Source organism: Rhamphochromis longiceps, linkage group LG4 (genome assembly GCF_057381845.1).
Source record: "Rhamphochromis longiceps isolate RC_006_pf linkage group LG4, R_longiceps_female_GT1.1, whole genome shotgun sequence".
Taxonomy (NCBI): Eukaryota; Metazoa; Chordata; class Actinopteri; order Cichliformes; family Cichlidae; genus Rhamphochromis; species Rhamphochromis longiceps.
The window spans coordinates 35,192,932-35,316,984 of record NC_140560.1 but is presented as its reverse complement, the minus strand read 5'-3'; the positions used below and the strand labels follow the sequence as shown (position 1 = coordinate 35,316,984).

General features: G+C 41.5%; 5 protein-coding genes and 1 pseudogene across 7 annotated transcripts; 3 read left to right on the top strand and 3 right to left on the bottom strand.

Moving 5' to 3' along the window:
* Positions 1 to 5,835: 5,835 nt before the first annotated feature.
* nog1 (noggin 1) lies at positions 5,836 to 7,252 on the bottom strand. The gene has a single exon (XM_085405306.1). It carries the CDS (start codon positions 6,895 to 6,897, stop codon positions 6,223 to 6,225), a length of 675 nt encoding a protein of 224 aa, XP_085261432.1. The 5' UTR covers positions 6,898 to 7,252; the 3' UTR covers positions 5,836 to 6,222.
* Positions 7,253 to 49,395: 42,143 nt separating this feature from the next.
* On the top strand, positions 49,396 to 62,950 carry tmem100a (transmembrane protein 100a). Of its 3 annotated transcripts, none has more exons than XM_085404740.1 (2): positions 49,396 to 49,752; positions 61,713 to 62,950. In XM_085404740.1, the coding sequence occupies exon 2, from the start codon at positions 61,796 to 61,798 to the stop codon at positions 62,198 to 62,200; it is 405 nt and encodes a 134-aa protein (XP_085260866.1). In that variant the 5' UTR covers positions 49,396 to 49,752; positions 61,713 to 61,795; the 3' UTR covers positions 62,201 to 62,950. The 3 variants fall into 3 exon arrangements, with proteins under 3 accessions (XP_085260866.1, XP_085260867.1, XP_085260865.1); XM_085404741.1 differs by lacking the exon at positions 49,396 to 49,752 and adding an exon at positions 59,190 to 60,060 and having other exon boundaries at positions 61,777 to 62,950; XM_085404739.1 differs by lacking the exon at positions 49,396 to 49,752 and adding an exon at positions 59,190 to 60,060.
* Positions 54,122 to 58,758, bottom strand: pctp (phosphatidylcholine transfer protein). The gene is made up of 6 exons (XM_085404737.1): positions 58,426 to 58,758; positions 57,348 to 57,465; positions 56,368 to 56,447; positions 56,093 to 56,264; positions 55,508 to 55,575; positions 54,122 to 54,937 (listed from the first exon to the last, which is right to left on the bottom strand). Exons 1-6 carry the CDS (start codon positions 58,552 to 58,554, stop codon positions 54,863 to 54,865), a joined length of 642 nt encoding a protein of 213 aa, XP_085260863.1. The 5' UTR covers positions 58,555 to 58,758; the 3' UTR covers positions 54,122 to 54,862.
* Positions 62,951 to 83,551: 20,601 nt separating the features above from the next.
* Positions 83,552 to 84,097, top strand: LOC146672209 (small integral membrane protein 36 pseudogene; annotated as a pseudogene).
* An 8,957-nt stretch (positions 84,098 to 93,054) lies between these two features.
* Positions 93,055 to 98,338, top strand: mmd (monocyte to macrophage differentiation-associated). The gene is made up of 7 exons (XM_085404736.1): positions 93,055 to 93,499; positions 94,506 to 94,587; positions 94,690 to 94,850; positions 95,926 to 96,000; positions 96,096 to 96,197; positions 96,531 to 96,600; positions 97,340 to 98,338. Exons 1-7 carry the CDS (start codon positions 93,333 to 93,335, stop codon positions 97,541 to 97,543), a joined length of 861 nt encoding a protein of 286 aa, XP_085260862.1. The 5' UTR covers positions 93,055 to 93,332; the 3' UTR covers positions 97,544 to 98,338.
* Positions 98,339 to 100,444: 2,106 nt separating this feature from the next.
* Positions 100,445 to 112,915, bottom strand: hlfa (HLF transcription factor, PAR bZIP family member a). The gene is made up of 4 exons (XM_085404735.1): positions 112,548 to 112,915; positions 111,236 to 111,595; positions 104,795 to 104,997; positions 100,445 to 103,965 (listed from the first exon to the last, which is right to left on the bottom strand). The coding sequence occupies exons 1-4, from the start codon at positions 112,660 to 112,662 to the stop codon at positions 103,750 to 103,752; spliced, it is 894 nt and encodes a 297-aa protein (XP_085260861.1). The 5' UTR covers positions 112,663 to 112,915; the 3' UTR covers positions 100,445 to 103,749.
* Positions 112,916 to 124,053: the final 11,138 nt, after the last annotated feature.

Sequence of the window (124,053 nt, the reverse complement as noted above, 5' to 3'; positions counted from 1 at the left end):
CCCCCGTGTACATCAAAGTACGGCCTGACCTTGCATACCAGATGAGGTTTGGATTAACGAGCTCTGGACATCAAACAGCGGGATCGCCCCCTCCTCGCCCCCACAAATCATCAACCTGGTGAAATTTACAGCAGACAAAAATGCCGGAAAAATTAACATTGGCCATGGTACGCATCTCAGCTTGAACATCGTGACCAGGACGAGGACCAGCAGCAGCAGCAGCGAGGAGATTTCAAAGGCTTCCAATTATGCGATGTGTGGGAGAGCGCAGCGAACCAGGCAGAGCGCCAAACAGCATCTTTTACCAGACAAATCAAACCTTTGACAGGCCGTGTCTGCCCAGAGCACACCAGTTTCTCATATACTCTGTACACTGATTTATGCCATTTCATCTCAGAAGTAACATTTAGCAAAAGATAAAAGACAAAAGTAGCCTGGTTGAAATAATTTTCTCAATCACTGACATTTAGTTTATTCCAGAAACCAACAAAAATCCATAAGACCTGGCTCATCGTCAGGCCACGAAGGAACATTTCTGGATTTTTGTGATCAGTCTTTATTGCAGAGCATGAAATTACAAGAAGTTAAAGCTTGAGTGATAAAAACTGCCAAATGCCAAACCTCAAATTTTGACACTGAACAGTTGTAGGTGAAAGACGTTCAAAGGAGTACACTCGGGCTCATTTGCTAATGATTTGCGCTCTGCAGGCTCAGCGAAAGTGCGCCCGCTCCTAATGTTTGCTCATGAAACTGATGTTTTGAGTGATCTAATTGGAAGTGGATGGTATCTATGAGGCAAAAAAAAAACCATTAGTTAACCATCTGTTGAGTACAATTTTCCATTAATTGTATCAATGTTCAACCAACAACATAATTCCATAAACGTCAGTGCCAAAACAATGATATAATTGAGAAAAATTCTTAGTAAATAGCTTTGACAGTTTCATGCTGATAAGCTAATGAGTTAAACAACAAACCATCTCCATAAATAAAAACTCCAAACAAAGCCCAATGGCTGACTCAGCTTGGTGTTTACGGGTGTTTCAGAACCCTTAAACCGCTTTTTCCACCCAAATCCCAGATAAGTTGGAACTGAAACAATTCCAATAACAGGAGCTGGCGCTAGGAATTATGAAAGTATTAATGCAGTACTGGTAAAATTTACAGACTGTGTTTATGAGTCAGGAGAAGATGGAATTACCATTTTAAAAATACTCAAACTGTCCATACAGCTTGATTATCAGTTAGGACGAGAAGTATCATCACTGTGAGCACAGCACAGAAACACACAGACACACTGTAGTCTACACAAGTGTGCACATTGTTAATGGGTTAAGCGTTATGCGCATCGGCGTAACTCTGTGCTGAACATTGGGGGGGGGTCAAGATCTCTGTCTAAATAAATAAATCTGGGTAAATTCCCAGATGATTAAACATGAAACTACTTTGCTGGTAATAACTGAAATGAGTAAAGAAAATCAACAGCCTATTTATGCAAGATAATTCATGATTTTATTGGGGGGGGTCATAACCCCCCTAACCCCCTGGAAATTACACCCTTGGTTACGCGTGTTCCTATTCAGACTAAGAGCGCTGGTTTTGCAGCCGATATTCAACAGGAGGGAAAAGCTTTCTAACAAAATAATGCAGGAACAAAATGAGGCTTTAACTGAGCAACATGTGTGTGAACAACACAAACAGATGTTCCCTGTTCCACTGGGAGCGAACACCTGCCTTCATTCGGCGACGTTTCCCAGAGGGCTCTGCTGCAGCCATGGCTGGACATCTGGACAGCGAGTCAGTGAAACCCATTTACATGTCTTTAGATTTGCCCACAGTGACAGACGCACGCGGACAAATCCCTACAGTCACTAAAGATAGAGAATTATGAATGAACTCCAAATGAAAGCATGTCAGATAAATTTGACACATTTTAAACCATCCATTAAAAAAATTTAAGCAAACCTTTTACATTTTGAAACTTTTAGACATTCAACTCAAGACCCACTTAGTAGCTTTATACAGAGATTTAAACTGCTGTTCATCAACAGATGGACTCATTTCACCCTTGAATCAGGTGCTTGCTCAACTTAGCACCTGAGCAAGCACCTTATACTCAAGAAAATAAGATCTGTGAGAAAACTAAAGTGCTTTTAAAGGAGTTACATTTATATATCTAACTTATTTTTAAGGCACTAAAGCAATCACAGCGTGCTTTACAGAGGCATCTAGCATTGGTGTGATGCACCAGTACAGTTTGTGGGTGTAGCTTGCTAACCAAGTTAGCTAACATTAGCTGACATTTTAGCACGCTGCCCTCTTGATAGAATATGCTTACTTTGGGCTTCAAAAACCCCACATGGGGTTGTCCAAATTGCCAATTCTGAATCTTCAACATATGCAGTCCAAATCAATGAGTGATATCTGACTAGGCGTCTAGCTGCGGATCTCTTAAACATGCTAACTTTAACTATATTAGCTCGCCCTGTTTTTCCTACAGGCTCCAGTCTGTTCCACAAACCGGTGGCTGACATCATGTCGGCTATCTTCATCTTTGACAAGTACTAAAGCGTCACTTGTCAATTCTCCAGGTGTTTTAATTGTTAACGTCTTTTAATTTGTGTTAGGCACCGTTAAGGGTTACTCTGTTATCTATAAGTTGATCTACTATAGCATGCAGTGCAAAATAAGAGTGTCATGGCTTCAGATCAAAACTAAAAAGTATGCACACACTGAAACGGGTGGATTAACGAGGGCTGCGGTTCATTATGTTTGCCAAATTAAGCTTTTGAAATATAAAACACATCTTAAAGTTTAAAGGCCATATCTTATGTCAAATGTGCCTTTTAACAGAGCACTTTCCGTTACCAGTCAAAACTTTCTCTGAGCTACTATCATTAAGAAGATCAAAAGGTATTTTTTGGCTTTCATCAAAGCAGAAAGCTTTGTGTATCATTTTATTATAGAGTTGTGGCCCATGTACAGCAGTAAATGTGTATTTGAAGCTTACAAACCTGATCATTACGGCACATCCTTTCATGTGTTCAACTGTTTAACGGCATTATTTGAAATTTGTCATTCCCACTGAATAAACATTGTAAAAGTCAAGACTGTGGAGCAAACTAAGCTGGCACATTCAGCTTGTTATTGTACTCGTAATGATGGTGCCACAGAGGCTACCTTTGGCCTATTAATGAGCCAGTCAGAGTTATCAAAAGTAATTTTTATCATCTGAAGCCTGTAGGAGAATTTAATCAGCAACAAGGTTTTGGCTTCAGAATATCTGCATAGAAATAAAAAAGGTTGATTAGGTTAAAAGGGGGGAGGAGGGAGTAGAAAAGCAGTAAAGCGAGCCTCTACCCAAAGAGATCATTAACTTAATGGATCGCTGGTGGCTAAAAGCAATGTGTTGCCGGGTATCTCATACATGAGAGATCTGCGAGGCTGAGGAGAGAGACGCAAAGAGCTGGGAACTGGCTCAGAAGTGACGAAGGGCATTAGCAGCCCTGCATCCTCCAGTCTTCAGCTGGTATTTGCAGGCACCGAGCGCTCTGTCAGCACGTATTACTCCACACACAAATCATCTGACCGGCGTCAGCACTTTGCCTGCGCTACGGCAGGAAAAACCCAAGGAAAGAGAGGTTGAAATTGAAGAAGAGGAAAGTACAACTAATAACTTGTGTTTCTCATTTGATAAGAAACATGAGGAAAGGTTCTCTAAGGAGAGGTTTGTAAAAACAATCAGAAAAGAAATGTCGACAGTTTGCTAAAAACACAGAGATACTTGGGCACCTGTTTCAAAAGAGCAAAAATAGAGAAAATGGGTTTGAACATATTAGAAATGATCGGATTTATATTTACTGAGGCAGTCGCATCGAAATCTTCAGACTATGATGCATAAAACCTGAAATAGCTGGGTATGCACAGAGCTTGTCATCTGTGAATCCCGACTATTGCCAACTTTACACAAGAGGACAAACAGTATAGTGGAAATAACAGATCAGCGGCAACCGCCTGAGATCCAGCATACACACACATACATCAAAGGCTACACGACGACTTTATTGAAGATGCGTCGTACAAATTTTTGGCCTTAGGTTACCATCCGGTGACAAGTGCAGGGATTTGTCTGCTGCATGCATATGTGCAGAGCTGGCTCTGAGGCTAAGGAGCATCATTACGGACTAAACACAACTAAAACAAAACACAGGCTTTCTGGTGCCCCACTGTCTACCCGACTGAGGCTCTGGAACAACTGAGGGGTGGGGGGGTTGTCTCAGTCAGTGTGAGACAGAAGCAGCTCCACAAAACGATTAGAAACGCTACATTAAAACTATTCATATTATAAACCCTACAGCTGTGATCAAACACACAGAGCATCCCTTGGATTTTAGCGGCGGTGCCAAAGTTAAAAAAAAAAAAGATATAAAGATGTCAGCTTGAATAACAATGAACAAGACCGCCACAATATTTCTTTTTAATGCAATGCTGTTAAAATCTAACACCGTGTAGCTTTGAAAAGGCCCATTATGTTTTGATAGGCCATTACAGAATATACAGATTATTTAATACAGCTGTAAACTGTATAAGTCTTTTCCCACTAAATTCAAAATAATTCACACAAAGTTCACACACAGATGCCTTTACTGATTCAGAGCGACTGGGATAAAATCACTGTTTGTAAGAAGATGCATTACTGTGTGTTACACAGCAAAGGGAAGAAAACCCAGCTCTGTCATTTACAGTAAAACTGCAGTACCACAATGTCGAGTAAAGCCTTAGATTGAAATTATGTATTGGAAGTGTTATGAAGTAATGACAAGTATATGCAATCTTTGAATTATACCGTGATTCTTCACATCATTCATCTATTGCCTAAAAAGTATTTTCATTTTTGAGTAAAGCACGTAACCTGTCATCACTACTGCCTTATATACCTATGCAATATAAAGCTAATGAACGCAAGACTGTAATGCAATATTTTATGCCACGTTCTTCCCTGATTTAAATAAATTGAGCATGTTTATAATGACTCACGTTGATATTTGCAACTGAATGTGTGCAAGGCTGCAAAATTATGCTCAAATTGAGCGCTTCCCATCATCTACAGGAAAATATTCCCCATCATTGTGTTTAATCTTAATTTTTAATCAGATTGTTTCTGTGCATATTTACTGACTGTAATCTCTTTCCTAACTGTAAAGAAAGTTGAGCTTTTTTGTATGTTTAGCTCTTTTGCACGCTCAGTATTTACCCAGGAGACATCAGACCTTTAATGAACAAACTGCACTATGAAGAAAATACTTTATCCAGATTTTAATGGTGTCAGCTTATTAACAGTCATGTAGTATCAGCCTCTGATTCTCCAGCAAATCTCCTGCTGGGCTGAAAATGAGGAGGAGGGCTTGTGCAGATGAAAGAAAGTGAGACATGTGAGACTTCTTCTATAATCAGCTTGTAAAGGACCCTATGTGTGACTGACAGCCTTAGCACTGATAAGATAGTTCTGGCTAACTGAAGAGAACCAGTGACCTGTTGTATATAAATCAGAAAGTGATAATTGACTACTGATAAGACCAATATGATACCATGAGAAACGTTTCCCCCCAATAATGAGTAGTTTTATAGCCAAATCTCCGTCTGGTTCTATAATTATGTACTGTTATGAAATAAGCTGTAAGACAGGGAAGGCCAGCCACCATAACTGTAATAAGAACACGATGCGTAAAATGGTTTTAGCGTGGGAACTACAGGCTGTGCGTAATGTGGCAGGTGACTTAATGTGTAATCGCTCAGATTGGGTATAAAAGTGATAAGAAGTAAAGGAAAATCATGTTTAAATCATTTCAGTGTCGTTTTATTGTACGAATATAAAGAATAAATAGCACATTTCCTTAAATTTACAGGATAACAACAAGTCACTGACACAAAACTGTATCAATAATCCACGTTTAACTCTGAGGTCGATTCGCTGCGTCCGCGTTTTGAAAACAGCAAGTCCTTACGTGGCTCTATCGCTCCATAAATACAAAATATATAACCAATATTCTCCACAAATAAAGTAGACTCTGGTTACAAATAATACTGATTTTGTACATGGAGTTATATAACTGCGTGGCACCGCATATACAGAAAATACATTCCTACACTCGGTAGTGCACGTGAAAGAGATTTGGAAAAAAAAAATACTGAGCTTATAATTTATCTTCAGAGTCTTGTGTTTTAACTCGAACAGGAGCATTTGCAGTCTGTAATGATCGGGTACTGCACCGGTATCCAGGCGCACTTTAGCCCCCCCTTCCTCTGCACGCATCTCCATCTCAGTATCGTCAGGTGGGTAGAGTTCGCAGGTTTGCACACCATCCCCTCCGGAACAGAACAAGACCGTTTGCTCAGGCAGCTGCCCACTCGCACAAACCGCGGCCAGAATCTGTTCCCCAGGTCGGTCCAGGTGTACACGACCGGGCAGAATGAGTAGGCCCACAGCCACTGCTGCAGGCGCCGCTTCAGTTTCTTGCTGGGCTTGTGCTTCTTGCCGAACTGGATGTCAAAATCCACCGCTCGGATTTCTTTCGGGAGTACTCCCCCCGGCTTTTGGATCTCGAAGTCGTCGAGCTCATCGTTCCCGGTGAATTTGTCCTCCGTGGGCTGTAACACGGACAAAAAACGAGTGTCAAAGTCTCCCAGGATGCTCTTTAATTCAGTCTCGTTAAGATCTCGCTCCTTGGGGTCAAAGACAGGATCCGGGTCCTCTTTTAATTCCACCAGCGGCAGACTGTCACTCGGGATGGGACGGAGAAGGTAGTAGTGCTGACAAATCCCTCTATCCATCACAAGTCCGAGAGACAGCACCAGCAGATACATGGCAATACACTGGTGAGACTGATCCATGTTCATCGATGAGATCCTCACGCACACGGAGCTGCTTATTGTCCACTTGTGCGCAATTACGCGTGAGCCGTATCCAAACGTGGGCCTCTAGAGTCCCTTAATATTCAGATTCCCATGATAAAAATCCGCGATAGAAATAAAAGATTGTTCCACGAAGCATTAGTGGAAACGACTTCTAAAGGCAAAGATCAGATCATGCGTCCTCGAGCTTCGCGCGCCTCTGCTCGGCATGATGCTCCACTTGTGTCCTCTGCAGAAAAGCGCTGAGCGTAACTCGCAACCTCCGTTATATCCTCCGCACGGAGCGTGATGTAATTCGTGTGCCCCTCTTTGAATGTGGGTTTGTTGTCTAGGAGGAGATCCCCAATACCTCCTTCTTCCACCACACTGGAGGAGGGTGCCGGAGGGGGAGGCGGGGGACGGAGGGAGAGGAGACGCCCCCTGTCGGTTTTCCAGACTTTCTTAAACCAGGCTTTCATTCATCAGGGGTGTTGGTCATCTGGTGAATCCTTCTGCTGCGAGCCTCTGCAGCAGGCTCCCAGAACACCTCATGAAAAAATACAAACTAGTAACGACAACTTTACTTAAACACCTCAGAGAAAGTTTTATTACACAAACAGTTTTGTTAATGTTTATTATTTACACCATGAAGTTAAAAGCTATATTTGTATTGCTTATTAACAGCAGTAATACAAAGAAAGAAAAAAATATAATACAAAGCATTTTGACATGTCATTTATTAGATCAACTTTAATTTGTAACAGCAAGTAATACAGACATACATACATGTTAATGCATCAAAAATCAGTCAAATGTAACAAACTACATCAACATTTATTTAGCTGGAGGATGTGAACACTATTTTTTTTACACTGCTGGCTGGATTAGAAATATAAAATATTTCACACTGTAAAGTTTCAGGACACACAAAGAAAATTTAGATTCCACCATTAGAAATGCATATTATAGGATCCCAAAACTCTGATCTGTTTTCACCTAGTGCGAGTTTTAGCCAATCAATATTAATGACAATAACAATTAAAAAAAAGCCGGTTATGTGCCGTCAGAATGATTTGTTTTATTTAGGGCGTGTAATACACTTACTGGCACAGCTTAAATGAACCGAACCTCAAACCAAATGTTAGACTTCTCAGTTCCTAATAAATTTACAATAAGCAACACTGTGGCTATTCATTAAAGACTTATTGCTGTGCAAACATATTGGAACACACAAATTCAACAATAAAATGATGATTTTATGAAAATGTCTTGAATATTTCCATCTGATGGACTCGTGCGAATAAGAAAGACCACCTTAAGTTTAATAGTGATGTGTGCACATATCTGATGAAGGACTGGCAAAATGCTGTCAAGATTATTTTAACAATCTTAAATCGCAGGAAAAAAATATACACACACATTCAGTTGAATGACAGATTGTATGAAACACACTGCACAGGAAACAAACAAAATCACATCAAATCCAGCTCAACCTTTTGCTTGCTTGAAGAAAAGCGTGATTTACAGCCTGAATATCAGATGAAATGGCCTGTTAACTACACTTTTTGCAGTGTATTTACTGCATGTGTCCAGCTCAAGTGGGACAATATTTCTGCCTGTACCAGCGCCACAGCGAGCCTCTCAATAAAGCCAGCCAAATTAGCTCCCAAATAAACAACGCTCGCTAAGCGGCAGCCATGGAAAGTATCACAATTTGTGAACCTGTCTAAACTCATGCTCAGAGAATCATTCTTTGAAAAATAATTTAATGGAAGAACTTAGCCAGCTGCTACATCAGCCATAAACCATCCGCTTAAGATAAATGCATCTCTGTTTCAATTTGAATGAGCTAATTCACACAAGCACTTGAGCACACGACTCATTTAGTTTATGGTCAAATGATGGTGAAAAGTCTGGAAAATGTCACCCCTTATATTTTTCATCTGACCAGCACGTATCATAAACCATCGCTCCTAAACACACTTGACAGATCTGCTCAATCCAGCGCATTCACATGCGGGACAGTGCAGACTAAACTCTGCACGCATGCAAACAGCACCAAGCATCAGATATCAAGAAATCGCAGAATTTAACGTGCAGTCTAATAAAAAATAGAAATGCTCAATTGCACATTTTCTTTTGGAGAATTAAAGCGATGCGTTCAAACTCACTCGCAATACTTTTTTACATACTTAGGGAAATGTTAAATTGGAATTGACACGCTCATTCTTTTAAGGAATAATATTTGACACACACTGGAATATTCTGTTTGTAATGGGGCCGCTCGAGTGAAGTGCAAATATGGTTCTCATTAAGTGTCATGTGGATTGCCAGGCTCATTTAACGCAGAGTTGTTTTGGTTTCTTCTAATCCCTTCCTACTGTTTTACCACAGGGACATTTTGATAGTGAATTATTCCTCCTTATAAAGTCAGCCTACATGAGACAGACGCCTGCTTAACTGACTTTTTTTCTATCTCTAAGTTAACCAAACACTTTTTCCTCCCCGGCTAATAAACTGGCCCATCTAATTACCTGTATTTTTTTTTTTTTTTAAATGCAGGGTCTGGTCCTTGACTTTTAAACCTGCGCTTAAGGATTTACATTAAAAATGAATCTCCACGTTTGAGCTGATCACAGGTCACTGTACCATTCCCTGCTGATTTCTCATTTAGTGAGGAAAAGCAGACTTCTGTGTTCTGGCAGCCACATTCAGCAGTGCTACCAAGAAAAGTCATGCTCGGGTAGAAACACAACAGAAGGGACTTGAAGATTAAGATTCAGCTTTCATCCCTGCAAAAGCAGAGCAGAAAAAAAATCTGACATATTTGGAAAAGTCTACTTTGGAAAAATATCAGCCAGGCAAGCGGGCGTTCGAGGCTCCTCGTCCTGTCTTCAGGTAAAGCTTACAGTGTCACACAGACAACACAAAGCACCTTTCACACACTTTATCTCCCTCAGCACGTTGTTTCACACCTTGTGCTGATTGAGGCTGCATTGCCAAGCTGAATACACACAGACACGGAGTGGGTGCTATTCTGTTTGCTCTGGCACTTGGGAGGTGTGCAAATTGCTTGTTTGTTTAGCACTTTTTCCATTCCTCTGCAATCCAACAGCACCTAGTTGCCATAATCACTCCTGCTGTGAGCTTAATTTAAATTAATTGCTCCTTCAGACCACTGATCATCAGTCTGATGGCACACTGCATTTTTTCATGCCACACTATTAATGTTCCATTAAAGAATTTTACAGCTCGAGTTACCCGGCTATTCACAGCAGTGTTAAAACCCACATTCAGACCAGTTCAGCCCTGTGCCTGATGGAAGAGATAGTGGCTGATAGCTGCCGTTCAGCAGCCTGATAACATTTTTGTCGCGACGTTCAGCTTAACAGAGTGTCTTTAAAAAAAATCCACGGTGAAAATTTCATTTTAGTCTGTTAATAAAATAAGAGGATATTCGTTAACAATCACAGTTTGACACGAGGTGGAATTATTGACTCTACAACCGAGAATATCATTATCCAAATCAAACAACACGTTATTCAAATGAATCATCTTCAGGCTGTGGAGAATGCGCTCACGCTGTGAAACATCTGTGGATTTAAACAAGCGGTATAATTACCCAATTAGCATTTAGCTAATTTTTCCCACAGGTTGAAGGCTGGTGAGAGTGTGTTCACTCCAGTCCTCAATAAAGTTTTCACAGACAGAAAACTCTGCGTGCGAACAAAGTCGTTAAAACAAAACTCTGAACAAAGTGCTGAGTAATTACTCAGACGACTGATTGTGTATTCAGGCGTATGGAGGACCGAGAGTCGAGTTAATCGGTGCCATTAAGATGAAAAACAACATCTCAGCTCAGCAGCAAAGGGACAGCTGACAGGTATTACTCTGACGGGTCGGCCTGTGGCGCTGTAACAAGTATTTTTACGTTTTTGCTCGTAAATCTTGAACTATGGCTTATTTTAACTTTTTTCCCCCAGAATCGTTGGCTTACTTTGCACATCCATTTGTCCTGCAGCTTTTATAATTTTTACAGTATTCTGAATTGTCATTTGGGAAAAGAAACATTTGTCGAGGTCTGAATTTAAATATTAAATATAGTCTTATCATATCAGAAACCTACATTATGACGCATAAGCACGCAGGACAAACAGGAAATGTTTTCTCAGGCCGAGATTAGCTCGGCTTGTGCCATAAAGCAACAAGCTGTCGTCCAGCGTGGTGCCGCAGTGGTCGGTCCCATGTGAGCGAGCACAAATACCTCTCTAGTGTAAATGTGAATGCCGTATTTGTGCAGTTTATCTGGTGCTTGTAGCAACTAGACAGAAAATAATGGCTCTTGTGACAGTTTTCCAGAGCTGAGTGTTATAAACTTTGGTGCAGCCGTCTGATAACGTTCATCCAAACACGTGCATCTGTTCCTCTGGAATCACCACATCTCAGCAGCACTAGGAGGAAAGCATCTGCTCCACTTTATAACTCTGAGAACAATCTTTCTTGCAGTCAAACCATTTTCCTGCAGATGTAGACATAAATAATGGTTCCTGCTCTTACAATAAAAGCCGGATCTCTTCGGTCTTGGACTGGTCAGAAGACGACGGATGACCATAAAATCAAGTTTATTTAATAATGCGAGAAGAACTGCAGCTTTGCCTCATTAAATGATGCTCAAAGCACCCAAACAACAAGTATCTGAAAAACTGAGCAGCGATGTCGTCATTGAGCAGTCATGACCAACAAAAAATATATTATAAAAACAAAACAAAAATACTGTGAACAGCTTCACTGGAACTGTTATTATAACCTTCCACTCAATTACATCTGCCACCCAAAGGAAGCGTGCAGCTAGCTGACTTTAAAGTTGAAGAGGATATCACTGATATGTATGGAAGCCCATTTCCGCCACTAAAAAACAAACAAACAAACAAAAAAATTATCCATAACTCGAAATTTAGAGTTATTTTCTCGAAATTTTGACTTAATTTCTTGAAATTTTGAGTTAGCACTGCCAATCAGTAATCTACGTGAATGATGTCATTTCCTTGTTACCCGGAAGCTGAAGCCCTCAGCTACAAATGCTACAGCTAAACTACAGCTAGCTTCACAAATGATGAAATCCTTGAGCTATTAGCTGAATCACATGGCGTTACTATCAGCAAACGTACTCTCGAAAGCGCCGGTTTGTTGCGATCCGGTTTTGAGTGCGCATTCCTCCGCACTGTATCCTTCCGGGTAACAAGAAAATGACATCAATCACGTAGATTACCGATTGGCAGAGCCAACTCGAAATTTCGAGTTGTTAACTCAAAATTTCAAGAAAATAACTCAAAATTTCAAGTTATGGATACTTTTTGTTTTTAGTGGCGAAATGGGCTTCCATAGATGTGCCGTGAGCATGTAGACTTCCTTCTGCACATACATTTGGCATTTTTGAATGCTTTTTCTTTCAGTCACTTTAAACATCACCAGAAGGGAGACACATTTCCAGCACAGTGTCGCCAAAACTGGGGAAGTCACACCAAAGCGAATCAAGATGGATAAAAAGCATGCAGACCATGCAGATTTTAGAGTGAACTGTCCCTTTAAGGAAGCACCAGTGCCAGCAGTTTTAGATCAGCCTTTATTTTTCTGGAATCAAAGTAAATACTCGCGCTCTTGATGGATGATACAGTACTCCATCAACCTGCCGAGTGATATAAATGAAGCCTGACGACAGGCGCAGAGACACAGCAGGCGTCCTCTGCAGCCAGAAGGACATTTAGTTTATTTCAGCACCCAGGCGGAGTCGGTGCGCCGATCTCCACGTGGCGATCTGGACACATTTCTGCAGATCATTTTAAGCCAAGGCTGAGGCCATTTCTTCTTTGAAAGAGCAAACAGGCCAAGAGTCAGACTGTAGTAGTAGTAGTAGTAGTAATAGTAGTGGTGGTGGGGAGAAGAGGGGTTGTGGTGTCTCCAGCCTCTACAACACAGACGGCTGTTTGTACCATGCAGCCCCCTTGCGCCCCCCAACAACCCCACCTCGGTCTCAAACTCTCAGCTCCTAATTCACACTTCATAAATCAAGATGACCTGTCCTCCAGTGAATTCATCCCTCTCTGTGCTGGATAATAGTGGCGCTATTGTTCCCACCGCAAGGATTCATTTCAGAGACGTAAACTATCCTGGAGGCCGACGCACAGGCCCGATAGCTAAAGCAGCTCCTGGACGTCCGCGTGGAGACGGAGGACGAGCGGCACTGCAGTCGTCCGTGTCAGGCCACGTCTGGTTGGTTATATTTTCAACTCCTCTGGCAGCTAATACAGGTCCAAAAATAAGAACACTAATTGGCCAGTGTTTATTTCTGTATGGGAGAAATAAGTGTTTTTAGCAGGTTGTTTGTGGCACGATGGTTTAACAGTCGGGACTCTCTGGGAGGTACGGCTCAGTCCACTGCATGGAAAAAGAGCCGACTCTCCCCTTTTTTTAATAAATAAGGCCTTTTATACGAAAATTGGTAATACAGTATAGTTGTGTGTGAGACTGGCACGGCAGCGTGTGACATCATGAGTGTTGACTCATGAGCAGATGAGTGATGCACACTGAGCTTTTGCCTCCTCTCAAACTCGTATTTAGTGCCACAGAAACAGCAGTAAAGCCTCACTCTGCCCTCGTCCGTCTCCCAGTCGCGCTCCCTCTACACTTAGGAGAGGGGGGAGGGTCTGGTAATGAAGCAAGTGTTTCTATGCGTTGTGAGGGGGCTGTCAGCTCTACACACAGCAGACCTCTGTCACCTGTTGCCACCAGCAGGAGGCTCAGGCGACGGGCGCGGAGCCAAGCCTGGCGGCCAGTCGCAGGACCCTGGCTCCACCTATAGACAGCTCAGCATGGTGATTTACTCAGCCTCCGTGCAGAGGTGTCTATACACACTTGTGCATACAGAGTTATAGCAGGAGCAGTACTCGGGCAACGGCTAACGGCTCGGGCAACCATTAAATAAATTATCTCATGTGCAAATGAAACAAACTACAGTGCTTTTTTTAATGACTGGACATTGCTACAATCAAACTGATCCTTAACAAAAATCCTATATTGGGGTTTACTGGGGATTCACGCTTCAGTGGGGCATCTATGTCGTGGATTCCCCGGGAAATGTGTTGATACAGCTCGCAACTTTGCTGACCGACCTGGTCAGTACCCATTATCCCTCCTGTGCATTTTTCCACAGCAGTTTTTGGGGATTTATCAGTGAGAAAATATAACAATTGTCCTCTCAACACAGTATCACATACAATCCTCACAAACATCAGCAAATTCCAGGAGGGACATTGCTGAACCGGAATAGATGTGAAGGGAAAAGCTTGTGGGACAAATATGCTCGTCCCTGAAAATGAAACTGATCACAGCAAAAAGCTGTGGAAAAAAAGCCAGGAAAGAAAACACTCCTGGCATTTTTTGTTGCTCCTTTTTGTTGTAATCACATATTTTTAAATGGTTATTAACACATAATCACCAGCACAAGCAAAAATGCCAGCAACGACACGGGCCGCTTATGTAGGCGACATCGTTCACTCTACAAAACTCTAAGTTGGGTCTTAATCTCAGTTCAGTGCATTGAACAAGTAACAATGACTGAAATGTTCGACGGCCATCGCAACCTTTGTTTCTCTTTGGCCAGAAATGAGCAAATTCTGACAAAAGGGCTGGAATACCAAGACATCAGCTACTGTAACATTAGCAAGCGGCATCCAGAGACCGTATAGGTCACAACACAGATGCTTAGTGCTAAGTAACATACAAAACATAAAACTAATCACAATTTAAATTTTCTTCATGGGTAATCGGTTCTAATAATTAACTGTGCAGCAGGATTAAAAATGCTCCAAACACCACAAACATGATCCACAGATCTACACCTGCCAGACAAACCAGCCATGCCACACACCTTAAAATCTTTCAGCCACAGTGCAGTTAAAAATGGTGTGTAACATGAAGCTCTTTACACCCTTGCAGTTTTTATGAAACCATAAATGCTTTTGCACCAGGCCCTAAACATATTTATTTTGGCTCTAGTGTTAGACATTGTAACCAGTGAGGCTGGAATGGAGTCGTTTCTGAAACCAGCCCCTAGAGGCCATCGGAGAAACTGCAGCTATGGGAACTTCAGGTTCCAACCACAGTTGGTCACTTAAGTAACACACGATGCAAAATGGGTAGGATGGTAACTGTGTAAACAAATGCTTTGACTTGTGAGGGTTTCTTTGACAGTAAAGTCTTGCAGAGTCCAGTTTTAATGGAAATAGGCTGCAGCAGAGTTCATTGTTAGTACTGCAGAGCATCATCACAGCTATAGTGGTTTTTTTGTGCAGTATAAAATGCATATCTATACATTTACATCTAAAAGCATGTACCTAAAATTTTGTAAAAATCGAATGCAAATACTTCTGAAAAACTGGAGGGAAAACTGGTGCTAGCACACAGCGTTTCAGGTGAGGGAGACGGCTTTGTGTGAAGCTGAAAAAGGAAACTGCAGCTGTAGATGAGACAGAGAAACGAAGACTGACAGCAAGAGCAATGGGTCTTTAGTTGGAGTGGGGGGTTTGGGGCTGAGCCCAGAAGCAGCGCTGTAGAAAGGGTTAACATGAGACAGTAAAGTGAATCCAGATGTGCTGTTATTATTAATATCTCTGGCTGATGAATGGGAAGGTAAAATTACAGGCGCCAGCCAGGGAGGCCCCGCGCGTTGCCCTGCCACCCAGGAGCTTCCCAACTCACCTCCACAGCTCGCACAGCAGCGGCAGCAGATCCGGGCCAGAGGGTCAGCGTTCCTCCATGTGGCTTCAACGTGTCAAACAACCGAGAGGCAAAGCAGGCGAGTAGACAGGCAGTCACTTTCGCTGGCCGGCGGTCCAGCGCCGCAGAGCGATGGGCGTCAAACACATGACTTCATAGCTCAATTTCATCTCAGTAGCTGCTCTGTGTCACTTTGTGTCAGTCATGAAGGCTGTAATGATTTCATTCTAGCATTAAAAAACTAAACCTAGGCATTAAAATTATTGTTATTAACTGAATTTCAAGAGTTTTCCCAGTACTGTGCAAGGACTACTCTAGGTTTCCTGAAGGTCTTTCAGTTTTCCACGGACATCAGCTGCTTTTTCACTCATTCTCAGTCCGGTCCTTGTACCTGATCATTTTCAGAGGAATTTTTGTCATTTAACACGGAGCTGTAAAAAGCAGCCAACGCAAAGACTGAGCTAGTGTTGTATTCACACATAACAGAAGGCTTGAAGAACATATTTTAAACTGTATTTTTAAGCACGGTGTTAGCAGCCTGTTGCAAAAACACATAATTGAATCCCCTTCATTAGTTAAATATACAAAAACTGCCAAATATATCACAGTTTGACAGCATGAAACACTATTTCTGCACAAACAGCGTGATGCTGAAAGAGCAAAGAAATCTTGTCAACAAACCAAAAAACTCTCAGTTATCTCACATATCTAAAGTATCTCAGAGCCATAGTCCAGCAAAGATCTAATGCAGAACCTGAAAGACGCACTTGGAGCTTCATTTACTCCCATCTGTTCACTGAAGCATCATCAAAACTGGTCTCAGTGGATGGATGGGTGTAAAGAAGCCAAAGTTATGCAAAATTACACAAGAACACGACTGAAAATCAGTGACTGGGTCTGATGCAGTGATGGGTTTGACCTGTAAAACACGGTGGAGGCTCGGTCACGGTTTGGGGCTGGATTTCAGTGTTGGAGATGTTCTCAAAATCGATGAAATATGAACGGACAACATCTTTGTTTTTAACGAAACATTACTCAAAGAAGCTTAGGAGCGTTCAGGCTGTGTTGCAGAATAAAGGCGCTCATTTGAGCTGTGCACATACTGTACATATTGTATACCGTTTTATATACATTTCATTTTTGTTTGCACATTTTAATAAATCGTTGCACCCGTTTTCAAAGTAAAGTCGAATAATAATAACCTAGAAATAGCCCAGGTATGATTTGGGGGCTCAGTTATTTTAGAATCTTTGAATTAGAATATCAAACTAAATAAAGAAACAAGTATTTAATGGAAAGTACTTCATGGTCTGTTTATGCTGCTGCTGAACTGAACCGTCAGGCAGATCTGTGGGCTTTAAAGGAAGAGACCTGTAATCACTTTACTGCCTGCGGCAGCTCCTCACACCACCTCCTATTCACACCCCCAGACGTCCACTCAGTTCCACAAAAGTGACAGTATTGTTGCCTTCATCTGAGACGTGGACATCAAGGAGTGAGAGTCACTTTTTGTCCTCCTTTTCAGGGCTGACTTTCATTATTGAGCAGGGTTGGAATGAGCTTGGTCTTACCCAGAAGGCTATTTTCAGACTAGTTCACGATCCTCTTTCAGGCTTTGTTAACAGTTTAAATCATCCCAAGTAGTCAAACTACACAGAGCAAGGCAAAAAAAGAAAGAAAGATGTTTTACAGCCTGTGCTGAATGTGTTTTATGATGATTGGTTTATGGTTTTACGACAGAGGTTGTTTGCTTTGTCACTTCAGTCGTTCACGACACAAGCAGCTTTCTCCTGCAGGTGAAAGTTTGTATCAAACTCTGGAGTTACAACACCATCGACTTCAAACTGGCCTACCTTGAAAACTTTAATGGAATACATTTAGAGGTGACCTATTCTGACATCAATGAAAGCCAAGAGAAGAAAAAAACCTCTCTGAAACTCAGTGTTTGGCTCAAACACAGTTATAAGTGACAGTTGAATGAAATTTTAGGATACGCTTAATTTCTTTTTATTCGGAGATTACATCCATCTCCCATCCATCCATACATGTATTTATGGGAATCACTGTAGAGGTTCACTGCAGTAGGCGCTTAACATTTTCTGACCCACCAACGATTTAAGACCACTCCTACCAAAAAATGTTGGTGCATCTATGAAAACACTTCCTGCACTCTCTTATCCCGTTCAGGCCCACAGCAGGATGGAGCCCATCTCTGCACGCAGTAGGCGAGAGGCCAGGAAAGCGCCGTCACACGATAGTTACATGTCAACGGAAACGAGGAAGGAGAGAGACGTTTGTGTTAGCCTCACAGCTGTTTCCAAATGCATCTACCTTTTCAGAAATGCAAATTCATTTCAGACCAAACGGTTCTGCTCCAGAAAGTCCAACTGTTGGCATTTGAGCTTTACTTTATGCTGTGGTCTTTTGTCTTTCATCCTGTTTGTGCCTGTGATTTTCTCTCTGCCTTTCTTCTCTGTTTATCGATTTTTATGTTACACTATCACAGGTAAATCCCGAAGCTTACTGCAGTTTAATGTCCTCCATTTTTAGGCCAATTTAAGAGCTGCTGATTACGTGGCTACATGCTGTTATAAGTTTCATTTCACTGGGAGTTACTGGTGCTTCATGCACGTTTGATAAATCCAAAGTAGACTTACATTTAGACCAATCACAGCACACAAAAATGCTTTTGTTAAGAAGCAGTGGGGCTAAAAATGAAGATTGAATAAGTCTTCTCACAACGATTACTGCTATTCAGAAATGGGAAAAAAGGGGTACTAACTCTGAATGTTAGAACTATGAAGCACCTGTAGTTCCTGCAGTGATCTTCAACCATACTGTCCTTTCATGTTGCACAGGAACATTGGAGAATATTTCTGGCATTTCAATTCAAATAGCAAAGAAGTGCTTCTGACAACAGTTTTTCTTGTCAGCAGAAGCCCTTTTTTCTAGAACAGCAGAAGAGCCCTGACTACAGAAGGAAGTGCAGAAGGAATATAATTCCTGGGTACAAGGGGATGGAGCCGAAGCATTAGACGGGTAAGAAAAGGGAGGTGGGAAATATGCGTAAATCCAGTAGGAGATATGGAGCCTGGCTGACCACAGGGGCTGTTGTTTTAACCGTCAGATGCACGGCTGCAGGGAGGGGGTGGTGGTGCAGTGACTGTAGGTGGGATTTGGAGGGAAAGGTGGGGGGCATCCCTCTCGGGTTGCCTCTGTCCCCAAGCGGTCCTGTGGGAGCTCGGCCAGCCTCTCTGTCGCTGTCTGCCCTGCATGGGGCCCTCACCACCTTCCACATGACAGCTCAGAAGACAACCTCATGCTGGCTTTACTCACCCTCTTTTGTGCATTTTGAACACAGGGATACCAGACAAATTATGCTTAATGACCGGCGGAGGTTGCCACAGCAATGGCTGCTTTGTTGCCAAAGCCAAGTGTGTAAATGTTAGGGTGCAACCCTACACAGCTTCCCAGTCGTACTAAGCAGATGCTCTTTCTGTAGCTGGAATAAACAGGCTGGACCGGGCTTGTGTTTGTGGGCTACACACCGAAGCCACTTCGAAAACCTGAAGTCTCTCTCTCAAAACTTTTAATTAAAAGTCAATTAACTGTTTTTTTGAGAAGGATTTTCTAAAGATCAGGTTATGAGATCAGCCTCAATGTTGTTACTTAAGTAAATCTGGTCCACAAATGATGAACTGATGCTGTATCCTATTCCTACATGTCCCAGTCGTCAGTACGGGAGTATAAAAGTGTAAAACACAAATCAATTCCATGGCATAATCACCGCACCAGTGATTCTCCAAGTGGGCTTTAGGTGGGGTTAGGAGAAGCACAGCTAATAGCAAAGTAAATCTCTATAAACAGCAGACCTGTTCTTCATCAATAAAAAGTGGGGGGCTATTTATACCAAGAAATCAAGAAAAGTGGGTCTAGCATTCCCTCCGATGTTATCTTTGGGCCGGTAGAAAATCGGATGCAGACGTGAGCATTAATATCAGGTCTGAGGCTTTAGCAGCACAACAATCCAACTTTCTCCTGATGGAGTTTGGTGTTTTGGCTCTCTGGCAGGCTACCAGGACAGCCTAGCTACTTACTGATACTGCAGAGCCGTGCTTGGTTTCCACGGTTTCCGCTGTAGTGGATGAAGTTCTTACATTATTACATCTTCCAAGAAATAATGGGATTTTGTTACAAACTACCTGGAAAGGTGAGAAAGAAATTAAAAATAGAATCTCAGCAGGCTCGCTGTTTTGCGGATTTTTTTGTGCAATTTTGAGTGCTTTTTTTTTTTTTAATACAGCGCATTTTCTCCTGCGTCCTGATTGGTTGCAGACCATTGTCAAAATCTCGCGCCGTGTCTCCTGTACAGTACAGAATGAGTTCAGCTTATCAAATTTACATAAATCTTCGATCGCTAGCAGCGTGACTCTGAAGTGCTGCACTGTATGTTTGTAAGTTTTCTCCCAAACAAACAACACTGTCGACGAAACGTTTGCACCGTCAAAAGCAGCTGCGGTAGCTCCCAGAAGGCAGAGGAAGATGCTAACCATCGCACAAAAAGTTGGACTTCCTGACATGCTAATGGAAGGTAGAAGTTACCGTGTTTTCCGGATTATAAGGCGCATTAAGTGAAACAAAACAGTCAGATAAGTCAAACTTTACTCAGCTCCTTCTTCTTGCTTCCTCTACTTCCGTACCAGTGATTCATTAATGTTGCATTCTCTGGCAGCTGCTCGGTTCACATGTTCTGGACCTGAAAACAGGGTTTGATCTTTGGTTTCTTTCTATAATACTGGACTTATTTTTCTACCAAGGTTTGAACTTTTTAGAGTGTTTAAACAAGAGAGAAAAGTGTGAAAATGTTCATCAACTGTAACATCTGTACATCTGTAATAACTGTAAAAAATAAACCTGGTTACTTCGCGGATTTCACCTATAGCGGGTTACTTTTAGAACGTAACTCCTGCAGTGAACGAGGGACCGCTGTATATTGCATTTACAGAGTTTACAAACAATTAATTTTTGTTTTGCCGATCAACATATTTCATTCGGCCAGTGGTTTCATTTCTCCATTTACTGTTTTTAACCATTAAAGAAAGCCCGAAAGGCATAGCCGAGCCCGTGTGAGGCGCAAACAGCGGTCCACAGTCTGATTTATCTTCAGTGGAGTCGAATTACAAAGGGACTTACAAACAGGAAAATGTTAATTGATTTCTAATCAATGTAACCGAGCTGTGCGGGTGAGGCAAATACTACTAAAGCTAGAATTTCAACCAATTCCCCGAGTCTGAAAAATGAGGAGTGGCAGAGAGAGAGGAGACTTTTTAAAAAACTGGAGTCAGTCTGATTGCTCCCTTGGGAGACATTTCCACCCCAGTGTCCCACAAATGACATGTTTGTATGTAACACAATATGCTTTCTTTAAGAGGTGACGCTTTAGTGGGAGACACATTCTTCCCAAGGGCCCTGCAGTCAAAGTCTAAGACAAAAAAGAAAGAAGGGTTGGTTATTTTACTTGTGTGAGAGCTCATACCTGCTCAGGTGGTTAAAAAAAAAAAGCTTAATTTGCTGCTATAAAGAGTTGACGAACAGCTTTCGTTAGGTTTGACATGTAACAGCAAACCCACCCCACAAACAAACTTTATTAGGCTTCTTTTCTCTCTGTTTTTTGATGGATTCCTGTGGGCAGATTATAGGACCATGAAATCAAACATCTGTGCTGCACACAAGCAAAATTAACAGGCAATTTGTACCAATGAGTTCTGTTTTAGTTTAAATTAGACCATCATATAAACACAGAAACAAAGACATTTTCCACCGCTGCGGGCTGTGCGCCGTTTGTTTTTCTCAAGCATTTTTCTCACGCATAACGAAACGTGAAGACATCCAACACGGCACCTACGGAGCTCCGCTGCAGACACCGGCTGCGTTCACGTATTCCATAAAGACCTTTCTATGCCGGTCACACCCGCGTACTTTTAATGTGGACTGGGTTTTAATGGAGTGGGCTGTGATGCAGAAGAGAACACAACTCGTTGTTTCTCACAGCCATGTACGAGATGTGAAAAGAAAAAAGAAATACACGGCATACAGCAGAGACGAGCAGCCTTTACGTTGTTTTCTCTGGCCATTCAATTTCATGGATGCCACAAATTTAAGCGAGAATACAGATTTGATAAGATCGAGCTTGTACTGTTTGTTGTTAGTTTAGTCATGAACTGTATAGCTGTCTGCGCGTGTAGACAGGAAGGAACAAATATTTGGAATGGTAAATTAAACTGAACCTCATTTTGAATTCTCCATTAGGAACCAGTACTCCACACAAAGATAAGCCAGTATACTTTGTTATATGAGGTGCTTTGGGACCAAAGGAACACTTTAATGGTTTCTATTATTGTCCATGTGTGTGTTTGTCTCCACACTAAATAACATTATTGGAACCCAACTGTCTTTTTTAGCTCCTGCTCTGCACACAGGAAACCTTTGAGAGATGCACGTGCACAGTGACTGGTCTAGACATGAGTATGCATTGTTACCAAGACTGTTAACAACAGTGAGCAATATTTAGTCATGTGAAAAAGACAACAATCACATGGCTTTATGCAACGCTGTGAAAACTCCTGTTCATCTACACACAAAGAAAAAGAGCTACATCTCAGATCCTACAAGTAGGGCTGTGCGATATGACCAAAATCTCATATCCCGATATAAGACATCTATCGTCCGATAACGATATAAATCACAAAAATGTAACATTTTTCTGTAAATTCTGTGAATCTCGTGCAGCTCGACTTGCGTGAAGTGTTTCCAGCTGCGCGTCATGTACCTGAGTCGAGTGTTTTAACCGATGCATGAAACGATACATTTTTAGACATAAGTTGTAACGGCCGCCGTTTTCTTTGTATTTATTACACGGCGTGCTGCGGGGAAAAGCCTGTTCTAACGTTTGAGTCTAAGGTTTATTTGTTAGCACCTGGCGGCTCTTTTTTCAATTCTCATCTGTAAATGATCTGCTCTTTCACGTGATTCAGTTTATTTTGAAAAGTCTGAACAGGATCTTGAGCTTTATTGTGAAAGGTTTATGTGGAACATAAACAAGCAGACACGCGATGGTGTTACCGTCGTTGTTGCTAACGACAACACATAAAAACAGGCGCTTGTCCGTCTGTAGTGTGGTTATATTAAATATAAGAGAAAGAGAGAACTTTAAGAAATTAATATAGCCACTACAGTGACCATCAGAACGATGAAAATATATTACCGTAAACAGTTTATTTTGCGACACCACGAAACAAAGGATAGCATAAAATGAAACGATAGACGTTTTTATATCGTCATCCGATATATCGTTATATTGAACAGCCCTACCTACAAGCATAAGTTAGCATGCTAAAGGTTAAAGTTCGTGACAGTACAATCCGGTTGTTCAGTGATGACGCGACGAATCCTACTTCCGGGCCTAAAGTAGTCTGCGTTTAATATGGCTTTTGTGTTGTTAACATGTTTAATGTTTTGTATTTTCTTCTATTTGATCTCAAAAAGCTCCTAAAACAGTCAGTGATCACTGTTGACCTCCCTCGGCTTTTATTACCGCTAATCATTTATTTAAGCTCAGTTTTTAAAACCTTAGGATGTAACTACAGCCCAGCCCATGCAGCAGTATATGAATGACTAACCTCGTATTGTGGATGGATTATCTCAGTTGTTCTCCTGGCTGAAGTTTGGTCCTTTTACAGCATCCTGCCATGCGATTACATTTGTTCCTGACCACCGAGAACACTCACGTTAACTTTTATCGAGTGGGAAAAAAGTTAGCTTGTTTATATTATGCTAACATAGCTGTGTCGCTAGCGGTCACGTAGCACATCATTATATACCAGCTAGCCCAACTTCAGTAACCCTACAAACGTCACTGCTGTTTAGCTTTCTGTCTTCATTTATGCTGGAAGTGATAACAGAGCTGTACGTTTTAATTTGTTTCCAAAACCCCGCAGTCAGGACAGGCTATATTGTATTTAGATAGAAGCTAGCGAGCTAACTTCCTGCTAACTTCTAACTCCGTTAAATGTCATAAATTCCGTTTTCATGGATGCCTGGATGTTAAACTCAATTGTTACACCTGGTAGAGCAGAACGCTGATCATTTTATTAAAGATGAAAGACTTTAGACAGTTTTTCAACTCTCAGTAATGCCATAGTGATCGTTTGATATATGGACCTACAGCGGAGTTTAGGCCCAGACACGGCTAGTGACGTCAGACTGAACGACCGGATGAGAAAAAGACGGGACACTTATGGCTTGTTTGCCAGGAGAAGGCCTCTTCTCTGTAAGGCTACGTCTACACTAATCTGGATAAATTAGAAAACAACAAAAGTTGTTTTCATCCACACTGAAAACGCTACGTTCCTGTACTGTGAAACGTAAGATTCGACCTGTGTCATTTCCGTCTGCCGTTTGTTTACTTTCCGGCTCTTTGAAACTTCACGCCAAGTTTTATCTGGAGTATGTACAAACTGACATTAATCTTTAACAGGGCTGCCAAAATTGAGAGCAACAAAACAATTGTTGTACAATGCCGTCCGCCACCTTAGCTGCATCATATGACTAAAATGCATCATTGTTTCCGAAAGCTTAGTTTTCAAATGTATCCACTTTGGAGAGTGTTTTCAAAAAGCTCAGTTTTCCTTGACCAAAAACGCCGTCTCAGTGTGGTCGGAAGGCCAAAACGGAGAGAAAAAGATGCATTTTCTAACAAAAATGTATTAGTGTGGACATGGCCCAAACATGGCATGCACCGCCAAGTTCACGAAGCTTCATCTGAACAAACCACAAGACTTCTAGAACAACGTCCTCTGGATGGACGAGAACAAGTTGGAGGTGTTCACCAAGATGTGAAGAGATGATGATTTGGGCTCTTTTTGTGACAACGGGACCTCGTGATCTCCTCTGTGTTCCGAAGAATTCTCCAGTGAAATGTGAGTCAAATGTCAGACAGATAAAGCTTGACTCAAACTGGGTCACGCAACAGGACAATGACCCCAAGCATTGAAAAAGCCCAGAGACGGAGACGTCAGTCGGATTGTGGCAGAACCTTCAGAGAGCTGTGCCTAAGAAACGCTGTTAAGAAGAGTTGATCAAAATTCCTGCAACACAACACGAGACTGTTCAATCAAATGATCTAGTTGTTCACAGAACTGCACAGAGTCTCTTTCACCACTTATAATGCTACAGAGAGAAGTTCAGCAGTTCCATCTGCCAAAATGTTAATGTCACTGTAAATTAGGGCTGCTCAATTAATCGAATTTTAATCACGATTACGATCTGGGCTTTCAACGATCATTAAAAATGACTGAGCCGATTATTAGCCCCTCCCTCATTTATCCGCGACACCTTAAAGGCCGGTCCGTGAAAATATTGTCGGGCATAAACCGGTCCGTGGCGCAAAAAAGGTTGGAGACCGCTGATTAAGAGGACCCGAGGGAAGCTCGGAAAGCTAAGCAGAAGTTATTTGGAGAGGAGAGTGACTGCCGTTGGTTGAAGAGTTTAAAAAAAAAAAAAAAAACTTCAGTGGTGTTGCACACTATTTTATATTATTTTTCTAAAGTCATTGTTAACCCTTTAAAGCCGGTCAGAGCAGCACGCTCCGTTTTGCGTAACTATTTTTAAATCCCTGTAGAACCTGAACCGTGTAAGCTAGCGCAATAATTTGTTTTGCATATGAAACCGGAGGAGTTGTACTTACATCTTATGCCATCAGCTTGTCCTCGGTCACGGTTTCGTTCCACATATAGCTTTGCAAAAATTGCATAAAAAGCGCTTGCAGGAACAAAAACATAATATTCCAGAAACACGCTTTGCCGTTCCTATCAGCTGTTCGTAACACTTCCCACAGTGAAATGATGCACATGCTGTTTTCTTTGCAAATTTGCATCATAGGATTGTTTTTTGTTTTTCCCGCAGTGTATATAAAAATTGCTGTATCTCCAAAATAAAACTATGAAGACACTCAAAATAAATTTCCTGTTGTTGTAAACTATTTTTTGCAACTTTATTGTATTTAAAGTTTTGAGGGATAAGCCTCTTAAATTTCTCCAAGTAGAAATATATGTAAACAAAACAAAAGCGATTTTCAATTTTTTTGTAGTTTATTGCACTTTTTTGCAATTTATGTAATTACTATGCACTTAATGCATACATATTATTATAATTTAGGCTGTAATGGTTGTATTGATGTATAGCAACTTGGCACTACAGCATGTAAAAATACAATATAAGCTCTGGCGGACTTGGTTATATGGTAGGTCTTAAAGGGTTAAATAAATATCGTCAAATAATCGTGATCTCAATTTCAGTGAAAATAATCGTGATTATCATTTTTGCCATAATCGAGCAGCCCTACTGTAAATCAAATGGACTGTTTTCAAAACTGCTTTGATCAATGATCAACTAATAGTTTCAGTTTGAGATTAAATCACATAAAACGCACTCGCGTGGCTCAGAGTGGTCCCTGGAGCTCGCCTCCCCGCAGCATTTCAAATCAGCTGCTGATAAATGTTGTTTCTTTGAGGGAAATCTAGATTGATAGATGGTCTGCTATGTTGTGACATGGCAATTTGGCATGGAATGGTGCGCCGTCACCAAGGTCCAGTGATCAAAGGAGTCACAGAGGTCAGTAGGACAGTTCACAGTCTTCACGCCCATACCGGCCCTCTTTCTGAACCACTGCATACTTTCCCGTCTTATCCCCGGCCTCGTGAACTGTGGAGGTCTGACAGTTGGCTGCACACAAATTTTGGTTACATTTTGCTTCCGACTTGGCATTAAATGAGCATTTCTGGGGTTTTTTTGATGCCTTTGGATTCAGTGTTGATAAGGTGGTCCCAGGAAAACCCTGCCTGACACCTGGTACTAACAACTACAATAAAAACATTAAGTGGATACTTATCAGATGACCATGTGTGCCACTGTAGAAACGAAACAGGTATTTGCCCATTTTATTATTTGTTTAATTTTAAGTACGTGTAATTAGCCTGGTGACGAGGGGGCTGCCTAGTATTGCTGTCACGTACAGCCTCTTTGGAGATCAAAGAAATTCTCAGCCAGCATGGGTGCCGTTTCACTGTGAAAGCTCAACGTTGTACCCCTGACTAGAAGGGATACACTGAGATAGAGACGGAGAGGGGATCCTCGGCTGGACCTGCTGAGGGAACGGGGAAGGAAGGGGGGGTTAGAAAGCAAACAGCCCGCTGCCAGTGTGATATATGTTTAAGCCCACTGGGTGCACAGCAGAGACACCCAGCTTAAGATCTTCCGCTCGTCTCGGCAACGGGGACGGTAGATCCCGGACAAGCCCGTGACTCAAGCTGGTGTTTTATTAAAGAAAAACAGGAGTGGTGCTTAAATGCCTTTATGAAGACAAAGGCAGCAGCATTGTGTCTGCTTTCAAATCTATCTCCTCCTGTCAGCCCCCTTTCCCAAAAGAATTAAACACAGTGTAAATATAGGCATCCGTGACCTGTAATTGTACCCTTTGCTGTCTAAAAGGATAAAAGAACTTTTACGAGGCAAGTGACAGCACATTCCTCACCGAGTTAGTGATGGTTAAATTATTTAACTCGAGTGTTTTATGACTACAAATCTACGACCACCCCCTCGAAACAAACTATTTTTAGAAGTAGACGAGTAAACTACATTGTTCAAATACCTACGCAGAGCTCGGTGAGCCTACAATTCTTGGACGTGGTACGATGAATCATTTACAACAGAACGTGGGTCATTTTAAAGGAATTAAATCTCTGAAGCATATGGCCATTTTTTTAATAAAGAAAATATCATGTATCCTCTATTATGCCAACACCAGCACATTTACAAATATTTTGTTCAGTTTTAAAATCCATCATTTAAAGACTATACAAGCTGTCAAACATGCAGTTTTACTAATCCTTTTTAAAATGCAGTGGATTAGCTTCATTAGAATAAATAAATGAATGAACGCAAACTTCATGCTGACGTCTCCAGGTGTGGAACTGGGTCTCCAAGTAGTATCAAAGTTACCATTCATAATAAAGAGGTGTTTTTATTAAGTAATGTCACATTTTGTTACACAAATCTGGTCAAATTAAATTTACTTGCTTGGTATTTTAGACCGGTTTACTTACGGATTATTTATGTGACTAACTACACCTTTGTTTTTATTTGTTTTTGTTGCATTTTCTTAAAACTATGACTTCATGTTTATGACGGCCAAGAGTAATTTTTTGAGTGTATATAGGAGAAATTGAACACATGCAGTGAAGGTAATGAGTTGTCTGATTTTAACTGATTAGCAATCAGAAACGCTTAATGATGACTATCGCCTTGGTTTTGCAGATTTTCCGTTAGCGTTGTGAGTGAAGCCAAACTTTTCTCTGTACAGGAAAAATCCTGTATTCGCTTTTCAATCAGTGTCACGAAAACGCTCACACCAGTTTAAAAAGGGCTTATTATTGAAATGCTTGTGGTAAAGTGTGGGTGACTGTGTAATTTGCGGGCTTGAATGACAAATCATTCATGATATTGTGCATAACTTGTGATATTTTATCTGATTACGTGTATTTTTACGGTGTCAGCTAACAAACTGCTCCAAATAGAAAGCGACAGAATAAAGTAAACAGGCTGAATAATGCAATAAATGTCAGGGAAAGTTTGTCAGTTATGGGCTTCCATAAAAAGCTGTTTTGAATGATTTGTTGGCAGTGATATTTAAAACGGCTCTAGAAGTGGTTCTTTTTATGGTGTTATGAGAAATCAAAACGCTATAATGACGAAACAATAAATGACACATTTGCTCTCTAAATTCATCCAGATATTTCACCAAAACGGGTTGATGAAAGTTTAATATCAATAAAAACTGGTGGAGAGACTGTGCCGTTTAAATGACCGATGATGCGCCTTTATGAAGAATATATCATCCCTCCTCCACCATCAGCTCCATCTGTTTTTACCTTTATTCCAACATTGCTCTGCCTGTCCAGCTGCTCTGACCGATTCTTAACTCTGTCATGAAAATCCATCATACAGTCTATGAACATTTATTGCTCCAAATCAGCTTCCCCAGACACTGAAGTATGAAAATAGAGGCTCAGAGACAGAGGCCCAGTATCCGACCCTGAAACCCCCCTCCTTTAAATTTCAGTCTGACGCCAACTGAGGTCTGCAAGTAAAGACGGGTGACTGCTTTTTGCCATGCTGTAACAATTAATTAGGAGACACTCGGATTACCTGAGCAGTCTTGAAAGTCAACCGAGAAGCTCCTACAAAGAAAGATCAACTCGGACCACCCACATCTTCAAAATAGGATTAAAGAAATAAAAATGATACCGTAGACAGAGGCGAAGCACAGCTACCGACCCCTAAGACAGAAAAAGAAGCCAGACGCCGACCAACTGGCGCATCAAATCTAGGGGGGGCTCTTTTAGATTATCTTAGCAATCATATCAGTGTTTTTAGGAGCACGACTGTGGTCTGATGGGACAAAGTGTTGGGAAAGCGTGAAATGCAAAGTCCAAAACCTTTACTGGATTTGTGCAAACTCCCATTATTTCCTCCACTGACTTAAAAGAAGCCCTACAGTACACAGGACTGTGCAACGGCAGAAAAGCAGTAATGCAGACAAAATGTAGACAAAGTTATGACAGTCACAGCTTGATAGACAGCGGATTAACATCCGGTACCCTGACACAGCTGATTTATTCAATATCGTAACCCGTTTCACAGAATCCTCTGCAGCAACAAACAGCCAGGGCCGGGACAGACGGGAGAGGCTGACTGTGAAAGCTGAGAAGTCCGATTGTTTTTATTGTCCTTCCCATTCTGCTTGGCAGCGAGTCTGCTCTGCACTGTAGATACAACTTCCACTGTGCATCCTTTAACACGGCAAATTAATCATGTGTACTACATAATGCACTACTTTAGATTTTTTTAAAAAAAGAAATACTGATTTTTACCCCTTTAATCCCAGTTCACCAGCTTCTTTTTGGTTTCAGCCACCCGTGAGGTTAAGGCATCACAAAGATTGTGGCTCCACAGCATTAACCCTGTATGCTGAAAAACTGCCCATGTTCCCTGCTTTCACAATATTCATTGTTTTTATTCTAACGCTTGTCCCGATTCTCTCAAATCTTCCCTCTGACAAAGCCCTCCATACAATAATAATTAATAAAGATTACAACTGAAACTTAAAACTGTCAAAAAATAAAATACAATGTTCAGTTAAACTCAAAGCAAAGAGTCAAAAACAAAATTAAAATAAAAAAAACAATTATAAACTACAAAGCTATCATAAGTCTTCTGTACGCCGCTTTAAAAAGGCAAAAAACCGTCCACATCAGGTTGGAGGAGTTTGTGTTGGAGCAAATCATTACCTGCTCACGCCGGAGACCCAAGTTTGAGTCAGAGATGTCAGAGATGTTCACACATCATTTGTATCATTTTTTATTTTTCATTAATTACAAACATGTCGCTCATTAATAAAAAAATAAAACTACTGGAATAGGTTTGGAAAAACATGGTTTGGGTTCAAATACAACATCTTTCAATAATTTTGGCTCCTTAGTTGTCGTGGTGACGCCTCCTCACTTCCTCTGGACAAAATAAGAAGCCAAATGGTGAAAAAGTGACAATTTTCGTTCTTTAACATGAACAAGTAGGCTGGGACTGGGCTGCATGTGAACAGCCTGTAAGAGTTAATCAAATTCAAACTTGTCAGTCTTTAGAAAAGGACCCAAAAACTTCTGCACCCTTGAGTTTAACATGCAGGTGCAATGTGGCAGCTGCAAAGGAAACTGGGGAAAGGCCATCTTTCGTCTAGGAATCACACCAGCTCTTATGTAATAACCTGGTAATTACTACAGACGTGCACACTATTCATGGGACAGATGACACCCATCATCAAGCAAAACAAAATAGAAACTATCTAAAGTGCTCAAAAATACTTTTGGAAATTGCTTTTGCTGCTTTTGTCCTCAGAGCTACGTTCCAGCTACTTTTTTTAGCTGATAAAAACGTCTGTCTGCTTAAATCTTAAGACCTGATACTGCAAACGCCCCTGGCCAATGAAAGTCTAAACTCCACTTTACCTAACTTAAAAATAACTCAACAATATAGGATGTCTATCCATGTTGGACAATGACCTGAAGTACAGCTTAACCTCAGGGGAACTGACAGTGACTGATGTGCTGCTGGTCATTCAGACGCTCTGAGATTGGCATCTCTAAAGGCTTTAGGAGCAGAGGATGAAGACGGAGGTCAGACTAAACAAAGACCAGTCCACCCTGGACGCTTTGGGGAGTACAAAGGGCAAACCTGCTCTTCTCAGTCCACTTTGAATGCAGACCAGGGCTCATAGCAGGCAGCAGGTAAACTACTTAAGGAGTTCAAATGATACGCTAACATGTGTAAACAGTGTCATATATTCTTTAGGCAATTATGTCACTTCAAAGATGTACTTATCTGTTAGATCACTTCTCATTTGAAAGAAGATCATCAGCAATTTGGGATTAAAAAAAACAAACAAAAAACAAACAACAAAACGCAGGGAAAAACACTGAATTTGATATTTCACCCCAAAAGATCAGCGCGCGAGATGATTCGCTCTCCGTTTCTGACTGCCTGACTGACACTTTTATACCCGCTTCTTGGAAAACAGACATTACATAATTCATCCAGACGAACGGCAGGTCATTAAGGGATCCTGAGAAGACTCATTTATGTTTTGAATGATTTACTGCCGACGCAATTTGCTGATTAATTTGCCAACTTAAAAGTTGGACCGTTGGTCGGACAAGCAAGCAAGGTGGAAATTCACTGATTAACTGACTTGTCAAGTAAAACAAACAAATGATTTAAAAAAGAAAATAACTATTCGTTTCTAGAAGTTTCATTTCTGGACCTTCATACAACACAATGGCATAAAAATGACAAGCCCAACTCACTTTTACTGTCATTTGAAGTTTACTTGTATTTGACAAGAGTTTTTGCATGAAGGTGCGAACTTGGCAGGAATACTGCAACATTTTTTAAAAATAAATTTACAGTAGTGGCAATCTGTGGACCCAGGGCCTAGCTTGCACAGATATCTGGTTTAAATCTTCTTGTTCCGTGTGCCAGGAGTTGTGCAAGAATGCAGACTTTTATGCAAGAAAGATAAAAAAAAACCAAAAAACTAAATTGTAAGAAAATAGCAGTTTTCTTCAGGATTGTGTTTCAGTAAATCAAATCCATATTGTGCTTACCTGCATGCATCCAGAGTTTGCTCAGAGCTAAAACACTAAAACAGAGACTGGATGCAGAGCAGAAAGTTTCTGGTATGAACAATCGTGTCCCTTGCCAGCAGATTCCATATATATTTCAATGCAGATATCCATGCATTTGAAAAAGAGAGTTTGCATAAGACTCAGAGTCTTGCATGAGAGCTTGTAGAACCAACTTTAGCAGCAGCAACTTGAAGAAACAGTTTTCTGTCTTTTTGTGTGACTTTGTTAGTTCTTTACACCAATGTGGACAAATTCAGGACAGTTTTTCTTTACAACATCACTTCAGTTCCCTGAGGTTTGCAGACATTCATTTATGCACTGCTCGAGTTCCTGCCATTCCACTTAAACTTAGTTGGACTTTGACTGGGCTGTTGCAGAACCTGGATCCTTTTATTTTTGAACCAATCAGTTCTAGATTTGCTGCTGTGTTTGGGATCATTGTCCTGATGCATGCCCTGGTTTGGACCTGGCTTTAGCCTCATATTTGATGTTATGACTCAATGACTGCACGGTGTCAAGGTTCTGTGGCTGCAAACAAGCCAAATCCTCACAGGTCCACCACCGTGCTGACAGTTGCTTTGAGACGCTGCCGTGTTTGGTTTTCTCAAATGAGGCATTGAAACGTCTCCACTTTGGTGTCATTTCTCCAAAGGACATTGTTCCAAAACCTCTGTCGCTTGTTCAGATGCTGCTTTGCAAACCTAAGCTGTGCCATCTTCTCTTTATTTAAAAAAAGAGAAGAGGCTTTTCTCCCTTCCAAACAAGCCATTCTTGATCCGTCTGAAGCCTGCAGAGTCTCAGATGAATCTGCTGGGACGATTGTGGCTGTTAAACCTGTCACAACCTAGCTCATAGGCTGCAATAAAACTGAGGGGCACTACATGAGGTACTAATCATTTATTCTACAGGACATAATTAAAGAGAACGTGTTTGTCAGCGAGTTACTCATGCAAAGTGTTGATGGACATGTGGCAGTGCGTGGAAAGTAAAACTTCAGGAAGCTGTTATCCGAAGCAGGACACTGAGCAACGTGAGGTCAGCTGCAGAAAGGAGGCACCTTTGTGACTGAGCTCACTAGACCCAGGTGTAGCTCACGCTACAGTTACTCCTCCAATCAGCTCCTGCAGAACAAAACACAGAAAGTGCAACACAAGAACCAAAACAGAGACACCTAGTGTGTAGGAGACGCCATAACCCACACCTGAATGTTCCAGACCAGCACACAGCCAAAACACAGCTTTTATAGATGTGGTTTACAGTCTCCATTATCAGTTCACAAATTAGCAGCACCTGGCAGCTACTCACCTTCTTAATCCCTGTGGAAGAAGTAAAATTGTACTTTGTTTTTCACAAGACTGCATAGAGTGCTGTGAAAACTCTTTATCACATGTCTGTGTGTTCTGGAAAATAATGCTGCAGCATGAAGTGAAACAAAGCCGGTCACTTCACCTCGCTCTTTTTAACTCCAATCAGCAAAACTCGGATTTAAATCTAAGTTTTCCTAGAGATTCAACAATTGTTGAAAGACTGTGTAACATTACTTTAACCTTGGGTCAGTGGAAACTCTTATGCAAAAGGGCACTTCTGCATACGAGTCCAGCATAAGAGGGAGAATCTGAGAGCCGGAAAAGTAACACCATCTAAAAATGTTCTCCAGTGTCGAGCATTTTCCTCACAATATTTGCACAGTTCAGCACGACAGTAACCGTGCACACTGCACATCTTTATTTTAACTGCGAGCGCCGCTAACAGTTTGGTGCTGCAGAGCTCAAACAAACGACAACACGTGGAGTCATCCCCACCTAAGAACCCTGGCACCAGACTCATCCAGACAAGGCTGCATGTCGAGCTCTGTGAGAATCAGTCTGCAGCTTGAATTCCTTCCAGTGTTTGTGAGACGGCTTAATAACTGTAGAATTAAACTAATTACAAACACAAAGTTAACGGCGGCAGAACAAATACGTGCCAAGCTCGGGAAACCCTGAGAGTCTGGACCTCTGCCTATCTCTGGATTCCAAAAACACGCTAACAAAATAACCGGATTAAATTGAGGTAGATTGAATAATTTATGTACACAAGCCTCATTTTGTTAACTCTGTTGTGTTTGTGGATGGAGAAGGTTACGGTACATTGCAGAGCCAACATGAAATCTTGTTTTTTTTTTTTTTTTTTAACTGACATGAATACCAAACTCGAGTGTGCAGTTGATTAAGATGCATTTTTCCAGGAAAAGGAGAAAGAAGCAGGATTTCTGTAACCATGGCTGCAGCCGTTAAACACTTTCGAACCATCTCTGTATGTGTGGATTCAAGGGCAGAGTCGTAATGAGCAGTGGCATTAACGATACTGCAAGATGTGCTCCCGCCACGGCCTGCATTACTGCAGTTAACTGGGTTTGTAATGGGGTAGTTTTTCAGGCACGTGTCTGCAAAGAGCAGGCTTCAATCATATCTAAGTGCATTACTGGAATGCAGGGAGGGGATGTGCAGTCGCAATAGCTCATATATATAAGAGATCAGGTCAGGAAAGGTGGAAGGAATTGTAGTCTCATTTTCATGCATTCCAACAGATTTTTCAAAACAAATCTGAAAACCAGCTAAATCTTTTGCCGTTCCTTCTTGGCTTTGTGCATAAAACACGGTTATTTACACACAGAGACAGATTAAAAGGGGGGTTTCAACAACACCCTTGCAGCAGCACATGAATTATATCTATTACCAGCGACTTGATAGCGTGGAGTGAACAACAGCGGAATGATAATAACAGTAATACTGTCGCAGCCATTGTGCGACTCCCACTGAGTTTGTAAAACAGGACCGTACGAGGGTGACTGGCCTTTGATTTTGGAAATGAGTAAATCAGTCTGCAGGCTACAGTGAGCCATCTCATTTGAGGCATTTGTGTATTTTGGATTTATTGGTCCCAGAATGCACCCCCTGCCCCCAAATCTATCTCTGACTAACGCAGCATTTTCTTTACTAGAAAATGCGCTGTCGAGAAGTTTATAGAGGAGCACTTAAGTTCACAGACGGGTTTACTGCTGGCTCCGTGCGCTTGGTGTGAAATAACAAACATTTCTCTTAAACCCGTTTCACTGCTCAAAGGAAAGTGGGGGCTTAGTGAAACCCAAATAGCAATGGAGACAGAAAGATTCATATCATCGGGCTTCTTCTTTGGTGTCTGTACGTACCGAAGCGCGGTGCCATTCTTGGTTAATTTGACAATTACGGCGTAAAATGCAGCAGAAAAAAAACAAACCCCACAGTCAAAGACTGAAGTGACACCTGAGGCTGAAAGAGCGATTTAAAGAAAGGTTACGATGGGTGACGACCAACTAAAAAGCTGTTTGCAGTTTTCCTGCCTCGGTATTTGTAATCATCGAAATCTCTGATTACTAGCTAACATTTCATGCCAAGTCATGGACAAAGTCACACTCGTGTCCCTCTGGAAGGTGTACAATATTTAGTTATTATAGTTATTACAGACAATTGAATTTCTTATTGTGATTTATTAGTTAATTTCCTTTAAATTGCCCATTTCCAGGCATCTGAATAACTTTCCAAATGTTCAAAACAGTTCAAATGATTCTAATGTGATTGCTGATGGCCATTTCCTCAGACGCGAACAAAAGAGCTGAGCCCATCGGTGCTTTCCAGGCGGGATTGAAAAAGAAAACAAAAGGAGAGCCAGAAAAGTTGCTTTTGTGTGCTGGAAACCTGTGAGAGGCTGCACGAGCTGCTCCAAGTCAACTGACTGACTGGGCCATGTATGACAGTATCTTTCTAATATTCACAACTCTGGAGAAAAAGCCTCCAATACTGTGAATACTGACTAACCCTTAACCTCTAAATATTTTATTGAAAGCGATAAAAACTCATCTTGAAAGCCAAAAATACACAAAACGAATGTACCGTATTTTCCGCACTATAAGGCGCAATTAAATCCTTTAATTTTCTCAAAACTCGTCAGTGCGCCTTATGTATGAATTCTGGTTGTGCTTACTGACCTCGAATCGATTTTATGTGTCGATTTTATATATGAGTCTTATAATCCGGTGCGCTTTATGGTCCGAAAAATACAGTAGAGTAAACTTGCAAGCCCTGTGACGGAGCGTGAATGACCTTTCTTGGTGGGAGATGAGAAACATGTAGTATGCAGGTTTTGTTTTTTTAAATAGAAACTGAGAAAGCGAGCAAACATTAAAATACTTGCATAACAATAACATATTGTATCAGCTATTATATCAGCCAAATTAACCAGAATTATATGAAATTATTTAAAATGACGTAATGATCTTTATTAAAGTACATCTAGGGTTCAAACCTGTCACAGCTACTACTTTTTCCACAGGCCTGAACCAAATTAAAGCTTTCATAAACCGATCAGAAGACAAACTGTACTTGTAAACCATCCCATCCTGACTCTTCTGAGCTGAACTGCTCCTCTGTGGAAACTTTGTCTTTAATATAAATGCTTAAGGAATTAAGAGCAACATGATAGCAGCGACTACCGGGCTGGACAGACAAAAGTCAAGTCTGATCCAGGACATATTCTTCCTTTTCGCCCCTGTCACACATGCACGTACTGAATCACGTCCCGTGTAAACACTTGAGCTAAAATCCTCAATCAGGATGATAAAATGTGTGCGCGTAACCGCAGCCACCGTGTTACTGCAGGTCTCCCATTTCTCTGTCGTTTCTGGAGTGGTATTAGTAAGATTTAGTGTAAACCAAATAATCACTGAAGGTGATGCACTATTCCAAGAAAAGCACTTAGATGGTACCAACAGAAATTATCCCATTTATCATTCTGCAGTAAAAGTGTCTCTGCGTTACATGCATTTTTAACCAACACCCTCATTTTCTGGATGCTTTACATCTTCTGCTATTTAAATAACACGCTTAGCATATCGGCGCGTACACAGTTTGGGGTAATGACATAATTTGAGGCGTACGTTTCTGCAAGAATGAGAACGATAAGTCTGTCTGCAGGTCAGGGAGAAGTGGTGTTAAAACACATTTAAGCTCTCTTCTGAGGAGGAAGCGGTGCATGACGCACTATCGCAAAACAGAATAGTCCTCTGATGAAGAGTGGAAAACTGACACAGCTGAGAGAAAACAGATTCTTCCTCGCAGTATCCAGAAAGAAACGCTTCGCCTACTTCATGTTCAGCCGTTCTTGCTGCTTTGTTTCAAGCTGCTTGGCTGACTGCAGGTCTGGCCTGCTGATTGCAGTGATAGACATGAAGGAATCTGGTGTTGGCTGCCAGAAACCACAGAAGAAAAGGGAGAGCACCTCCGTCTACCGTTGGTCTGTGCTGTAAGGAGAGGTAAACACTGGTAGTCTCTCCTTAGTACGCATGGCTTGTGTTGGCTGAGAGAGCAGCTGCAGCTCTGAGGAGGTGCCAGTCTGTGGTCTGCTGAGCAGAAGACAATTATTTTTAATGAATACGCACAAAAAAATGCAGTGCGGCCATTAATGTTACGCAATCAAATCCATACTGGTACAGACAAGTCTCTCAAATTTAGAAATGCATTCACTCCGAGTGTACAGTAAATTTGAATTGGGGGGGTCTGAACCGCAGGGTGTATCTCCCCGTCACTCAAACGCAAACAGTGACTGCTGCTCGGCCTCTTTCGTGACAACAAACAGACTTTTATCAAGAAGCACATGACGTGCAGGTAAACTAAATAGTTAGCACTTGTTACCAACATTTTTAAAAACCTTTATTTAACCAGGAAATTAAACTCTCGCGAGATTGTCCCGGGTTCTCATACGCAGCATTAACATGGGCGACGATGGCAGGAGCTCCCAGAGGAAACCCACACAAGGGCAAACAGAAGCAGCCAGCTCCACACAGAAAGGCCCTGACACCGCCTGAAACCAGCACAGTTTTTCCCCACCGCTCCATTTTTGTGCATCTCAATTTTCCTTTTAAACAACATTTCAAGAGTGAAAAATCACAAATCCGGAGCTACACTCAAACCTCTGCATTCCTGTTGGATTTTGAGCCCAACAGGTCCAACGTATTCATTACTGGCAAATTAAAATCATCACCCTCATCCGGCTGTCTGATAGCACAAGCAGGAAAAAATGACAACAATGCAAATGCAGAAGTGCTTAAAACTGCAGTTCCTCTAACGGCCACTAGAAGCCACAGAAGAGTCGATCCCCATAGACTCCATGTTAACCTTTAAAGCAGAGATAGACATGATCACAGAAAATATCCACAGTCCAGATATACAATCAAACACCCCTAATTTTGTATACTTGTCCATAAAAATTGAGTTTTTACCCACAGTAAGATAAACATTATTAGGGCCGTGGCTGCAGACTTGAGTATTAGCTGTCTGCTAGCCACCCATCTCCGCTAACTGGCCTCAGTGAGTGAGTTAGACCAGCGGTCCCAAACCTTTTTTGCGCCACAGACCGGTTTATGTCTAGATATTTTCACGGACCGGCCTTTAAGGTGTTGTGGATAAATACAACTAAATAAAATGAGTACTGCTACCAAAAAAAAGATTTATTCATAACACACAGGAAAAGACTCAGGGTAACAGAGTTAATGCAAAAAAAAAAAAAAAAAAAAAAAATAACGATAAAAACCCTGAAATCCATCAATTTCACACCCGAGCCTCAACTCTCGCGGCCCGGTACCGGTCCGTGGCCCAGGGGTTCGGGACCGCCGAGTTAGACCATTATACCACCATCTATAACAGCGTCTCTGTGATGCACCTACACAGCCCGTGTATTCCTCAATAGGCTTGGTAACAGTAGCAGTAATGTTACCTACCACGCACTCTGACCTCTCGCTCAAATGTGGATACAAAAACCGTAAAAAACAGAAAATAAGATTCCAACAGATTCTAAAGGCTCAGAGGCTTCAACTGGGATTCAAAAACCAGTGGGTCATGGTGTCACGACCACCTTTCATATACAGTTTGTGATTAAAACAATGAAAGCCTCAGAATAAACCCAAACCCCCTCAAACACACACGACAGAATGAGGTCAAAGAAAGAAAACATTTGTTTTGGAGTTTGTAGTAATGACCCAGAAACTATATGCAGATGAGGACAAACTGTAAACATGTTACATTATATTCATAGCGTACAAATACCCGAGACTTGTATCCAAATGGCCGAAGCTTCGCTGCAGGCATGCGGCTGTTATCTGGTGTTTTTAAAGAGTTAAAATTGTTGAGGCAAATATCAAATCTTTGGGAAAACAAGCTAAGCTTAAAGTGCTTCAATCAACCAAAATTAATTGAAATGTTTCACGAGTGTAAACAGCTGGGTATCGCTACAGTAATGCAGCTCTTTGCTCATTTACTCCGTGACCTTCAAGTGGTTTTCCTAAACGCACACATAGATCATGTCTAAATTACACCCCCTCAGGACAACTCCGTCTTTTATAGCAACGCAGTCATCTGAATATGCACTTAAGCTCAGGACAGTTTGATAAATTATCATTCGCTGAGGTAGAATTACCTCGAAATGCTCAGGGTTTGATTTACTCAACTGAAAAAGTGGCAGGAGAAATACAGCTGTGCTAAAATTACAAATATCCACTGCAGTGGAGCTGTTATGCAAGTTGCGTGGCCTCGGGCACAATGTACGACAAGAGAACCTTATCAACCGATACCCGTCCGAGGTTTTCCTTCTTGTAAAAGCAGCCATTCATTACAGCATGTATCTACACCGTCTCTACAGTTTGTTACTTTTTCTTTGCTTTAGAGGCAGAAATGGTAGACAGGTTTAAATACCTGTAACAATGCAGAACCGGTCTTCAATAAAACCACAAGAACTACGCAGATTTATATTCTCCACGTCTATACAAACACATACCTCCCCAGTATAAGGCCATGTTTGAACGTTTTAATCCCAGTACACAAACATTCTACAGCAAGTGGCCAAACGGGTTAAACTCGGGTTTAGTAAACCTCTTGTAATCCCCGTCCTTATAGGGATTACTTTTGTCTACAAGGAACGGTCGTGAATTTTAGAATTTTCAAAGATTCATAGAGTTACTTTTTTTGCCTTTTCAAGCTCAATTGTATGTAATGCACTCCGACCACCAAAAAGTGGCAGCATGACCTCAACTGTCATTAAAAACCAGAGATAGAAGAACACATGACTCACTACCTTCAGCCAGAATGTAAATGTTGGTACTTTGAGATGTTGCACTACAAAATAGTCAAACTGCACTAGAGCCATCAACAAACAAACAGCTGTCAAACAGGTTTTTGCTTCTAATGGCGTTCCCCGCCTTCTAATAAACTACACCGACTAAGCAAAAGATGCTTACTTGCTTCCTTCTGCCAAGTAAGATAGTTGGCAAACATAGAAATAAAGGAAATAAGGCTTATGAACTCTGAGTAACCAGATCACGATGGATGAGGACATGAAACAAACATCTGAAAAATCTTCTTCGTCTTGCGGCCTTCTGAATCTGCTCTCTGTGATTCTTCGCTTGCTTATTTTTTGTTTTTACTTGCTACGTGTTCACGTTTACTTAACGAAAGACAAAAATTCTTTCACAAAAAAGCGATACATACATACCAGACATTACCAGCCTAAAAACAGGACGTTTTGGGAAATTTAGACACTGAAACTGGTGTAAATGTGCTCAAGCTGTGGTTTCATGAATCTGCACGCATAATAGAGCAGAAAGCCTTCAACACAAATATAGTTGATCTGCACAGGAGAGCATAGAAAAAGAAAAGAAACAACAGCAAAAAGCATCAAGGTATCCCTTGGGTAATATCTCTAATAGTAAGCTATTAAAAATCACTAAGAAAAAAAAAAAAAAAACACATTGAAAAACAGGCTTCCAAGCGCAGCCATTATTTTGTTACCTCTGGCAGACAGCGAGGCACCTGGGAAATCTGAGCCGACGTTAACAGGCAGCAGCAGTCCAGCAGAAAAACTATATCACTTTCTTAAGCTAATTAGCCCTGAATATTACGAATCAAAAGAGCCTCACTCTGAAACACAATGGCCAGCCAAGAAATATATTTGTCTTCCATTTGTGAGAGACTGGCAGTGGAAAGACTCCAGGACCGAATATTATTCAACAAAGACATTCCAGGGGATAAAATGTTGCATTAAGCGTCTGATTTTTGTCACTGCTCCACCGTTTTCCCCAAACGAACGAACGAACGAAGAGATGAAACTGGATCTCACCGTCAACGTGAAAAACTGAAAGGAAGGTCAACGTTCGCCCCGATGATGCTGCTCTGACAGACCTTAGACTGACGGACGCGACAGAATGTACTTCGGAGGCGCTTTAAAGTTACAGTTATGCAACGATAAACTTGTATTAGCTGCATCAGAGATAAACATTTGGATTTGACAAACCTGAGCAATTAAATGTTCTGTGTTTCACCGTTTAGACATTTTCTGAGTGCCAGTTGTGTGGTAGTCATCATCGTGTCATAAAACAGGACTTTATTCTTTTTTTTTTTAAAAGATTGTTTCTAACTGAAGTTACTTGGATATTTAAACATTTTGAAATGTTTCCTTATTTCTATTCCAATATTTAAAAGACAGCATTTACCTTTGTAATAGTAGCTAGTGTATTTAACCTGAATCACACCAGTTAACAGCATGAACATCTACCTTACATTATATATTAGTAGTTATATGTATACTGGAAAGCCCCCAAAACTAGTAGGAAAAAATGACATGCTGGTATTTGCATCTGTGATTCTTGGGCGTAAAACACTGCATTCATTTTGCTAACATTCCCAGATATTCCAGGTAACTCGTGCACAATGAAGCCTGGGTAGTACCTTCAGTTTGCTCCTATGCCTGATAAAAACCAGGAATAACAGCTTGAATCAGGCCACAGAGGCAAGACTTCAGTCAGTGTGTACATTTCACCAGCAGATGGAGGAAAAACATCAAAGATGGCACAGACCTGCACACAGTGACCATTTGATGCAAATCTACTCAGTACTGATAAAAACAAGCAGTTCTCTAAGTGCCAAACCTAAAACCACAATATTCAGGTTTAGTATGTAACGCATACATTTATCAAAATGAACAAATCATTTAAAAACGTGTATGAAACAAACCTGAAATAGACCTTCCTGCACTATACGTGTAGCGACTTCCACAGTCGCTAGAGGCCGGGGATGGAGCCTGCCTCTTTGCCTGACGCGCTGTCAACTTTACGCAATAATGTGAGAGGTGGAATTGTTTGCTTGTTTATTAAAGTGCTTTGAGAGTTTACAGAGGTCAACAAAAACTACGGCTACCACCCCTCCTCTCTGTCAAAATCAAAACCAGTGAATGACAGACTGACAACGCCCTCTTAATGTCACCGCTAGCACCCACGTGACTCCCGTTACACATCACCATAGCAACCAAACAAATGAAAACCCAGTGATCATCAAAATTCAATACATTTAGTTATGGCTCCTGCAATATGGAACAATTTCCAAAGAAGCTACTTTGATGTAAAAACCATATAAAGACTACTTAGTTTTGGTGATGTGTGGATTTCTCGATCTCCTTAATGTTTCCAGTTTCAAACGTCTATTTTCAGGTGACATCTTGACAACTTTTAAACTTTCACGTCACATCAAACGAGATCAGAGCTAGGGGTAACATCACTTTACTGTAACGCCTCTACCTCTGGTAGTAATGTGGAACTGGACTCACCTCTTGTTGCTTTTGATTTGTGTGAAACCACCAGGCAGAGCAGAGAGTGACTCTTGACAGAGACGAGGAAGACGGCAGTTCTTCTCAGCATTTTTCTATTTTCAGAACTTGTAAATCTACACTTCAATAAATCCATCACAAGGATCGTCATCAATCCAGCAACCAGCCTCAATCAGATTTGCTCATCTAACACGAAGGAAAAAGCAATAAGCGCAGAAAATGCATGACATTTATTTAGAAGAAATGCTTCATCAATGTGCTACAAAGTACAACTGCAGGCTATACAAGGCAAAAAAATAAAAATCCAGGAGACCTTCGTAATATAAGATTCCATATTTAGTAAACTAAACAAGGCAGTTTTGTTGTGCACCTGAGATATTTCTAGTGTAAAGTGTTGATTCTTGGCAGAGTCTCTGTTATTTTGATCTTTAATCTTTACTTTGCAACAACTTTTTAAGATTTTGACATTTTTTAAAGAATCAGCTGATCACCTTCATCGACTCACAGTAGCTTTCAGAATTTAATTTAGGCTCTTCAAACCTTTGAGGATCTTCACATAGCACAGTTTTGGTTATCCTGTCGATACAGTCGGACCTTTAAAAATAAATTCCTGGTGGTGTTTGACACTCCCAAGGCTGCCCTTTGCCTCCAGTTATGTTCATCATTTTTAATGGAGAGAATTTCTACTTATAAACCAGCGGCCTTGCCTCTGCTTTTTGTAAATGATTTAGTCCTTTTGGCTTAATCAGGTGGTAACCTCCAGCTCGCACTGGGCCAGTTTGCAGTCAGGTGTGAAGGAGTGGGAATGGAAAGTCCACGTTTCTTAACTGGAACTGCCCCAAGTGGAGGAGCTTAAGTAACTCAGGGTTTTGCTCAGGAGTGAGGGGAGAATGAAGTGGGAGGTTGGTGTCATGTCTGCAGTAATGTGGACACTGTGTCAGTCTATTGTGGAGAAGAAAGCTGAGCTCAAGCTGGCGATCTACCAGGCGATCTAGATTCCTACGCTCACCCTATGGCAACGAGCTCAGAATAGGGACTGAAAGAATGAGATCGCAGGTAGAAGAACTGGCAAGGAGCTTCCTTCGAGAGCTGGGTGGGCTCTTCCTTAGCGATAGGATGAGGAGTTTGATCAATCGGGAGTGACTCAGTAGAGCTGATACTCCTCAGAGAGAAAGAAAAGCTTTCAGAGATATCCGTCAGCTGGCTTGGGCCTTGTGTCTCCCTAGATGAGCTGGAGGAGGTGGCCAGGGACAAGGTGGCCAGGGACAAGGTGTGTCTTATAATAATAATAATAATAATAATAATAATAATAATAATAATAATAATAATAATAATAATAATAGATTGGATTTATATAGCGCTTTTCAAGGCACCCAAAGCACTTTACAATGCCACTATTCATTCACTCTCACATTCATACACTGGTGGAGGCAGCTACAGTTGTAGCCACAGCTGCCCTGGGGCAGACTGACAGAAGCGAGGCTGCCATATCGCGCCATCGGCCCCTCTGGCCAAGACCAGTAGGCAAGTAGGGTAAAGTGTCTTGCCCAACGACCAGGACAGAGAGCCCTGGGATCGAACCGGCGACCTTCCGGTTACAGATGCGATTCCCAACCCCCTGAGCCACGGTCGCCTCTATTATTATTATTATTATTACTGCACCACTGCAGTGGCCAATCAAGCCACTTGACCTGACTAGCATAGAAAGCCGACTGTTAGAGTCAAAGGTTTTTTTTTCTTCTTTTAAACAAATCTGATTGGAGCATCTATCAAAACAAGATCCCAGAAACAGAGTAAAAGAAAACGGGAGACTACAACAGAAAAGTCCATTAAAGCCGTCACTGCACCACCAGCAGCACTGTGACCTCATAGGAAACTACGACCATCTTCTTCCATCAGGAAACATCTGGGCAAACACTTCAGTTTCACGCCACATCAGCAGAGAAATAAAAAAAAAAAAAAGAAAGAAAACAGGACAGGGGTGGGAGGGATACAAAGGTCCCTGGTCTGCTTTCACTTTTAACTCTGTGGTGGAGGGCCAATCAGGTGGATTATAGGGTCAACGAGGAAATGACCTTGTAATACATCGTTTCCACTGAGCAGTCCTCTGAGGCAGCTCAAAGAGGGTTTGCAGTGTATATGGCGGCATACGTCAATGACTGATGCTGGAGATGGAAATAAATTCTGTATTGTTATTTGTCCATGGTGACTATGAATCTTAGATCTGGAACTGGAGATGTCTCATAAAGTCAACACTAGATTCTTATCAGTTTTAGTGCATCATGAAGCAAAAAACACTGAATAATAACTGCTCATATTTGCTGCGTTGTCCATTTGCCATCACTGTTTTGAGCTTTTGGACATGTGTTTAATGCCTAAACCGACCACAGTGTTACATCATTGTCAGATTAAGCACGAATTATAAACTACAATTCAATGTAAGAGATTACTGGGGAGATTATTGGGAAACAAGAGTTAGATAATTCAGTTATAAAAATATCTCTTGTTAACTCTTAATAAGCCTGTTTGTGGAGAATGCAGACCAAACCGCATCACAGTGCTTTGAGAAATATGGGAGAAAATTGTTCCTGCTAATGATAGAAACAAGCCTGTTTCACCACTTTACGCAAAAAACGCACCGTCAAGTACGACCAGGCTGAGAAGACATATTAGTAGATGCTACCAGCTGGTGACGTGCACTCTGGAAATGAACAAATGACTACACCGAGGGTCGAAGCACTCACTGGATCAGGGGTGGGCAACTCCAGGCCTCGAGGGCCGGTGTCCTGCAGGTTTTAGATGTATCCTTGATCCAACGCAGTTGATTTGAATGGCTAAATGACCTCCTCAGCATGTCTTGAAGTTCTCCAGAGGCCTGCTAATGAACTCATCATTTCATTCAGGTGTGTTGACCCAGGGTGAGATCTAAAACCTGTAGGACACCGGACCTCGAGGCCTGGAGTTGCTCACCCCTGGATTAGATGCACGCCATGTGGATGGAAGTGACGGATGAGGTTCCGTGGTGGAAAAAGAGGAATTTAAGCAGCTGGTTAAAAATAACCTCAACCCGAAATTTACAATATTTTGTGCAGTTCCTGAAAAGTTCCAAGGTTAAGCTACTTTAGCAATAGTTATAAAGTTAAAATTAAAGTTAATTAGTTATTTTACACTTAAAACTTCCAGGGAAAACATGACCTAGGTTATGTCTGTGTCACTACTGTTGCACTCCAAAGTGCTGCTGCTTGAAACCTCCAACTACAGATAACATTTTCCTATATCGACATTAAATCCCTGAATCCATCCACTTTCTTTCACTTATCCGGAGCCAGGTTTATGATGCATCAGCCTAAGCAGAGAAGTGTAGACCTCCTTCTTCCCTACCACTTTCCTCAGCTTCTCCGGGGAACGCAGAGGCATTACCCAGACAGCTGAGAGACAATCTCTCCAGTGTGTCGCGAGTCTACCCCAGGGACTACTCCCAGGAAGACATGCCTGAAACACCTCAACCAGGAGCCATCCTAGGTGTGTGTGTGTATTATAAATTTGCAAGTTTCCTTGAAATGGAGATTAATGCTACTCTTTCTAGTTAACAGACGCCCTTCAAACCCTGCTCTGCACTTACTCGAGTGCCCAAAAAACACATCTAAGCAAGACTAAAGCAGATCAGATGAAGGTTTACGAGCCATGTGAAGCACCGACGGTCAAATGTGTAAAACAACGTCTGTAATTATTTGTTAGTCATAGCAACAACAACACAGCTAATAAGAGGAAGGGTTTGATAAATTGTTCTGATGCAGTTCAAACTGTCAGCACTTTTACTACGAGCCTGTTTTTCTGGTTTAGGCACCGTCCCAAAATCCTGCGCTACAGTAAGCCTCTTAAGAAGAGTGGGTGTTGTTACAGCAGCAGATTAATGCTCAGAGTTTTACGATGAGATGTTTAAACACGCACATATGGCTGCGACAGTAAAAACACTAACAGGTGACGTGAATATCATTATCATCTTGTTACAAGCCGTGTTGTGGGAAACTCCAGGTCTTATCCCCCACCTGCAGATAAGCACATTCCTAATGGCAGCAGTGACCCCTCACAGCCTCTTGTAGCAGGTGAGCACACTGACATTCCACAACAACTGCCCAGCATCAGCAGGTGGAGCACGTCAAAGAGCCCAAAAGGCTCTAATGGACTCGGCTGTGGCCCAGTGCACAGCAGAGGGCAAGCCCACATTTTAAAGCACACGTCTACCCCCAAAAATGAGGCATCATGAAGTGTCAGCTTGCCTCCCCCAGCTTATCAGACACAATGTTGCCTTTGGTTATTCATTTAAAGCAGGCCAAGACTTTCTCAGAAGCGATGTTTGGATTCCAAGTGTCTCTTCAGCTTGCTTGGCACCATGCTAGCAATAGCCAACTTAGGATGACAGATGACGCACTAGAGCTTAGAGCTGTTGACATCCCTGGCCCAACTGAAACCTTTCCAGTTCTGTTTGTTTTTTATTTCTCGTCTCAGTTGTCTTTCACTAGTTGTTCAGCAGCACCGGTGCCGACTTCAGTTCATAGCTCGCAAATAATTGTTTTTGATACATTAAATTAAAATGTTGTTATGCAGATAAATAAATAATGAAGCAATAATGCATGGCTGTCATCAAATTAGCACACCTGGACACAGCACATCATTTGAAGTGTATCTGCCAGTTTCTCAGGATCAAGCGATATCGATTGAGGCCACACGTCAACAAAATTAAAATCCACAAACTCCACTGCCACCCTCAAAGGTCCCATGTAAATGACAGACAGCTGACATGTTGTCTCCACAGGCACACATTTCGACTCCACCGCCTTATCACACACACCATCAGACAAACTCTTGCTTCCTCTGGTTTATTCATTTAAAGCAGGCCAAGACTGTCTCACAAAGCACGTTTGGCTTCCAAGGGTCTCTTCGGCTTGCTTGGCACCATGCTACTATTAATCATCTTCAGATGACAGATGACACACTGGAGCTTACAGCTGCTGACATGCCTGTTCCAGCTCAAGACATGAGACAGATACCTTTTGTTTGTTTGTTTTTCATTTCCTGTCACTCCGCACACCACTGTGCCATCTGTGCCAAGCAACATCTAGGGAGGCCCGACCCCAAGATTCACACAACTCCAAGCGTTCCTCAACTAGACAACGCTGGACACCTGCGAAGATCCCAATGGACAGCCTGACAGGTTCAGAGGCTTCTGTGCATGTTTGTAGGACAGTCAGACACAAACCTTCTAAGGACCTGGGCGTCTGCTTCCAGGATCCACTTGTTGTGGAGAAAACTCCGTCACAGGATGAGAAACGAGAAAAGCCATAGCTCTGCTCACATTTCCTATCACAGTACGGTTAGCATAATTCCCAGAACAGAAACAAAATGTTTTGTTAATTTGTTTTTATACGAGAAACATCTGGTTTAAACTTTAAGCACAATCACCAACCTGTTCAGCTCATATCTGCTGTATCTTTACATGCATGTGCATTAGTTTGTAGAAAGGAATAAAACATGTTGCTCTATTTAGATTCGATAGTTGTGTTTATGTAGTGTTGTTGTTATTTTCTTGATTCAAACCAGCGTTAAAGGCTAAATGTTTCCTTTAAACAACATTTGTTTTGTTGTTGTTGTTGTTGAACTTCTGTTTGACACCTACAGTCACATGGCGCTCACTTCAAGCTAAGGCTACATATACACTTTACATATGAAGTCATATTAGAGAGTCAGTCTGTTAGCAGCACGCACCTGTTAGACATCTTCATTTAGAGACAAACTAAAGCTAAAATCCAGCTGTTTTCAACAGCTTTCTGTTAGCTGTATTAGCCGCCCTATTAGGCTTTAACACACAGTGTAGTTTCCTGTTTAAGTTTTACTTCTGTAACTGTTGTTAAATATAGAAAAGGGGGTGAAAAAAACTCACCAGGAGCTGCTGAGATGGCACAATCGGAGGCTTCGCAGTGAAGAGTCGGATCTGCTAACTGGACAATATGTATATATATATATATATATATATATATATATATTTTTTTTTTTTAAGGAACAGCTAGCACGCTTCCAAGACATAAAATAAATTCACATTCAATCCGGTTATGTGGCATTTAATTACTTTACATCATCAATTAATTGATGAAAGTGCCGCTGGTGAACCGGATATAGCCTACTTTTCCTTTTTTAAATTCACAATCAGCAGCAGGGCCTCCATCTGGTCAGGAAACCTGTGCGCATGCGTGTGATTATAACGGTAGCTGTTATTGTGAAGTTCATTTTTCGGGAAAAATGTATGTTGTTTGTTGATATTTTTAGTTTTAAGAACAACTTTGACCTTCCTAATGCATTCAATCCCAACCACACGATTAAAATAAATAAATAATAATTAATCTAGACTTGGATTAAAGCACACAGCCTTATTCTTAGTGAAATAAAGACCAAGTGCGTATTTGCTGGCTGTGTGCTTTGAGCACAACACGGTGAAAGTCTTCAAGCACTCACATTTGACAGAAAAACATCGCAGCTGTAAATCCCACATGCTGCTGTTATACACCACTGCTGTGGTTTAGTCTGCAGACGGTAAACTGTTTTTAAATGCCTCAGGTAAATACTGTGGCACTGTTGATATGAATGATCCGTGAATGCGCCGCCTGTAAAACGTTTAAAGTATCAAGTGCGTCATTAGCTGTGAAGGGTTCTGCGTCCTCACATATTCATGCAGGAACAGACTCTCGCTCTCTCCACGGCAGGGACGTGCAGAGGGGGGGGCTAGAGGGGCTTGAGCACCCGCCCCTTTCCTGATGAGTGCCCAAAGTGCCCTTTTGTTGAGGCAACTTTTAAAAATTTTTTATTTATTTTTTTATGTGTGTGTGCGTGCGGAGTCCTTTCTGTGCCCCTCAACAATAATATTTAACTATTAATCACAGTTTTGCTAAATAAAAGGATCTGGCTTGCATCAGTCACATGATCACTATTAACCAATGATCGCCCTCGACGGCAGAACGCGCTGGTTACGAGCCGGGAACGAGCTCACAAAGAGCACGCGCATTTTTTGCGGTCCGGAGCTGTAGGAGAAACACAAGTTAACTCAGAGACACAGACTGATGCGACAAAACCAGTAAGTAGGTGTACAGCGTACACTGTAGTGTATAGCACCCAGGAGTATTAGCTTATTACGTACACGTTGGTAAGCTGTCTTGTTGCAACTGACGAACTGAAACAAACGAGCGTGCTGTGTGTGCAACAGCGCGACAAACATTACCTGTCCTTTTATTAACTGCACATGTAGTGCTGGTCATAGCTGCTGGCTACCTGTGTAAGGCTGTCATGGGTCTGTATCTCTGTCACCGTTTTAGGGAACATATTTAGTTTTAAAGTATTTAGAACATATTTAGTTTTAAAGTATTTAGAACATATTTAGTTTTAGAGTAAGTTTCTGGGCATTTCCTGCCTTTCTGGAGGGATTATATTTCACTAAAAAACGATCTAATATGCATGTCCACATAATAATTATTATAATTATAATATATTAAAAAACACAAGCTGTATTTTAAAAAACATACATTAAGAAGCAGATTATATTAGATTTATATTGTAAATAAGACAAAAGTTGGATTTTACAGCAGTAAAATGATTGTATCTCTACAGTTTAAACATGTAATAAGCTTTGCCCTGCACAGAGTGGATAGTGAAACAAATGGAATCATCATAAATACATTATTTCATATTTATTACTTCCCCCTCCTCATTGCTTTATTATTGTAGCTCTAGTAATGAATAATAATGTAAGGATTCTGGATCAGCACCATGGATGCCCATAGTATATACAGTATTCTGAAGAAGGTCTAAAATGTCACTGTGTGTGCATGTGTGTGTTTTATTTAGCTGGATTTAAAAAAATATTACTCATGATATAACATTGTGCAGACATGGCTGGTAAGGACATGAGGAGGAAACAGTAGGCGCTGTATGAGGCTACTAAAGGCAGTGCTATAACATTTTTCTGTCATCATTTTATTATAGATTAAGTGCAAGAGTTGTTAGGTGTGGATAATTAGATTATAGTTTATTGCAATAGCAAGTTGTGCCTTGTTCTCAGATAGACAGCAAGTGGAGAGTGATATATGAAATGATGGGAAGGAAGGAAGAAGAGAAGCAAAGAGTGATTCACAGGCAGAGCCGAGTTTATGTCACAGTTTTTTGTTGCCTTATGGTTCCAAGCGCTGTCACCAATCTTTGCATTTTGTTATTATCTCATGACACTTGTTTAATCAGCTACCATCTCTCCTATGGACTTTTTAATGTCTACAGTCTCAGATCAACACAGCCCTGCCCTTCCCATATTAGATTCTTGATGAATGTGTGTTGTTGTTATTCAGCCTGGTTCAATGTGCCCCTTTTTAACTTTGAGCACCCGCCCCTTTAAACCTCTCTGCACGTCCCTGCTCCACGGGGAGGATCACGGCAGATGACCGTCCTTCCTTTGGCCTCCTGTTTCTTCCTGTTAAAAGGGAGTTTTTCCTTTCCACTGTCTGAGCGCTTGTTCATAGGGAATCATCTGATTGTTGGGGTTTCTCGGTATTATTGTAGAGTTTTTATCTTACACAGTTAAATGAGCTGAGGGCCACTGCTAGCACTGTCATCTCATTGGAGGGCCGATTTAGTGTTCAAGTAGTCCAAAAAACTAAAAAAAGAAAACACCCACAAATATTTCTGCAAATGTTGGGTTTTGTTTGGTTTTTTAAATTTCAAATATTTTATAACAACACAAAACTGCAAACGTGAGGGCAATTTTTTTTCCATTGAACTACCAAATAAATAGAATAGAATAGAATAGAATAGAATTCAACTTTATTGTCATTGCACATGCACAGGTACAGGGCAACGAAATGCAGTTTGCATCCATCCAGAAGTGCTTTAGTGATATAGATATATTACAATATATATTAGCAATAATATAGATATGTGAGTATATTACAGAAATGGGTCTATTATGGTATGTTATAATGTACACGGTATGAAGTATGTTGTGAATATTCTATAACTATAAGTATGTACAGGCTGTAGTGAGTACAAGCTATGTACAGGCTATGAACAGGATATAAATATGAAAAACTATACAGAATATGAAATAAATAACTTTACAGAATCTGAGATATACAGCTATACAGAAATGGGAACTATGCAAGTTGTAAACAGTTGTAGGATTAAAAATTATTCAATGTACAGAATGATTATTTACACAGAGCTATACAGTAGTGCAGTTAAGATAAGTGAGGGTGTAGATAGTTTCTACAGAGGCTATATAAAGTGCTAGTGGTTGTGAGTGGTGGTTCAGTCCATGTTATTATTGTGTGTTTGAGGGTACAGTTGTCCATTGTGTGTGTGTGTGTATGTTCAGTCCATGTGTTAACGTGGGTCAGATGTCAGGAGGCAGAGTTCAGGAGTCTGACAGCTGTGGGGAAGAAGCTGTTCCGGTACCTGGTGGTCTTAGTCCGGAGGCTCCTGTGGCGCCTCCCAGAGGGCAGGAGGGTGAAGAGTCCATGTGATGGGTGACTGGGGTCTTTGATGATTTTCCCAGCCCTTTTCAGACACCGCTTCCTGTAGATGTCTTTTATGGCAGGAAGTGGTGCTCCGGCGATACAAACACATTGGTCCTCTCTTTCTGGACAGACACGTGGCAGCACTGCTGCTATTATTTTGTTCATATTTAACTAGGGCTGCTCGATTATGGCAAAAATGATAATCACGATTATTTTCACTGAAATTGAGATCTCGATTATTTGACGATATTTATTTAACCCTTTAAGACCTACTATAGAACCAAGTCCGCCAGAGCTTATATTATTTTTTTACATGTTGTAGTGCCATTTATGGGAGCATTTCAAGTTGCTATACAACTGTTATAGCCCATATTTTAATAATATGTATGAATTAAGTCCATAGTAACTACATTAATTGCAAAAAAGTGCAATAAACTACAAAAAAAAATTGAAAATCGTTTTTGTTTGTTGTTTACATATATTTCTACTTGGAGAAATTTAAGAGGTTTATCCCTCAAAACTTTAAATACAAAAAAGTTGCAAAAAATAGTTTACAACAACAGGAAACTTATTTTGAGTGTGTTCATAGTTTTATTTTGGAGATACACCAATTTTTATATACTGCAGGAAAAACAAAAAAACAATCCTATGATGCAAATTTTCAAAGAAAACAGCATGTGCATCAAAATAAACTATTTCCAGCAGTGCAATTCGAGTTCTAAGCATCCCAGAAACTATTCAGAAAAGTCAAACATGACCAGTATAGGCCTTTAAGGCCTACAAGTTAAAAAAAACTACATTTCCGCGAAAATGACGTCACTTCCGGTTTCGGCCAGGAAATGGCGGATATGTGATAGTTCGCGCTGACGCCTGTTTCACTGTGGGAAGTGTTACGAACAGCTGATCGGATCGGCAAAGCGTGTTTCTGGAATATGTTTTTGTTCCTGCAAGCGCTTTTTATGCAATTTTTGCAAAGCTTTATGTGGAAGGAAACTGTGACCGAGGACAAGCTGATGGTATGAGATGTAAGTACAACTCCTCTGGTTTCATTTGCAAACCAAATTATTGCGCTAGCTTACATGGTCCAGGTTCTACAGGGATTTAAAAATAGTTACACAAAACGGAGCGTGCTGCTCTGACCGGCTTTAAAGGGTTAACAATGACTTTAAAAAATAATATAAAATAGTGTGCAACACCACTGAAGTTTTTTTTTTTTTTTTTTTACCTCTCTTTTCAACCAACGGCAGTCACTCTCCTCTCCAAATAACTTCTGCTTAGCTTTCCGAGCTTCCCTCGGGTCCTCTTAATCAGCGGTCTCCAACCTTTTTTGCACCACGGACCGGTTTATGCCCGACAATATTTTCATGGACCGGCCTTTAAGGTGTCGCGGATAAACGAGGGAGGGGCTAATAATCGGCTCAGTCATTTTTAATGATCGTTGAAAGCCCAGATCGTAATCGTGATTAAAATTCGATTAATTGAGCAGCCCTATATTTAACAAAACAAAAATGCAGTGTACACAGTGTTCGACTCTCTCACTGAGCTAACACAGCCAGTCCCTCAGCACGACTGTACTCTCTGCTCATGTTGCCTTCATATTAAATCATTCTTAGAACTTAACACTGCACTCAACAACAAACAAATCCTCCCTAACAAAACAATAACTTCCAGGTCAAATTACATTATATAGTAACGGTCACGTGAGCCGCAAGTGGCCCCCAGGCCACGAGTTTGAGACGCTGTAGAGGACCTTGAGGTGACTGTTATTGTGCTTTGACACAATATAAATAAAACTGAATTGAAACTGAATTAAAATTATGGTACACTGAATTTTACCTTTTAAGAATTTTGAAACTACCCACCATTTTTAACAAAAGCACAGGATTTTTGTTCTCTTAACAAACACAAGTGTCAGTGTGTGTGGAAAAACTCAACAATTTCAGCTTTAGTTTAAAATAAAAGTTTAATTACATCAATAAAAGCAATATTACACAGTAATAGGCTTTTTATGACCAGATAAAACCACATTCACCTGTATCAACAGGAAATATAGCCTGAATTTACACAATATCTGAGATAATATTGCATCTTTGACTAAAACTCCCGAAACCTTTAGAAGGTACTCTCATTTTCACGTCATCGGAAACAGAAAGAGATTAAATAAACTACATGCAGTGGATTGAAAATGAACAGATTCCAGTGTTTTCAAACCTTCAGTAAATCTAAATACATAATCCATCTGTCACATTTACAGTAAATGACTTTATAGAAACAGACAAAGTCGGAGCATTTTATACAAGATTTCACTACACAGGCCCAAAAGGAATAACCTATAACTTCTGTATAAACATTTAATTTAAAAAATACCCCACGGCATCCCATTAATCCTGATTGGAATTTGCATAGATTGCACAAACAAAACAACACAGTATTAATCAATACAGCACAAAGGACTTGAATTGATTCCCTGCAGCTATTTAATCAGAGTGGCCGGCCATGCACGTCATGCCTGAGTCAACAGCATGCTAGAAAAAACAAGTAGCAGCCCACACAAAGCCACATTCATCCCGTAAACGCAATTTCAGTGTAATTATACAATTTTAAAAATGCTTCCCAGAACTAAAGAGACAGAAAGAAAAATCAACCAAAGCTCTTGACCAGAAGCCGCTTTCCCGTCAGCTGCCCTCATTTCTTCTGGCAGTAGTTTTTGTAGTTACTGCAGGCCTTCTGCATGTCCGTTAAGAACCCTGGAACCCCTTTCTGTTTTGAAAAAACACACGCAAAGAGCATCTCTATCAGCGAGCGTCATTCACACATGTGCCAAGAAGACCCACCTAGGAGTGGCAAGCATTGACGTCAGCCTGCAACACATCTGCGAACCATAACGATGGGAAAGCATGAAGGCAGGCAGAGGGACGGAGCTCTCGCGGGCCTGCGAGTGAACTCTTTAACGCCCTCTTTAAAGCTCTCATCACAGATCAGTTTAAGCAGGTCAACTATGAACACGTGTGCATTTCAGGGGTTGTGAGGCCCTGGTGCAAACTGACGCCTTAAACACTGCAAGACTTTGAACGCCCCTTTAAACAAGAACTAATAAATCAGAACGTGTTTCAAATGATGAAGGAGTGATGCACAGATGTTTTGGTGTATGTTAACCACACAGAGCACAGAAGAGGAAGACGTATCTGTTGAGGATGTAGTCTTACATGCAGTTGTCTTTGCAGTTGACCCATCTGTTTAATGGGCAATCATCTGATTTAGAGTTTTTCATGCAAAGTTCTAAATGTGTTTGTTTCCATGCACTGCAGTAAGCCGGCACAATAGACTCACCTTCGCTGCCCAGTTCACCAGCCAGGTGGGAATATTTCCGCCAGGATTGTCAAAGTAATTCATGAAAACTGAAACACAAGCAGGCGGTTCAATATTTATACAGTTTCTGCAACCAAGCCTTCCATTCTGAAAAGTGAAGCTAATGCAGCACGTTTTCAAACCTGCATTCTTTCTAATGGCCAGCAGGGGGCGACTATCCTTGTTCAAAAGAGGAATAATTACATAGAAGTCTATGAGAAAATGAGTCTACTTCTCACTTGATTTGCAACTTCAGTAGACACTTTTCAGAAGCGTTTATAAATTCAATCACTCATTTAAAGATTTATTTAATAACTTATTATGTTCATCTAGTAAATTATGGTCCCATTTACAGTAAAACAGATGATAAACCAGGGCCACCGACGAATCTACGAGCATATATGTTATTCCGTTTCAGTGAACGGCTCAAATGATGGGCCATTTGTATAATTTAAACTGCAAATGTATTCACATGAACCTGGAATCTTTCTGTTAAAAAAAAACACATTTATTTACATGAACATAATTATATAACTGCAATTGTTTAAAGTGATCTTATTGTGTTACGTTTAGTTCCACCAGCTCCGTCACTCTCCAGGGAAACGCTCTGCTTGTAGTCTTTGACCCGAAGCACGCCGCTCTTTTCTGGACACGGTGTCTCCGGGGAGCTTTTGGCAAGGATCACCCAGATCTTCCTGCCATCCATATCCAGGTCTTTCCGCTCCCTCACATAAACATACTTAGGTTTAAGCTGTTAGGGAACATGACACGCTGAGAAAAGCATTCACAGCCTTTTCCAAATCTATGCGAACTGAACGTATTAGTGCAGATCAGAAGGATACGTCTCTGTTTGACAGCGGGAACGGGTATTTCACTTCCCAGTAGATGGCTGACTGTCCATCAAAGTCCTTCTCATATAGCTCTGAATAAGAAAAATGACACAATCATTCAATGAGCTACAGAAGCACATAAATATCAGCTGAAATACATGATATCAGAATCAGAATACTTTATTAATCCCGAGGGAAATTAGGGAAAAGAGAAGGACAACCACCCCCAACTATACTAACCATTACATTTTAATGTCTTATGAGGAAAAAATGGCCAAGAAAATGAATATTTTCAAGGAATATACTTGAAATACTGCAATAACCACTTCATCTTTACAGAAAACTACTTGCAACACTAGCAGGTTGTATTTGTACAAGTTGTGGTTTGCATACTGCACAAGACAGACTGCATGGAAGAGAAGGCGCGCTTTAGATTCAATGAAAGGATAATAAAGGAAATCTTTGGGTTTTATTCTCTCCTTCACTTTAATATTTTTCACTATACTAGAACAATTTGCATCTGTTTAAGACACTACAGCTAATACACTAGAGATTTACCTTTAAAGTTTTCCTGCTGATTGATCATTATCTTTAGTTTATTCTCCACTTCTTTTGCTCTTATGTAATCTTGCTTTATATTAACACACCCAAAATCAGGAAACTAGTTGCCAGTCGGTTGTAAAGTGGCATTCATGGGTAATGTAGGCCCCTCTGATATCTGGATATTTTTAAGGAGAGACACTGAGAAGCTATCACCACAGATAACACAGAAAATGCTACTGAAATGAGCAGCTTTCAGCTAAAAGACTACAGCTACACCATGTTACCTGCTGGGTACTGTAGATGTGCATGAAAACAGGGATGAAAGAAAAGTGAAACTGTTATTTTAAAGCATTAATGAAGACTAAAAGATCGGAGAAGACACAGAGATAAAAGAAAGACAGTAAATGTGGTGTGAACCCTGCCTTCCTGGGCTGTTTCTGTTTTTTTACCTTTCACATATCCATCCCAATCTTTTCGATACGTCAAGTCCATGTAGACATCTGCACACAGCTCTGGAGTGCAGGTGGTGAGCACACCATAGACTTTGTACTCATAAAGTCCAGTTTCCTGCAAACAGCACATGAAAGTTCTCTCTTCCAACTGCAGGCCATATGATGCCACACCCACACTATGCAACTAAGCCCTGACCACACCACTCTGATTAGTGCCAGTCTACGTTTCTCACGCCCAGTGAGGAACTGTGTTGGCCTAGATTCAAATGTTTGGGTTTTTTTCCTTTTAACATTGATTTTTCAATGTTTTACGCAAGAAAACTAAAGCAATACTTAGAATGAGAAATATATTAGGTACATTTATGTCTTCTAAGAGTAAAAGTCATACCAAATTCCATTATCTATAACGTGTACAAATTGAAGTGATTTATTTTAGATTTAAGATAGTTTTTTTTTCTCCAAAAGTTTGTTTTTAAAGAAAAATGTTCAAAGAATCATTTCACTTATATCACTCAGCATGTTTTGAAGTAAACAGAGGTGACAATTCACACATAACCTTGAAGAAACATTTTTCATAACTGAGATTTTAAACTTTCATTGTTATTTACATTAGGCTTCCACTGACAATCTTGTTTTAAATCAACCAAAAAGCCAACCTAGATGTGTCAGGGATGTGCCGAATTGAAGGGTGGATCATTGCAGATGCAAGAATGTCTTCAACGAGGTTAGTCAGGGTGTCTGTTTACGCCCCAAGGCAAGGCAACTATAAATCGACGTCTATCCGAATGGAGTTTGGTTGGACTGGTGCAGCAAGTTTCTGAGTGGAGAAAAAACATACTCCCGCTCAGCTTCCGGCTTCTTCCCCATGCTAGCCGCTGCTGTTTATCTTTGCTGCTAATAAATTAAACTAAACTTATACTCAGCTTGATAACAGCTCAACGTTTTGACAGAGAAAAGGTGGAAACATAAAACAGCGACAGTTCAGGCTCTGCAGTGCTCACCACATTCATTCAAACTGGCTCGCCGAGTCGCTTTTCCTGCAGCAGAAGCAGCAGTTTGACTGGAGATTTCCTACCTTGTCATAGAGCCGGTAGATTTTCACTCCCATCGTCTCCACGAACAGCTCCCATCCTCCCTCCAGCTGCGGCTCGTCCAGCTCCTTCCACGCATTCTGGAACTCCTCATCCGTAAACCGCAGCGACATGATGGACTCTCACTGTGACACACCGGCCAGCCCGCAGCCAAGCACCATACTTCCGCTCCCGGCCTTCAAAATAAAACACGCAGTGCAAACAGGAGCATTTCTGAGATAGGACGTACAGGATGTTTGGACATCACGCTTCTGTACAGATTTGACCTCTCCACACTTCTATTCAGAATGATATTTAATTAAGCTGCAAAATGAACGTGAATGAGAGCAATTTAAAAAAAATGCTGGTATTATTATGAATTTTCTAGTAATGTTAATAAAGTGCAATTATATAATAAAACTAGCTAATATAGATTTCATATGGATTTTATTTAACTTTTCAGTTTCAGTTTAACTCAAAAAAGTATAGCAACAGTCTCAAGGCGCTTTATGTTCATGCTAGAGACCCTACGATAATACAGAGAACATCTCAAGAATCAAACAATCCCCTATGAATAAGCACTTTGTGACAGTGGGAAGGGAAAACGCCCTTTTAACAGGAAGAAACCTCTGGCAGAACCAGGCTGCCATCTGGGATGGCCAGATTCAGATAGTGGATTCTGATAGTTTGATACTAGTTTCAGGACAAACTCTAATAATTAGCCATAATTATGATTTTTTTTCTTAAATTGGTCAATATATATAAAAACTTGTATGAGTCTGTTTAAGAAAAAAAAGGCTAAAGGGCTAGGTTGGAGAAGAAGAAGAAAGACCTGGACCCAGGTAAGAAGCAGAGAGGTAGAAAATGGATGGATGGATGGAAAAGCTCAGTATATAGGTGACTTATATATATATATGCATGTATATATTGTGTCTATTTCTTACTTAGTGTATTGTCTGTCTTTGTTACTGTTTATATTGCAGCACTGTAACCAAAATAATTTCCCCTAGGGGATCTATAAAGTATTCTGATTTCTGATTCTGATTCTGATATAAATCTAAAGAAGTGAGGCACTGTTTATTGCAGGGTGTTAGAATGTTTACTCAGGCTACATACAGCCCAACCTGATGTTATCAGTGAACAGTCATAATGATAAAAGATTATGGAGTGATATGCCATTATTTTTCTTTCATTCATTTACATCGCTTACACAGTATGCCCTTTATCAGCTGATAAACTCAAGGCGTAACAAAACAAACAAAGCAAACCTTCGGACTTCAAAATAAAGGCAGGCAATCAACGCGTTTTATTTTGAAACGCACCGCCGGATTCACCAGCTTTCCCCGATGGTTTCTATCTTCGCTCTGCAGTCAGAGGCGCATGAAACAGTCCCGCTAGAATGAGGATGGCAGTGCGGCTGGCAGCTCCTAACCTGACGACTCTACGGTGCGGCAGTTCTCATGAATGGGAGTCAGATTCCAGCCCGGAGAGTCCGCTGTGAGCTTCAACACTGAGCGAGAACAAACAACATTCACTTTTAATTAGATTAGTCTGGTTAAATAATTCATCAGCTCATAGACAAGTCTCACTGCAGCAGAGGGACACTTTGCAAACTTTGCCACATGGAAAACGGCTCTGAGGTAACGAAGCTTTCTTCTTTATTTCCCACCTAAAACAGGCTATCTGAACTAAATTTACTACACATTAAAAACATATATCGTTACCAGCTGAAGCCAGGCTGTGTTGCTGCTTGTTGCTATAGCTGAACTGGATTTGGTTATTTGCTAAGATTTTATAGATTTACTTTTAACTTTATAAATCCTCATTTTTTGTTACCCCAATAAACAAACTTTCATGTTTACCACTAAGAAAGCCTGCAAGAGTTAGTTTGGAGAGTTCCCCACTCTTCACATTTTCTTGTTGTTTAAAAGTCCTGTGGCTTCACAGCTTGCAGCTTTCCCCCCTACAGTATCCTCCCTTCTTTAAATGGTCCAGAGCCACAAACTACACTTAATTTCTTCAGTCTGTCCCGATGCTGGTCATTTTCATTGCAGCTGTGTATGAATAATAGATCAGTCACTTTACAGGAACTTTGTGTACTGCTGAACTAAAGGGTTAGGGTTTGACATTTATATGATTTATGTCCTCTATTTTTTTTTTTACTTTTAAGAGAAGACGACTCAAATCAAGAAAATATTTAATCACAAAAATATTAAACAAGATTCATAAATAAGAGTGGGGGGACATACTGGTTACAGTTACACTGCTTCTACCATGAGTAAATCATTTACAGTTATTCAAATTTATTAATTTTTTATATAAAACAAATTTTAAAAGCTTTTGTTTGAGGGAAAAAAAGACATTTCTTGACTTGAAGTAACAGAAATACACAGATCTGTGCTCTCTTTTCTGGTTGTTTTGTTTCATTGTTTGTGGATAGTAAAGATTTTGACATGTGTGCTGATGTACACAGAAGTTTCTTCTTCATTTATGCGGTGACCCCGCTCTAAGGACTTTTAGATACTAAAATCCATACAGTGTGAGACATCAGATACCAGCAGATACCAAACGCAGCGTCTAAATTTAATGCTGGACATTAAATGGCTTTCTTCATCTTGATAAAGTTGTTTTCCTGGAGGAAAACAGGGAAGGTGATGAGATTTTATTATCTTGTGTTTTTCAGTGTCATTACACAGTTAAACCAAACGGGTCTCCACTCTGTTGGGAAGTAGTTTTGGTGGTAAAATGCTGCGGCTTCTGTATTATTTTGAAATAGTGAGCCCCAAAGTATTGGCTGCAGAAGACACAATCCTGTAGGTGTAGCACTGACCATTGGGCGAGGAAATTCTGCTCATGTTTAGAAACTTGATTAAATAATTTCAATTTCAAACATCTGGACTGATAAAGTCCCAGCAAGTCTTTTCTACCCACTTATTGTGACTCAGCTTTCCATGCAGCAGGCGTGTGTGTGGAGGCGGGGTGAGCGCTTGTGATTTCGAAGCTCCTTGCATTTCATGGAGCAGTTTGTAATGTCATATCCTGCGCTCTCCAGGGAATGTCTCAGCTCGTGCTGGGACGAGTGGTCCGGCGTCATTCTCCTCTGACTGGGTCAGAAGGAGGCGGCTGGGATTGTGCAAAGAGGTTACATGGGTTTATTAAAGCAGCATGTGGTCAGTAGGGGGGAGTTGTGAAATGTGTTGAATTATAATAAAAAGCTTCTGCCAGAGTTTCTTTTGCTGTTTACAGTGTTGAGCAACACGTTTGAGCACTTTCACTGCTTCTTTCTCCACAGACTGGGAGATCCTGATCACAGGGAAAAGATCAATAACGAGGAACCATCTGTGGTCTGTTAACAGAAGACTGCTGGATCCTGAAATGCCAGAAGACGCTAGCAAGGAGGCCATGAGAACACCAGCGACACCAGAGAAGGCCAACAACGCCGAGCGCCCTGCTGTCGCCATGACAGCCCTAAACATCCCCCTAGTTAATGAAGTGCAGCTGACCGCAGCCACCGGCGGGGCAGAGCTCTCCTGCTATCGCTGCACGATCCCGTTTGGTGTGGTAGTGCTCATTGCGGGCATCGTGGTCACCGCGGTCGCTTACAGCTTTAATTCGCACGGCTCCACCATCTCCTATTTTGGCCTGGTGCTCCTCTCTGCAGGACTCTTGCTTTTAGCGTCCAGTGCCATCTGTTGGAAGGTGCGGCTGGAGAGGAAGAAGGAGAGGCGGCGGGAGAGCCAAACGGCCTTGGTTGCAAACCAGAGGAGCATTTTCACTTGAAGCGGCAGTTTAAACAACGCAGCTCCAGGTTTTCTGAGTCTGAAAAGGCCTGATCTCGACACGGTTTGATGAAGAACCAGCTGAAGGCAGATGTTGTCCAGAATGTTTCTTCAGTTTCCGACCTGTAAAAGCTCCGACTCTCAAGGCTCAGAATTCAAAGCTTTACAGACATTGTGAGGGATTTATTTGTCAAACAGACGTGGAGCATCTGGTAAGCTGGGAACACAGCCAGAAGGAATGTATCACAATTAAGATGAATTACCACTGTGCGGAGTGGCGTAGAGGAAGTCTCCCATTAATCGGCTGTTGGATGTGCTGCCTTTGATTGCAGCGGGAAGGACTGTGGTTTGAAAAAGTCCAGAACAATGACTCTCGCCTCATTTGCTAGGCTTCAACTTGCAAATATCTGTTTAGAAAGTCTCATCTTGCAGGAAATGGGGAGAAATGACCTGCTTTTGAAGTATGGTACGTTATAATGGCTGAGAAGGACTATTAAATTTTGAATATGCATCCTCTTAAAGCACTTTGATCCTACATATTCATCATATTATGTAATACATTTCTTTAAAAAAAAAATGCAAAGATACATCCACATTTTATGTAGCAATACTTAATGTGGACAACTACATTTTTACTGTCTATAGCTCATATTGTGTAAAATTAAACTAGCAGCTTTGTTTTAGCGTAATCATTTGCATGTATTCATTGTTATCACATGATCATGATGTTTAATAAAATCATTTTATCAAGCATGTTGTTAGTGTCGCAACTGGACAGAATTAATTTAGTTTTGTCTTGTTTTGTTGTACGTCTTGAAAGGAAAGACTGTATATAAAAGATGGGTGTAGCCATGTCACCCATTGGTTTGAAATTTGAAGAGCTAACATAAGTGTTTTAGCTACGATGTTGGGTTTGTGGAGCCACGAGTGACGGTATTTAGACCAAAGGGGGGAGTGTAGCGCTAGCAAGAATGGTTAGCTAGCCGCATCCAAAAATTCTGACTGCATCACACATACAGACACACCTGCTAAATAAAAGATTAATAAAATACTAGCATTTCACCAAGTGAAACTGGACCATAGACTTCTTGTACAGTTCAGTGACTCAAATTAGCAGAGGAAATGCTTAGCAGATAGCTAGGCTATTAGCCACAGCACCTACATTTAAGCAAGTTATTTAAAAAATAAATATACCACCCACCATAAAGTTTTTATAAAGAGAGAAATCATCCATAAAGCCCCCAAAATGTCCCCAAAATGCTGCAGTTTTGTTTTTTAGGGTTTTTATTTCCACTCACTTTGTTTCTTAGCCCCAAACACTGTAGCCACTTTAGCTTAGCAGAAAAATGTGAAACTGCTAGCTTGTGTGTGTCCAGATTATCAGTGTTCTAAAGTGTTCTTTTTTTTTTTTTTTTTTTTTTAATAAATAGGACAGGGGGAATGAATGAGAGAAAGAGGGGGAGAGAAAGAAAGAAAACCAAAGGGGAGAAGAGACGGTGAGAAGGGGGGGGAAGAGAGAGAGAAAAAAAAAGAACTCCTGGGTCACCTGTATGGAGAAAAAAAAAAAAAACAAACAAAAAAAACAAACAGAGGAGACAGCAAACAACAAAGAGCAACATAATAATAGAGAAAACAAAGCACCATCACAATAAACTAGCTAGTCATAGATATCAATATTTACTAAATAATAAACGATATTGTGCAGCACGCAAGATAGACAGCGCACAGTGTGCTTTGAGGCAGCAGCCAAGAAAGCTTTAGTCCGCGTCTGTGAATACCCATGTGTGCATACCTGTGTGGATCAGCATGCTTGCATTCCAAAGGTTTCTCCATGTAATGATCTGCTAGGGAGTGTGGGGGGGCCACAGCCCCGTCCTCCAGGGTGTGAAGCGGGTATGGAGGAGATCAAAACTCCAGACATCCAGAGGCCCCCAGAACACAAGAGACCATGGAAGACCAACAGAGGGGCAGCTGCGCCACTGTTCCAGTAAGAGCTGAGGAGAGTCCCAGATGAGGGCTCGCCCAGCAGCCGCGGAGCAGAAGTCAGGGGGAGTTGCAGTGACGCGCCCGTGAGCTCCGCCGGCCCCCAGCTGTGCCTGAGTGACCGAGCCCCAGGCCGAGAGGCCGGGGGCACCCCACCTCCAAAGGGGCCCGAGCGAGCCCCAGGCCCCAGGCCCCGACAAGCGGCCGCCAAGGAGTGAGCCGGTGTGTACCCGGACGCCCACCCCCAGACACAAAGAACCACCAACACACCGACACCTGAGGGAGTCCGCCACCGGCAGGGGAAGTGGTGGTGGGTGGAGATAGGCCTCCAAACCTTGGAGGGCCTGAGGTGTCCCCAGAGAGGTGGCGTCTGATACCCAACCTGACATATAGACACAGACATACAGGCACACACAGACACAAACATCCATTCCCACCCTCATGCTCTCATATGCACTCACTCCACACTCAACCAACGTGGAGACAGACATAAAGAGACGCTGTACACACGATCACACTCCCCAAGCGTACTCTACAAACCGGGTCTAGGTACCCTTGCCCCTGGAGGGGGGAATTGCACCCAGACCCAGGTGGTGTTACCCTTTTCCCTGCGGTGGGGAGAGGCAGACCACCCCGACTCCGCAGCAGCAGGGAGGCCCCACACCCCAGACCGCAGTCGGACGGCCAACTCCTCCTACTAGCCCTCCCGCTCCAGCAGGCCGCAGAGAATGGGGGTGAGAGAAGACTCCAAACCTCCCTCCACCCGCTCATTGTAGTGTTGATGCATGTGTGTTCTAAGGTGCAATTAAAACCCAGGAGGGCATGGAGCTACCTGCCATGGAGCAGCAGGTAAGCGCATAGTCCCTCCTGCTAGCCCTCAATGACTAAGTGTATTTAAAATTGAGAGGTGGGCAACGACGTCAGGGGTGAGGTATACACCCTGATGGTGATTTGGACTCCGTGATTGTGCCCACCCCCAAGATCCTATATGTATGTGTAATGAGAGTGTGAATAATGTGAATGTCTAAGTTGTGGGATAAAATTGAGGCAGAGGCAGCCAGAAGGGGACGGGGGACGGGGGGGGGGGGGGGGGGGGGTAGCCTCCTCTGCACCCTGGTGACATACCCCCACTCCAAGGCCCTGCATGTGTGGGTGGTTGTGGAGGAGCGGGAAGAGGGAGGCAGCTGGAGATGGGGAGGGAAGGAAGGGAGGGGCAGGTAACCCCTCCCTGGGGCCAGCTCCCCCGCTGACCCCAGTAGGCACTCCCACCCTCCGCGACCCGCCAGGGAAGGGGGGCCCAGGCCCATCAGACCGGGGCCCAGTGCAGTAGCGCCCCCCGGCTCCACAGAGCCCTGGACAGTCCACCCAACCCCACCACAGAGAAAACTGCACCCACCCCACCATCCACACATCTTCCAGACTACATAAGACGGTAAACGCCCAGGCTGAGATCTTCCTCCACCTCTCCTGTATCTCCCCCTCCTGCAGAGAGTTCCTGAAGAGAAGAAAGCTCCTGCAAGATGTGACCATCCCCCCCACCAGTTGAAGAGCCCCCCAGGCGGCTCGACGCACCGGCGGCACCCTGCTCCATGTTCTAAGTGTTCTAAAACCCATTGAGTGACATTTAATTAAATATAATATGTAAAGCTTATTTTTCATTTGCTAAGATCACCAGGTTTTTGGTAACATGTGTATGCATAGATCAAACACTTAGCAAAGTGCTAATACAACATTAGTAATGTTGATTAGGGACACGAGGTTTTGGTCTACCTTTAGACACAGTGAGCTCAGCTTAATCCTCTATTTGCAGTTCTTCTAAAATTTTAACTACACACAAAAGTCACCCACCGTCACCTGGGGCATATTCAGTATACAAACAGTGTGGGTCTTTTTGCTACAGCTTGAATGACGTATATTAAAAATGGAGTAGCAACACTGTCTTATCCATCAAGCCATCGTGTCACCCCTCCACTTAACATTTTAACATCTTTGAACATGACGGACAGAACAGATGTAACTGAATCAGCAGCTAAACAAACTAGGAAACAGGTAAGGTCACAAATAACAGTATGTCAGTTTTCTCAGAGTTCTCTATAATACTACACAAAATATGTTTCCACCACCAAAGGAACTGACCACTGCTGGACAAAAAGATTCATATCACCTCCTAGGTGAATATGTATATCTGTTAGTAGAGGACTATTTTCTTAACCAAAAAGCTGACTACCAAAATGATAACACGCATGATGAGAGTGAAATCAGTAAATTATTAAAAATGCATTAGGACAGAGATAATCGTTGAAGCACATAACATTAATAAATATTCAAATTAAGATTATTTTAATATTGGTATTAAAAATGTGACCAATAGGATAATTTTACTGTCAATATTCCCTGGTCACACAGTTATGCTCCAGTTTGCTGTCGCCTTACACTCATAGAGTGGATTAGTAAGTGTGACTGTTTCTTCAGGCTTGTTACATTCATAGGAAATGTGACTCTCAGAGGTTTGACGTCAGTGTTTGTATTTCTTAGAGACAGTTTATGAGTAGGAGAAGCGATGAGTTATTTTATTAACATTCAGTCATTGGCTTTCACTGCTGAGTTGAGGGAAATGTTTTGCCTCTCATGACGTACTTGGGTGTGCCTTTGAGTCTTCGCACAAATTTACTGCACATGTCTTCTGGTGACAAATCCAAAGCCAATGTATTCACTTGAGAATTTAGATTTCATTCAAAACACAGTCATCACGGCCTGCCCCGTTAAAATATCAACAACAAAGCAGAGGCTACGTTTTGGTTTATGTCAAGGAAGTACTCAGAACCTCTATGTAATTTAAATAAGAGGATGTAACTGCAAACAAGCAAATAAAAGTACTTTATGTAAAAAACAGCCACTGATACTGAATAACTACATTACTTTTACTCACATATTTATAGGATTTTACTGTTGTAGTTCATTAAGGTGGAGTCATTCTTTTCCTATTTCACTCTGGGCTACAGCTAATAATCACTACTTTCATTATGGATGATCCTGATGACTACTGAATGCTCTGTAAACAATTGTAATTTGTAAAGATTTGTGGAAAAAAGAAGCTTGAAGACTAATTTTAAATGGTATAAAGCAAATCTTGTTAAATTCTAGTTCCTGTGTGAACTAAACTCTTGGAGAGATTAATCTATGGCAAAAATTTGGATTTTATAAACTCCAAAAAAATCTTAATTTGTAGGTAAATAAAAGTACAATTTTGTCCAATGGAGAGGAAATGAAACGTAACTCAAAGCATAAAAATACTTGAGTAAAAGCTGCTTTGTTGTACACTGCCACAAATGTCAAAAACATGCAGACCAACCTCAATACTTTGTTCAGATATCGAGAGTTACAGATGCAAATAAAAACTTAACTTGAATATTTTGACATTTCTGTGACATTTCTTCTTTTTTAAATTAAAAAATAATAATTTTTATATTTCTATTCGTTAAGTAAAATAGCTTTTAAGTTAATCAGCTTTGAAAATATGAGGCAATTTAGTTTTAGCTGAGTTACATTTCGGTGGATTTCCAGTTTACAGATTATTTGACATTACAAACTTGCAAATGTAAAAATAACATCAACTGACAAAGGAAGATGATTCTGATGGAAGTTGCAGAAAGTTAATTATTCTGGCAAATTTAAAAATCACAGTCAGCCTTTGCACCTAAACTCAAAGCAGTCGGAATCACTTTAGTAACAATTTAACACATAGCTTCTCTCTATTTGTTACTTTTTTCCCACCACCATCATCACTTTATGTGTCTAAATATTGGCTGTTTTTCTTCTGCTGGACGACTAATTGAATGTTTCAGGACATAAATTCTCTAAAGTAAAAGGAAGTTGAGCGCTGTCGTCCGACCCCGTCAGGTTTAAAATAGCCTGGACATGGAAGTATATTTATAGGCAGCATTTGCGTTTCTATGCGTCCCCGTGACACCAGACACTACAACTAAATGGTTTCCTTGCGTCAGAGGAGAACCTACAACACACTTTGTCACTTTTGGGAGATCACCACCACACATGCAATCGGCTGAAGACGTGCACTTAATAGACTCCGAGATCAGCTCAGTAACACGTTAATGAGACACATGACACGGTGAGGCGTCTCCTCCTGCTTGTCAGGTTAGAGGAAGCCAGACTGAAGCTGGAAAAATGGGTGACTTGAGATGAAGTTTGACAGGTGCTCTCCCCCGGCGTCTTAAGCCTCGTTACACACTGCTGGCACCTCATGTAGGGACTGTGTGCGTCACTTTTTGTGCCTCACATAGTTGTCATTTCAATCAGTGCCACGCTGCTGCTGGGTTACTTTATCAATAAACTGAAAGAAGCCGGGGGCACGTAGTTTAAAAAAACAGGAAAGAATTTCAAGAGTTCCAAAGGAGAATAGAAGCAAGAAAACGAGTGACGTAAAGAATTCAATTGGAAGGAAGGAATGAGTGAAGGAATGAAGGAAAGAAGGAAGGAAGGAAGGAAGGAAGGAAGGAAGGAAGGAAGGAAGGAAAGAAGGTGATCGGAAAAGGAAGAATTAAGAGGTCAATCAAGTATGGAAGTAAAAAATAAAGAAAAGTGACTAGCACGGAAAAAGTAGAAAGTGTTACAAATGAAAAGGAAGACTTGTGGAATGAATGTGTTCTCCTTCAGCCTCTTTCAACAAAGGAGAACAAGCTGCAGTGTTAAATTCCAGACTTCAAAACAACCGACTGCACATTGTTGAAAAAATTAAACATAACGAGCTCAGCATTACAGACATCCTGCTCCTTCCTGCTGCCTCTAATGAAACAGCTGTGCAGCTGGAGCGTGAAGAGGCTCGGACAGACCCGACCTGACAGCTCTCTGACTAGCTGACCGGACTCAAGTGACATTTGCTCATTTTCGATAACAACCTGAAAATTAGAAAAATTTCTTTTGTTTGACTTGGTTCAGGTTGCCTGATGAGGGTGAAACAAGCACAGCACTGTTAATATCCACTCCAAGAAAAGGCCAAAGTCAAGTTCTGTACTTGTCGGAGCAATTTTAACCGGTTTTTCAGGTGTCCGGAGATGGAGATCCACTGGAATCTTTTGTTCTGCATATTTCTTCATCTTCCATCCCTGCAGCTCTCAGAGGTCCTGCACAGTGGTGCTTTGAGAGTAATGCTAACATCAGCATGCTAACACATAATTGCCATCTCAAATTGCATACTCTTCCATACTTACACTAACTATTTTGAGTGTATAAGTGGGTTCACATTGAGTACACAACAAGTGCAGTGATGATGTACCATAGATTATATAAAAGACGGACATAGCTTCCAGGTCGGAAAAAATGAAGCCAATGTGGAAGTGCCTTAAACCGATCCGAAGGCCACCAGAAGGTGATAGCTGTAGTTGCAAAAACACGTCTACGGGAAGGTGGCTGTCTTGCTTGACTCTGTAAACACTTTGCTGTTGAGTTTATGGGCTCAGTCGGTCAACTTCAAGTCTGTTTTGTAAATCTTGGCCATTCTGTGTATCAAATGAAAGATCATGTGTAACATGAAACTGCATGCTCATTGGTCAACCACTCCTCAGCCAATGAGCATGCACTTTCACAGTCAGACCTGCCCCTTCTTCATCACGTCCAAGTTTGTGCAACCAAGATGGAGAACGATGGCGATGCTCATCTCAAAACTTCATACAGGGACTTAAGAAACCAGTGGGTGACATCACAGCAGCTGTGCCCATCTTTAATACTGTTTGACTGTTGTATTCATAACAGTCACAAAGGTGTGCACACTCCTTAAATAGTTGTCATCTTTCCTCTGTGGTGTAAATGTTGGAGTTGCCAAACAACCTGCTTCTTAAAAGCAGTTTCGTGTTTCCAAGTCCGTCCATCTACTTGGTGTTGTGTTAGTTTGAACTGTTTTCTGTCTTCTTCCCGTGTGATCTCCATATGATGGTGATTGAAACCATGCTACATCTTCCCTACAGTAATGTGTTCATGTTAGCCACACCACAGCTCTGTAACAGTAGATCATTTATAGCTATCACACCTTCAATAAATCTCCAAATGTTGCTGTTATCATTTTCTGTTGCTTTTACATCCAAAACTATTGCAACACTAGATATTGTTAAAGAAGTTATTCAGTTAGAACAAGGCACATCGTCTTTATCAACATCAGTTAGCTAGCGAATGCAACCAACTTGCCTGAACCTCATAAATTCTCCTTTTCACGGATGCCTGGATGTTTGAACTTTATTGTTACACCTGGGAGAACAGCCACACTGGTCATTTTATTGGAGCTGAAAGAATTTAGATGGTTTTTACTCTCAGTGGTGCCTCAGTGCGTGTTTGCATTTGGGAGCTGAGGGAACATTTGGACCTGCAAATGGCTAAAGATGCCTTACCGAACATTTCAGCCATTAGTACATGGATGTTGCCAATGACAATTTGTTAGCTAACTTCAGCAGGTCAAAGTACATGTGCTGTGGTAATATTTGGTGTTACGCTAAAATAATAGCATGTGGAGAAAACCACTTGTTGGTGAAGCTGATCTGTGACTTCCCAGCTTCAACGCAAAGTTCACGTTGATCAGATCCAATGTAGTTAAACACACTGAGCTCAGCTTTGTAAAACCACTATGATGGTGCAAAGTTAAATAGCCTGAGCATAACCCGGGGCTAAATCCATCATCTTTTCCCTAATTAAACATTATAGCTTTGAGCTTTTGGGCACTTTTTAACTCTAGTTTAGAGAGCGTGTGTCAGAAACTCTGCACGACATGCTTTTTCTTCAGTCCTTTCATGTGCTGCCAGTGATTCTTGGAGTGTCTGAAGAGTTGGCTGCCCACAGTCCCAAAGGTGCTGCCGGATAGGTTTGCTCTCATTCTACCACATTATGAAGAAAAAGCTTTTCCTGACCATTTCCTCCAATTTTTACATTAAATCCCACTTCACCAGGACTCCTAGTGTCATTTCCAATAAAATCCAACCAAACGCAGCACTTTAACCTGTTTGCAACACCAGCCATCCGGAGACACGCTGTTCTGCGGCTCTGGATCTGTTTACATGGTTTTGGCTGATAGTTTTGGTTCTGTGTTAAAGTCATTGTTTTAGTTCCTGTATTCAGCATCACTAACTCCACGATTTATCCTACAACAACAGAAAAGTTTGCAAGGTGAACATAAAATAACATTTAGCAACTAAAGAGTAACGATTATATGCCAAAACATCGGTAATGAGCGTTACCGCGGAAAAAGGAAATAAAGACATTAAATTGATCTTTATCCGGTGAATAGAAACGCACCTCCAGTTGGTTAGTAATGTTTCCTCTTGTCACCTTTTTAATATATTAATAAAATAACATTTTGAAAAACTGTGTGAACCTTGTGTACTCAAGGTCTAAAAATCCTAGAAACTGCAAGAAAAACTAGATAACACACTTGATGACAATACGCAGCTTTAAATAACCAAATGTAAAGTTTGTTAAGAAGTTCAATGCCCTGTGATGAAATCTTCCTGCTCTGCATCAAGAAAATAACAAAACTGACTCTTCTTTGCTCTGCTGAGCAACAGAAAGTACTGAGATGTACCTTGCAGAGTCCTTACGCATCCGCCTGCTATTAAACTGCTGAGCCAGCAAATCAATTGCCAGAACACTTTCTTTAATGCAGCTGCTTTTGTCCTCTGTTAGATTCTGACGTCCTGCTTCTTTATGCACTTTTTATTTGAACCCACAGTTGAAGGTACTTTTTCCTCGTGGGGAGCAGGGTCGCACAATAGATCTGATTCATATGTGAAAGCGTCTCGTAAAGCATTTGATTTATGACTGCGCAGCATCTGAATCCTCTCTTGTGCAATGTTTGCGGTAAACAGCAGACGAGGACAAAAGTGAATGAACAAAAGGAGAGTCAACACCCTGCTCTCAAGATCATCGTGCACCAAGAGTGATTGCATCCATATGGAAGGAGAAATTGTGACTGTTTGTTTGTCTTGAACTGGGTTAATCTGTTTCTTTTCTTTTCTTTTCTTTTCTACAGGCAGATTTTTGGCATTTCGTTAGGCTGAGCATACATGGCCATTATGTTTGTCTTTATTGTTCCTGATCAGCCCTGTCCACTTAAGGAAGTTTAGAAATTAGAGTTTGTTATTCAAAGATTTCCTCTAACTTAAATCACTTATCAGCCTGTTAGATATATGTCTGATCCGAGGACATTAATCTTATATTAACTGCATGATTGGACACATACTGTATAATGAGATTTAAAGAAAGCGAGAATAAGAACCGGTTAATTGTCAGAAGATAGCTTTTTTGTAATCCTGATGACCATTAAATGACCACAAAAACATGAGACTCCTCATTAAATCTGAAGTTTGCTGCAGCTGTTAACCTCTCGTTTCACAACAAGCCTCTCTAACCTGCGTCCAGCGTCTCATGTCATTTTCACCTGTCGAACTTTGTAAATATTTACTGGCGAGACTGTGGCAGCACTGCAGAGGTGCTACAGTATCTGTTGTCTGCACTGTCTGGAAGTTCTTCACTAAGAAACATATATAACATATATAACATAACAAATTAACAACTTCACTCGTTGTGCAGCTGCTATGAAAAGGGAAATTAGCTCTAGGGAGCAGAGTTTTAGATTTTGCTCGCAAGACATTTTATCACACGCGTGTGAGTGGACTGACTCACTTTTGGACTCAAGTGGCCACTTCAGGAATCACGGTTTTTAGCACTCCTCTCTCTCATTGGCTTGATGCTCCCAGTTTGCTGCTTGGTTGTGTGGAAACAAGATTTTTGATGCTGACTGAACAGTGTCCCCTTTACGTCAGCAGTTTCTATCAGATCTCTACGCCTTTGATTACAATGTAATGCAATGCTGTGCTTTAAAAACGTTTTAAAAAGTTACAATAAAATGATAGATATAATTTCCTAAATCTTTTTTGTTAAAAACCTTTAAATTAGCGTGCCTGCAGATCATTCTTTGATTCAAATCTTTTTATCTTTTAAGTGTTTTGGCAAACGTAAACTGCCATTTCCCTCTTCTGTCAATGAAGTAAATAATTTGAATGGCTCGGGGAGGATATGAGAAGGTGTGTCTGTCGTGCCCGCAGAGGTCATTTAACAAACACGGTGATGTCATGGGAAGTAGCTTCTTCACAGCACTCAGTTTCCTTTTCATGTGAACAGCTGAGCTGCTTTGTGCAGCTGAAACTTTCCTGCCTGGGCCTCATAAAGCTGATATACCCCCCCCCCCTTTCCAGAATCACTTCTACGTCCTCGCCCGCAATCTATGCAACAACATGCAATATGCAACCTACATGTTTTACTTTGACTTTAAGCTTGAAAACATGTTGATTGCAGAGTTCTGTTCATGTTCAGTTTTTTGGATTATATTTACTCTGATGTCTGATAAAAGTATCACACACAGACTCACATCTGTTTCCAGCAAGCCGTAGTTCGAGCATGAAGTTCTATGTGCTTTTCTAACTGAATTTAGACCTCACCCTGCACACTAATCAACTCTGTTACTTTTTAGTTTTGTTAGATTTCACTTTGTGATTTTGAGTTTTGTATGTCAGAGTTTGTATCAAGCTGCCAGCTGGTATCATCATGTGGTTGACAAATGTGTTTCTGTTGTGTTGGTTGGATTAAAATTTGTTGCAGGCCAGGGTAACTCTGATTCGCTGATTTTTTGTTTGACATTGCCATTATAGTAGATGTTTTTATTTTGTTTGTTTTTTTAATGCTGAACCAACCTGTGAAACCATCGAGACATGCATCCCATCAGCCTCAGCTGCAGGGACCAAGCAGTAAGGACACAGGGGTTTAATTCAATTTCATTTATTGACCCCAAAATATGAAAAATAATTAACAAAGCCAAAAACTTAGACAGGCAGAACAATAAAAGAGGTCAACTCAATAAACTAAACTCAAACAAACATAAGGCAAACTAACCTGCTGAGATGACGCATGAGGGAACTTAAATACGGGCTTAGCTAAACCATAAAACACCCCCAGGCAATGAAGCATTTGGTTCAGTTTTTGCCAACCAGGAAGGAGAAGCCAACCCCCCCCCCCCAAACAAAAGTTTGACTTTGCATTGTTGATCTGTGTGCACTCCATATAAACATTTTAAGGTGTGATGGAAAAAACTAATTTAATAAAGAAACTATATACTGGAAAATTAGTAAAATATATTTAAAGTCGGGACTGCAAAGTGAAGTGAAGCAACTAGCGGTGAGGTGCTGATCTTACCATGTTTGGCTCGCCATCACAATAGTATTTTGTGTTAATAACAAATGTCAGGCTAATGCACTGAAGTATTCAAAGAGTCAAAGACCACAAGGCCATTTCAACTTCTATTACAAACTGAATGGAACGGCACAACACAGCGTTACCTTGGAAAATAATTAAAGCACGATCTGGTCCAGTTGTGCAGGAAAAAGCTACCCAATGTCACAGTATTGATACCAAAGGGTGAAATCTGATGCTTAACAATCAACTAAAGTAACACTATAGGTATCGACTCCTAATAATCTCTTATTGTCTCTTAAGTATAAAACCAGTTCAGAAGTGCAGTGTGTGGAATTCCAGGATGCTCTCATTTCCATCATGCCAACTATTGCAGTTTTGGCTCTGCCACTCCCAAGTCCGATCACGTGGATGTTTAAATGTACTTTTTACAACATGCACAATTATTCCACGTTCCTTTTACCTTGTGAAACAGAGGTTGGAGCTAGGAGTGACATCGGACGTGAGTTGACCTCATTCCAGTAACAGTAGAAGTTAAAATGGGCAACGTTTGCTCTCTAGCAGGTACAGCCATTCAGCCATCACTAGTTGCACGACCAAGTGAATAAAATCTGCAGTCAGCAACCATCTGACAGGTCTGTGATGCTCACTGAAAACGTCCTTGCATTTGCTTTGGTCTCTACTAGATCCCCTCAGTTGTCTGTAATTTGCATGGAAGATGCAACTACTCTCCCATCAGAGCGTAGTTGAGTTGTTAGCTACAGCACTGAGGCACAACTTTTATTTTAAATCCTCGCTATTTCTCCACCTGGCTGGTTAGCAAGTGTTTGCAGTCGATCTGCTAGCAACCAAAGCAATCAGAAGGAGAGTTTTTTGGGTTCAGCACACTGTTTGTGACTGATTTCACAGAGCTACTGTCAGAAACCTGCACTGACCAACCAGTCAGGAAATACATGTCTCTATTGCAAATGATGGTTGTATCACATCCAATATGGTAGACAACTTCCACACAATGTGCACACAATGTGTCTGGAGAGCCTGATCAGTGCTGTGTGTGGCTTATTTAGCGAGTGCCAAATACAAAAGGAATGCAGCATTGATTTTAGAAGGAGGTCTGAAAAGGCTCTAATAATATCATGAAAAAGAATTCTGTTCCATTTCTGCCAACAGATCCCTAAATCCTATGCACCGAGCTTTTAATTCATAGCATTTGGGTCTACTATGGCTTTACATCTCTAAACTTCTGGAACATTTTGAACAATGAACTGATGTCCCACTGTTGGGCCACCCTGAATGCCAATCACCAGGCGAGCCAGACTTGACCATAAGCCCCCCTTTCTCCCCCTAACTGAGTGTAAACACTCAAACAATCACTGGGAATGCCGGGAGGTGTGTTTTGATGAGGTCTGGGTGAGCTTTTTTGGGTTTTATCAGCTGTGGACATTCCTCTGAGTTTCCCCACGGGGAGAACACACAAGCTGCTCTGATGACGTACACGAGACAATGGCGAGAAGTCAGTTTTACAGCTTCCAGCTGATTTAAACTCCAGACCACACATTTAGACCGAGACAAAGATTTGACAGAGTCAATTATAGTCTGTTCACTTTGCCCAGGACCCTCTTGGACAGAATAAGCATCTGAAGATTATTAAAATGTAAAGGTATAAATGTTGAGCTTCGTGAGCTTTTGATGCTTTAGGTTTTTGAGGCAGGCACGTGCTTAAACAATATAATCCTCCTCTGAGTTTCTGTGTTATGTCAGTGATGTTTTAGCATGCTAAACATATCTAAGATGAATAAAACTGCTACATTTCATGTAACAAGTTGTCCTGATTACGGTGCCTGACCTGCTAATTTATATCTTCTTTTGTAAAATAATAATTTAAGCTAAATACACAAAGTACTCTGAACTGTCTTTGTGCATCAAGCTGCTGTATGAATACGTTTCGTTAACTCTTAACTTATATGAAGTCAGAAAAGCCAGTTTTAAAGTCTGAAATAATTGTACGTAAAGATTTTTTCTTTCCTTATATCTATTTTCTTTTTTAAAAAGTCAATGTGACTTTTTAAAGGCAAACTTAGGTTTCATATGTATATCAGCAACACCATTATTTTTAAAATTCTTGGCTAATATACCATTGTACATCTGCATTGCAACTGTATGCAGAGGATAAAAAGAAATTAGAGTTGTAGATACATTCTTTATTTTTATATATATATGTGTTGTATACGCTTATATTATTACAAACCCTCTATAACTTTGAGACGGTTTATCGTACATGCAGATAAGCACTTCACTTGAGCAGATTTTTAGCATTTGCAGCTCTCTTCAGTCACATTTAGGGCTGAGTGAAACATAGGATAGCTGGTGGCGGGTCCTTGGTGAGAGGAAACCATGGACTCTGGGAGGGGCAGGTTCCCACACCCAGAAGAAGAGACGCAGAACGTTGTAACACAAACAGTTCTCCACTCAGGAAGGAAAGGGCTCACTTGTTGGGTCTTTATCAGATCTGCGAGATCCTAAGCCAAGCCACGCTTCTCCTGCATGTTTGGGATGAGCGCCTCTCGAGTGTATGTCTCATCAGACTCTGTAATCACGAATAGAAAAGGAAATTGCATTTTATTACAGGGAGAGACTCAGTGCTACCTGCTAAAATGCGACCTGGCATGCTGGATCTTTTGCTCTGTGTATGCCCATCTCCTCAGTTTAATACCTCTGAAACACCTCAACTTAATTTGGAACTTGGAATATGCAGAGAGCAAGAGTACAATGTGTTATTGGACGTGTTTTATTTATAATTATAATCTGCATTATTTATATGTACTCTAACAGGCCAGAGGTGTGGCCCGAGGCTCATCCAGCCAATACTGCATAATGAATAATGCAGACTTGGTCTTTAAAGTGGAGTGTGATCCTGAATGAAAAGGAGAAGCACCTGCTGTTAAACGGCTGAGACTTTGATGGGATGTATCAGGATATAAGCTCATGCCTGTGTCTTTTTTCTGACGTAAATTAGCTTCATGAGATTAGCTTTAGCAGTATTGTCTATAGCAGGTTACAATGTCAAACCAAACAAGTTTTGAACACAGTGTCGCTCTCACCTGGGCTGACTCGAGCTCAAGTTTCCTTCCTGGTTCATTTAAATTTCTGGTTTGACATACAAACAGTCTTTGTATGCAGGCACAAATTTACACATTCAAAGTAACTTAAGACCAGTGAGATTCAGATTTCCAGCTTTAGTTTACAGGATTGGCCAAATCATTCTCATAACAAATTCCAAAGATAATTTTGTAATACTTAAAGGTACAGTGTGCAAAATCTCACCACTGTTGTTCATCTATAGCAGGGGTGGGCAACTCCAGGCCTCGAGGGTCGGTGTCCCTGCAGGTTTTAGATGTGTCCTTGAACCAACACAGCTGATTTAAATGACTAAATTAGCTCCTCAACATGTCCTGCAGTTCTCCAGAGGCCTGGTAACGAACTAATCGTGTGATTCAGGTGCAGTGTTGGTCAAGTTACTTGAAAAAAGTAATCAGTAACTAATTACTGATTACTTCCCCCAAAAAGTAATCCCATTACTTTACTGATTACTTATTTTCAAAAGTAATTAATTACTTAGTTACTTAGTTACTTTTTAAAAACTCGGAAGTTTAGGGTTTTTTTCGCTGTAAAAAGAAGTTTTCTTCCCACGCACGATGGACGCTAATGTTTTTATCACTTTTTATGGAATCAAACTCAAAGTAAGGTCAGTACTTCCACGCTTTAAACGCTGCACGCTCATACTCTCTCCCACAATCGATATGTGATCCATTGTTGATCTGCACACAGCTGTTGCCACGAACGTCGCACTCGCTTACGTCACTGTCGTGAGACATTCTCGCAAAAAATCATGGTTTTAGTAACGCAGTAACGCAGCGTTCCTACGGGAAAGTAACGGTAATCTAATTACCGTTTTTGCAATAGTAATCCCTTACTTTACTCGTTACTTGAAAAAAGTAATCAGATTACAGTAACGCGAACGCGTTACTGCCCATCTCTGTTCAGGTGTGTTGACCCAAGGTGAGATCTAAAACCTGCAGGACACCGGCCCTCGAGGCCTGGAGTTGCCCACCCTGATCTATAGTGAGTGCAGACCGTCTCTCTGCTGTTTACCTCAGCTGTCAATATGCCACGTGGTCACATCTTGTCCGATACGAATCGATGACTCAGTGAGGTTCACTCATGAACGCTATACTGATGTGTATTGTTGAATTTCTGTTGGTAAGCGCTGCTGTTTCTGCAGCTGTGTTAGAGAAACTTTCTTTGAAATGGATCTAACATTGTTGGACTTGGATAAATAAGATGTGAGAATGTAATCAAACTGTTTATCAGAGGGAGAATATGATTTTAGAACACTCGTGCCTAATATTAGCTGGCATAATGTGAGTTTATAACCAGCTGTTGTTGTTGTTTAGCCGCTTGTTGCCAGCTGTCTGTAGATGGGAGGGTCGCATGTCTTATCTGCTGACAGTAAGTAATTCTGTCAATATTAGGAATAGATAAGCATGCTTATGCCTTTGTGACTTAATTCCAGCAGATGGTGACTGAGGTAAGGAGGAAGAGGATGAGTGTGGAAATGAGGGAGGAGAGAGCAGTTGTGGAGGAGGTGTATGAAGAGGAGGAAGATATAATGAGAATGTATAAGTTTGATCTCTTACAAAGAAGAGTTTCTCATTAGTAGTGACCCGTCGTGTGTATGTGTAGATAACAACCATGCTGTAGAATAAACCCCAGATAGACAAATAGTGAGTGAGTGTTTAAATATCAGGTACTTCACCTTTGTTGGGCTTCAAAACAGCTGATTTTTAGTATTATTTTAGTCTTTACATCAGTTGTTTTTATTTAACCTTTTTTTCTCAGTCTTGGCATCACTTAAACTCTTATTTTAAAAAATTACAATGAAGAAAAGATATTTTTAATTTGCATAAATACATAAATGATGAAATGGTCAAAGGAAAGAATTGTTACGTAGCCCCGATCGTTCTCTGAGCAGCATCTCGGTTGTGTAAGACTTCATGGAAAACCCCTGCTGTTACAGGGAGAAGACGAAGGACTCACCATCTTCATCACCTCCTTCCTCTGTGTGTTTTCTGCCCCTGCAGGCCAGTTCAGCCTGAACAAAATATTCCCTCATGGGCCACTAAAGGAAAATGAGCAAATTCTAATTCCAAGGATTGAACGGTGGATTTGAACTGTTGTGTAACTGTAACTGTGTAACCCTTTCTCCACTCAGTTTTATTCTCTTGAGATTTTAACCATTTAAAGCCAAGTGTGTCATGTGTTACGTGACTTTAGTGAGTTTTTGAGACTTCATCAGTGTAACTTAAATAAATCACACAATACATTTTTAAGTTGTACAAAATGATGAGGTTATTTTTTTAATTACAAAAAACTGCCTGATGTGGCGAATATGACACAGATTTAAACTCACATGTAAATATTCATATTTATTTATTTAGAAATTATTATTAGAAGCACCGTTTTTTTCTTCTTTTCATGAATGGAGATCACATTATTTGTATGTTAACATTAACTAGGAGGGATTTACAGCATGCATGCATGTCGCACATAAGCTCAGTGCAATTCAGTTTCAATTCAGTTTTATCTATGTAGCACTAAATTACAACAACAGTTGCCCCTCATCACTGCCTCATGGGCAGTGATGAGGGAGAATGGATGGCCATACCTGTTATGTGTCTGTGAGGGAGAAAAAGGAGAGTTGAAAAGTACGAGTTGTCACTGAGCAGAAACGGGAAGCATGTAAATATAATAATAACAAATATAATTATTTCTACTACGTGAACACTACAGTGGCAGTCCAATGAGATGACGGTGCCAGCAGTGGCCTGTGGCTCATTTGAATTTGAGACCCCTGATCTCAAATTAAAGTGGTGGGTGGGTTCTTTTACATTTAGAGAAGCCAGTTGAGTCTAATAAGAGATTAAATGCTGTGTGGAGGCTGTCATTTTCAGTATGTGCACATATATATTAAGCTAAATAAGTTATCATATAAGTTATTGGTGCACCATCTCCTCTGAACATTATGAGATTGCGGTGTGTTGAGGCTTGAAAAGAGCCTATGTCCATCCTTTATTTACAGTCTATGTTTCTGCTATCAGAACAATATAAAATGATAATAAATGCAATGCGGGATCCTTTGTTAGGTTTTTAAAGGGTGGACAAACAAACTGAGAACAAAATGATGCTCTACAGTTTTATTCTCTATTCTTTTTCCACTGCTCAAACAAAGAAAGGAAGAGTAAAGCAGGAAATAAACACTATCTGCATTTGTCTGTATGAGTAATCTATTGGCCTTTTACTCCACATTTATCAATCTTACGTTGTTATCCACACCCAAGAAAAACGTACAAGCTTTTAGAAAGAAAATACCAGAAGGGTTTTTTTTGTTTTTTGGTAAGGTCATGTCTTAAGGTCACTCATTTGTTTTGGGGGATGGTTGACGCAGGGAGAGCAGAGGTGAGGTCAGGATGTGTGAGATGGAGGGGAGGATCCCCCGCAGGGAGAATCAGAGGCTCGCTGTGAAAAACGAGCAAACAACCTGTCGGTGCTTCGTGCCTGAGAGACACAGGAAGAATATAAAAACTCTTAACATCCTCGGCTCGCAGACGCACACGGCCGAAGTAAAGTGCACAATTTGTCAACACAATCCTTTCCCATGTGTCCCAGCTGTCTGTCTGCCTCCAGGTCCCGCAGACGCTGCCGGACTCCCTGGCACCAGAGTCTGGCGACGCTGGGGGAAGATCTATCCCCAAGATATGAGCAGGAGAAACTCCACCCGAGAGGCTGCTGTACACACAGACAAACCTATTACATCCTCTGAGCTAATCGTTCTCTGAGAGCACGACAACACAAACATCCCCAGGACAGAAACATCACTCTTCCTCTGACTTGCTGCCGTTTTAAGAGTTTCGATTAAACTTTTTTTAGTCTTTAAAAGTGCTCGTGTTTCTAAAAAACAAAAGGAACAGTTTGGAATGATGGTTTTTATTTGTATATAAAATTGCAAACACAAAAAGGTAGTGTAAAGTTTTACAAAGGTTAGAGATTGTTTCTCGGTGGAGTTGCCCCTCCAGCAAGCTTCAAGAGGAGCTGAGTGCTCGGGCAGGTTCAGGGGTTAAGCCTGTTTCCTGGGACATACAGAGGGATTACAGGCCTGAACGTGAAGAGAGCAGTGAGGTCATTTTGTACTCTGCACATTTAATGTGTACAATCTGCTGCTCAAACTCACTTTTAAACCGCGAGGCAGGAAACATCACGACTGATTGTCTGCAGGAGAGCTGGAGCAGATCGGTGCCTGATTTCATCCTGAACTGTTTATGTTATGAAATCTCTTTGTGGGGTGAAAATCCCCCGAGATCCAATGAGACTGTTAAACTTGTAGACGTCAGTAAAAATATATATTGTAGCAGGTCCTGATATAATTTCTCAATTTTCTGAACTGATAAGTTGTTTTTTTCTGAATTCAGGGGAAAAGTTTCAGTCCTTAAAATAACTTTCTAGTAGATACAATAGAAATAGGCGGTAACAGTGGGAGTTTTTAAGGGAAAAAAGACGCATATGTGAGAGTAAGTATTTTCTGATCCCATAAGAGCTGAGAAAACCATCTTCTACAAAGTATATAATCATGCCCAAGGTCCTAAAGTTGGAAAATCTGTAAAATAAATCAGGAAATTAAGAAGACTCCAAAGTTTTAAAACATAGCAAAGACTCGTTTAAGTACAACGTTAAAGGGAAGGAAATAACAGAAATAACAGAAGAAATCGTAGAGCTCTAAGTAAAGGCAGGAAACATTACAATAAAGAAATAAAAGCTCCTTCATCTACTCTTTTCTCTTCCTTCTTGTTTTGTAGCTGGAGTCTCCGGTTTTCTTGCACAATCAGGACTCTGAGGTCCCAGAGTGATCCTCCTGATTGATTATGTTGTCTGAAAACACGCTTGTGGGATCATCTTTTCTGATTTTCTATTAATCAAATGTCATCTGCAGTATTTCTGCTGCAGATAGTATTGTAAAAGGTTTTAAACCAATAATTTCATGACTTTGGTTTTATTTTGCTATGAGTGCTGTGTGTTTAATACTGATACCACTGGGACTACTACTCATGAAGCACACTATGTATCTGTGATGACCTTTAGTGTAGCTTATTCTGTATTAAAACTTGGTTCCCAGCTTGTAATCTCACACCACACAAAGACTGTCTTCAGTGTGGAAAAACCAGAAGGTTTTGCACTAAAAATTGTAGCTTTCTTTATTTTTCATGTCATTATCTCAACACGAGTTGCTGTTTGATTTCTGCTCTCTTTGTAGAAAGGTTGTCTGGGTCAAAGTTGACCTGCAGCTTTACTTCTTCTAATGCTGATAACTGCTGCCCCCTGCTGTCCATCACACTCAAAATTTCCTGCACTGCAGCAACAGGTGCAAACACGACCTGAGACGTTCCACATTATTTATTGCTGTTTTTATTTCCTGTTTTTCCCACCTCCGTGTGCCGTGCACAAGCAGAGATGATTCCCTTCGTGGTAATCTCTGATTCTGTGACACCCGGAGGTCAACGGGTGCCGTAATCCGTCTGGATTTGAATGTTCTGCAAAATCAAAATCATTGAAAAGATATTTTAGGAAGAAAGTGTGTCGCACCCTCTGTGAGACTGAGTCTTCTGCTTGGTGTGTGAGCTCTATCTGAGTGACTTTTTAGTGGCTTCTATTCAGCCAGATGGCTTCCTCCGTCAATCCCCAGTTACAATCAAGATTAAGATTACACCACACACACACGCTAAAATACGTCACACACACAGTAATTAAATATTCCCATGATGATGTAACACAGAATCTGTTGCTGTGTTACAACTGAAGCTATTAAAGAGAGCTAGGGATGGCAGAAATTCCAGGTTGGAGGAGAGATGAGGATTAAAGTATTTTTACCTCAAAGCCACACATCCACAGCGCTTGTCTGACACAGAGAGGAGGAAGAAGACAGGAGCGAGGCAGAGAGGATGGACGGAGGGCAAGGAGGGAGGGCGGATTGAAGAGGATAGAGAGAGAGAGCCCTGCTGTCACCAGGCTTGCTTAGTGTTCTTGGTGTGTAGCGGCTGTTGACGCCTTCTGCCTCTCCGTCCACTGAGGTGCTGGTTTCAGGGCCTTCTGGGCCACCCAGCATGAGGCAGGCATCATGGGCTTTCTGGAAAACTACCAGGAGATTGACCCCGTCACTTTGAACCTTTGCATCCTTATCGCCAGCTACGTTATCTTGCTCCTCGTCTTCCTGATATCCTGTATAATGTATGACTGTCGGGGCAAAGATCCTACCAAGGAGTACGCCCCGGACCCACAACCCACTCAGTCTCCCATCAGACTGGTGGTGATGCAGAGCTCCTCAGCACCTGTGGGACGGTGGGACACAGCCAACATGATCACCACCTACCACGAGCCATCGAACTCAGACTTCAGGGAGAAGAAGAGCACGATGGTCTGAGTGCAACTTACCTCTGTTTATACCCAACTCATTTTTGCACATACACTGCTTTTTGCATTTTTCTGGGGTTATTTTTGTTCTTTTGTTTTGACTTTTTTCCTGGGACAATGCTACGATTTGACCTACATAGGACCAAACTCGGACGGTAAGGGAGAGTGACATGTGTTGATGTATTTAAGTACTGTGTGCATGCACGTGAAATCCCTCTTTATCTCAAGGATCTAAAGGCAAAGCCTGCAGTCACCTCTGGAAAGCAAATGTCACAACCAATAAAAGACGAAGAATAAGAGGGGCATGTCTGTTGCGCTGACTGAGAAGAGTGGGATGAAAGGTTCTGGATTAAGGTTAGAAAAATATAAAACGTGCTGTTATGCAGAATAAATATTCTTCAGTGTCTTTGGACTTTGCACCCCTTTGCCATATAAAACAGTCATCTTGGCTTTATTGAAACCAAGCGCTCAGATCTGGCTGCAGTTCAGGGGTCAGTGCTGAACAATTGTTTAAGGCAGGACTAACTGTCACCTCTTACATAACTCGAGGAAATGTGACGTGCATCGATGTAGTTGTTGAAAGTTTCTTATCAGGTTCCTGAGCGAGCATTATTAGATCCCCACGTTAAAAGTTAATTTTCTTTCTATCTTAAACATTTCGATAAGAATAAGCAGCATAAAGCCGGGGTTAAGCTCGAAGGGTTTCCTTTTGTCTGCCACATCACCGAAGTGCAGATAAAGCATATCAAGGTGTGAGAAACAAGCGAGCACTCACATTAGCTGTGTTTGTCGAGCAAACAGTGCACAGTTAACATAAAGCTGCAGAGTGAGAGTGCACGAGAGGGTGTTATTAACGTTTCCATCTCTAAAGCTTTTCCAGGACTTGGCTATGATCTGCTTTTATGCTCCTTCCGGTTGTGATCAAACTGTTTACATTTTCACTTCAGGTCGTCTGTATTGTTAATCTCGTGTGCCTTTTATTATTCTAACTGCTTGTTGTTGTTTTAATTATAATATAAGTGATAACTGACAGGAATTCAGACCAGGTGTTACAATACAAACACCCACGCACAGTCAGGTCTGCGTTTCAGAAATCAGACCGACTCCTGATGGTTGTGTTGACCAATTTGATCACAGACACTGAGACTAAAACTAAAGATGTTTCCAGTAAATTATGTTTTACTTTAGTTTAATGAGATTCTATTGTATCAGTTGTAGCGTTTCCTAAAAAGAAATCAGCTAACAATAATGACCCCGGTGCTCCTGGCTCTGTAATCTGAGCATCTGAGACACTAGAACCTGTCAACCTGTAATGGTTTCTGTCTCGTACTCAGTGTCACAGGGCGGATATAAGTTTAAAATACCAAATATAATTAAATACCGCAAATGCCAACCCTGAGAGAGAAGGTATTTTAACAGCAGGTCACTGATTTGACCATTTTTAACAGTACAGTAATGTTTTTCCTTCAAAGGGTCAAAAAGGAATGTAAATATTAACATTCAAATGCGTTGCTTTAGTTATGTTGTGTGTGTGTGATGTTGTTTCATCTCTGCCCAGTGCTCCCATGCTGCCTGTTTTCTTTTAGTACTTTTAGTAGGGTTTTTTTCACACATCAGTAAATCAAAAGATATTCACTTTACTTTTATGTCCCTGCAGCTTTCACCTCCTGTTCTTTGTATTTAAAGCTCCGCATGTAAGAACAAAAGATCCAACAAAAAGAAAACAATCAAATTAACAATTGATAATATAATATACATTTAATAGATTTAAAAAGCAGAAAAGTCAGTTTTCAGTTTTATTTGTCATATGCAAGTTAGCACAGGGTCAACATTGCAATGAAATGTGTTTGACGAGCAGCAGTCACTCAGCAGCATGGTACAGTAGAAGAAAATATAATAAAATAATAAAAAAAAAATAGAAAAATAGTAAGGAGCAAAATATTAGAGAGACGTGGTAAAAGAGAAAAGATGACTAAATATATATGTATCTATAAATATAAACATATGTACACTAGTGATTAAATAAGAAAATCTTGAAAAGAAATATGACAGGAGGGCAGATGGGATATTGCACAGGATTACAGTATTACGAACTAATTATCTAAGAATCTCCTAACAGATGTAAAAGAATTGCATTCATTTTTTAAATTAATTTTAAAGACCTATCATCATTCCCTTTATCATTATTTAAATGTGTGGAAATAAATAGTAGCAGTACAAAAAGCTGAATCGTAGCTTTAACTCATCTGCATGTATTCTTTGTGTGATTGTTCGTAACCCCGTCGGTTTATTTCTCCATTTCTAATTTTCCTTCAATGTTTCTTCACATTTCAGAGCAGAAAGATATTTTTTCTGTTTCATGTTTGAGTCCGCTGGTGAATTCCCAGGAACGTCTGTATATTATATTTCTCTTTGTCTTTCTCTTCATTTGGTAAACTATGTTGATTATTTTGTCTTTGTTTCAAACAGATTTTCAGAGACAACAGAAGAATTGTGATTATGTGTCTTTGCTTCGAGCACCCAGAGGCGACTCTTGTTGCTTTACATATAAAAACACATGTTGCTGAACTGAACTCAATTTGCTTCACAACATTTTCTCCAGCAGTTTGCAACTTTCCTGTTGCACATTTGGAGATATAAAATATTTTGTATTTAGTTTACATGATTGTTGTTAACTTTTCAGAAACAGTTTGGAGTATACACAGTAATTGTAGCTATAAAACACTGAAATCATGGTACAGCAATGTGTTTTGCAGTTTATTCATCAATGATAGCTTCAGTTTCATTTTACAGAAACAAATATAAAAAGACATCTGGGATTTAACAAAAAGGAAACAACATTAAACTTGGAAAAAAACGAAGCTAGCCGTCCTGTTTGCTGATTATTCTGGACATTGTGATTACGGCTGTGCTGTGCTGCCAGCCCTCAACAGAAATAGCTGTGTCTGAATCTGGATCTAAAGTCTGGATGGCTCTCAGTGTAATCCTGGATCTTCTAAGAAATGCACCATAAACAGATCACATTCATAAAAGAGGTCAGGATGATTCTTTGTAAAGGGAAAGGCTCGCCAAACAGAAGACAAATATACAACGGCTCCAGAAATAGCCTCAGTTAGATTCTCTCTGGTTTGTGCAAAAATTAAATCAATAAATAATTTTGATTGTGCAAATTAAAATAGTGCAACTAGCATAAAAGATAAGGCACATAAACCTGATATAGCATGATAGAGTAACTGAGTTTTAATTAACACCAATTTAAACACACTAATTTTTTTTTTTACCTAATTAAAAAGGAAACCAATTCATAACCAAAGGTCAAAGGTCAATGGGCAAAAGAGGGCGTTAAGAGATCTTTGCTACTGTTAAAACTGCACTTTTAGTTTATAATTTACAGCCTTTTAATTATTATAAAATTACAACCTTTTAATATTTGTTTCACATAGTACGAATGCGTAGAATAGAATAGAATAGAATAGAATAGAATAGAATAGAATAGACCTTTATTATCCTGCGGATGAGAAAATTATATAAAATATAAAAGGAAGACACAAAGTGGTCCTACATACATGAGCAACTGAAGTTTGTATATACAGGCAACAATGTACTGAAATATGTATAGAAAAATTGTACAGAGATATGTATAACATGTATGAGGATAATCTCATGTACTGTACATGTGCTACAGTACATGAGAGTAAAGGTGTTACTGTGGTCATGGGGTCCATGGATGGCTTAATCTCACAACATCGACAAGTCAAAGCCGAAAAACATCAAAACCGAACACCAATCACAGCACTCCTAAATAAATCTATAACATCTATAATAAACTATCCATCCATCCATCTTCATCCGCTTTGTCCGGGGCCGGGTCGCGGGGGCAGCAGCCTAAGCAAAGAGGCCCAGACCTCCCTCTCCCCAGCCACCTCCTCCAGCTTATCCGGGGGAATACCAAGGCGTTCCCAGGCCAGCCGAGAGATATAATCTCTCCAGCGTCTATAATAAACTACAGATTATTAAATAAAATATGGACAAAATGTGAATATGTGCACTAAGCACTAATTTCATTTAAGATAGGTCACTGCATTTAGTTTGGTGGTTAAATGTACTAACAGCAGACTTTAATTATATCATGCACACATCAAAATCACACTGTAATATTTGAGTTAATGTTTCAATCACTCTAATTCTTGTATTTTTGCAGATTTCAGCTACTCTCACAATAGTTTCTCCTCCAAAATGAAAAATGTGACATCGTGATCAATACTTTCCAGAATCTAATAGACATGAGACTTTAATAAAACTGTACATATAGTATTAAAACTTCTTGTGTATCGATGGAGTTTTTTTTACATTTTTTAAATGAGGCCAAATTATTTCTGTCTAATGAGGATGTGTTTCCCAGCTGACACAGTTAAAGTACAGTCAGTTCTCGTTCTAAGTATTGGTTGTGATATAATAGATGTTGGCCTTTGACACTGAGGTGTGTAAAAAGAGGACAGAACGGCAGCAATAGTAATCCTGCCTTTGTGCTTTCCATTACACAGAGCGGCAGGCTCAGCTCGATAGATGCGAGATTAATTAAGATGGGTACGGAAAACGCTGCAGCGGGAGAGCTCCTGACCTAAATACTCTGTTTAGTTTTGCATTTTCGTGCTGCGGTGACTGTGGCTCTGCCCGTCAGACCAGTTGTCCATCATTAACAGGCTCAGAGGTTCAGGCTGTGCCCTCTCTGCATGGCAATGGCATGCCAGCGTGCAGCGCAGGTGATTGGATGAATGAGAAGCTTTGTAAAATCACTGGGATTTAAAGGTGCTGATCCATTGTACTTTTATATTGTGCATCATGCTAAAGCCAAATTAAACATTTTTAAGTTTAAATAGTTATTTAGACTTAAAAACGTTTCATTCATTTGACATTTTCTTTCTTTCGATGGCAGTTAAACAGATTGTTCATGATTAATTAACACTTATTCATTTTATTATATTCGATTCAGTTTTTTCACTGTGGAAGACGAGAAAAGGAAAATAAGCTGTTCCTGTGTTTGTAGTTAATATTAAATTGCATCTATTAAATAGATGAGGAAAACTGTGACACCATGAGTGGAGTGAGTGAGTGATGACAAACAGGAGAGTGTAAAATAATCCTCTGCTCAATGTCAAAGTAAAGCCCTGTGATGGCAAGCTTTAATGTTTCTATTAAAGGTTTGCAACATAATGAGGCAAAGCAAAAACATACTGTCAGTAGTGCGACACTGATTGTCCTTTTTTTGAGAAAGCAAAAGGAAACAATTTGCAATCAAAAAGTGCATGAAATTTTAAATAAAATAAAGCAACTATTTGCCTTCATTTTTAGTAAAGTTATGTTTGGGGTTTGTGATGACACTTTAAATACATTCAGTACATTTATTTCATTACGGCGACATACGTGTACATGAAAGGGATATTCTAGTCTATTCTATTCTCAAACACAGTCGGTTCATTTAGCTAATATGCAACAACCAAATGATGTCTTAAATACTCATTTTCTTAATACCTCCCCTCCCCCTCATCACCCACTGGATATTACCCATGGACTTTGCATTCTACCCTGAAACAGTAAACCAATTACAAAGCTGTTTAACCCCCTGTCACATGTACACATAAAGCCTCTTTTATTCCAAGGGCACTTGTCTATACGTTTCCCCTACAAGACAAATCTACTAAGAGCCGAGAGCCGTGCTTTCTCTTTGGTTTTCTGCTAATCCTGCATCAGTATTTACATGTGGAGGACTGAGTCGTGTTTTCCACCTTGTGTTGTCTGCAGTAAATGTTTTTAAGGAAACTGAAAGTTCTCCAGGTGCACCATAAGCATACCTGAACCCTGACCCCGGGCTATCAGGAAGATTAGATAGCGTGCATTTCTAACTGTAGCTATTCATACAGTTGCAGAGAGATTACAAAGATTTGATTTGTTTTAGCTGTGGTTACACACAAGCCTGAAGTAAAACAGGAAGCTGGCCTCTGTATCAGATGAAAATACTCAGATTCTAGCATCACAGGGTCGGGATGTGCCGTGGCTTGGTGAGAAAACAAGGAACAGGTGTGTGGGGACTAGAAATGATCGGCAAAGCAGGAAATGCTGAAGACCGCGTCACATTTTACTGTAAAAATCCCCATGTTTACACTTTGGAAGCATTTACGTCATCTGCAAAGACAGGTTGGACTTGTATTTCCAAAACCTAATCAGTGAGAACTTTAACAATGTTCTGTCAGTCTATATACTTATATAGTAGTACTATAAAGTAGTAAACGTTTTAGATACGAAGCCCCCAGTTTGTGGCTATCATAGAGCGTCCTACATTCAATCAGAAATATGGACTGAGATTAAAAAAATGATAAAAACTTTGTGATTTTAAACAATTATTCCAGATTAAAGATGACCAAAGACACTCAAATGTAAGTTAAATAACACAGAATCGGCTCAGCTTACTCTAAATTGCTGTTGCAATTCCTTTTCAAAATAAAGTAGTACATTTAGGAATTTCCATAGTTATATAAACATTTCTCAGTCTCCTTTTGATATTTCTGGATTAACGCAATTAGTTCATAAAATAATCAAACAATAAATGATTGCAGGAATGAAATATTACACTCAGCAGACTGAAACCTTAGATTTCTGACGCGCGTGTGTTTTTGGTTAAATTTTTACTGTAGCAAAATAAAATGCAAAGAGTCTGTTAGAGCAGCACTGCAGCTGTAGTTTGTTAGTGTAATAATGTAATCGCTCTTTATCACAATCATTCTGACGGCTGGGTAAATCCTGCTCTAACAGGTGTGTCAGTGCTAACAGGACAGAAGTAACGCATCACAATCTAATTGCAGGTCCTTTGGAATAATTTCACATATATGGAGAAGTTTGTATAAAGGCTTTTAGGTCTCCAGCGTGAGCTTCATGACTCAGTGAAACATAAGCTACTTCATTCTCTGACTGGGCTGTTGTTGGTCGAGCTGCACCGGAGGCGAAGTATTTCCACGAGACAATAAAATGCAAAGTAAAATGACCATTTGGTTCCTTTGCTTTGATCCCTATAAAACTTTTCATCTTAATTCTGATTAAATCATTGAATAACTCTCAAATTCAGTTTGAGAAGAAGTCGATCAAACCAATTAAAAAAGATACAGTCTGATATATGATAAAAGATAACAAATAACTAGTGCTGGACTCTGCAGTTCTTCTGGGCTTTTGTGAGTGAGTTTCAGGCCATTGTTTAGCTTTCTAGTCCATACTTTTACTCTTCAAGTTAATAGTCTTTTTTTTTTCAAATGCAACAGTCACTTATTTACAGAGCACCTGATGATTGTACTTGATCGTGTAGCAGCTGAGGAAGAATGTGACCAAAACAGAGCTAAAGGAGAGTAAACAGAAGGCTGGAAATGTGACTCAAGAGACTGATAATGATAGTTTCGAACTGTAAATGAACACAACACCTCAAATTAATTCGTTAATTATTGGTTTGTTTTAGTCGAGATAGGAGGAAAATACAAATCTGCTTGATTTTCCTGAACTGTAGGGCTTTGGTGAAGCACTGGGTGTTGTTTTCCGTGACAATAGTATTGGAAGCAGTAAGATGAGGTTGCAGCTTTAAATCCAGTCACTGCCCTCATGGTGACAGGAGTAGGTGCAAATTGATACAGCTGCTCCTGCGATTCAAGAGTGCAGGTTACACAGCAGGGAAACTCCATCCAGCTGAGAAGGTGATCAGTGCAAGTGAGACACAGACAGACCTGGACTGTTTAGGGACAGGAAGCTACTCTAGGCTGCTGTGACAGGCTGCCACCTGCAGCTCTCAGGCCAGTGTCAACTAAGAGAGAAACCGAACAGAAGAAGACATTGTCCTTTGACACATGGCCTCTGGCACTCTCCCATTGTCTGTGCCAACGTCCTTTTTAAAACTCAACCAAGCACAATGAGCCGTTTGTCTTTGTCTGGATCAATCCTATTCTCTGCCCTCGCTGGTGTAGTAACTGCTGTGTGCTGATTTTTATTTACAGTGACAGGCTACACCCAAGAGGGGTGTACAATTTCCAATGTGCAATATAACCAGATTTTTGTGGTGTTTGCTAAAAATATTCAAATTCTTTGAGCTATAAAACATTCGTAGACAGAGAAGATGGTACGAATGCTCTGAGGCTAAAACTGCACGGCGTGAACTTCATTAATCCGAAGGATTTCACTTCAGTCTTACATAAACACTCTCACAGCTCTCTTATAGCTAAGGGGCACTGGTCAAGTTGTGGTGCTATTATGTAACAAGGCTGTCACAGTGTGATACTGTGTGTAGTTCACTCTCTGCTTGTGTGAGTCAGTCTGCTGCTGCATAAACTCGTGCTGCACCATAAGAAACTTTTAAGATAAAGCGGCCCATTTTTCATGTTTTAAGCCTACTGTAAAATCCGTCATATGATTAATATCTGCAAAAAGAAGCTGAAACTGAGTTAAAGCATTACATGCTAAGATTTCATGGTGACTGTATACTGTAGGGACAACAACAGTGATATGTACCACATCCCCATCTTAGAAGATCTTCCCACAGAGCTTGTTTTGCTTACTAGAACAGCAGCAGACTACTGAGTGTGCACAGCCTGGCATATTTTAGGAAACTTAGAAATCACTCTTGTTTTAATTTGCAGGAAGTCAGTTAAAAATTAAACAAATCAAATAATGGTTAGGAAACCATTGTTCCCATATTTACAAAGTTTAACGTCAAAGGTCAAACAGTTCCTAATAAACTGAAGTTTAATGATGATGGACAGCAGCCGGAAATCTTTGCAAACTATTAAAAAACTATTAAAAGTGCTGGTAAATCATTAATTAACTTTCAATTGAGCCTTATGCATCTTAGAAGGTGAAAAGACTAATTGTGTTTTATTACTATCCTTTCAACCGTCATTGCCATAAACTGTGCCATTGTCACTATTTTAACTGTCAACCAAAAATGACACATCCCTCTACAGGATCCCGCCCACCTGAGATCTGATTGGTCGTTTTCCGACGTCGTTGCTCTTCATTGGCTCATGCCGTGCCACTCAGCATCTCACCACTGCTGTGACTCTGTGCAGCTCAAAAAGAAATCATATTTTTTGTAGAGCGGATCAGCGGGTAGCAGCTCGTCTTTGGCCGGCGGGGTTGCTTATTTGCGGGGGTGTTTTTAGTTTGTCTTGGCTGCCACGGGGTGCTTATGGATCTTTATTGCGTAAAGAAGAGGGAGTGAGTCAGTATTTGCTGCAGAATGGTATTACGAAAAAGACTAAAATGGTGCCTTTGCAGCAGGGGTATTAATTTTGCCGGTGCCTTGTAGCCGTAGTGCAAGTTAGCTTATGAACAGCAGAACGTTAGCCGACTAGCTAATGCTAGGCCTTTCGTTTCCTTTGGCTTGTCAGGACAGTTTATTGTTTTATCCCTCCCTCTTTAAAGCTGGGCTTTTGCTCTTTACTTTGCTGGCTGTGGTCCATTTTTCGTTGCTTCCCGCGGTTAAAAAAGACACCGGAATGAAGCGTGTGAACAGCTTTCAGAGGTAAGCGGAAATCTGAAAAACGAGAAATGCTGTTTTGGTTGTGCCTGGATGAGATTGGAGAAAAAACAGGGAGATTTCAACGCTACATACTTTTATAAAGCACTCAGTGTTTAGGTTCCTCTTTCTACTGGCCGTTAGCAAAGCGCTGTTTTAGACAAACGAAAGGAACTTTCACTTTAAATATCGAAACGTTTAAATTTTAACAAACTGGCGCTAAACTGTGATTTAAAATTAATAATTCAGTCTACGAGTGATAATAAATTATTTTTCGAACATTGATTTTAAAAAAGTGCTTCATTTTCTGGCCTCGACTTACATCTTACACTTAATCTTAATTAAATATCTTAATCTTTTGGTTCGGAGACAGTAAAATAAGCTAATGGCAGATGTTGTTGTTAATTCTAGACTATTTAATATGATCACACTGAGCCACTGTTTATAATGATTTGGTTTATTTTTTAAATAAAGTTTAAAACAAAATCATAATTTACTTGAAACTGTGTACAGACTTTTTTCAGTGCAGGAGAGTAAGTGTGATTTGAGCAGTATTTGCATTTTTCAGTGTTCAGAAAAATATATTTCAAAGCATTAAATGTGAGAATATTGTTGTTCATCTGTCTGCTGGTATTTCTTTTTTTGTACTTGGAAGGTAGGATAGCTCTAATGATAAGAATAAAGGCCAGGCACATATATAAGCACATATACAACATGTAACCTATGTTAATTGTTTTGCACGGGTTGTGTAATATGTGATGTTAGAATGAATAAATAAATGTACATAAATATTCAAAAAATCAGTGTACGCATATTGTCTAGATAAAGTTCTTCTTTTGGATGCTTTTGTTTTTAGGGACATCCACAGCTCAAACTTTGTCTCCACCTGAGCTGTCCCTCTGATGTAATTAAATTCCTCTCTTAAAGCGCAGATACTGAAGGGTGGGTTTGTTGGTGAGGTGCCGTGGGGTCTTTTAATGTTTTTTTCTGTTTGTTTTTGTGTGTGTTTCAGGTTCATGAACAGACGGGCCTCTGCAAACTGCCGCTACCAGCCTACCTGCTATGAGCATGCTGCAAACTTTTACACCCATGCAGTGAGTGGCTCCAAACTGTTTAGGCCTCCGTGTAATTTCACAGTTGCTCTTTAACTGTCTTAATAATTTATTTATTCTGTGATTTCTCCCTCATCCTTGCAGCTCCTCATCGTGCCAGCCTTCGTGGGGATGACGCTGCTGCACTGTCTGTCGGACAACCGCTGGGAGAGGATCACGGCCTGGGTGTACGGCATGGGCCTGTGTGCCCTCTTCCTCGTCTCCACCGTGTTTCATATCATCACCTGGAAGAAGAGTCACATGAGGTGAGGACTGAAGCATTAATAAGCACTCAGGCAGAAGATTCATGCCAGAAATACTGGTGGGTGTGTGTGTTTTTGTGTTAGTTTTGTTCCAGTGTTTCCAAAGTGGAGCGTTTAGTCTGCACAGGCTCTTTTCTTTTTGGAAATTGCCCACATTCTCTGTGCCATTTCTCTGACTTCCTGTCCTCATCATCTGCTTCGTGCATCCATTTAAAAAAAAATAAATCTGGTGCTATTTTAAGTGATGCAAAGCAGACGGACCCTTATGGCCCACTTCTAATCTGTGCTTGAGGTCATCTCATGGAATTTCAAGTATTACCTTGAGTGACTGTTCTAATAAAAGCTTTCATACATACGATCAGTCTCCGGATATCGTGAGCTTTTTGGAAAAGACACATTTGGACAGTCCTTTGTTTTCTTGTTATTAAATAATTAAAATATGATGATGATATTTGGTGTGAGCTAAATGAATAAAATCAACATTCTTTGTTGCTTTGCTTTCACAAATACTTTGTTGCTTTTAGGTAGATATACGCTGCCATCTTTCTTCTCATCCATCGGCCATTTTTCTGTCATTCTATCATTTTTGATCACTGCGCAGGACATAATGCTACATATTCAGACGCCGCTGCGAATTACAACATTACTGTGTATCGAGTAATGCTTTCGTTAGCGTGTTCTTTCCATTTCATTATTTCTTTTGCTTTTTTTAAAATCATGTGAGTGGGTGTGGCGCTTCTCATACTTTGATACTGTGAAATGTTGACCTGTTATGGTGACTCGTATGTCCCATCTTCTTTTGTTTACCTTTAGCGTGTTAGCAAATTCACTTTGTTTGCATTTGCGTCACGCTGCAGACAAATGACCTGCGACCTCATTGTTTTTTTTTTTGTTTGTTTTTTTGTGGTTCTTTGTCTGTCCTGCTCAGACAATAATTTCCATACACTTGCAAATTACTCACTGCTGGTATGGAAACACAATCTCACGTCCTGTTAGGCAGAAATGTTTCTGCCTAAGTGGGCATGAAAATGATGGTTGTTGAGGAAAACGGCATAAACCTGAGTGTCGTCTGTTTCAGGTCAGTGGAGCATTGCTTTCACATGTGTGACAGAGTGGTCATCTATTTCTTCATTGCTGCCTCCTACACACCTTGGTGAGTGTCAGACAGACAGCATGATATACTCCCCTGGACCTGAGTCATACACGGAGATCTAACTTGATCTAATTTGGATTTTCATCTTTATTCAGGTTGAACCTGCGTGAACTGGGCCCCCTCGCAGCACACATGCGCTGGTTTGTGTGGCTCATGGCTGCTGCTGGAACCATTTATGTCTTCAACTACCATGAAAAGTGAGCTCGCAAAGTGTTTTTCACTCTTCATTCGTTTTTTTACATTTTATTGAGAAAGCCAGGAAAGAAAAATCACAATAGCTAGAAATGTCTTTCTGTGTTAGTCTGAAGTAACCACAGTGCTTCGAAACTCTTCCCTGGATACAAAACACGTCTCAAAACTCTACACTCATGCCCGAAAATCCGTTTTCCTCATGATTTCACTTTGTCACATCCTCCAAACGCCGCCTGTGTCAGATCTGATCATCTCCCTGCCTTGCTTGTGTTTCACTTTTCCTTTGCATGGCACAGACCTCGTAAACACACACTTTCCCCCCTTTTTTGCCTCCACAGGTATAAACTCGTTGAGCTGGCCTTCTATTTGTCGATGGGATTTTTTCCCGCATCTGTGGTGACATCAATGGTAATATATATTTTTATTAATACAAGCACAATCACATTCAGCTTAATTCTTAAACCCTCACATCACTTCTTCATCTCAGCCGATAAACCGAACATCTGCAGGGTGGAGCTGTTAGCAGTGTGTCTTACTTCCTCTTTAGGGTGTTTGACAAGAGTTCACAGAAAACAAACGATGCATTTAAAGTTTTCTTTGTGATTTAATGATTCATATAAAACGATTCAGAGCTGAAAAATAATTTTTGAATCCTGCTGTGGCGCCTCGTCTTTGTTTTAATCTCTGCTTCTACTGGTCTCAGTGGAAATAGCAGCCACACATCTCAGTAATCCTTTTCTGTGCATGCTGCATGTTTTATTGTTAATATTTTGCAGGATTTTGTGGTGCTTTGGTGGTTTGTGTGCACTTTCTGATATTTCATTATGTCCATTGGCTCCTGTTATGTCCTGCACACTTTACTTGGGTTAGCTGCTCAGGTGTAGCAAATCATTCTTGCAAAGTTATTTTCGACTTTGTCTTCCGTCTGTGAAAACGGCGCCGTCCACGATGCGCTTACAAAAAACGGTTTACTCAATCTCATTTTGAGGGTTCAGCTGCTACAAACCAGCTGCCCGATTCTTCCTACCGACCTGCTCACTGGTCAGGTTGTAACGATTCAACCAATCAGTGCACAGTCAGCAATGTGTTTTAAACAGTAATGTTTAATGAATATGTTACATGTATCCATTTTTGTGTGTTTTTGCAGAGCAACACAGACGGTCTTCAGGAGCTGGCCTGTGGAGGACTCATCTACTGCCTCGGTGTCTTCTTCTTCAAGAGCGATGGCGTCATCCCATTCGCCCACGCCATCTGGCACATGTTCGTGGCGCTGGCGGCGGCAGTGCACTACTACGCCATCTGGAAGTACCTCTACAACGCTCCCAGCTCAGACACCCTCCTCGACTCGTGACCGCGACCCCAGACAGGGCGCTTCCCGTCCCGTCACCCTCGTGCTCTCGCACCGAGCGCGGGGCGACTCCCTCGACTGCCCGCTGAAGCTGCAACGACAGCCGTAAGGTTTACGAAAACAATGACCGTGAATTGTTTACTGTTTTCTAACAAGGAAAACAGATTTTTAAGCCAATGAAGAAAAGCTACTTTATAGCCGTTTTGTAAAAATAAAAACAAATCCTTTGACAGTCAGGAAGGGAATTTTGAACTTTTACACTTGCTGTTGACCTTGGCACATTCATAAATATTTGAAAGAGTATTTGAGAAATTTGATAGCCGTCTTTTGTATCACTTGAAGTCAGTCACATTCCACTTTGGGGGTTATTTGAGTGTCAAAACTCGGAGATTGATCAGTTTCAGTGTTTTGAACATGAGGGAGGATATCGAATGAGGTGCTAAATATCCACTCTGATCAGTAGCTCTTATATGATGTTATATCAGACGTTAGTGTTAATGTAGGAGCTGAATTTAACTTTTATTTAACAGAAGCCAAAGGTCTGTAATGTTGTCTAAACTGAAGCATTCCTTCAAATGGAAAACTGATTTAAACTTGATCAAACAAGAAGCAAAGTAGTGATCTAACCACACGTTCAATGCCAAACAAGCCGACATTGAAAACTCTTCTCAGTAGTTACACATGTACAGTGTGTAGAGCCGCTCAGTGCTTCAGTGTATTCTGCTGGTAACGTTTTGTGAACACATGGAGTTGTTTTTGTTTTTTTGCTTTCTGTAAAGTTACAGTGATGTTTTAAATCCATCTGATTCACATTTGCACTTTTTTGGTCTAATGCACAGCGCTTTGTTTCTGTGACCAGATGCAGTTTTCAGAGAACCACTGTTTCTTTTCTAAGTAGTTGGCGCCCCCTGCTGGTGGGCAGGCGTAATGAAAGCGACTCATGCTATTTCAGTTTGACTCGGGCAAGGTGGGATTTTTGGTAATGAGCCAAACCATGAGAGAGAAATCAGGTGAGGTGGATAAAGGAGACAGAATGATTTTTTTTTTCTCCACTTTTTCTGTAATGTGAACAGTGTTTGTATGCACGACCTTTGTACTGTGGTCCAGTATTACATTTGTTTCCACTGACTGCTCAGGTTTGAGCAGCGTTCCCCGTCTGCAGTCTTTGGAAGGGTCTGATCAGTGGGGAAATCCTCGTGTTCCTGTCTTTGTCTCATGCTGCTGGTTTTGTAAATTAGCTTCACGGCTCCTGATTTGTACAGTTATAATCCTGTTGCTTTCCTCTTAGTGATGTCTGGAGCTGAATGATTTCCTTAACCACTGTTTTGTAATGTTTGTACATTCTCTTCTTTGCTCTGTTAATGACATGCTCCTGGCCTTTGCAGGGGAAACAAAATTCTTCTCATATCTTCTGTTGGCTGTTAACGGTGCTGCATAACCACGAAAGCTTCTCCACCTTTCTGATGTGAGAATAAAAAACCGAGGAAACCCTACGTCTGCATCTCTTTCAGGTTTTCTCCTAAATTCACTTTGCAATGACTGTGTCTGTGTCTAATCCAGCTCTCATTAGACGCTCCATACAAAAGAAACTAGAATCTGCCTTTATTGAGTTTCTAAGAGGATTTAGACGAGCACATCTCAGGCTCTTCATTTAGGCTGCTGCTGGGTTTTTTTAATATCCCTCTACAACAGAGAAATATGTAATTCTGCTTTAACAAGAAAGCCCCAGAGTCTGCTTAATTATTCGTTATATTATATTCAGCGCTAATGTCACAACTTTTACTTCTTTGTGGTACAAATATATTTTTGGTAGTGAGTGTCAAGCCTGATTTATACACTTTTAAACTTATTAATTTAAACTTTTATGATCATAATTTTAAAAAGTGATTCAAGGCCCTGAAGCACGAATCCAAACAGGATTCAGTATTCGGTGTGATATTTACATTACTTTGCGTTTCTTTCAATAACGATAGGATAATTGTGTTTTTTAGACACAAAGCATCATTTCTCTTCACACAAAGCAGGAAATATCTCTGAGGTTACCATCCTGTGATCCCACTGGTCCATCTACTGGGTGATTTACATTCCCACCCTCACCTACAGCCACGAGCTGCAGCTGTTGACCCAAGGAATCAGATCGTGGCTCGAAGAGGATGAGTTGAGCCTCCGCCGACGAGTGTCTGCGATTATGGGAAGTGCTCAGACTGGAGTCTCTTTTTGGCCTTTTTCAGTTTTATTAGATAAGTGAAGAAACGACAGGAAAACGAGGACAGACAGGTAGCAAAGGGCTGCGGGTCGGACTCGGAACGGCCGTTCTCAGCACTATGACATGTGGGCGTCCTCTCAACGCACCCAGTTAAACCGGCACCCCATAGTGGAAACTTCTGAACACATTAAGGAAAAACTGATTCTTCAGATTAAGTAAATGAAGGTTGTATATGCTCACACAGCACGTATTGAGTGCTTTTGAAGAGAAGATTGATGTGCAGTTCAGTTTACTTTAAAAACTACTCATCCATCCTTTTCTAGTTTTATTTTAATAAATATTTAACCGATTGAGTTAATTAGTTTCTCAGTTTTACTGGATTTTCAGGGCAGTTACTGGATCATCATGGCTTCCTGTTTTGTGTGCCAGTTTTTTTTTTTTTTAAAAATAAGGATGCTGACACAAAAAAAAAAGCAAATTGACTGTCACACTGTTCGCAGCCAGCTCAAATGTGATTGGTCAACAATCACGTCCCTGTCTGATGCTTTTCATGTCAGGCACAAAAAAAGATATAAAAGTCACAAATTAACATCAGAAAACACATTTTTAATAACGAGTCTGACCCAGAGTTCAGTGCCACACGGACTCTTACCAAACGTCTGCGATCTTTTGTAATCGGGCAGAAAAATACGACAAAGCAGAAAAGCACTGGGATTTTATTAGACACTACAATGTACAGAGACAGAGGCTGAGGGCTGAACAGCACAAGTAAATGTTATGCATCCATTCCATGACAAGCAAGACCGAGTACTCTAAGCCGCACACTCTGAAACAGTCTTTTGGTGTTGCCATGAATACAATGGTTACAGTTCTGGTGTAATGTCCAAAATAAGACATGAGAGAGTTATTAGTATATATAATGTGTAGATATTTTGATGCACTAAGAAGCCCTTCAGTGCAGATCTGAACTTATCCGAGTGGCGCTGCGATGAAAACTACATTGCTGAGAGACTGGGAAACAGTCGGTGTATTCAAGGCACTGGAATAGACTCAGGATTATGGATAACATTTCCGGGTGAGGTAGTGAAATCACTTGACAGTGAGGTCATTTTGGGATACACGTGGGTTCATTATTGGCTTTCTCCTGTATTTATATATACACGCACGGCATACGATTTCATAGAAAGGTGCTCCGGAGATTCTGGAGGCATCGTTCCAGTCTTTACCGCAAACTCTGTTTACGCTCTCCCGTGTGCCTGTGCAGCTAGGATGGAGAAGGAAACGTCTAAAGCGCTGAAGCACTGAGATGATAGTTTACAGTTACAAAATAATCATTTTACATCGCGCACGCCTTTGGATCAGATAGATTACGTTCAACAGACTCTGGTGCTGAGGCTGGAATGTGTGAGTTTTGTTTTACTGGGCGGATATCAGCCTTTTTTGGGGTCGTTCCTTTTTTCTTCCAACTTCGTAAAGAACAAAATGGAAATTCACGACTAAAATTTCAACACGTCACCACAAACATAACAAGTCCAGGGATGCCAGTAAGAAAATAAAATCATTTACTCAAATCAAAGTTCTGTTTACCAATTATAGAGATTTACTTACTTTCAAAATGCAAATAGATAAATTAGACTTTAACCTACTAAAATGTGAGTTGTGCAGGAATGTAACATTATTCATGTGGAAAATGGCATACGTGCTGGATTACATGAATAATTCCGTATTTGGGAATATCATCTCCAATACTCCAGCACATAAAACCACAAACTGAGTTTATTACGTGTAGAAAAACAAGGATAAGGACCAAAAAAAGTGGTGGGTGGTAATTTTGTTACCAGATGATCCACTGCAGAAAAATTCCATTAATTTCATTTTAATGCTGGCACATCTGAACTTCCATACAATAAGCTGAAGCTTCAGCATTGGACTGAATGCTCGGAAATTTCTACACTACAACAACGTTGTAGATCTTCACTGTCAGCCTTTGTTTAAAGAAGAAGAAGAAAAAAAAAAAGCTTCTCGGTGTCTATCACTCAGGTTCGGGACACGTTACAAGTGCATTGGCCAAAAGGAACCAATCGCACGGAGCAGCAAGAGTAACCAGCGACAGATTTCCCTTCCTTCATAGTAACTTCATCCCATCGAAGAAGAAAACCAACGAGCTGTGTGAAGCGTTTCATTATGTAGCAGGAAATTCAATTAAAAGCTTGCTCACGGGCAGCTTCGGATCCCCGGGGAGGCTGTGACGCTAACCGCGGTGAACGTGCGCGGGCCCAAATCTCTCTTCTGAACCGCATTTGCTTCTTTTGAGTTACATGAGATTTATATGGGAGCCTAAACGTGGCACCTGCACAAACCAGAGTGTCATAATAATAACGATGCCTGGGAGCTTTTTGGGTGCCGCTGGATGTCCACAAATCTCTGTAAATCTACCACATCCTACCTGTTACAGAATATCAAAATACCAGTATATGCATTTGTCTTTGAGTTATACATTTGTATTCTTTAATTATTTTCTGGATCTGTTGTGCCTTTAAAATACACAGTTCAGTAATGTATAGGAAAAATACTGTACAAAAAGAACAACTTATAGAATAGGTCTATATAAACATATCTCTTGTAACCAATATATCATCTCTGTTGTGAATCGTTTGGTCTGCAGTAAACAAATCGATTGAGTTAACCACAGTATTGGACAACACCATCCAACTCTTTTTGTCAACACCTTTTACATTCATACAGCCATCTTTAAAAGAAGGCAAACATAGAGCTATGAGGAGAGACTACAGACATCTGGATTGATTTCTAAAGTAAAAACACTCATATTAATCATGCTAAGTTGAACAGAAGCAAAAAAAATCGACAACTTTCCAAAAACAAAACAAAAAAAAGGAAAAAAAAAGGGAGAAAATAACCGCAAAGAGCTTTTCATTCTGTCAAAGAAATCATGCTTAAATCTGAAAAACAAGGAGGCTAAATAACATCAATGTCAAGAGTAGTATTAATACTAACAATTATATCAACAGAAATATATATGTATATATATATTTTTTTTTCTCAAAACAACAATCTTCCATCTGAGAAATAAAAGGTAGATAAATATGAGTTAGAGGAAATTGAGCGAGTGGAAACATTGCACTGGATCAGATTGTGAGACACGCATTAGTGCAGATGTCAACTAACGTTAGCTTAGTTAACGAGCTAGGATGCAATGTGGAGAGAAGGCGGAGCTAGGAGATGCTTGTGTCGGGTTAGCGGTGGACAGGAATTATTGCTCAGTGTCCGAGAGAGATGAAGGAAAGAAAAATGGGCATGACTGCAGAGGAAGAGACATGTTTTCTTTACGTAGGGGGGGGCGGAGTTACCCAACTAAAATACAACATGAACAAAAAAAAAAGAGATGATGTTGTTAACAGAAGAAGACAACTTTAACAGGGCTTAAAAAACAAAAACAAAACGCAAGTTTGAAGCAGGAAGCGGGCGCTTAAGCTCGTTACGGGGACACGAAGAAGAAAGGAAATGACAGTTTTCAGTCCTGATGTCACGTATAAAATCGGTATGAAAGTGAACAACAAACATGGCATCACTTCTCAAAAGGTGGAAGGTAGCGGGCGGGGGGATTCAGCTGGTGGGTTGGCTCATGACTCCTCACAGTACATTAAAGTGGGAAGTATGCAGGTGTAAATATATATATATCATTATCCATGTATATGTATATATATTTAGTCAAACAATGTGTACAGAAATTAAAAGAAGGTACAGACAAATTGAAGCTTATGATAGAAGTCAAAAATACCAGAATCATACAGGTGTGTGTTGGTGTGGGAGGAGAAGGGGCTCAAGGGCCAGGGGGTACTGGGGGGGGGATTCAGTGCCACCAAAAGAGACACATTGTCCTTCAAATTCGAGGGGAAGGGAGGTCTGGGGAGTAGAGTGGGTGTCAGGTGGAAGGAGGGGGCATGGTGGTGGTGCTGGATGGGCAGGGTGGGGATTTGAGGGCTCACAGGGGCCCGTGCCGGGTCTCGTATTTAGCCAGAACGTTCTTGCAGCGGCCCAGCTCCTTCCTCAAGTCCGCTACCTCCAGGCGGAGAGCGGCGTTCTCCTTCTCCAGGAAGGAGGCGCGGATGGCAATCTGGTTCTCCTTCAGCCGCCGGGCGTCCCTTGACCGCTTGGCTGCCACGTTGTTCTTTCTGCGCCGGGCCCAGTACTTATCATCCTGCGGAGAACAGTGGGGACAGGATGGGGAGGTCAAGAGTCTGAGCTAAAAAAAACAGTAAACACAGCTCTGAATGTGATGCCTGTTCCCGATCCATCCACTAGGGGGAGACAGTGATTTATTCTAACTGCTGAAAGCTTATGCTTTTCCTTATTTTCTGTCATTTGTACACAGTTAAAAGGGTGAATGCTCATATTTAACGTGCTCACAAATAATGATGCTCTAAACACTAAAGTTTTAGTACCTTTTCCTACTTTTGGCTCTGTATGATGTCATAAATAGGGGACATTCCTAATATAGTTGTCTCGAGCATACCTCTCTGTGAGCGAGAACAGAAACACGTTACTGTTCGAATTATAGTTGTTTTGTTTTGCTGCACATGCACGACTCATACATGCATCACTTACACCGTTAGTGCAGACTTACAGATTTCATGTGTATTCCTTTTCAGTGAAATAATTATTCATAAGTATGGTTGGGGAAACAAATGGGGGCTCATCCGGGATTTAGGTGTAAACCCTGCAAAATCGCTACGCTCAATAAATTTTAAATGATCCCCAGTCCCACATTTCAAATGCAAAACCCTTTTTTTAATTGATATATAAATATTATCTCCAACTTGAATGTAGCCATTATCTTTGTTTTTTTTGCATGACTTGAATTTAAGAACACAGATTGTTTTGCTTATAGTTCAAAAGTCTTCCTCCCCCTCATTGTTTAACTTGCTTCAGACTCTCGCATTCTTACATAACGGCATTTCAGCCAGAACATGAAATCTGATCTCACACGGCTATAAACACAAACACAAAGAGACGGAGCAGCGGGTCACCTTCAGGTCCTCGGGGATGAAGACCTTGCGGGCTTTTTTGATCATCGGCTGTGGCTTCAGCTCTTCGGCAGAGAACTTGCGTTTCCTCGGATCAAACATCTCCTGGCCCGGCACGCTGGACAGAGCCAGGTCTGCTGGGTCGGGGTCATAGGTCACGGGCACCTGAATGGACTCTGGGTCGATGGGGCTGGGGGTGTCCCGGGCTGAGGACAAAAGACACATTAGCTGTCAGTAAGTGCACAGAAGCATGCAATTCTCTCAGCAAGAGCTACATGTTGAAAGCCTTTCGTGATTTGAAATCAGCAGGACCTAAACAATAAGCACCTCTAATTTTGGCAGAAGCAGCGCCCTTAAGGTTCTGAGTTGTACTTCTATTTAAAGAAAGCAGCGAGGCAACACGGGTGAGGCCCAATCAGCAGCTCTAAAGCTGGACCAAGGACAAAGGAGGACGCTCTTTCTCTCCTCTGAATGCACACATCTTAGAGCAGCAGGAGGAGACGTCAGGCTTTGACTTGAGGACAGGTGGCTACTTTTATAGAAGACAATCTTTGTGCCTCATTTGCCCAGCAGGTGGTGCAAGCACACAAGCTTTAAAAGGACAAAGAAACACACACACACACACACACACACACACACACACACACACACACACACACACACACACACACACACAGGCCTCACTTCTTACAAGACACGAAGACAAACAAGATCTACACGCTTATTATAATGAACTGTTAATACTGCTGATTTCACTGATTGTCTAGAGATCTCAAGGAAGTCAACTCTCAAACCATCTTGAAAGCTATCAGCAGCCCCCTCCCCCCATCTCTACCTGCCTGTCGTGTGAGACTTCTCCAACCAATCTCAAGCTGAGGGCCAACGAGTCCAGTTCGCTGAACATTTACTGAGTGATTCATCACATTAGCACTAATTAGTTTTGTGATTAAAAACCCCATTTGTATTCCCCACTTAGAAAAAAAAAAAAAAAAAAAACAGCGAATAAAGCGAGTCACAGCGGCCTACATTCCCACGAGCTGCCGATCCACTGGCAGCTCATACATCACGACCCAAATTGTTGGACTTGTGAGCGGCCATGGCCAATGAATGCTGCAGACCTTCATCCAGCGTGCACACAGTCGCACCGCTTTTTGGATGCCGTGGAGGTTTGAGAACACTTGCATTTAAAACAGAAACAGACTGAATCCTTGAGCTCACTCTGCATCTGTCTGCCCCTCAAGAGGCACCGTCCCAACCACAGGAAGTGACGGTTCCTTCATCACATGACAAGAAAACCTCGAGAGAGTGGCCACCCTGCTTCGGATTTCTCATAGAAAGTAAAAGGAAAACAACATTGAAGCAGGTTTGTTCGGAAAAAACGATGCAGGAGTATTAAAATGACCGATTATCAGCTCATAAATCTGAGGAAAAGGGAATTTCCTCTGGCATTTTTTCTGGGAATGGTTACAGTTGGATATCTTCAACCTCTTTATTAACTTTCTTGAAAATTCAGCATTAAACTTATTTGAAAAAACTGGAATTATATAATAAAAAAAGAACAGATTTAATACCAGCTTTTGATATGTCAACATATTTTTTGCTGTGGTCCCAAAATGTGGGCTGTAGCCCCCTGTTGGTCTATCATGGTATTGTGGGCTTTTTTATTTTATTTTTTATTCTCAATGTTATAATTATGAGTATAGATACTTAAAAAAACCCTCAATCTGAGATAAAGGCTGCGGGCTAGACAACGAGCAATACTGATGACCTGTTTGGTGAATAAGGTGTTTTTAATAATATCTTTTAGCAAGTCAACTAAGGTCGGGTCGGTAAGTAGAGTCACCGTTTCCAGAGTAGAGATACATCTGTCTGTAAGCTAAGATACAAATAGCTGAACTCTCTTCCACCACCATTCATAAACCGAGCCCTGCTGGAGAGCAAAGCCTCTTACCAACTAAAACTGGAGTTTGTCTGCCAACCTGCAAATACCCAACCTCACCCTAATCACCTTTACGAGCCACTGGGATCTCCTAATTACCAGAGTTACAACACAAGCCCGTTCATTGACCTGCAGTATCCTAAACTAATGGACCGCACATTCCAGGGGAGAGGAAGTAGTTGAATGTGGATGCACAAAATAGTTCCCTCCCTGACCAGGAAATCTAAAATTAACAAGGCATGAAAGGTAGTCTGTCTTATAAAAAGCTGTGGGAAAGCAGGATTGAGCTGAGAAATACCCGTGGAACTTGTTTTCCTTTGTGGACTTTATCTCTTTCGGTGCGCCGCTGGTTACAGGCTGTTGTCACGCTAAATGATCGTATCGAGCTTACTGTGAGTGTAATCATGTGGCTGCGTGGGTGATAACACGACGGTCGGCGATAAGCGGAGCTGGTGGTCATATCTGTGCGCGGGGATGGAAGTGCAGCAGAACTCTGACCTCGGAGTGACACGAGCCCAACAGCAGTCACTCGATACTGTGCAAAAGCGTTAAAGGCCACAAGTGCTGTTCCTCTATGTTGGCTTTAAATGATGCTTCTTTAAGCTGGCAGTCAAAACGTATTTGCATGACGTAAAAATCCTAGTGGCAAGGTAAAAAGAAATGCACCAACTCAAAACAAATTTGATTAAAGCGTCCTAAATCAGATATTAATTATACCTCTGGGCCATGGGGCTCCATTGGTGTCTAAAACTATTAAAATTACAGTGAAGCACCAAATTCCCTTAAGACCGTGCACCCACCCCACCCCGTTCATTATAATAAGTGCGTAGATTTTGTTTGTCTCCGTGTCTTGTAAGTCAACAGGACTTCATTCCTCGAGGGCACTCATGCAGGACGGGCTGGTCCTGCAGAGGAAAGCTACCATTTCCACAAGACCAGCGGAAACTGGCCACAACAACAAAGCGGAGAGATATTTTTCGCCACGGCTCATTTTCCCCCTCATCAAGCCACCTTTCATAACTTAGTGGAATGCGCCACAACACATCCTTTGACCCCTCCTAGATCTGACTTCCCCTTTGCCTCCTGCCAACGGTGTAGCAGAGTCCATCTTCTGAACCAACCGCTAGTTTGAGGAAAACCATCCCCCTCTCTTTTATTTGTTTGTTGCTTGTGATAACTTATCAGCTGCCTGTATCGCTAGACGACGGTGGCAGTGTGGCTGGTTAGACGAGACTAGACTCGCTGAGCTGGAACAATATTGCGCTCACGTGACCGAAGCACACCCGAGTCCATGTGATCTCTGCAGGGTACAGTCTGTGCCTTGGCTCTGAGTCCGAGGCTGTTTTAGAGCTGAGCCCGGCGAGGGAGGGGGAGGAAGACTGGACAGGAAGTGGACAGCATTGTAGGGAGGGAAGGAGAGGTGGGGAGCGTGAAAGTGAGAGTGAGTGAGAGACGGAGGGAGGAGGAGACAAGAGAAGCGGGCAGGTTTCATGCCGTGACAAGCTCCTGTTTGCAGCTCAGCGCTGCACACGGCGCCTGCATGTGTCCGTCACATGGCCCGGCATGCTGCAGGAAACCCCAGCCGCGTTCACGTGAGAGACAAATGTGAAGAGGCAGACAGAGACAGACCCAAGCAGAACACACACACCTACACACACACACATACGCATGTGTCTTTATGCACATGTGCACCCAGCCTCTAAGAAAAAACCCCATAAGGTACAGATGCACCTCCACTGAGTAAGGTTAGCTCCTCAAACTCTAGTCTGCACAACTTTCTATACAACCTAATGGATGATTTGTTAATTACCAGTTCAACTATAATCAATCAAAAATAAGCATTTAGTGTTTTCTGGTAATCAAATGTCAAAATGTGCTTGCACTGATACGTCACCCAATGTGAACCCTGTGTATGCCAGCATTTCCGCAAATAAAGCCGTCATGTTGCATGAACTTTAAGTTGGCTGACATTCAAAAACGCATTCAACTGCTCAAAGACTGTAAAATGGGTCAGCTATTGGTCACAGCAGAAATATGGACTGGAACCAGCCACTGGTCAAGCTGTTATTGGATAACTTGATATCGGGCCACAATTTCACAGCTGATGCATTCAAAGCGAAAACTTTACATCAAAGCACTCACAGCAACTTGCTTCTTTAAAAGTCATCATTAAACTGCTGCATAAACATTTTTCAAGAGGAAAAAACTTGACCCTCAAAAAAAATTATACAGTATACATACATACATACACACACATATATATACACACACATATATACACACACACACACATATATATATATATATACACATATATGTGTGTGTGTGTGTGTGTGTGTGTGTGTGTGTGTGTGTGTGTGTGTGTATATATATATATATATATATATATATATATATATATAAAATGATGTTATTAAGTCTATTCATTTGATTTTATTATAAATGGGAACAGGAAATGGTCTATATATAAATATAAAAAATAAAAATCACACTTTTCTAAATGTTTGCCTCGCTATTGTTGTCGTGCAAACACTGTGAAACTCACAGCCGACACCACAGAAACTTTGGCCAATTACAGCGTCAGAGAGAGCGCCACTATTAGTCACTTGCATCATGAAGAGATAGCAGTGTAAGCTATGTCAGCGCAAATGCTGAGAGGTGAAGGTCATAATATTTGGTTTTTATTACTGTTTTATGGATAGAAAGGCTTAAAAGGCAACAGGTGTTACAAATGTAACAGCTGGATATTTTATCGGGTTACCCAAAGATGCAGTTTTTTTGTTACTGATTCGACTTTTTGTGCCGCGAATGCGATCAAGTCTTTATTATGTCTTCTAGCTCTTCATCACACCATCTTTGAGCACTTAATCAGCATAAAGAACGACACAGATATCAATCAATGCCGATACTAATCATCGGCTTTCATATACATAACGAGGACGCAGTGGAACGTTTCAGTGTCTTTGTAAAAGCCACTTGGTCAATAAAATGTAGCTAATTAAACTTTCATTTGAACCTTCTTTGCCTGGACTTTCACCCCGATTGTTTCTTATCAACGCCTGGTAATATTTTGGTAGCTTTCCATGACCCAACTTGGTTCAAGAGCTAAGATTTGGTGCTGTGTAATGTATTTAGCATATTAGAGTAAAGCCAACACAATGCTGACAATACCTCATCAAGGTTTGTTCCTTCCTAATCTCCAAACTCAGAGGCACGACGCGCTGAGGGGGAGTTTTCTTTTCAGGTGCCAGTACAACAGCTGCGTAGCATTTATGTCGGGACTCTGTTTGCGGCTTTTAAGAAAAGAGTGATTTTATAGACGAGGAGTCGACCTTGACCCATCTGATGTCAGGCCAAATCACCAGTCATCCTCTATTATCATCCAAAGTCTTTGGTCAGATCAGTCCACGTTCATCCTGATTATCAGTTGTGTCATTGAAATATCACTCAAACTATTAGGCACTCACTTAATCAGGACGCCCCCACTTGAGCATCGAGTAACAAACATAAAGAACTTCTTGCTTCCCTTTAAATGCAGAGACCTCGCTCCGTTTACATTCGTACCGAAGGCCGGTCCTTTAAACTGACTTCAATCCTTCTGGTGTCTGGCGTAAAACCCAAACAGAATCTGGCAGCGCCTTAACAAACTCAGTCACACAGTTTAGCGCCTCCGCCTGAATGCAAACTGCCCACTTAATGTTAGCTCATTACGATAAAAGAAATCTTCCTGGATGAGGAGCTTTAGCTTATCAACACGTCACTGAAACGCTGGAGCTCTGCACCGAAACAAAACATGGTTCTAACACCTAAAATGCTTTGAGGATTTCATGCAACCAATAAAGAAATAATTAGACGGCACCTTAAAATTCATTCAAAAGTCACATCACCGAGCTGAAAAAAAGTATGTGTGCAAACTAAATGAAGCTCAGCAGTATGTAGTAGTCTCTGAGTCACATTTCTGAGTAATGTAAACAGCCGATGTCAGTGTTTGCCAAACCCAGCAGGGATTTATTCTGAATGAAGACGATGGAAACTAACTTTAAAAGGGTGAATCTGAAGGCAACAATACAACTTTAGAAACACAACACAGAAAACAACCATGACTAATGCCTGACACGGTTGGTGCGGGAAGATTTGTTCTGCTAATCGGAGCTTTGTGAATGAGATTGTACACCACCCTTGAACTTGAGCTTGCTTACAGGCGCTCCAAAGTTCAGTGCAGGGCTGTATAACAGGACTAAAGTGTGTCAGGGTGAATTTAAGGTGCGATGCAACGCTCCAATCAGGAGCTAAATGAGAAAACGCACAAGATATTGTTCTGTCTCAGTGTCCTGGCTGATAGTGCGTAAATGTGGCGAGAGTGTGCTTGCACCAGGTGAGCAAACAGGAGGACGGACCTCTCGAGGCCTCCGCCCCCCCACCCCGACACTGAAAGGGTACAACTAACTCACGTGGCCTCGAGTATTTCGAGGTGCATGATAGGCTCCACTGCATAGGCTGCCTACCTGCTGTGCTGGGGCTGTGGAGGCAGGTCTGAGGCGCCATGCCCGTGTGAACTGATGTGGTGGCACGGCTGCTGAGGTCAACCACGGAGGGCGTGGGCGGGGCAGGTGGCGGGGCCTGCTGCAGAGGGGCCTGCGGCGGCTGCGCCGTCTGCGGGGCCTGGTCGCTCTGGGCCGAGTTGGCGGGGATGCCGTTTTCCGACAGGAACTCCTCCAGGTCCATGTACTCCAGCTGAAAGTTGTCCCCATCGTAGGGCAGGGTCTTGTCCCAGAGGGTCGGGCCAAGGAAAGCCGACTGTGGATGGCTGGCTGCGCTGCTCTCATCGTCCAGCTTCTTCTCCTTCTCCTTGTCCTTCCCGAATCCTGCAAATGTTTGCACACAGTCATTTTATTGTCTTGCTTTATTGAGGGAAATCACGGGTCAGATCTTGGTTATAAATAGACAGGGTCTCATGTTAAAAAAAAGGGTCAGTTTAACCAATTTTCCAAAAAGGGACCAAATTAAACGATTAACCGAATTTAAAATACTTTATTTATCTGTGCAAGCACCAGATGTTAAAAATAACAAAAAAAATAATATGTTAACTTATTAAAACACGCCAATAAATTATTTCTGATGGGATTTCAGTGTGTCATCTTCCAATAATGTAAGCAACATTAAAAGTATTGGCTCCAAGTGTGCTGAAGCGGTGACAAAAGTCCAACATTTTACACCACAGACAAATAAAACCATAGAAATGCACATAGAAACCTGTAACTTGGATGGAATCACCTTTTAAAAATTAATAACCTGCTCTCCACTCATATTTAAATACATTTTCACTCAATGCATCCAAGAATCCAAACAGAGCGCAAACAGCAGCAGCTTCATAACGGAAACGACGCCCTCTATCGGCAGCCAGAGGTGGCGCTACTGTAAATCCCACAGAAGACGAGCGGGTTTAAAGGTTGCAGAAGGAGCCCGCAAGCTCAAAACGGCGCAGTCGGGAGCACATAGCGTGCAAATTAACACGCACTGCGCTAATTTACATGACAAGTACATGCTAAACAGCTCGAGCCAAAGTTCACGTCAACCTGTCAGTCAACTCACATTTAACAGATACGGACAGCGATCTGTGATAAATAACGTTACATCGACAAACGTCGTAAAAACGTTAACAGGAAAGTCACAGCTGATGGATTTAGCGAACCAGTGTCCTTCATCGCCTCCGATCTGTCAAATCTACGCACTGAATGACCACAACAGCCCGCACGTAAACACCACGGCCGAGAGTGCGCGCTCGCGGCTTCAAGTTTTGGCCCGGTTTAAACGTACCTTCATCGTGGTGGAAAGGCAGCTTCAGCGGATTCTCCAGCAGGGATTTCAGCACGCCGTGAGTCGGCGGCAGAAAAGTTGGGTTTATAGGAAGAGGTCTGGCCATTTTCTCCATATGTCTTGAAGGGCAATTTGAGAACAAAGCTCACAAAGACTTAAATTCCCCCCCCGAAAACAAAAGAAAAAGAGGCAACCGAACTCGCTGGCCGGTCCGTGAAGGTCCCGCGCAGGTGGAATAAACGACGCCGGTGCTCGGAGGGAGACGATAGGGTTCCGCGCAGCAGCAGGTCGGCGAGCGGCTGGCTGTCTGTCGTCGAGGGCGGCTGGCAAATAGCTGGAGGAGGAGGGCAGAGGGAGGAGTGTCGCTGTCAGAGCTCCTACACTCCTCCATCCATGTGCGGAGACGGATGCCGGTGACGTCAAAGCACCGGGAGGGCGGGGAGCGCGGCGCGTTCGGAAAAAAAAAGAAAAAAGATTTGCTTCAGAGGTGCGTTCAGTGACAGTCGGAAACATTGGCTTTAATCAAAGTACGTGTCTAGCAAGTACACATACATTTAGATTTACTTTTAATTATTTTTCAGTTTTTTAGGGGAAATATTAATATAGAGATTATTATAGTTTAAACTGGCATGTAAAAGTGTTATTTAACACTGCCTTTCAAAATATGATGAAATACATGTATAACGTATAACAGGATAGATCGTGTCCAGAAGAAGTCTGGCCCTGAGAGACCAAATGCACTGCAAAATAAGAAAATATCATAAAAAAATAAAAATGCTGCCAAGGCTCACAAAATACAGCAGAAGTAAAACCCAAAACTAACAGCTGTAGTAGAAAAATGCACCAAAAGCATCTTTTTCTTCCTCACAATCTTTTCAGCGCATTTCACTTCTGTCCATTGGATCTTTTGGTTTCTGTCACTTCCACAGCCGGTTTGTCACTTTATTGTCTCACCTAAATCATTGTGGTTTGTGCGCTTTTGCAGCATTTCTTTATTTGCTGGTGTTTTCTTAGGTTGGAGTCAATTTGAACTCTCAAAGCCACCAGAAGTTTATTACGTACATATTTATTTTACTAGGCCAAGCATCTTTGTCATAAAAGATTTTATGGAGATGAATAAAACCTTTTTATTATCTTATTTCACCCTGCCCTCTCACCGTAGTTGCAAAGAAATATACATACTACACTACAAAACCCCCAGATAGCCAAAGCACTATCCATAAAACTATGTAGAGGTCATTAAATATCTGTCTCCTTTGCCCCCCCCCCTCCCTGCCCCCCCTTAAAAAAAGAGAAGTTATTTCAGCACAACAAGGGCATTTTCCATGAATTGTTCCACAAGCGCTAGATCAGACTATCTGCAAAGCAAACAACTGCTCCAGGACTCCAGATTCTTGGAGATACCAGAAGTCACAATTTTAGCTGCTGGTTTTATTAAATGCCATTTTTGGAATGTGCATCACCAAAGAACAAACAAAATAAAATGAAAAATGCCTTAAAAATTGAGAAAATGTGACATCTCCCAGTATTATCTAACCTCGAGGAGGGTTCAGAGCCAGTTTTAAAGTCAGATCGAGAAATCTAGTCAATTATTAATGATTACATTTTAGAAATTGTTTGGGTTTTATTAGTTTTAATCGATGTTAATTAATTGATACATCTGTAACAGTAACTGTAACAGTTGGGAGAGGAAACGACTGGGAAATCTCTTTAATCCTAAATCAAAATTTAAAAAAAGCTCCTAGTAAAACATCTGAAAACAAGTTTGTAACTTTGTAGGTAAAAACTTCAACAATTTCAAGTTTCTCCCACAAAAAATGCAAAGAATTTGGGACTTTCTTTTATGCACAGTGCATACAATTATTAAAAGATTCAGAGAATATGGAGAGACCTCTTCAAGGAATGAACTAGGCTGTAAGGACCAGGCTGCAGGTCACTGCATAGAAACACAAACTTAGGAACACTTGAAAGTTAAAACTGTACCATGCAGAGAAAAATAGAAATATTAGACAGATTCAGAAAGACTCTACGGACGCTGTGTCCTCTAAAGAGAAGGACAATTGTCTGGCTTGTTATCGGCATGCAGTTCAAAAACGTTCAATGAGGTTTAAGCTAAGGCAGATAGAATAACTGTTCTACATATAAGTGAGGGTCCCATCAATGCTAAACGATCAGTTTCAAAGCAACATCCAGGATGTGCACAGTTAGCACGCTATGAACAACAAGGGTCAATTTTCATTTCTTGTCTTTGAACTTTTAAATGAATGTCACGCGGTTTTGCTAAAAAGTGGGTTGTACAACAGGTTGTGTAATGCTCGCCCACAAATGCCCACCACGAAACTTCAAGCGTATGTCAGTTATAATCTGTAGCCTATTAGTGAAATGTTTAACGGTTCAGATGAAACCATGTAATTTTCCAATATTTGCTACAACCTCAAGGAAATTGGAGGATTTATGCCAAAATGTAAAATCTGTTACATGTTGCAGCCCATCAGTTACGCTGGATTTGTCACGGCTGCCGAGGCGAGCCGTGTGGATATAGAAGGAGGACCCAAGATGCAGGCAGTGGATGAGATACCGGTGGTTTTATTTACAGAGGTGTAGTGGCAAACAAACAGTGGGGCATAACAAACAACTAAAGACACCTAAACTGGGAGAACTAAAATAACAGACCTGGGAGCATATGACAACGGATGATGAATAGCAGAGAGACGCAGACGAGGAACAGGACACCGTGGAACACAGGGTAACAGACTGACATAGAGTTACACAGACTGACACGGAGGAACACAGACGAACCGGCAACAGGCAGGAGAACACACAGGGCTTAAATACACACACCAGTAATCAGGGGATGCGAGACAGGAGGGCAACACAGCTGGGAGAAATCTGGGCTGACGGGACAGGGGAAACGTAAACTGATCACACTCACATATGACACGGACCTTCACAATAAAACAGGAAACTCAGATACATGGAACCAGACAAGACATTGAACTAAACAGACAGATTCACAAACAGATGGGGAGACACCATAGACAGACAGATACAGACGCAGACTCAGAGGCAGATCGAAAATAACACAGAACTTAAACAATCATCATCTAGAAAATGATAACAAACTAAAAGCGCTGGGTCACCGACCCAGGACCATGACAGTACCCCCCCCCTCAAGGGCTGGCACCAGACAGCCCAGCAGAAACGAAAAAATGGACCAAAACAAAACAGAAAACAACCCGACCAGGGCGGGCGGAGGGGGCCCAGGACGGAGGGACAGAGTCCAAAAAGGCCCAGATGGTCAAGTTCAGGAAGCCGACCATGCGAATGGCAACGGGGCAGGTCCGGATGCCGGCCACGCAGTAGGCAGTGGCGTGGAAACAGTTCTGGGGGCCGACCGTGCGGACGGCAACAGCGGCGTGGAAACAGTTCTGGGGGCCGACCGTGCGGACGGCAACAGCGGCGTGGAAACAAGTCCGGAGGCCGGCCACGTGGAAGGCAGTGGCGGCGTTCAGGAGGGCGTCCACGGTGGCGGAGATGCCCAACAGGCGGCCAGGCAGATGACCGACGATGTGGAGGTGGTAGTAGGGGACCTGAAGGCTGCGTGGCCCCTGCAGCCCCAGGTGAAGCGGAGGCTGGACCAAGCGGAGGCTGGACCAGACGAGGCGGAAGCTGAAGCGGAGGCTGGACCAGACGAGGCGGAAGCTGAAGCGGAGGCTGGACCAGACGAGGCGGAAGCTGAAGCGGAGGCTGGACCAGACGAGGCGGAAGCTGAAGCGGAGGCTGGACCAGGCAAAGCAGCTGATGAGGAAGCTGAAGCGGAGGCTGGACCAGACGAGGCGGAAGCTGAAGCGGAGGCTGGACCAGGCAAAGCAGCTGATGAGGATGCTGAAGCTGGACCAGGCAAAGCAGCTGATGAGGAAGCTGAAGAGGAGGCCACTGCAGGTGATGCGGAGGCTGGACCAGGCGAGGATGAAGACACGGAGGCTGGACCAGGCGAGGATGAAGCAGTGGCTGGACCAGGCGAGGATGAAGCAGTGGCTGGACCAGGCGAGGATGAAGCAGTGGCTGGACCAGGCGAGGATGAAGCAGTGGGTGGACCTGGTGAAGCGGATGAAGCCGAAGCATGCGCTGGACCAGGCGACGCTGAGGATGCTGAATCCGGACCAGGCGACGGCGTGGAGGATGCAGCAGAGGCCGGGCCAGGCAACGGCGTGGAGGATGCAGACGGAGGCGCTGCAGCAGGTGGCGGCATGGATGAAACTGCTGCTGCAAGCGTGGATGAGGCTGCTGGTGGAGCAGCTGGTGGCTGGACGGGCTCCTCGGGCCCCCCAGCTGACGAGGAAGGAGGCTGGACGGGCTCCTCGGGCCCCCCAGCAAAAACAGTCTCAGAACCAGTGGGCACTGGAGCCCCTGGCACACACAGAACAGAACCAGCAGGTGCGGAGACATCTGGCAGGAACGCAACAGGACCAGCAGGCACACGGGCCTCTGGCAGGAACGCAACAGGACCAGCAGGCACACGGGCCTCTGGCAAACACATAGCGGCCTGCAGCTGCGCAGAGCATTGACCCTGCTCAGGCAGCGACAGCTCTGTGCAGTCCTCAGCTGGCTTCTTAAACTCCAGGGGTCCAGAGTCTAATGGGGGCTGAAACCCAGCCTCTGGGGAGGCCCTGGAGTGCATCTCAGTCTCAGAACTGGCCAGCCTTTGAGGAATGTTGACATTGTTCTTGGGTTTGTCTCTCTGCTTAGAGTACGGAGTTGTTGAACTGTCCGTTATGGGTTGGACTGACATGGCTTGCTGTACAGGAGGAGTAGGTGAAGGTGATGGCTGAACAGGTAGTGGAGCAACTGACACAGGATGCAGGGCTGGTGACTGCTGAACTGAGGATAAAGCTAATGATTCTTCTGCTAACCGGGCTACTGACTGGGCCATGGATTGTAACAGGGTTTGTAATAAGTCTGGCTGTGACTGTAATTGAGCTATGGATTGTGAGGCTGAATGTGGCGGAGGTGGCGACTGGGCTTCTGGCCGGGCGGCTAACTGAGCTTCTGGCCGGGCGGCTAACTGAGCTTCTGGCCGGGCGGCTAACTGAGCTTCTGGCGATAAACAGTTTTTGTCCAGTGCCGTACAGAACATCACCCCTGAGTAAACGGTCCCACAGTTCAGACCAACAATACTGTCCTGTCCACTCACCACAGCTGGCTGCTCGGAAATCCCCAGGTCCGACTGTGGCGAGGAGCGTCGGCAGCGTGAGCGCCGTTTCCCCCTCGAAGGCTGGGTTGACGGGCCGGGCAGAACATCCTCTGTCGGACTGGGCAGTGAAGCATGAGCTGCAGGGTGGGTGGTAGCAGCCGGGGGGTGAAGACGGAGTCCATTCAGAATGAAATTCTGTGCGAGCGGGTGAAGTGAGCTGAGCAGCCAGGGGAGACCAGAAACCAAGCGCTGTAGCCGATTAGCCACGGCTTGGCGAAATTCTCTCCCCTCGTGCTCCAGCCACGCGTTGATTAATTTGTCCACGGAGTAAACAATGTCCTCCCGGAGCTCCTTGGGCGGGTTGAATGCTGCTGGGTCCATAGTGGCCGGTTCGTACTGTCACGGCTGCCGAGGCGAGCCGTGTGGATATAGAAGGAGGACCCAAGATGCAGGCAGTGGATGAGATACCGGTGGTTTTATTTACAGAGGTGTAGTGGCAAACAAACAGTGGGGCATAACAAACAACTAAAGACACCTAAACTGGGAGAACTAAAATAACAGACCTGGGAGCATATGACAACGGATGATGAATAGCAGAGAGACGCAGACGAGGAACAGGACACCGTGGAACACAGGGTAACAGACTGACATAGAGTTACACAGACTGACACGGAGGAACACAGACGAACCGGCAACAGGCAGGAGAACACACAGGGCTTAAATACACACACCAGTAATCAGGGGATGCGAGACAGGAGGGCAACACAGCTGGGAGAAATCTGGGCTGACGGGACAGGGGAAACGTAAACTGATCACACTCACATATGACACGGACCTTCACAATAAAACAGGAAACTCAGATACATGGAACCAGACAAGACATTGAACTAAACAGACAGATTCACAAACAGATGGGGAGACACCATAGACAGACAGATACAGACGCAGACTCAGAGGCAGATCGAAAATAACACAGAACTTAAACAATCATCATCTAGAAAATGATAACAAACTAAAAGCGCTGGGTCACCGACCCAGGACCATGACAGGATTTGTACCTCAGCTATACAAAAAAACAACAAATGTTCTTTTTCAGGCCAACCAAAAGCATTTAAAACATTACGAGTGTGGGCGCTTTCCTCCTAAAAACACATTTAAATCATTTTTACTACATTACACAGAAAAATGTACACGAACAGCATTTGGGGGGGGTTGTTTTGTTTGTTGGGTGGTTTATTTCACCGAGGTTTAAACTTCCTAAGCAACATATGAGCAAAAAACTTTTATTTAAGAATATTTTATGTCAGAGTTATTTAAACTCATTTGGATGCGAATATGTTCCCACCTCGGACCAGTAAATGAACCAGCTTGGTTTTGTGATAACGGCACAGATTCCTGATTGCTACAGTTGCTCCTCAGGGTTAGTGCATGCTCATATTCGAACATGAGCTCCTGCTTTTGTGTACTTTACACAGTCTTTCTCTCAGGCACGACAAAACGAGCTTCTTAGAGCAGCTGCGTTCAACTGTAAATCTGAGCAACAGGGAAACGGTCCACTGTAATTCCACAGCGGAGAATGACGTGAATGTAAACTTGACCTACTTTTATCCAATGGGTGTTGCCCGGCTGAAACTCTGTCTGTGCAGGTCGTGGCACATGGAAACTCATGCTTTCTAGTTTTGTAGTGGCTGAGTCATAGTATCAACTGCTGGCTCTGCCTATCTGTTTGTTTTTAATGATTGGACCCTGTCGTCGCCACAAAAATGCTCTAGAAAAACAGAAATAACAAGAATGACGAGCTGAGGAAAACTTATTTTATTAGCAGATAATAAAAATTTAAAGCAAGGAACTGAAATGCAGACAGAGACTGAAGCTAGAAGGGGTTAAATCCTGTCACAGAGCATCACACCATGCCTTTAAAGTCTTATTTAGTTTAGATTCAAAGCCCCGCTGATTGGAAATGTCCTCTTGTCCCTGAAATTCAAGCTGTTACAGTATTTTGAATTTGCCTTTCAAATTGTGTGATGCTCTCCAGGGGGTGTGTGAGGAAGTGTTAAACTGTTGGATCATTCAGAAACTGTGTTGTTGGCCAAGGACATTTGCCATTTATCATCTCATCTCTCTTTATTTGTTTTTCATGCCAAACATTTAATCACTCTCTTCATGTAAAATACAACAGAACAGCTAGCTGCAACGATGACTCAGTGCATTTAATTTACCCTCAGACTTCAGCCGACTGCAACCTTGAACCACGAGGAAAATGAACGGATGAAGAGAAGATGTGATCATTTTATCAGACACTGTTTGAAATGTCACGTAATGTTGGCTGTATGAGTAGATGGAGACACGTTAGTGCAAACAGAACACAAAATGAACCTTCGGATCCTCTGGAGGTCTCGTAATTCAGTAAATATGATCTCAGATGAACAACAACACACATTATATCATGTCGTTATTTATTTAACAAAAAATTAAGCCAAAATGCAGACGCTGTGTGTGAAACACCAAACACACCCATAAAGCTTCCATAGAAGGATAAGTAGATAAATTAGTTTATAATGAATTGATTAAAGTGTAAGCACCTCTGTCACACCTGTTGCTGCTTTCTCACCTGTGAAATAATGCCATTTATGCTGAGGACACGGGCATAAGTACAGTATATGCCATACCTATATATTTACACTGTATTTATTTATCTTTATTTATTTATTTTTACAACTGTTATCTTTTATTCATAGAATAAAACTTTACTTTTATTTACTTTTAGCATTTTTTAGTGGTTGAATGTTATGTTTGATTAATTTCTGACATCAAACAGCTCAAATTTGGGTATAAAACATGAATTCAGTTTTTCTTTTGCCTAATAAATAATGTATTGAACACAATGAGGGAGAGAGCTGGGCTAAAGCTTCGTAGAAGTAAACTGCTTCTGGACTTCCTCCCAAACAGCCCTCATTAAGGTGGAAGTCCAGTGAGTAGGAGTTTGTGTATTTAGATGTAAAGTAACAAAGTAACAAAACAGTAGTACTTTGTATGCAGACATATGGTGGATATGAGAAGAGTATGAACATACGTTTAAAAAAGTATTCTTCACTGTCATTGGTGTGGATGTGGAGTGCCGTGTATTGTCAGGTTGGGTTTTAAAGATGTGCAGGACTGGGTCTGTGTGACCGCCTCCTCTGTGTGACACACTTTTCAGTACTAGAAAGCATTATTAATGGTATTTCCTGTGGGATTTGTATGCATTTAGAATATAGATAGTCATGGAAATGTGCCTACCTTTTTTCACCGAGCACACTTAAGAGGTGGCACAAATTCATCACGGTGAATGCCCCCATGATATCCCATAATATTCCCCAGGACAACACTCAGAGGGAGTTTTTCCTTTGCGAGGCGAGACAGCAGAGTCTGACCGAACGGCTGAAGGTAAGCACAGACCACTTTGGCAACTTTTATCTTATGTCAACTGAATATAGCTAAGTCACGTACACAGATTTTTTTTTCTAGACAGCAAACATCATGGTAAATGGCCTGTATTTGTATAGCGCTTTTCATGATAAATATCTTGAAATCTGAATGTCCTATGTCGACTTTATCCTTCGTTAAACTGTGCAATCCTCTCTGCCTGTACACACAAGTCATTGTAGTCCAGAGTCACAGTTGGAAATCACATTTTCAAAGGGCCGGAGTTCTTAGAATTTGTTTTTTATGCGTCCTTGACTAACTCTGCCGCAGTGATTCGGGGGCATGATGCTGCCTTCAGCTGACCGCTTTCATACAACACACGTTTTGTTCTTCTCATACGTCACAAATTTCCCTCCACAGAGTTTTCTCACAGTTTAAGAGGACTCATTTTTGCACGTACACCACAGACAAAGACAGAAACGCTCTAAAATGTACATAGTTTCTTGTACCTGATAAGGCCTGCGTGACCCAGTGATACGTGGAACCGGAACGTCCTCCTTTGGCCATAAGAGAATCAGGTCATTTTCTCCTGTTGAAGTGTAAAAAATTCAATTTTGTTTCAAGAGAACTGGGCAAAACGTAAATCCTGCTTAATGTGATCAGCGTACAACGAGTAAATATGCTCACCATCTCCCAAAAACTTAAAAATGTTTGGTAACATTTCTCAGAAGTACAAAAAACTGTATTGCTTGTCAGCTGAAGTGATATTGATTCTGATATGAGAAAGGTAGAAAACTGTTTAAATCAGTAAGTCCAAGACAGAAGAATGAGATAATGAGAAAATATGCACAAAGGTCGAGGCCACAAGTTTCCGAGGACCCTTAGAGACGTGGAAATGCTGCCACTGCAGGTGAACAGGTACGTCTTGGAGCGACTCCTCCGTAAAAACAAAGGGATAAAAGTTTGTCCCTGTCAGCTGAAAACTTGCCTGCAAATTATCTCATTTTTATTTTTAGTTATATTCAGCTTGAAAGTAATCCAATGACAGCTGGCCATTCATGTGTGACTGTTTTGCAAACAGGAACTGCTAATAAATGATTCAGCGTACTTTTAATGGTGCCTATCTGCTACAGAGGGGGGGTTAATATTGTAAAACACAGCATATCTGCCTGGATCCACATTATGATGTTACGACTGCTGTGGCAGGCAGCACACTGCAAGCTGATTGGCTAATGACTTGTGATTGTTAGCTTATAGGCATACCCCGGATATCCTCCTGTCTGACTCTAATAGTCACATTAATTTACTAAATGCAGCTTTAAGGCGCCTCCGTGTAGCGGCACAGGCAGCTGCAGCGGGTCGTTGTCTGCCTCTCCAGCTATCGGAGCCCTTTGGAGCATTTTAATAAAATAATCTGACAAGTATGACACGTGAAACTACAGATATACAGACAACCAAGCATCTAGCATTACCTCAGGACTTGGCATTCCACTTGCTCATCCAAATATGGCCACTGCTGGTTGAGGCTTCCAAATTTGAAGTCTAAGACTACTGCTCACTTTAAACAGTCTATGATGCCCACCCATGTAGCACCTGTGGATTTACCACCTCTCCTTCTGCTGTCCTTCTTTGGGTCCTTATTTGTGACAATTTGCATTGCAATGAACCCCAAAAATCTTCACTTTTTGAACTGTTCCCATTAGGGGGTCTTACATCTGCCTTCATCTCATCCATAGATCCTCTCTGTGATCTTCCTCTTGTCCTATTTTTATCTTTGTCTAGTGTGTACACTTAGGTGTGCCTGTAACATGGGTGGAGAACGGGCACCAAGGAGGACCACTCTCAAAAAAAGGTAAGCATAATGCCTCCATCCACACAATGAGAATAGGCAAACAGAAACCAGCAGGGTTGGAGAGCTGTGACACCAGACAGCTCGACCTGAGCTGTCCCTCTCATATACGCATTTCTAATCCTGTCCATCCGGGTCACTCCCAATGAAGCTCTGAGCCTCTTCAACTCCAATCTATGCCTCCACCTCCGAGCCATACATCACAGCAGGTCTCACTCTTCTGTAAATCTTCCCTTTCACTCTTGCTGCTATCCTTGTGTCACAAATCACCCCTGACACTCGTCTCCACCCACTCCACCCTGCCTGCACTCTCTCCTTTACCTCACTCAATTGTGTTGAATGACTGAGCCCAAGTATTTAAGCTCTCGACCTCTACACCTTGCACTTTCACCTTTCCATCTGCCTCCGTCTCATTCACGCACAGATTCTTTCTTGCTTCTACAGACTTGCAGTGCATACTTTGACTTCTCCAGGCTCTCATCCACCTGCCGGCTCCTCGTTACAGATCGCAATGTTGTCTGCAAACATCATAATTCATAGAGACTCCTGCCTGACCTTATCTGTCAGCCTGTCCATCACCATTGCACCCCAAAGCAAAACCCACATCGTTCCGATATTCTGGAACTCCTTAGGATCAGATACAGGATCAAACTGGACTCTATCCTGTTATTTTTGTCCAGTATAAATGATACAAAAAAGCATTTCCTGTTATTCTTTGCTAACCACCATGTAATGTGTTTATGTGTAATAAAACATAATAGCACATTAAACAGTTCATTTCATTATTAATGAAATCTGTTATCATAAGAAGAGTCATTACATACATGGCAAATTACTGGTTGGTATTTCACCCGTGGCTACGTGCACATAGCCAGGGGTGTTATCATGTTGAAACAGGAATGGGTCTTCCCCATACTGTTCTGTGGAACAAAGCTGAAAACTATCTGCATAACCTTTGTAGGCCTGAGCATCATGTTTCCTTCCACATAAAAATATGTGGCCAGGTATATCACAGACAATGAAACTGAAGGGCCTTTGTTTTTGATATGGAGTAAGTT

What these genes read in the sequence shown, in the direction of transcription:
- mmd (XM_085404736.1), top strand. Translation starts at nt 93,333, where the DNA reads ATGCTAGGCCTTTCGTTTCCTTTGGCTTGTCAGGACAGTTTATTGTTT. An exon ending in CAAACTTTTACACCCATGCA is followed by an intron (nt 94,588 to 94,689) that starts GTGAGTGGCTCC and finishes TCATCCTTGCAG; the next exon opens with CTCCTCATCGTGCCAGCCTT. An exon ending in GCTGCCTCCTACACACCTTG is followed by an intron (nt 96,001 to 96,095) that starts GTGAGTGTCAGA and finishes ATCTTTATTCAG; the next exon opens with GTTGAACCTGCGTGAACTGG.
- nog1 (XM_085405306.1), bottom strand. Translation starts at nt 6,897, where the DNA reads ATGAACATGGATCAGTCTCACCAGTGTATTGCCATGTATCTGCTGGTG.
- pctp (XM_085404737.1), bottom strand. Translation starts at nt 58,554, where the DNA reads ATGTCGCTGCGGTTTACGGATGAGGAGTTCCAGAATGCGTGGAAGGAG. An exon ending in TCTACCGGCTCTATGACAAG is followed by an intron (nt 57,466 to 58,425) that starts GTAGGAAATCTC and finishes TGCTGTTTGCAG; the next exon opens with GAAACTGGACTTTATGAGTA. An exon ending in TCCCGCTGTCAAACAGAGAC is followed by an intron (nt 56,265 to 56,367) that starts GTATCCTTCTGA and finishes CTTAAACCTAAG; the next exon opens with TATGTTTATGTGAGGGAGCG.
- hlfa (XM_085404735.1), bottom strand. Translation starts at nt 112,662, where the DNA reads ATGGAGAAAATGGCCAGACCTCTTCCTATAAACCCAACTTTTCTGCCG. An exon ending in GCCTTTCCACCACGATGAAG is followed by an intron (nt 111,596 to 112,547) that starts GTACGTTTAAAC and finishes AAACATTTGCAG; the next exon opens with GATTCGGGAAGGACAAGGAG. An exon ending in CCACAGCCCCAGCACAGCAG is followed by an intron (nt 104,998 to 111,235) that starts GTAGGCAGCCTA and finishes TTTTGTCCTCAG; the next exon opens with CCCGGGACACCCCCAGCCCC.
- tmem100a (XM_085404740.1), top strand. Translation starts at nt 61,796, where the DNA reads ATGCCAGAAGACGCTAGCAAGGAGGCCATGAGAACACCAGCGACACCA.